General features: G+C 37.6%; 4 protein-coding genes and 2 long non-coding RNA genes across 8 annotated transcripts; 2 read left to right on the forward strand and 4 right to left on the reverse strand.

Moving 5' to 3' along the window:
* Positions 1-2,185: 2,185 nt before the first annotated feature.
* Positions 2,186-35,454, reverse strand: rars1 (arginyl-tRNA synthetase 1). Its single transcript, XM_015013282.2, has 15 exons — positions 35,300-35,454; positions 33,254-33,388; positions 32,606-32,794; positions 31,492-31,600; positions 29,557-29,657; positions 27,383-27,504; positions 27,155-27,275; positions 25,260-25,389; positions 24,338-24,442; positions 23,544-23,722; positions 23,311-23,420; positions 21,784-21,889; positions 15,852-16,024; positions 7,264-7,511; positions 2,186-2,469 (listed from the first exon to the last, which is right to left on the reverse strand). Exons 1-15 carry the CDS (start codon positions 35,342-35,344, stop codon positions 2,360-2,362), a joined length of 1,983 nt encoding a protein of 660 aa, XP_014868768.2. The 5' UTR covers positions 35,345-35,454; the 3' UTR covers positions 2,186-2,359.
* A 2,462-nt stretch (positions 35,455-37,916) lies between these two features.
* wwc1 (WW and C2 domain containing 1) lies at positions 37,917-81,714 on the reverse strand. 3 transcript variants are annotated; one of them, XM_088012345.1, is made up of 22 exons: positions 81,090-81,714; positions 80,719-80,908; positions 69,094-69,203; positions 68,808-69,011; positions 68,046-68,122; positions 67,723-67,802; positions 65,292-65,421; positions 54,373-54,519; positions 52,835-52,905; positions 52,331-52,576; positions 49,554-49,643; positions 48,233-48,819; positions 46,532-46,637; positions 45,864-46,034; positions 45,595-45,787; positions 45,338-45,478; positions 45,155-45,189; positions 43,917-44,106; positions 43,649-43,819; positions 43,472-43,564; positions 42,292-42,713; positions 37,917-41,529 (listed from the first exon to the last, which is right to left on the reverse strand). In XM_088012345.1, exons 2-22 carry the CDS (start codon positions 80,835-80,837, stop codon positions 41,463-41,465), a joined length of 3,450 nt encoding a protein of 1,149 aa, XP_087868471.1. In that variant the 5' UTR covers positions 80,838-80,908; positions 81,090-81,714; the 3' UTR covers positions 37,917-41,462. The 3 variants fall into 3 exon arrangements, with proteins under 3 accessions (XP_087868471.1, XP_014868764.2, XP_087868470.1); XM_015013278.2 differs by having other exon boundaries at positions 42,292-42,410; positions 42,483-42,713; positions 80,719-81,713; XM_088012344.1 differs by having other exon boundaries at positions 80,719-81,714.
* A 605-nt stretch (positions 81,715-82,319) lies between these two features.
* Positions 82,320-83,801, forward strand: LOC106933797 (uncharacterized). Its single transcript, XR_015765281.1, has 3 exons — positions 82,320-82,652; positions 83,055-83,154; positions 83,278-83,801. It is a non-coding gene; the product is annotated as an uncharacterized LOC106933797 (long non-coding RNA).
* Positions 83,802-88,329: 4,528 nt separating this feature from the next.
* On the forward strand, positions 88,330-102,678 carry arl10 (ARF like GTPase 10). Its single transcript, XM_015013281.2, has 4 exons — positions 88,330-88,601; positions 95,005-95,188; positions 99,191-99,366; positions 101,254-102,678. The coding sequence occupies exons 1-4, from the start codon at positions 88,464-88,466 to the stop codon at positions 101,425-101,427; spliced, it is 672 nt and encodes a 223-aa protein (XP_014868767.1). The 5' UTR covers positions 88,330-88,463; the 3' UTR covers positions 101,428-102,678.
* Positions 102,679-109,107: 6,429 nt separating this feature from the next.
* On the reverse strand, positions 109,108-111,041 carry LOC148155537 (uncharacterized). The gene is made up of 2 exons (XR_015765284.1): positions 110,496-111,041; positions 109,108-109,596 (listed from the first exon to the last, which is right to left on the reverse strand). It is a non-coding gene; the product is annotated as an uncharacterized LOC148155537 (long non-coding RNA).
* Positions 111,042-114,830: 3,789 nt separating this feature from the next.
* On the reverse strand, positions 114,831-124,049 carry nop16 (NOP16 nucleolar protein homolog (yeast)). Its single transcript, XM_014978021.2, has 5 exons — positions 123,908-124,049; positions 121,508-121,616; positions 120,885-120,951; positions 120,120-120,226; positions 114,831-115,144 (listed from the first exon to the last, which is right to left on the reverse strand). The coding sequence occupies exons 1-5, from the start codon at positions 124,012-124,014 to the stop codon at positions 115,001-115,003; spliced, it is 534 nt and encodes a 177-aa protein (XP_014833507.1). The 5' UTR covers positions 124,015-124,049; the 3' UTR covers positions 114,831-115,000.
* Between the last annotated feature and the right edge of the window lie 2,237 nt (positions 124,050-126,286).

Genomic DNA, 126,286 nt, shown 5'->3' on the forward strand with positions numbered 1-126,286 from the left:
TTCATGAGCCTGAAGAACTCTAAACAACAAGGGTGTGACTTCTGAATCATGGCTTCATCCAACTTTAATATGAGTGGAAGTGTAACACTGTCAGGTGGCAGAAGCAGACTGAACAATTAGTGTCTTCCAGGCAGCCCCAGAGTGCCTGTGATTTATAATTGATTTGCAATGGGATTGTCTGCTTCACATTATGAAGTTCTGCTAACAAAGCCTCGGTACTCACAAAAGTCCTGAAGGAGGAAAACTGATTTTTCTCTTTTTTAAAATTTGAAACACATCCCGAGTCAAACAGGAGTTTCTGTGCATCAGAGACTGGGATGCAGAGTGGGCTGGGAGAACGGTACTGGAAAAAGCAATTAGCTTAAATGGAAGCAAACAATTCATAGTAATTCATTTAGGCCCTCTGTGCAGACCGTCTACACACAAACATTTTACATTGCTAAAGTTTGTAGATGATGGAAAAAGTAAGTTTTGGAAATAAACTAAAGAAGACAAAGTAGCAACTATTTCAGACAGATTTCAAAACAAAACAATGTGATCAACAAATTCAGGGCACTCTATACTCGAGATGATGGCTGTTGTAAATGATTATTTTAGTAATCCAGTAATTTTATGATGATTAATCAAGTTATCAAATTTTAAAAAGTGTCTATTTAAGCTGGTAAAAGAAATGTATGAAAGACAGAATGCTAGTAAAGAACAATTCAGTTAATTTTCAATTAAAAAAAGACGTGTTTACAGTGCAAAACGATTCAAGAATCATTTTTAGTCTCAAGTCTGAAGTATGAAATACTTTATTATAAAATATTTCTAATAATTTTTTTGATCAGCAAGTACGTGTTAGCCAAATTGTATTTTCTTGTACGTATATAACAGGCCAGACTCTGTTCTAACAATCACCTAATTGTATCTGTGATTGTTAGAACAGAAAGCATTTTGTGTAATGTTAATAAAAACTCCACCTGTTGGCGGCCATGAACTATCTCCATGCATGTAGCGAAGGTTTCCTTTGACGACGGAGCGTTGAGGACCTGATATTGTGAAACAGCGTTATGCACTGAGCTGCTATCTTTTCTATTTAGTTTAAGGTAATCCAATCGTTCAACACTTTTTTCTTTACTGGCCGCGCTTCTGTTGCTTACCATCTTCCCACATAGCTGCTAATAGCACTTAGCTTTTATCAACATCTTATTGGCAGAGAGTGTTGCGCAACACAAATAATCATTGGACTCGAACACAGTTCACTAAACAGTAAAACATTATTTAGATCGTTTGAAAGAAGCTGTAGTGGCTGTGGGTGATATCCTACTGGGGAAAGACTGTACTGTTTTTGAAGCATTTTTTCATCAAGAACAATTATGAGTTTTTCATGCAAACTCAGTTTCATGAAACTATATAGTTTCAAATAATGTTTATGTTAATGTTAAACATTAACAGTGTTAATAAATTAAACACTGTTTATTAATTCTGTCTGTCTGAATTCGAGGCTTAGAAGTATGGAAGAGGACACAGAGGATTAGGGATTATAAAAATCGGTCACATAGTTTAATCAGTAAGAAAAGAAAGAAGAACAAACATAAATCTAACATGTTCCTTCAGAAAGTTAGTTTTCCACCTGCACAACTCACATCTTTATCAGTGAAGCAGGTTACTCCCACCATTTACTGTATAGTATAAGTTAGTAATCTGATATTTAATTCCAAATTATGAAGAAAATAGAGTTCTTTAAATCAATGCAGAATCAATCAGGTTTGACCCAAATTAGACGTCAAACTAGAGCTGATCAAATATTGTCAATAACCCTTTACTGTGGAACCTAACTAGAAGCTATCTTCAGAGCAGAGATGTAAATTACTTTCTGACCCATGTAGGTAATGGTGCGTCTGCAGTCACACTAGGGGTTGAAACCAAAAATAAAACATGGCAGCTCTGTTTGTTTAGCTTAATGTGGGCAGGAGTTGGTGACCCTTCAGTTGGCCATTTCCCCAGGTGTAACAGCATTTCCTTCCGGGCTGGACGTAATTATCCAGATGTTAACTCCAGGGGCAAATTGGTTCTAAATGGACCACAATCTGTAATTTCCTTCCTCTTCACACATGACATGAAAGGAAGACATTTCTAAAATTAGTAGTTCAGGTTTTTTTTCTTCTGCAGAAAGTTTCAGATAAACAGCAAAAAACAGAGATTCAGTTTCAGAATGGCTCTTTATTTAAAAAAATATCCTTCATACGAGATGATATTTAATGAACCAAACTTAACATTTTCCCTCTGATTTGATAGATTTAGTCAGAAATGACAGTCCTGTGTAGTACTGACTGAGAGCTCCTGAAGTTTCAGCTGAAGTGGGAGGAAGATGGGATCACATCCTCTGGACCGGGTTGAGGCCCAGGATGTCGAAGCATTTGGCCATGATGGAGGCTGTGGCTTCACACAGCAGCATCCTCCACATGTTGATCTTATTCACCTCACCTACAGACAGAGAAACAAATTCATTATTCAGCTTTTCATTAGATCTGCCATCAAGTAATATGATTTTTCACAACTTGACCCATTAAAAGGGGAAAAAAACCTAGTTTTTGACTCAGTTTGAACCACTTCAGAACTCTGTTTTATTTAGAGTCTAAACTTTAAAATCCACCAAAAATTTCCATCTTATGGGTTAAAAATTATAACTCATAACAGTTATAATTTGTACTGATATTAGGTTAAACCAAGTCATATTTTTAATCATACTTTCTAACTTTTCCATAATTTTGGATCTAAACAGTTGAAAATAAAATAAAAACTCAGAGCTAACGGTTTTACCTTAAACCTAAAGTGTAAAAACACCTTTATGGGAAAACCCCCCCCAAAAAGTTATGCTCAAAAAGTTTGTTTTAAAAAAAAGGGTGCACGGTTAAATCTGATGAAGATTGCTGTGGGCAGGAAGGATCTCCAGTAGCAGTGAATCTGCAGACGTCTCTGCAGTTGCTACATCATAATCGTATGACTATTAAGACATGCTAACAGCTCCATGTCAGGGCAGAAGAGTCAATATTTCAATAACGTCCTGGCTGATACTCCAGCTAATCCACCACATTTGCTTTTGCCGATACTCTTGAAATCTCTAGAAATTCGAGCAGAGGGACGTTGGAGTAGGGGATATGATCAATGATCGATGGAAGGAATAGTTTAAACTTCCTCCTCCTCTCTGCATCCATAAACCTTCAGATGCTCCAAGTTGTAAATACACTATCTTGTTGCCAGGGTTATGCATCATCACTCTCCCAAGGTAAAAAAAAAAGTAAGAGCAAAAATCCTTCGCATTGCACAGCATCCAAAACAGAGGAATAATTGTCCGAACAATTATTGCTTTTTTGTTTGAGTAGAAAAAAGTTAAATAAAATAACTTACAAGTCAAGAAAAATAATAAATCAGAACTAAAATAACGTAACTGAGCATCACAATTCTAATTTGTATGCTGTTCAATTATAAAATAATTAAATATAAGCTCAAAATTAACATGGTCTTAATGCCGGTTGACTGGAAATGTATGTTAACATTACGGATGGAAACAAACAAAAAAAAAAAAAACAGGAAAAGGAAGATGATTTCTTTTAATTACTGCATTTACTTAAGATACAGAAGGTTCTGGTTTCTATTACACATATTGTAATATAATTATGAGACTTGTGCAAGAAGATTACTTGAGTTGCATTTTTGGCCTAAAACTTCCAACTTTTATTTTTTAACAAACTTCATCTGTTTACTTGCACATTTCCCTGTTCCTAAGACAGCACAGTCAGTAAAATGAGTCATGGAGAAAAAAAACCCAACAGATTATCTTGAGGCTAATGCATGAATGTTCTCTGAAACCACAAGACATGATCAAAGATGGAAAGTAGAAATGAAGCCAAATGTTTGGTAGATATTAAATGAGACCAATGTTGAGGCACCAACAAGCGATCAGAGGTCAGAAGTCAGATTTAACGACACTCTCTTTAGTCAACAACAAATAAAAATCAATGACCCAAGCATCCAGTGCACAACAAGGGTCCAGCCCATCGGGTCGGAACCACGTGAGGGAGCAGAAACCCAGCGGTCCATAACGAGCAGCACAGGCTGCATTAGGCAGAGCGCTCGTTAAAGAGGCGTGGACGTCGGCGGACAGCAAGCTCTGTCTGTAATTTACACAAACAAGACGACGCATTAATGTGAACAGAGGAAAGACGGCGCTGGATGTGTAAAAAAAAAAAAAAAAAAAAAAAAACAGCAATGAGGAAAAAGTTTAGATTTTACACACATTGATGCTTCCTGGGAGTTATCTGAGGGAATTCAAGGATGAGAGAAACAAACAGATCGTCTCTGGTTGAATATGCAGAGACGAAACAAATTTCAGAACTGTCATACTTCAAGTTTAAACCAACAAATCAAACAATAAATCAATTAATAGCATGATAAATTAAAACAAGATTGATCATTTCCATTTGGATGACTGATTCTTGCATCAAAGTCTGGCTGACAAAAGGCTTCAGTCTGACGCACTGGTCCAAACTAGTCCATTTTTTTGAAGGGTAATTTTGTTTAGAGAATCTTATCTGTTGCTTAGGGTGTTTTGTTTATTCATTTTGCATATTTAAAATATCTTCTAGTACCAGTGTTAAATGTTCATTATGAATTAAACTTTATCAATCTATGAAAGGGTGGACTTGCATTATTTCCAATGTACTGCTTGAAAATTGTCTCAGAACAACCAAATTATAATTTATCACAATAACTTCTGGGGCAATTTATCATCAAGCAAAATTTGTTATTGTGAAATTTTAGTTCAGTTTTTTTTAAGCAGTTCAGTATTTTGTGTTTTGTTCATTTGATGTTTTACACCTTGATTTAAAAGTCCGAATTGTGCCCTGACATAAAGCAAAACTGAAATAAGGCATACTTTATGTTCATCTTTAATGTAAAAGCATAGTAATTGCTTTGAAATAGAGAAAAAATTCACAATGAACTCCTACTGGAGTTACAGCTTGTGTGTGGAGAATTAGCATAATAAATCAGCTCTAAGCCTGAAGTGCTCACACTCTAGCACGGCAGGGATAAAACACTTCCAGGAAGGAGGACTAACATACGGCGCGCTGCTTTTAGTTGAAACCCCATCAGAGTGAGACATCCCGCTAATCTGCAGACTCACTTCCAGATCACTAAAACATCTATTTTTAAAACTGAACAGCTGAGAGGAAGAGGACAGAGATCCTTAGAGCAGGAATTGCTTTTCTGTACTTAACTATTAAAACTACCAAAAAAGCTTCTCCGATTTGAACAACAAAATTCCAGACTTTTCCATCTTTGTTATCATAACTTTATATTAAAATCAGAATTTTTAATTCCTAGACTTTTTGAGAAAGACACGGTATGATGAAAATTTAATCAATCTAAGAGGGGACGCTGCAAAAGGCACAAAAAAAAGCATGCTGGCTTTTTGGATTGTTATTCCTTAATTAGCATATATATGTTAACAGGTTGTTAAGTAAGTTGTACTGAAAAGCTTTCCTGCTGGTTTATTTTACATTTTAGAGCTGAGAAAAGCAAGTAGAAAAGGAAAACCTCTCTAGCGTAATTTGTGGGAAAACAACTTATGAACAAAATAAAATCTTAAATCACGAATATCTCTTCAGAGGTAGAGAAACACAAATGAACCAAGTTTTAAACCAGGCAAGTAAACCAGGAATTTACTTTTAGTCTGATGAAAATTCCTTCGATGACTAAATATTAATCCATTAAAGGTAATGAATGGATTACAAGTTTTCTGCACATTTCTCAGGTCCAATAGTTCTCTGTTCCTTTTAATGAATATTGAGAAGAAAAGGACAGTCATACGGACAGATGGATGGACTGAATGATGCATTTGGACAGATTGACAGTCAGATGGGTGATGGATGAATAAATGATTTGCATTGGACAGATGGGCAGTTTGATAAATGGTTAATGATTGACTAATGGAAAAACAAAGGGATGGACGGATGTATAAATTCATACAACATTAAGAGTGTGTTCAGACCAGACCTGTTTAGTTCACTTTAACTGTCTGGTTCGTTGTGGAGGTGTGAATGTGTAATCGAACTCTGATGTGGACCAAACAAACTCTGGTCCACCTACAAACACCGGTCTCCACTGAGTTGAAATACACTTTGGTGAGGATAGAATGCCAGGCAGACCGGAGACCGCTCCAAAAGAAGGGAGGGAATTATAGTGCAAGGCATTCTAGGTAAATACAACCCAAACAAACACACTAGTGGGAGAGAAAAGGTTTGTGGCCTTTTACCAGATACAAAAGAGAAATTCACTAAAATCTGATGCTACTCCATTTTTGTTTAGTTTTCCTGAGGAAGGAAGTTGTGCTCAGTGTCTTCAGAGGTTTTCAGATTTTTTCCTTCAATAGTTATTAGTGGACCGCCCCCACAGTGGATGGAGGGGACAAGTTTGTCAAAACATTTGGTTTGTTTTGACAGTGCGGTTTGAGAGCAAACTGCAGCAGCTGAAGATGTAACAAAAGTTGCAATTTCAGTCCCGAATTGAACAGAGTCTACGGGACTATCAGGTGAGTAAACTCCCCTGGACATTTTGATTGGGAATGAAGCCTGGAAGCAAATCAGTTTCTGACCTGGAAAACAGTTAAAATCCAGATGTTTCCACTGTGTTATATTCCTTAACTTCTCAGGATTTGTACACTTTTCCCATGGTAAAATTCAAGCATTTTTAAGGTAAATTTTCAAACTTTTCCAGCACCACGTGGAGATAAAAATACAAATTAATCTAATTATATGATATTTATTACTGTTAATAATGTCTTAAGATATTCTAGAGCAGGGACAAGGTAAACTAAAATGTAACAACTTTTTATGTTCCTCTCACACCTTATACGCGAATGGTACAAGAAATTTACAAAAATACCTCTAAAAAAATTACTCTTCTTGCATTTTCTGGCATTCAGTATATAGAAATAATTTTAATGATTCTAACTGTCCTAAAACAAGAAATGTTTAGTCTAATTTAGCTCAGACTGAAAAAAAGTGTCTGTGTCTTTTTGTTGTGTGTAAAAAAAAAAATAATGGTTTCAACTGCAAATAAAGTTCTAAATTTAGGGTTTTAGTCAAACGTTAGATTGCAGTTTATTATAAAACTGTGCAGTTTGAATATCAAGTATCTTTCAAACCTTGAGAACACTTAATTGAAATCCAAGAATTTTCAAGGATTTCAATCACCTATTTCTGTTTGGAGGCTCACCTGTCTGCCGGTCCTTCTCCACGCAGTAGCAGCTGTCGTAGAACTCAGTGAAGGTGGTGGCGAGCTCGTACAGGTAGTCGCACAGCGTGTGCAACAGCAGGTCGTCCAGGATCTTCTGCAGGATCTCCGGGAAGCGCAGGATGCACTTCCCCAGCTTCCACTCCTTGTCATGGTCCAGCAGGATCTCCGTGGTCTCTGCAGCCTTTCTGAGCGAGGCCTCGTCCAGGTTGGCCAGACGGGCGATGGACCTGGCAGGACATCAAAAGAGAAATATATAGACATCCATTCACTGCAAGGTTATTACACTTAATTAAAACTAATGAAATAATGAAGTTGAGAAAACATCTGACTAAGCTGAAATAAATAAAACTATAATCAATGGTGAAAACACTATAACTAACTGGAACTATATGGTGCGTTTGTAAAACTAACACATTCTTATCTTAGAATATAAGATAAGATCCTTTGTTTGGTGTTTATGATGTTTTAGCCTTTCAAACTGTGAAACTTAATTATATTTTCCCCACACAGTTTACAGCTGTCTGCAAATTACGGTACTCCGTACTCCTGCTGGTGGCTTTTAATCCACAAAATGGTCCCAGAAAAAGTTGAGAGAAAACACCCGAGTCAGTTGGTTATTCAATAATGACAACATATTTTTTGAAAACGGTATCTTCTGTTGAGTATTCATTACCCAATCAGTGTATACATAATCACAATACTTTGATGTTTTTGAATTCTGCACTTATACTTAACCAAAACATGCAAAAACTAAAACTATTACTAAAACTAAAAATTTAACTAATAATAACTAATCAGTGATTCTTGAGAATAGGGACAAAATGGGTTTTAATTTTCCCATATTTTTTTATTATTTCTCAACCTTATGTATGCAAATATGACAAATAATGTTTAGAAAATATGAAGATGCTAAGGTACAGGCTCCCAGTTGCGAATTTAAAAAAAAAAAATTACATTTTTAATCGACCTGACCCAAAACTTTGTCTTCACCATCTGACAAAAATAAATCTAAAATGATTTTTAAAATACCCCATTAGTGATATTTTTACTCAATTTACAGACAAATGCTTCTCAAGAAATAAAATAAGTATTATTTAAAACAAAAAACAAGAAAAAGTCCATCTGATGGAGTTGACGGTGCATGACGGAGTTGACACAGAACTGAAGGTGGTGACAAACTAGTGAGTAAAATGAAAAACTTGGTACATGTGAAAGTAATGCAATTCATGTAAAATACATTAAAATGAATTAGTTGCACAATTAAGTGAAATTTGACAACAATTTCACTGAAAGAGTCAGAAAAACTCTGACGGAGTTGACATCTGACGGAGTTGACGAAATGCCAAACTACCTCAATTTATATGATGTTATTCTGAAGGAGGCCTTATTGTAGCTCGTCAGGTCCATGAAATCTTTACATTATACCAAAATTAAGCTTTTATTTCGCAAAATTTCATCAAAGTTTTGTAAACTGTCAGTTATGGAGTTGACACATCATGGTTGTGACAAACAACTTAGGAATAAAACAGAAGAAAAAACTAAAGAATAACTTAAGCTAACCGGAGCTAACTAGCCCTCCTAGCAAAGGAAGAGAAAAGACAACATCATGGGGTCCTCAGAAGTTCTGGTGGCCCCCAATAATGCCTGATTTTTTTACATTCTTTTCATTTCTGACGGTGTTGACAAAAACTAAGGACAAATTTCAACGGAGTTGGAAAATATCTAAAAATTATTTTTAATTCAATTTAGTGATACTTTTATAATTATTTATATGACTACTTATACTTAATTGTCATAATATATAATTTTAGTATTTCTTTAATTGTTTTAAACTATAAGAATGTATTGAGTTCTGCTCCTGGACAAGGGCTTTTACAGGCATCATCCACCGACTACAATGTTTAAAATAAAAAAATATTCAGCAAAAAAAAAGAAAAATATACATTGTTGTGCTCACATGACCCAGGTTAGTTTAGTTAGATATTTGAAAAAAAATATATTTTGTGTATATTTTATTCAAATTTCATGCTTTATCCATAGGACCTGTTTTGTCGTCCCTATTCTCAAGAATCACTGTAATACAAATGAGCAAACAAACTAAAAACTACCGTATTTTCCGCACTATAAGGCGCACCGGATTATAAGGCGCACCTTCAATAAATGGCCTATTTTAAAACTTTTTTCATATATAAGGTGCACTGCATTATAAGGCACATAGAATAGACGCTACAGTAGAGGCTGAAGTTACGCTATGCATCCACTAAACGGAATGTCAACAAAACAGTCCGACTCCGGTTGGCGAGGAGAGCCTTCTGCGACTGGGCCTGGGTGTGGCCGGATGATGGTCACCCTTCTCGGTTCGCGCACAGCATGTTCGTGGAGAATGTGGTGCTAAATGACCTGCAGACGACCTGATTCTAGACGGTCGGTAGGTAGATAGGTCAGTCAAACTTTATTAACAAACCAGCATTCTGACACTATCCCAGCATGCAACATGCGCTTCGTCTTCTACGGGCGAAAATGAAGTCGGCGGCTGCTTACCGTAGTTGCTAGACCCAGTGTTGTGGTACTCGAAGTTGGTCTTGGTCTTAAGACCGGTCTTAAGACCATTTTTTGATGGTCTCGGTCTTGTCTCGGACTTGACTGCATTTGGTCTCGGTCTTGTCTCGGTCTCGGGCGCTGAGGACTCGGCATTTTATTTCAAGACCAGTCAAGACCGCAACTGTGAAAATATCACTAAACGTACAGCATTCTGTCCACTTTATTTCTAAACATCTTTGTTTTCAGTGGATGCAAAACGCACCGATTAAAATCCAAGCAACTACGTGTTTCTGTTACTCCCCCCACCCTCCCCACCTTTCACTCTCCCTCCTCCTCCCCTCCCCACCTTTCACTCGCGCGCGGCGCTCCATGACATGCGCAGAAAATGCTTGTTTAATCGTCAGTAATATAATAGCGCTTCATAAATAGTAAGAAATCCGATGGCCACAGCTAACTCAGCAGCGCTTCGCTTTCACAGACGGTGGGGACAACGTCTAACTTTTTTCGTCACTTAGAAAAGTAGCTCAAAGAAGGTAAGCTCCGTTAACGTGATGTTAGCAAAGCTAGCTGTACAGAGACACATAAGCATTGTAATGAAAAATGTTATCACTCACTGTGCTGAATTATTGTGCGGAGGTGTTGACTGACTTGTCGCATATATGGGACAACGCTATGTCCAAAAGTCTGCAATATAGTGAGGTGACATTCAGAAACAGTCGATTCTTCTCCACGGCTCTTTACTTATTAGATAGGACTGGAGTGTCACTCACTGAGAGCCGTTGTTCTATCAGATAGCCATACGCTGTCAGGATAGCATACATGCATTAAGCATTAAGAAATCCGACCGTCAGAGGAGTTGTCAGTTCACCATACGCAGCAAGTTATGATGAACATAAGTCATTAAATTGTTTTCAATGATAACTATATAGATATACATGTGTTGTCATGGTTTCAAAGTGTATTTAAAGCAGGTCTGGCTGGTGCTGGAGTCAGCTACAACACACGCCCGTGTAAAACTCACTTAACCGCCAAGTCAGGATGCCATACAACTGTTAATAACAAAGTGTATGACGATCTACGTCATGATTCTATGTTGTTGATTAAATGAAATCTTATGGTAATGACGTGTCTGACAGATATAGCCGGTGTTCTATCACATAGCCATACATGCAGTGAGTACCATGCCAGCGCATGCGCATTAAGTCCGACCGTCAGTGTAGTTGTCAGTATACGCAACAAGTTATGACAAAAATAAGTAATTAAATTGTTTATAATATGACATAATGTGATAACTAGATGGATATACATGCGTTGTCGTGGTTTCAAAGTGTATTTAAAGCAGGTCTGGCTGCAGCTGGATGCCATACAACTGTTAATAACCAAGTGTATGATGATCTACGTCATGATTCTATGTTGATGATTAAATAAAATCATATGATAATGACAGCGTATGCATATCTGAGCTAAGCGTACGACTATCTGACAACGTATGCTGATCTGACAGAACCCCGTGAGTTCGTGCTAAGCGTATGATGATCTGACCTGACAGAACACCCGTTCTTTGTTCTTGTAGTGCTCTGTCTACACTGCATCATTATTTAATTTAATTATGTACGTTGATATTTAAATTAACAAATAACTAACACACAAGAACGAAAGAGCACGCAGAGCATGCACATTGCTCTTTGATTGTTTTTGTTCAAAGTGGCAGCTGTAATGTCTGCCATGGTGTCAGACTACCTGGCTTCATGTACTGGGAGAGAGAGTGAAAACAGTCACGATGAGCGCCTTCTGTTTGGTTACTTCTTGCTTGTTGCTCCTTGGTCAGTGTTCATGGTTGAGCGTTATTTACCGTCAGGGCATTGCCTCAATTGCTATGTTTAATGGTGCAGACAGTGGTGGCTTCTTATATGAGCAATATGGGCAAATGCCCAGGGCGTTATGTTTTTAGGGATGGCACAAGACCATCACACTTTTTAGCACATAAATGGAATATTTAATATTGGTAAAATGTATTAAGTATTTAATATCTAGGTGTTTTATGGTAATATGGATCTTTCAGATTATTTTGAGAAGCAATTTCGATCATATTTTACATTTTATTGTGTCATGTAGCGCGGGCCGCTGGTCTTGGTCTTGACTCGGTCTCGACTTCCCTCGGTCTTGGTCTTGACTTGGTCTCGGACCCCAAAAGTCTTGGTCTTGTCTCGGTCTCGATACACTCTGGTCTTGGTCTTGTCTTGGTCTCGGGTTAGGTGGTCTTGAACACAACACTGGCTAGACCTGTTGTGGCTCAATATTGGTCCATATATAAGGTGCACCGGATTATAAGGCGCATTGTCGGCTTTTGAGGAAATTGAAGGTTTTTAGGTGCTCCCTTTAGTGCGGAAAATACGGTAACTAAAACTAACTGAATTGCACAAAAAGTAAAAATAGGGATGCACAATATCGGCACTAAAATGGGCTAATATTAGTCATTTTTTAACAAATCGATCTCTTAAATAAAACTGGGCCAATATTAACAACCAATATTTTCCTAAGTACAGTTTTTTTTTTCTTATTAGTGTCAAAAGGAAAGGGCAGTGAAAGACGTAAAAAATATATATAATACTGGTTATCACCAATAACAGATTGCTGTTGTTGGTGCATCTCCAGTCACAACGAAATAAAATTAAACTATAATGAAAAACTTACCACAGTTACCACACTGATTCACTGTTTAAACATTTAAAACCCAGAACTTTAAAGAGGTTTCCTCTTTCTAATCTGGTTTGAAACAATAAAAAGTGCAACTTCTGATCAGGTTAAAGGACTTCAATCTTTATGTCTCACTTCCTGTGACTCATGAGGGGGTCAGTCACCCACAGTGAGTGAGCTATTGATTGACAAATCCTCTGAAGTGAGACTCCTTGCAGGAAAAAATAAAAAACTAGATAATCAATCTCTGCCAGGCACGCTGCCATCCAGATCCTAACTCCTCCAGCGAAGATGGAGAGGAAGAAGAGGCGACGCTCGATACGGCAGGGATAAGGAACGCCCCAAAGACTAATCCTCTAGCACAGGATTATGGGTAATGAAGGTAGATGTGGGAGGTTTTCCAACCGGACAGAGGGGAGAAAGTTGAAGATTTTACTTCCTAAACTTTTGGATTTCTTGATAAAACAAGAAGGTGGGTCAGTATAAGGTTTATCGAAATGCTACAGGAGAGTCGAGTCCTTCCAGGTGTGAAACTCAACCAGGAAACACCAGGATTCCTGGAAGAGCTGTGCAGGTTGGCTGCCACCAAGGAGAGGGGTTGGCAAATTGGCAAATTGGGATTGGCAAATCCCAAACTGGAAGATCCAGCAGCAGGGATCCTTCAATATTTCCCAACTTGAGAGGTTTTATTTGCTTAGAGCGGTAACAGAAATCAGCTGTACAGGATTAAAGCGCGAAGGTTTCATTTAATCATCGAGAGTTATATGAACAAGAATGACATTTATGGATTTTAGGGTCAAAATTGCACAAACATCCACTAATATCTGGTTAAGGACATGAAGGAGACATTTGGGATTGAGAACCACAGTGTTACGAACAATAGCTGGAACTGAACTCCTCCAGCCTCAAATCTGCAATTATTTAGAAAAATGGCTACAAAAGACGTTAGAAATGTGTATATATATGTAATTCTCCTTTTCATATTTTCACAGAGTGCCTTGAATTTTCAAATTATTTTGTTTAGTGGCCAAACCGATGAGTTATATTTAGAGGTGTGCCGATCAATCGGCCAGCGATCATAATCGACTTTTTCACGGATTTCCATGAAAAAGTGTATGATTGGTGATTGCCGATCACGGTCTCTTGTTACCGATCACATAAACCGATCACCTGCATCTCATTTCGCAGCCTGCCTGTGCAGCTGGTCTCCTCTTTCCTTCTCACTGCGCAAACGAGTAGCAACAAATCCTAAGCGATGTCGTGTGGAACTATAATGCACTGAGTGAATGGGGAAGTTTGGTGTTGCGGTGGAAAATTACTTTGGGGTCGGGGTTGAAGCACATCAAATGCATCAACACGACAAATCTAATATGGCATAAAAACAGTGCCGTACTTGATGGAGTTTGGCTACATCGAGGGTCACTGCAGTAAAAAAAAAACAGACATACGGAGGATCAGATAGCAGGTAAAGCAGCGCACAGCTACAAATACTCACCCTGATTAGCATGACGGTCAGAAAGCTAAACAAATAACCCGCAAAATTATTTAAGTCTTCGAGCTGCGGTGTAAGACGCAGGTTCTGCTCTCGCTGTTGAACCGCTGCTACGCTACAGGTAGTAATATTTCACAGATGGAGCGCCGCTTCTGCTCCACTTGGTAGTGACTCTCACACCAAACCTCTGCTTAAAGCTGCAGCATCTAACTTAAAAAAATAAATTTTACATACTTATTAAAACTTTCGCTGTCCTAACATGAGACAGATAATCTCTGAAAAAAATAATTGATCTTCTTTGCCTCCTCCCTGCATAATTACTCCGCTCAGTCAGAAACAGCCAATCAGAGCTAGCAGTAATCAGCTAGCCGCCATGCTATCAGGAAGTTTTCATTCAGTAACTCAGGATTGTTTATTGTATGGAACCTGTTTTTGCCTTTGAATGCCAAGTTTTATATACTTGAATTTTTTGGCAATGTTGAGAGGTTTTATTTTGACTTTTTGCATTATTTAGCCTCTTCAGAGCCTTCATATGTTTTCAGTCTGTTAAAGATAGTATTACCGATAGCAGTACTATTTGCACAATGCCTGTTTTATTTTGTTTTTTTCTTGGACAAAGTCATTAAAAAGTTTTTGTCTAAATTAAGGTGAATTCATGGTTCCTTTTTCCACATAATGTAACCGGTAGTGCTTATGATTAAAAAAATAATTATGTGATCGGTATCGGTGATCGGCCCTCATGGGGATCAGAATCAGCAGGAAAAAATCTGAACGGCACATCTCTAGTTATATTTCATCCTTTTTGTCCAACCAGCTAGGGATGCAAGTTAACAATTAATGAGTTAATTTAAGGTTTATTTATCTTATTGATCAAACAACAATTAACTGATAATCAGCTATTTGGAAAAAAACCTCTTTATACAAGAGAATAAACCATTATCATTTTGCATCATTAAACTTAGACATTCATAATACATAACAAAACAGGAATGTCTTAGGTTGCTGAACTGAAAAAAATAAAAAATGTGAAATGCATAATTCCTCATGAATGAAGAGATGTTCATACAGTAACATCTGTGGTTGCTAAATACTAAAATTTCACTACATGAAGTGTATTAACTCCTTCTCAGTCCTCAAACTCAACTTTGCTTATTGGTATCATATAATTTTTCATAATGTTACAACTTTTCTCTGTTATTCCCTGTGATTTTCTGTCATAACATTCTTGCCTTCCTAGTCATTTTTGGTTGAGAAGTTGACGATGCTCCGTCATGCAGCTTGGCTGAATGAGAGCTATTAAGGTGAAACTTACAGTAAAAAGCTTGTCAACTGTTTATATTTTGAAACATAAAGTGCTTTTTCCATTCCACAGCAGACTCTGTTTGAACCTTTTCTCTTTTTACCTTTCTGGTACGGCTGCCATCTTTGTTTCTGTATCAACGGTCTGGTTCAACTTAAGGATAACCAGCAGGACCCTCTGCTGGTTGGGGGCCAAACTACAACACTAAGAGAAGGTCTAAGCGGACGTTACTAGTGAATCGATTGGAACAAATGTTAATCTAATAAACCATTACGCAACAATTAATTGTAAATAATTGTTTGCATCCTTACCAGCTAAGCTTAACAAGAAGCTAATAGTTACTAAAATGATAATAAAACCCTGCATACAGTTGACAAAATTCCCAATAATGAACTACTATTTGCAATGTAGAGCACAGTAGGGTGTACAAATTGTAGAGCACCTTAAAAGATCCGTATTTCACGAGTTTTCAACGTCTCTCCTCTTCACTTTTTTTGCTGTAAGTTACAGATGCTGAAAGAAGTGGTGGGATTGTACCTGATTCGGGTGAAGGCATAGAGCAGGTAGGCCGCCGTGTTACCCCGGTCGTCTAGCATCTTGTCAAAGGAAAAGACGTAGTCGTTGATGCGGTTGTGAGACAGGTCAGCGTATTTGATGCAGCCAAAAGCAACGGCTCTCTGGGCTTTAACGAGCTCTTCTGGAGTCAGCACCTGCAAAGATGACAAAATTAAGTCCACAATCAACAATAAATGGACGGCCTTCACAGACTGTAATAACTTAAGACTGGTTCACCCTCTAAGAGTCAAAGCAGTGAGCTGAGTTTAACTTCTATCATTAGTTTACTGAACCTGAGGCAGAGATTAAACCAGCTAATCTGGTTCCGACTCCGCAGGGAGTAAAGAGGGGGATTAAAATGAGAGCAGCTGGAAATAAAAACCTGCAGTCGAACAGAACATAGACTGAGACCACCATGTGACTCAACAAGACAAGAATTAACAGTACAAATCAGGACAAGGTAAGAGACGGGTCATCAAATTAAACATGAAAGGAACAGAGACTCAGAAAATAGTAATTAATGTATACAAATTGAACAAAATGTAAATTTGACAGATGGACAAAAAGAAAACTGGATGAAAGCACAGAAGGTCAAGTATCTAGGGCTACAAGATAGAGAATCGTTAGCAAGGTAAGATGGACAAACAGATGGAAGTTAAAATAGACAAACAGAAGAATGTGATGTAAAGGACAGACTGATTCAAGATAAATTGGACAGAGTCGTGGGCATAAGGAAGTGAAATTAGATGGATGGACAGAAGGTAATTTGGACCAATGGACAGATAGACTGAAGACAGACTTGACGAATGAATAGACGGATGATAATTTGGAAGGTGTGGCGGGATTCTCTTATGCTTGGACAAACAAAAAAATGACTGCCCAAGGCCAGAGATCACTTTAGTGAAGTTTATTCCATTTTTCAAGTGAGAAAAAGGTGGCAGGTGAAAAATATACATACAGGGACATCCAGGCAGGTTAAAAGCAGACAAAACAACAGTACCTTCAAGGTAAGAGTCCATCACCTTCACTATGATCTGGCAGGAGTCTAGCCACAGACTGCCTCCCTGTGGCGCAGAGCCCTGCTTTTAAAGCCACAGGCTCCGCCCACAGAAAGACCAATCAAGCAAACAAAACTAACAATTACTTCTAACTCAAATGAACTATTAAAGGATACAAAACAGATCATAATAATAATAATAATAACATAAATAAATAAACTTATAATCAAAAATACAATAATCAATTTAATAGAGAACACTCAGCATGCTCCGATGACGTCATCACATGATCACCTGGCGCGCCACACCCGGAAATAACTCTGCTTGTAAACAAACTGGGAAAGTGTTTGGAAGTGAAAACAGGTTAGGATGGATGTAAACTGAAGCAGGAACACCGCGTGTGCACCCACGATGAGCCGCATCAGTTTAACCTTTAACAGAAGTAAGTAAATTAGCGATTGTGAGTATGTGTGCGCATATTAACACGGACTCCTAATTAAGTCCCGGCTCGTGACGGCTCCTCCATCACAGAAGGACAGACATATAAAAGGTAGTTTGGGCAAACATATTGAAGGTAGATTCAACAAACAGGCAGACAGATTAATTTTTTTTAATTTAGCATTAGCAGAGCTAAGATTCTTTAGTGAATTAGCAGTTAAACCTAACTTTTCGGTTAGTTGTTCCCACCATTAGCAATAACGACTACCGATTTTAGTCCAAACATGTATTCTCCATTACAACCATGGCAGCCCTTATGAAAAAAGTCCACCAGAAAAAGAACAAGTAAAGAAAATATATATGATTTCTATGATTTGACAAAAAACATTGGATGGAGGACAGAGTAAAAGTAAATTTGACAGATGGAAGGTAAACTGGATAGATGGTCAGATTCCATGAGAGCCAAAAAGTGTTCAAGATGGTACAAATACTTTAAAGTCTAGAACAATTTCATTTTATGACATTAGTTTTATGACATTATTTTTTTCCTTTAGTGGAAAAAAAAATCTTGATGCAAACTCAATATCTGTATCTCTTCTGTGTTAAAGGTCTTTTGAGAACACAGATGGACAGATGACCTGGTCTTTAGCTGCTGCTTTCATAAATCAATCAAAAGAAGCCCAAAGGTGTCTCATAATGGGGTCTTGCTCACATCCAGGGATCCAGGGCTAATCTTTCTATCAAGGTCTCACCAAGGTTGCAAACCAACACAGCTCCAAGTTTCATTTTCATTCCTGCAGTTTTCAGTTCATCGGATGAGATTATTTCCAAATCCTGCCCAGGACACACCTGTGTTTCCGTTTGATGTTCAGGTGTGCAAAAAACAAGAGATGCTGACCTGGTTGGGTGCTACCGGGAGCTCTGGGTGCAGCGGCAACAACACTCAGAAACTTTCAGCTCAACAGATTCTGATGTTGGGAAGAAACTTGCATGGAGACTCATGCCAGCACGGTTTCCCTGCAGGCCCACCTCGCCCGGCAGTGTGCTGGCTGCCTGGGTCAGTGCCCACGTCTACCATCTGCTAACTGAAGCTCATTAAAACTGACTGCAGACACCGAGAACCTACGTCTGCACCGTTGACACTGCTGCAGCTTGATTTATATCAATGTTCTTCCTTGAGTTTCTACGGGTTCCTACAATCTCTTCATCTTCTGTCTTTTTGAAGTATAAATACACAAATTCATGACAAATGCTCTGCAGATACTTCAACTGAGGGGTAGTGGCCACAATCCAATCTTATTTACCTCCTCAAAGGTATGAAAATCAGCCACTGTCCCCTTTTGCTCTGCCATGAAAGAGGGCCAACTGATAGACCTGCTCACTGCGCTCTCTGTGAATTCGTCTTTATTATTCTGCAGTCTGAATTGTATTTCCTCCACTCTTCGATAGCTATTCTCATTATGTGGTCACTTGGCCAGTTATTTTCCTAGTGTCATAACTGATCATAGTTTAAAGGAAGGAAAAAAAATTAATCTAATAATCTTTATTATTACGGAATTGTCTACCCGTTTGCATTAAACAAGCCACTTAGTGACTTTTCAGACAAAACATGATTTAAAAAAAAAAAAAATCAGCCTAGACTAAAATCAAAATTGGCTTTTGAAAGATCGGTAATTGTTCAGAAAACTCCAATCAGTGCACCCAAAGTCAAAACCATTATTTTGAAGAAATCAGTTACTTTACACCTCAGTATAACAAACTCCCAAATCAACTTTTTTTGAAGTCTACATGGGTTATATCTTTATGTTTCTGTTAGGCCTCAATGATAATTTATCACACGTCTATTGCTATAGACATGTGATCGATATCAATAGATAATATGTCCAACAGAATATTCAATCGTTTCATTGAACCCTGAACCAGAACTGTGCAATATTTTACCTGGAACTGTCTCACCCCTGGTCTCCTTCAGTAGAACGGTACATAGGCAGCTCAATTCTCCCATTTGTCACAGCAATACATGGATGGACACCTGTGTCAGACTTTACGGAGGGTTTGGGAAACAGGAGTTGCTCATGGTGGTACATGACACCATGAGGTTGGTATAGCGATGTCACCATAATGGTGTCCAAAACACAGAAAATAAGAGTTGCTAGATTTTTTACTAGTTATTTTTTATTTTTTGCTAAAGGGGTCTGGAAAGTCACTAATTATATTAAGGTTTGTAATATAGCAAAAGTGCTTCTAGCATTCTGACCACAGCCCCGATTTTTCCCTCCGCTCATCCCTACACCTTGGCCACACCACTCACTGTATCTTGGCTCTGCCCACTTCTGTGGAATTTTTCTAAATTTGTGAGAGGCAGAGTTTCACATAGGGTTGTTACACTTAAATTTTTCTTTGTTTTATTTTTTGAAGTCAAATTTTGTATAATCATGACTGATTTGTAAAGTAATACTAATGGAAAAACATCAAAGGAGGTGAATACTTTTCATAGACATTATACCGTATTTTCCGGACTATAAGGCGCACCTAAAAGCCTTAAATTTTCTCAAAAATCAGCAGTGCGCCTTATAATCCGGTGCGTCTTATGTGTGCACTGAATTCCAAAATCTGTCCCTGACAGAGACGTGAAGTGTACACTACGTACGCTGGCAGCAATAAACCCATCCATCCATCCATCCATCCATTTTTTTACACCCTTTTCCCATTGTGCTTAGGGGGGTGCTGGTGCCTATCTCCAGCTGTCAATGGGTGAGAGGCGGGGTACAGCCTCTTCAGGTTGCCAGTCCATCGAAGAGAAAGTTAGTTTATTTATAAAAATATACAAACACCAGGTCATCTTTGTCAGAGCATTGCTCTTTTTTTGTAAAAGAAACTTTAATCAAAAGTTTTTCCAGGGATTTCAGTCCAGAGAGTTCTCCCTTCAGAGGAATTCAATAAGCAGACTCAGATTTTATAAACCACTAAAGGTTTGTCCTTCAGTCAGCAGGTCGCAGCATCCTGGGAGATGTGATTTATTGTGCTTTAGAGGCACAGCGACACATTCACAGGTTTTCATATCCACTATAAGATGACACAGCTTCTCACATGGGAAAAAAAAAACAAAAAAAAAAAAAACAGGAACATCAGGTGGGTTTAAACTGCTTTCGACCTGCACCACAGTTCACTTCAACCAAACCAAAACAAGGTTTTTTAGGCAGACTTCAGTTTGCTTTTTTGCAGAGTTTGAATGTGCATTCACGGCTCCCCAAACGACCCAGACTTTTAAGACAAACGACCTAGTTTGAATAAAGTGGACTAAAACATATTAAGTAAAACATATTTTACTGTTATAACCTTCTTACTTAATCTAGTAGATATTTTCTTTTAAATGAGATAAAACTTGTATCTCAGTAAAACAAGAACTTTTTCCAGTTTGAATTTATTTCCAAGATCCGACAGGTAAACGCTAGTTTAAAAGCTAGTTTTACATGGCAAAAAATCCAGCCAACTGGCAATAAATTTGCACTCAACTGTGATAGATGCAAAAAAGCTAACTAGCTAGCATGGACGGAAGTCTCAAGCGCCTCAAGTCACAGAATGCAGTAAAGATGTATGCGCACGACTCACGCTTTTGTCTGAAATAAAAGTATAACACAAGAGGAAAAAAAGTACATAAACGAGATTAAGTGACATGATTTATAACTGCAGGTTGAAAAAGGTAAAAGTTTAGGTGTCTTTTCCCCTGAAAATAGAAGAGAAAGTTAACTCCACCAGCAACTGCACAACTAAGGTTTCCAGCTTCTTACCCACACATTGGGTGAAATCTGCAACTCCCACCACTGAGATTTAATGAAGAGACAAGTTGATGCAGAAAGCAGCTATGAGTTGAGGAAGAAAAAAGCAAGGAGATAAAGAACCCAAAGCGTGTTGAAGTCACGCCGAGCTCAGTGGATAAAACCTAAAGTTCTGGTTCGGTTTGAGTCCTGTGGTTTGGCTCAGCGCAAAGAATTAACGGTTGCTGTAGAGTGAGCGAGTCATTACTGTGAAAACGTGCCTCGGAGCGAACAGGGGCAGAAATAACGAGCTGGACAGTGTCCCGGTGCTCACTTAATGGCCGATTTAACATCTGACACTAAATATTGATAAAAAACTGTTACAATACAAGCTGAAATAACAGCATTGTTAAAGCACAGAAGAGAGGTTTGGGTTATTATTCTAAAGGAGAAACCTCCAATAAATGGTGTGAAGAAAAAGAACAGCTGGAGGAACAATAAAGACAACTTTTACAGGTGTAAACTGTTTAAATTCAGAGTAAATCACAAAAACAAACATGAATAAAACAGAAAAAAAATCAAAATTTTTAAAGATAAAAATCAAGAAAATTATTAAAACAAATGGGCCAAATCCACATGAATATAAAACTCTACAATAAAAAACTCAGATTCCCAGCTTGCAGCAGAATGGAAATCAGATTTTGATGCCAGTTGTCTCACCTTGTCTCGCTCCTTCTCTTTCAGTTTGTCCATAGATCTCTTCAGTCCCTCCTCCAACAGGTCCATCAGCCTCACTGTGTCTCCAGATCGGGTCTTAAATTTCTTCCTGGGGGGCAAAACAACAAAAAAATAAACACCTTGCACAAGAAAAACAAAATAAAACAGAGAGAAGGATGGAAGGGATAAAAAAAGTTAGAGATGAGACTGAGCTTGTCAAGGTAACAAATTTTACTGGATGATTAATTGTCCCATAAATTATCAAATCCAATTTCATTTGTATAGCACATTTCAGCAACAAGGCATTTCAAAGTGCCTTACATCATGAAAATACATAAATACAAAGTAATAGAAAACACAAGTCAACAATTCAAACATTACAATTTGTCAAATGCCATGGTTACATATCAGATTGTTGATTAATGTTTCATTGATTATGTTTTAAAAGCAAGTTTAAACAGGTTGGTTTGTAGACTAGATTTAAAGGCAATCAGTGTTTCAGCTGTTTTGCGGTTTTCAGGAAGTTTGTTCCAGATATGTGGTGCATAGAAGCTGAAAGCTGCTTCTCCATGTTTGGTTCTGGTACTGAGGATGCAGAGCAGAACCAGAAGACCTGAGAGGTCTGGAAGGTTGATATAACAATAGTAGACCTTTAATGTATTGTGGTGCTAAGCCATTCAGTGAACTGATAACTATATTTTAAAGTCTATTCTCGGAGCTACAGGAAGCCAGGAGCGCATCACAGGAAGTGATGCGCTCTAACATCCTGGTTTTAGTGGGAACCCAAGCAGCAGCGTTCTGCATCAACTGCAGTTGTTGTTTTGACACCATTTTAAAAAAAAAAACATATTGGTAAAGGCATAATACTGCAAGTTTGCCCTCTCAAATAACAAACTTCAATTTTATAAGCAATTAATCACATGACAATTGCACAAATTGGAAAGTAAAGGAAATGCATAAATTTAGAACAAAACATGTTTTCTGCTACAACGTTTTGCCGCTAGGATGAGGTTGGGTTTCAGCTGTAACAAAATGAGGGGATTTCACACAACTGCAATGGATATGCTTCTCCCCCCATCACGAGTCATGTGATCAAACTGGATGCTACTACTCGCAAAAAAGATGAAGACGACGACAGGAAACAGTAGGTGGATGATGGTTTTTAATTATTTAAACTTAAACTTTTTTATTTCATCGAAACACCACTACAAAAGAATTTGTCGTTTTTCAGCAGCGGAATATAATCCAAGTTTTGTGCACATTTGTAATGGACACGTAGCTACACTGAAAGAAAAGGTGTACTTTTGGTTTCAATTGTATATGACCATTTATTACTCTGAGTCATAAATGTACCGATCTGGTTTGGGTTTGTTTTCCCCTCCTGCTGAAAATTAATTTCTTGATACCAGAACTGGTTAACTGAGGGGAACCAGTAGTTCTTCACCACTCTGCAGGTTTAGTTTAAACAAAAAACATAAACTCTTCCATCTTCCTATGAACAACCCATTCATGAATTGGGTTAAGACTCACTTGTCCTCTCCCAGCACCACTCCAAAGCCGGCGTGCTCTACCCGGGTCACTTGAGGGTCGTACCAGCCGATCATCTGTCCTGCAGCAAAAATCACCTGAAAGTGCGTCCCCTGGGGGAAGAAACCACACCGAGACAACAGAAGATAATCTGAAGTCACTGCAGCTTGAAACAAAATGGCAGAAACTTGGCAGTCTGACGGCTGGAGGAGGTCAGAAGTCATAAAAATCCACACCTGCCCGCTGTCCACGACGTAGATGACTATGTCAGCCTTCTCCTCGAAGAGCCGCTGACGCAGTGCTGCCAGATCTGACGTGTCATAGGTGTAGCCGCCGTCCGACTTGACGATGGTGAGCGGGATGGACTGACCTGGAACAAAGACGATCTTCCGGCCTTCGTCCAGCTCAACCAGACCTGAGGAGGAAACAATGGCAACAAAAAGGTAAAGGGATGAAGTTAGACATTAAGACAATAATGAGGAAGTTAGATTATAATAACAGTGTAAAAAATACCCAAGACCAGATATTTATGATAATAGCACCTCCTGGTGGTGGCTTCAAGTGTTGGCATGTTGTCATTCATCTATTCACTTAATTTACTGATTTTCTCCTGTTTTATTCTATTTGTGAACAAACATAGACTGATGAACAAACAGATGCTATAAAAAACAGTAAAATAAAAACATTTCATATCTATATATCCCTCCATCCATCCATCCAATCAGTTGATCCACACCAGCTGCTGAAAAACAGGAAGTTAAATAACTTTGTGACAGATTATAAAATAAACTGCAGAAAGATCAAAGATGGGTTCTATTTTTCTGTCTCTAATCTGACATTTTATACACTTCTATGTTTTTTTCAGTTTTTTATATTGCCAGAATAAATGTGTTAAAATACAAGAATAAATGTTACGACTTTATGAATTTGTAAAAATACCTCAATAAAGTAATATTACTAGAATAAAATCGTAATATCAGCAGAATACAGTCATAATATTACCAGAATGAAGTCATGCTTTGAGTTTCACCTTTGTCCTCGAACTCCTTCACCACCTGGGTCATCCGGTTCTGGTAGAACGACTCTCCTCTCTCGACAATCTTAATGTCCAGACAGTCGTAGACCTTCTGAAACTCTGGAATCATCACATCAATCAATCCCAACAGGTTTATTCTACTTTAGAATTATTTACAACCTCAGTTTATTATTTTATTTACTTCAAGCACCTTATTGTGTCACCTTTTTTCCACTAACATATTTAAAAAGGAATAGACTGAAATGTAAAAAGTCATTTTAATGACTAAATTGAAATGTAAGAAAAAGCGAAATTAATGTCTTTTTTTATAATAACAAAGCACAAAAAGAAGTTTACAGTGTAAAATATATGATTGCATATCAGGGCCAGACTAGGAGAATTTTGTTAACTGACATTACAGGAATGGAGTAACATTAATAAGAGAATAAAGTAGAAGAAAATGAGAATAGTCATAATATTACCAGGATAAATTTGCAAAAATACAAGAGTAAAGGTGTAAAATTATAAGAATAAAGTTATAAAAATATGAGTATAAAGTTATAATAGTAAGCAATACAAAGCAATACAAATGTGAGAATAATATCATAATATTACCAGAATAATGTTGTAAAATGTATGTCATGGAGTGTTGAGAATCTTGTGACATCGCAGTTTGGTATCAGTTTTACAAAGAACATCCGCATCAAAATATTAAAAGCAAGACTTTGAAATGACTGTCGGTCTTACCAAGCTGATCATGTCAGATATTGGTAACTATTGAAGCTTTTTTTCCCCTTTAAAACAACTTACTTTTTGTAATTTTACAACTTTCTTAAAGTAATATTGCGTCTTTACTTTTGCTAACCTTACTTCATTCTCATAATGTTATGTCTTGGACATAAGTATGTCTCTCTTTCAGTGTCATGGAAAAGCCCACCTCTCCTGGAAACGTCACAGATCATGTTCCAGGCTTTGATGAAGTCGGGTTCTTTGCTCTGCAGCCTGACAACACATTGGTAGGCCCGCTTCTTGAACTCCTCGTCCTCGTCAAAGCGCTTCTTTGACTCCTGGTGAACAAAAAGGAGAAGAATTTTATTTTTTTTTTACCTTCAGATTTCCCTTACTTTTTCAATTGTTTTTTGTTTGTTTGTTTTTTCCTATTATTCTAAACCAAGGGTATTATTCTAACCTGCGGCTCCAGAGCGTTGATAACATACATATATATATATATATATATATATATATATATATATATATATATATATATATATATATATATATATATATATATAACAAATGGCTTTAGACGTTTTTGGATGGAATATTTGCATCGGATGCCACCAAAAGTACCAGCAACATATTTTTAAATCTTTTATTTAGTCAGTATGTTGAAAACTGTGTGTGTTTAAATTATTTTCCATAAAAATAAACATCTTGTAGAAGAAAATGTATTTTTATTTTAAACTAAAAAGGTATAAATAAAATGATGGTTATTTAAGAATGACATTTCCTACAGCAGATATTCATAAAATTTATAAGTTATCTTTTTTTTTTTTTTCAAAAAGTTATGTAATATTTGCAGCTCTAAAGTTTTATTAAGAGGTACCGAGGGCAAAAACTTCCTCTTTGCATTGTAAAGATTGCAAATCCATGGTTTAGAAAACACTTTTTTTGGTAACACTTTATTTGACGGGCTGTGCATAAGGCTGACATGACACTGTCATAAACATGAAGGAGTCTTTATGAATGTCTGACTGTTGTCATGGAGTGTCATTCGGTAAATAATGACACTATTAATGCAAAGCTGCTTTAAAAGTTGCCTTGAAAGTCCATTAAAAGTGAAAACTTTACATTATTTTGTAAATAATGACACTAGAATGGACACCTCTGGTTTATCGCAAATTTTAATTGCAAACCCATCCTCCAGGTCCCATCTGAGTGTGTGCAATTACCAAATATCACCCCTCCTTTGCAAACTTAGACTTTTATGCTATATTTAGCAACCTTTAAAGGGCACCTAATATGCAAAATTCTAATTTTGCTCAATTTTATACTTCCATTTGGGTCTCTGCTGTGCTCACTTCTAAAAACAGGACATTTACTTAAAAAAGACAAGAAAAACAAATTAACTTCTAGCTATCTTTTGACAAGTTAATGTTTTTTTTTGGTGTCTGGAAATTGAGCCGTTTCAAAAACCTCCGAATGTAACGTCACAAATCAGCAGGCACTACCCCTCACCCCTAGCAACTCCAACCAATTACCAAGGAAACCCAAAACAAGCTTGTGCATTGCATACACTGTGCAATGGCTGCTGGAAAAGACAAAAATTATACAGAAATACTCCTCTAGTCTCAACCACTGCCCTTTATACAGAAACTACTTGCTGCATTCTTGCTGGTCGTGCAGGTCTGCACTTCTGCTTTTTAAAGATGTACAGTTGTATAATTGCGCATCTGTTTGCAGCAATTTGAACGTGACCGTGTAAACATTAAGATTGGGTGGCATGGCCAGATGCAACTTATTTAGATTTAAATTGACAGAAGCCCTAAAATTGCTGATCCTGAAAAGAACTCCAAATAGGCAGAACCGAGCAAACTAAAATGATCCAAGAACGATTTTGTGCAAAAAATTTAATAGACCTGTTCTAACCTAATAGACCTATTCTAACCTATCCAAGGATAATAGCATAATAGACAAAAAAAGATTTGGTATCAGCCAAAATCAGAATTAAAGGGGTAGGCTTTAAAAGATCAGTGATCGGCCAAAAAACTGCAATTGGTGCAACCCTAAGTATTTTATTGAGCTGAAATAAGCCCAACCCGAAAAACTAACCTTGTAAAACATCTGCAGGTCACCGATGGGAGGAGACACTGTCAGGTAGTCTGGAAATTTATCCTGCAGGTGAGCTATGAGCATCCCAAACTGGGTCCCCCAGTCTCCAACGTGGTTCAGCCTGCCGACGTCAACAAACAGTGTGACAAACAACAACAACAACAACAAAGGCGTTTCCAGGAGTTGCTATGATACGGATTGCAGAGGCTAGAAGAGTTTAACTCCAACCTGAGGACGTCATAGCCCAGAAACTCAAACAGCCGACACATGCTGTCGCCAATGATGGTGGAGCGAAGGTGACCCACATGCATCTCCTTGGCAATATTGGGTGAGGAGAAATCCACGATCACCTAGGCGACGAGACGACAAAAATGATTAATCATCATCACCTTTGTTAGTTCTCATTTGTTCTGTTTTTAGTCTTTTATTCTGTTCTTTTTTCAGCCAACTCCTTTAGTTTGGGAAATTATTCCCTGTGGTTTTGGATGCTGTGCAGATGGAAGTATTTACATTTTGGAATAGCACTGAAACAATTAATCGGCTTCACTGTGATTAAGTGATAATTGAAATAATCGTCTAATTTATTAATTAATTAATTGTTAACTGGAATATAAAAACTCAAAAAACTGCCAACTGCTGGAAGAACAACAAACTCAGGACAGTAATTAGTCTAAAACTGTACAAAAAATATAAACATTCTTCAATAAATTATAAACAAAAGTCTGTCTGTAGATATGTTCTACCCAGAACTCCTCTAGTGTCAGTATTAGCTTAACCTGGTTCATAGAACAGTCTATTAAGCACCTTTTGTTACCCAAACAAAATAGTCAAATCACCCGTGTTAATGTTAGCTGCAGATGCTAAATTAATAAATCAGACTTTTTATCATTGTGTTTTAGGGCAGTCGTCCCCAACCCCCGGGCCGCGGACCGGCACCGGTCCGTGGACCAATTGGTACCGGGCCGCACAAGAAATAATTAAATATTTCCGTTTTATGCATTATCTGAGTCTGGAGGATCTTTTATTTTGAAAATCCTTTAACTGGATTCTCTCGGTTACTTGCGCGCCAACATTGAGCCCACAAGCAGCAAAATGAGTAAGAAACAGATCAGATGTCTTTGGAAAGTTTCTTTGAGAAGGGGAAAAGGCCCAGAGAAGAGACAGGAGAATGGATTTATCCCGGACCGGTAGGCGAGTCCCACATTACAAGCCTGCTCTGCATGATATGCGGTGACCAACCCGATAATGAGCCAATAAAGCCTTCAAACTCCTTCCCCACTTGGAGACCAAGCACCCTGTACATAAGCAACACTTCGGGTGTCATTGTTTCCCATCACTCCCAGATGGGACCATCTCGATGCAGAAAAACAAGCTCAGGGCTCCCATTGATTCCATTGATTTGTTGTTATCCGAGTTAAACTTTTCATGAAAGTAAAATGTTCTTTTTTGTTGCGCATCTGTATCTTATTTTGAAGGAATGTGTAAACGTTACCATAGCGACCAGAGTCAGAGCGTGTTAGGACAGTGGTCGAGACTAGAGGAGTAGAGCTTGTGAGTTTTAGGTCTGGTTCACACGGCATGATTTTAGCATTGTCGGACGATTTTCCAAACCTCTGTGACCACAGAGCTCATAAAATCGGTTCGTGTGTCCAGCCACAAGGCAGGAGCAAGACACCACTCACGAACCTCCCAGTTCCAGAAGAAAATCCCGTAAAACTCCCAACATACCATATGTGAATTTAGAGTAACAAACATGTCCGACGATGTAGAAGCAATATTGATAGTCTGTGGACTCATTTTAAGTGATAAAAGACGTAACAAAAAGAAAAAATGTTGGATAAAAGACTGCAGGAGCAGCCGCTCTATTTTCTGCACTATGCACTAAACCAGGCTTTCAGTTGTGCTATGTCAGCTGTTAGGGATTCCCCTCTGTGTTTACGTCACTGCGCTTTCTGATTGGCTACCTGTCACATTTAACAGGCTGCGTTCTCTCTCCCAGTCACCCACACACTGTGATAATCAGGCCAAGACAATCCAACATGTTGAATATGTCCGATTTTAGATATGAGCGGTCCAACGTTCGACATAACACACCACCCAGGCAGGATGATCGGTTAGGATTATCGCAGCAACAATCTCAGAACTCGGAGCATTCCAAGATTGTCATAAAGGGACAAAATTTAAAATTGTGTCATGTGACACCCTCTACCCTGACCCCCCAGTAAAACTGTCAAGCCTTGACTGTTCCGCGGTGATAAAAAGGTTGGGGACCACTGTTTTAGGGAATAAATATGAATGTTAAAATTTCCTAGAATTAAAACCTGGGAACATTGTAAAGCATAAAACTAAAACTTTAAAAAATAAAAAAGCAAGGAAAGTAAAGTTTTATTCTGCAGACAAACCCTCTTCCTGGTGGCAAGCGGCGGCGGCTGGACACCATTGAGCAACATGCTGGTCAGCAGTTTGGACACAAATGTTTTCTTCAGATGGATGTTGATGAATCCTGGACAATAAAGCAAAGGAATGAGGCGACGCAGCCACAGTGAAAACAAACCAGCAAACAAAAAACTGCTGGGTTTAAAGAAAAGTGAAAATCTGGAGAACCAAATAAATTATTCTGAAATATTTATTTTGCAATTCTTTAATTTAAGGAATATATTAAAAGTGAGCAACTTCAGAAAAATGTAAAAGTACTGAAATGATCATACGACCATTAACAGACTTTTTTTCTAGCATTTCATTTGTTTTCCTGCTTAATTTTCAAAACTTACATTTTTTTAAATTAAATCAACTGTGATTTACATTAATCCTAGAGAAACTCATCCATGCGTTTATCTTTAGCCCCATTGATTACTGCAACAGTGTCTCCACAGGTCTGCCAAACAAATCAATCCTCCAGCTGCAGCTGATCCAGAACGCTGCTGCTCACGTTCTCACTAAAACCAGGAAGATAGAGCACATAACACCAGTTTTAAAGTCCCTACACTGGCTCCCTGTAGCTCAGAGAATAGACTTTAAAATACTGTTGTTAGTTTATAAATCACTGAATGGTTTAGCACCACAATATATTAAAGATCTGCTGTTGTTGTATCAACCCTCCAGACCCCTCAGGTTCTGGTTCTGCTCTACATCCCAGAACCAGAACCAAACGAGGAGAAGCAGCATTCAGCTTATATGCACCACAAATCTGGAACAAACTTCCGGAAAACTCTAAAACAACTGAAACACTGAGTGCCTTTAAATCTTGACTAAAAACCCACCTGTTTATTTGTATTTGAAAAGTAATCAATTACGAATTTAGTGATGGCACTTGACTTAATGTAATGTTTTGATTGCTGATTCTATGTCGCATGACTTCGTGTTTTGTGCTTGTTATGATGTAAAGCACTTTCAAATGCCTTGCTGCTGAAATGTGCTATACAAATAAAATTTGACTGATTAACAAAGCACAATATTATATACATTTTTATATACTACAAAATAGTTCTTTTTAAGATGAAGTGAATTTATAGTTACAAATTTTAGTTTACAGTGCCAAATAATTCCAGGTTTGTAAAAAAAAAAAAAATCCAAGATTTGATAGTATAACAAAATAATAATATACCAAATTCCATTAAAAATTACTTTATTTCAATTTTTCTTTATTTTATTTATTTTTTAATAAACAAAATGTTCATAATTAAGTGCAAGTATTAACTTACTTCATTAATTTGTTACAGTAGTAAAAAATTAATTTAATAACATTATAACATTTCTGCTCTTAAGATATTAATATATTTTTAAAAGGTTTAAAATATTTGTTATGGCATTTAAATTATTAACACTAAAAACATTTGCAGGAAAATATGATAAAACAGATTTTAAGTTTAAAGTAAAATATCGAAAATATTTTCTGAAGTATATTTCAAATTAATATTGTCCTAAAAATATTTTTTTGTTAATTTTAATACTTGATTTTATTTTAGCATATTTTAATACAAAGAAAGACTTCAATTTATTAAACAAGTAAAATTCATTTTTACTGCACTATTATAATGTACTTATTATAATAAATTTAATCATTCAAGCAATTTACTAATTCAGTAGAAAGACTTGCATAAAAAAAATCTGAAAAGAATTATTCATACCTTCAAACAAAACTTACATTTTAACTTGTTCAGAACAAATATTAAACAGATTCAACAAGTAAGAATTTCCTTATCCGAAAAAAATAATAATTGGAATAAATGAAAAAGTGCAACAGGTGATCTGTTGAAAAGTTTTAAATCTAAAATAAAAGGAAGTGTGTCTGAAAGGGTTAAACTCAGTGAGGTTCTGATTTCAGATCCAGCTCCTACCCGGTCCGGCAATCTCCGTCGTCTGGATGAGTTCGTTATCTGGCAGATTCTGAACAATCTTCTCAGCGATTTCCCTCGGGTTCACCTTTGTCCCTTTTGCTTTCAGCATCTGAGACAAAATAGTCAGATAGGATTTGTATTTAAAAGATTCTAAACATCAGGACTAGAAATGCCAACTGGTGGTTTAGTTCCAATCAATTAGCTAATCATGTTCGCTTAGACCTTCTCTTAGTGATGCAGTTTTGGCCGCCACAAACAGAGGGCGCCACTGGTCATCATGAGCCGTTGATACAGAAACACAAATGGCAGAGCAATATCACAACGGGAAAGAGAAATGGTCCCAACAAACTCCAGTGTGGGATGGAAAATGCACTTTTTTCTGTTTTGAAATATAAATTCTAGACAACCTCCTTAAAGATATTAAGAATAATAGCGCTCATCCAATTATGCAACATGATAAAGTGGCGTCAACTTTTCACCCAAAAATGACTGATGTGCTACGAAGGCGAGGATGTGATAACAGAAAGTGGCAGAAATGACACAGAAAATTTGTAACATGATGGTGAAAACATGATGCTAAATATGCAGTATTGATTTTGAGGGCTGTTGTGAGTTTTAGTACTCCTTCAAGAGAAATCACACACCTCCGTCCAGTAATCTGTTTTCACAGGGAATTAAGTAAATTACACATTTTATTCTTTTATTCACTTTCATTTATCCATGCAGCAACCTAAGAGGTTCCTGTTTTGCTTAATAATATGAGAAAACCACAATTGTCTGATTATTCAGCCAGTATTTACACGAAATGTTAAAATTTAACTTTTGTAAAATTCAGCATATAATGAAAATATGTTATTAAAAGAGATTTGTATTTGTATAAGAAAAAACTCAGGATTTTAAGAATTTAATGGCTGCTAATCAATTAATTAGTCGCTCAATAAGATCCATATTTTGACTGAATCAATCGATAACTTTTATGTTCTGATATCAACAGTGAGACATTAACAACTGGGGAACGCCATTTCTTCTGCATTCTCTGCTCCCAGTACTGTGATGAACGAGACGTTTGAAGAAAAAACATTAAGAGGAAAAAAAGGAGCAGTCAGAGACACACCTGAGCCATGCCCATAGCGCTGTTGCACTGGTAATCTCCGAACTTGGCCTGTTGGTTGGGCGTGACGGCGAGTGGCGGGTTGTCGAGGTCAGGGAAGGAAGCCCTGATGGCCTCGCCGAAAACATCCTGCAGCCGCTGGTTGATGTTCAGCATGGATTTACCGCAGTGTGGTGTCTCCTCCTGAAGACTCTGAGGAAAACAACAACGCCACCATTACCAATATGACATAAAGATAAATCTCATCTTTTTATACCAGATACAATTTCTGATATTAGTAGATAAGTTTTTCCTTGCTTTCTTTTCTAAAAAAAATAAATTAGAAATGACTGAAAGTATCTCCAAAAAGTCGACATTTCAGTCATCCCTTCTGTGAGTTGTATGATGTTAAGTACAGGTTGCAAGAATTTCATGATGAATTAAAAGCTGTAAAATAGAAGCTGTAAAGCACATTTGTCGAGCAAGATGACATCATTCTGAGCTATGGAAAGCCAAGTAGAATTTTGGTGAAAATACATAAATTAATTTTTTAAAAAAAAACAACACACACGTACACACAAACTTTCCAAAAATTAAATCTTCAAAAATCCTAAATCTGATTAATCTATAAAGTTGATTTATCGCTTGGCCCAACTGCCAGCCGCCACCCACCCTCTTCATGACGTTGAGGCGGTACTTCAGTCTGGCGTTTTCCTCCCGCAGATCCTCCAGGCGCTGCGATGGCTCAAAGCTCTGAGACTTTTTAAGGCTCTTGATCTCTGCAGACAAACTTTGGATTTCGCGCTCCTTTTGGAAAAAAAAGAAAAGAAAAGAAGAAAGCTCAAAATGAAACAAAACACTTGTACTGAGTTGTACAATGGAACTATGAGGGCCAGGTAACACAATTTTATTATTTAAAAGATATAGTCATAATAAATTTTACAAGGAGAAAGTCCCAAGAAAACTTTGTTTTAATGAGACAGTTATGAAGATCTGATGTAACCAGTTTAGTCTGTGGTTCTTTCTTCAAATTAGACTTTGTTTATGATTGTTTCAAAGTCCTGCTACTGATAATAATATGATGCTGATGTGATAAAAGTGTTTCCTTATCTGTAAAACCGACGCCAAATATTCTGGTAATAAAATTTTATTTCTGTATTATTTCAACTTTATTGTCACACGACTGAATTCTATTATGGCTTTATTCTTGTAATTAAAAAAAAATAATAATAAGTCTTAGCCTGTCCCTAGTAATTTGCTATAGTCAAAGTTTAAATAAAGATAAGCTGCAAAACAGGTTTGTCAAAAAAGACAATGGCTTTGGCCATGCCGATATCACTCTGAGCTATGCAAACACAAGTAGTGCATTAGTGAAAAAATCCAGATATTCCAAAAATTTGATTAACTTGCCCATTCCTACTGTAGCTCCTCCAGACACACCTAAGCCACTTCTCTGAACAATGCTCTACTTGCCAGGGCATAAGCTTTCCATTTTCATAGGATTCACTGCTCAGTGACCTGACCAAAGCCTGTTTTGGTGCATCACATAAAATCCAAATGAAATACATTAAAGTTTGTAGCTGTATCCTCGCAAAATGATTAAGAAGGTATGAATAACTTTGCAAGACAGAGCAAAACCTTTGGACCAGATCTATGACATACCTATAGTGCAACAAAAATTCCAGATCAGCTCCACGACTGAATAAACACAAACTTGGTCAGAGTGAAACCAAAAGTGATTTTCTCTCTGTCAGTTATTGGAATAAACAATCAGATAAAAATTCATCCACTTAAGTTGGTAACATTATCTTTTTTGCCTTAAGTTTGATTTTGTTGTAAGCATGCTGTAATTAATACATGTTCAAATTTACTAAAACGAATTAAACTCAGTAAGAATGAAGCTCACTGAAAATATTTTTAAAGAATTTTACAAATTTTCAGGTCAGAGTTAAAACAAAGAATGTTTGGATTAGAAATATTAGAAAAAGTTTACTTTACATCGTTGGCTAAAAAAACAACAACTTTGAATCTCATTTGTTTTTCTGTTCTATTTCGTATAGGCTTCGCCCTTTCAGGCTATCGCTAGTGGGTTTATCTGGGGTTACAATACGTAACCAACGTTTTTGATTAGAAACTGAAAAATCCAGTTTTTACTTCACATAAAAATGTTACAATTCTACTATCTCCACCAGATGGCGCCAAGGACCTTCTAAATAAAAAGTGATTTTAACTTCAAAATGAAAGCAACAACTCCAGTGCTTAATGCAATTAAAATGACTTGTACATTGACTTTGGCCCACATTCCTTTAAGTTAAACTTAAATATTACATTGTGATCAATTCGGCAAAGAAATAATGTAAGATTAAGCTTCATAATATTGAAGAACTATTTATTTTTTCACTACTTTGACAGTAGAACAAGGGTGAATAAAGAACAAATAAAGTAACAATTTTCACAATAAAAAGGACATTTAGGGTACAAGCCGAATTCAAAACTCAAGTCTGTTTTCTTTAAATTGTGAAAGAAAACTTTTATTAAGCGACACTTTCTGCATATCAAGAGGAAATCATTAAATGTAATGTTTTTTTGTAGAAAGTTTGGCGCAGCGTTGTGGTGCCTTGGATAGTTTAACGCTCTTCTAAAGCGTTTAGCCTCGCTATTACAAACCTTAGTAGCTCTTTATTTGTCTATGGCTGCAATGATAAACCGGCGGCTCACCTGGTGCTGAAGCCGGGCTGTGTACTCGGTCACTGGGTCTCCCATCTCTCTGAAAAGCCGGGAGAAGAATCTGCTGCCGATAAGAAGCACAATCTCGTGTCTGATGAAACAAACTGCAGGATGAGGAAGAAGTTCAGGATTTACATTCGTTGTCTTTGATTGAGGTTTGTTACATTTGTGCAGCGCCATCTGCAGGACCGGAATGGGAGCCTCCGTCAGCCAAGCTTGGTAATATCTCTGTAACAGATACAAAACTGAAAAGAAAAAACCAAAACAAGCAAACAAAAATATCAGAAACATTCACAATCTGAACTAATACACAACTTAAATATTAATCTTGAGTTTCATTACAAAAAAGCATGCACTGTATCAGTCTGGAAAGGATTACTCTAAATAACCATAAATGTGTTTTGTTATTATGAGCTTAAATTTAAATGTGTTTTACTTTGCAGGTTATTTTTTATGTTTTAAGTCCTTGACTTCGACCAAAACTGATATAATAAGAAATAAAAGCATAAATATATATTTAGACCAATAGTAGATGAGCTGGACATCAAAGGCAGCTCTACTCATAACATAACAATGCAGGAGGCAATGACAAAAGGAGGGCTTCTATGAGGAAAAGGCAAAACAAAATATCTACTTTTCTTTACAAAAGCATGTTTAGGGGAAATAAAAAAGAAAATATTTGCATTTCTTGATGTAAACTCGTGTAAGGACAAGGAAAAACTTTTAAAAAATCTTATTCTTTTTTTTTTTGGGCAGTTTTGGTCCTCCACAGGACTGATCCTGTCAAGATTGTCAATAAACATAGAAATAAATAAATGGCTTGATGAAGTAATTACTGTGCCAAATATTGCATGCGAAAAAGGAGACCTTTTCCAACTTACACATTTTCACAGTATTAATTGAATATCATTAATAATAAATTTTCAATCTTAATTTTATTCATTTATGTTTGGTTCATATTTTCCATATTCTTTATTTTGTTACTGTCAAATTCCGTTTGATTTTTTTTTTTCAAAATATATATATATATATATATATATATATATATCGATATCTATTTTTATATAGATATCTATATATAGATATATATATAGATCTCTCTCTATATATATAGATATATATCTATATATAAATAGATATATATCTATAGTCAGTATTTTTATTATACATTTATTTGTTTTCTCATATTTGCTTTTTTCACCTCCTTTAAAAGTCTATGTACAGATTTATTTATTTTCTTTGTGTTCTCTTATATTTCCTTACTTTTATATTTGTTACATTTTCTTTCATTTCAAGAATCGATGTTAGTAACCATGCAGGACAAAACATTTGTACGTTCACAACCCTAAATTCCTTCTCAGTGCAACACAGATCTTAAACTTCAGGAACCAGTCTTCTTGGCTTCGGTGACGACAAAACCTTGTATAGTTGACCGATGTTAAGATAACAATAAAATGGGAGTTTTGGTCTTGGGGGGGGGAAAAAAAAAAAAAAAAAAAAAAAAGAGTTCAACAGTCTATAGAAAATGCCTAGGTATGTGAATGAAAAAGAAGCAAATGCTCAAAATAAAAAAGGAGGCCTTGTGAGGGAACGAAGCATTACATTCCCTCGCAAAGCTTTTGCATTACCTCGCAAAAGTTTTGTGTTCTCTTGCAATAATGTACTGATCAGTTCATGTGGCATAATTCAATACTGTAAGTCAGTGGTGCCCAAAGTGGGTCCTGCAGAGCCGGCATCCTCCATGTTTTAGTTCTCTCCCTGGTTTAGCACACCTGGATCAAATGATGGCTCATTAGAAGACCTAGGAGGTACATTAACAAGATGAAAAGGTTGTTACTACCACCAGGGAGAGAACTAAAATGTGAAGGATGCCGGCCCTCGAGGACCCACTTTGGGCACCCCTGCTGTAAGTCTTTCTTAAGGTGGCCATCATACTTTCTGCTATTATATAAGGTTTCTCCTTATATCTTAATATCTTGTTGTGAAATATCTGAAGTTTTATATATTTTTCTTTAGGATTGAAATGCACCACAAACCTATGATATATATATATATATATATATATATATATATATATATAAAAAAAAAACCTTTCTGTAAGTAGGAAAGAAATAAAAAAAAACACATCCAAACTATTTGGACTATTTCTGAGTTATTATCACAGGGTAAAAAGTCATCTGACAGTTTTGATTGCGTCTCTTATGTTGCTTCTGAATGGTTTAAAGGGCTGTTTACATGTGCAGTTCCATCTCAGCCTTACAGAAACAGACATAAACATGCAGTGAATAAATCCATTTCCAATCAGTTTTTTGCACCAAAGAGTTAATAATAATAAACATGTTTTTGATTGAGGCTATTTGAAATGTTAAATTGACATACGTGACTGTATACAAAATAGACCAGCAAATATTGCAGAAAGCATATTGTGAGGTAACACAAAAGAAAAAATGTTCCCCATTTCTCCTAGGGGGCTCCGTATATACGGAATACCATTGGGACATTGGTATTCTACTTTGTCATTTTTGAAACAAAACAGACAAAAAACTAAACATGATATTTTTAAGTCTGTTCCAGCTCTAAATATGCAGTCAGTAATTAACAACTTCAATTATAAGAGAAAAACATTTTATTTTTGTTGTGAAACTACAAAACATAGTGTTTATGTTTTGTCTGCCGTCTTCGTTTTTTGTGCTGGTGAAATATTTACAACTCTTATCGACAGTTACAGTGTCTGAGAATGAAATTCACAGCTTTTTCTGGACTTTTGATAAAAAGAACAAAACTGGAGGAAAAAAAGGACACCCAAATCACAAAAGTGCAATAAATACACACCATATGGGTGTAATAGTCGTCGGCAAACACGTCACCTGGTTCATCAGCAGTCATAATACGGACTATTAGAAAACAAAATCATAATCAAATCAGAGACCAAAAAAAGCTGCAATTATACAAAAGCTACATGATTTACTGTGATTCCTTGGGAAAGCCGGCATTCCTTCATCCTGGTTCAGTTATAAGTCTGTTTATGGTTCATAGGTTCATCTATGTGCTATATAAGACTGACCATATTCAGAAAATAAACCTCTTTGTGGTTAAAAAGTAAATAAAAATAAAAGGTTATAGTTCATGCCATGGTGTTCAGTGATGAAGACAAATATAAGGTCTTATGTTCCTGTGAGGAATAGGATTTTTCTACTGAATAAAGACGTTTAACACCTGAATTTTATCACAACGGAGTGTAAATATTTTAGTTCTAATATGAACTGAAAACATTTACAGGATCTACATGTCTTACCAATTCTTCAATGCAGTTAATCTAAAAGCAGGGATCAGAGGAAAACATCTGGAATGACTGTAGCAGCAAGGCATGATGTTTTAAAACGAACCAGGGTCTGTTCCCTAAGGGGCAGAAGACTGTATTTGGGTCCACTAGCAGTAGATTCTAGGCTGTTCATGTCTTCTCGGTGGTCATTTTTTAGGTTGCTCCTCTGCTGGAGAGAAAGCTGTGGTTGGTTAAAGGAAGGATCTATAGAGCAGTTATAGGTTCAGGATCTGCAGAACGACTTAACTGAAATGAGTTTCTAAAAAAGAGAAAATCTCTCAAGATCACGTCTATTCAGGATAGGTCCATAACTGAATTCACCACCCATCAATCCAATCAGTCAATTTACAATTCAACCATCCAATATATCATCCATCCAACCGACCATTCATCCATCCATCCAATTTAGCATCCATCTACCAAATTTATAGGAGTACACCGATTGCAGTTTTCTGGCTGATCCATCCATCCGTCCGTCCGTCAATCAATTTACTATCCATCCAAACTGCAATGCACTCAGCACCAACCATTTTATACCATTTACTTTATGCTACTGCATCATTTGACTCTTCATTATGTACATAAAAAAACATTTTAAATGTTACCTGCTCAGGAATAACAGACAAAAATCTGGAAAATTCTACTAAATCTGGTAAATATTTGCATCTGTACCTGTTGCAAATGTTAATTAATGTGCATGTCCCTTTCAAATACATTATAATTAAATCAGTCATTCTGCCATTCATTAATCCATCCATTCAACTGGATGAAGCATGAGAATCTTTCCTCAAACACTTCAGCTAAGGTTTTGCCTTCTGCAGAAAAAAAAGCCATCAGTCATTACCGATAACTACTCTGAAGAACCCCACAATAACAACAACAAAAAAAAACCCATCTTTAATTATGCCTTTAATTTTTGTGTAAACAGTAAAATAGGCAACCAATGAAAAGATCAAAAACTGTAACGGCATGGGCTGTAAAACCTAAACAAGCTGAAAGAGCTGCAGCAAAGAGGCGTTTAACGGTTCATTTAAAACTCTCAGTTAGGGCCAGAAAAAAATAAAAAGGTGATATGTTTATTATATTGGTGCAAAGCATTTTTACTTCCAGTTATAAAACACATCAGAGTGATGTGTACATAAATACTCCAGTTATAGTAGGGAAACATGGAAGGATGAAGCCGAAAGTTAAGACTGATAAAACGGGACCAAAACAAAATCAGTCAGAAAGAAACAAGAAGTCTCTGTGCTTGCATTGCAGAGAAACCTTTATGTCCCTATGGGCTGACTGGAAGATTTTTTTTCTCTTGTGAACAAACATACAATCAGTAGGAATTCACAGTCATCAAAAATACATTTTGATCTTCATTTCCTGCATGTTTCAACAATCAATAATCATCCAGCATGAAGGAGAGGCTTCTGGAAAACCTCAGATCAAGGTTCCTTTTGTGGTTTTTTTCTCCTAAAGTTTTATAAAGTGCAGACTATCCAATAAACTACCTGAGTGTTAGTGAGTTAGTGTCGATTCTACATTTTGCTGAGCTGGTTAGAGATAATTGGACTGACAAAATGCTTGTTTTTCCAAGAGTGTGCCTCTGGTTTTCCTCTCTGAGTTGGTGTGTAATGTTCTACAATCATCTTAAATGCTGCTTGTTTTAAGTTAAAATGGCAGATTCTACTGAAGAAAAGAGTTTTAATTCATATGATTTGGTGACACCTGTGGACAAATGTGGTAAATGCAGGTGTTTGAGGATTCATCAAGTCTACTTCAATAATTTGGGATTTCTAAATTAGAGAAACCTGTTGCTCTCACTGAATATTTTACAGAACCCATGTTCAAAGTTTGATTTAATTGTTTTAACTTTAAAAGTCTGAAAGAATATTGTCACATTCCTAAAATAATGTCCTAAGTAATTTTTGCCAATAAAATCACCACCTCTCTTTTGCCCAAAGACGAATGCAGCACCTAGTGTTAGGAGCTGTTTCTTTTTGAAAAATTGTATGTTTACAAAAGTTATCATAGAAAAACAAAAACAATATTCAGGCCTTAACTGAATTCAATGAGAAAAACCTCTTCTGATACTTAAAATTGGATCCCTCTTAGAAACAACTCTTAAACTATCAGGAGTTCACAAACACCAAACAACCGTTAAAATGTTGTTAGCTTCATGCTACTTAACAGAAACTTTAGATCCTGCGCCAGGATATTTTTTGCTGAAATGCACCTTGGGAGTTGTAGTTTTGGGGAAAAGGTTTAAAACTCTCATTTAGCAAAAACAAGATGCACCAACTTTAACAAGCAGAAGGCTTTTAAACTCATACACAGATGTTTTCTTCACGTCTGCAGCAAAAACATAAAAACAAAAAAAGAAACACTGTGCTTGTGTGTTTGCATATACAATTTTCTAAATGCTCTAAAAATAAAGTGTGAATATTAAATATTTTTCAGATTTGTTTTGATTCGTCATCAGCGTAAACTGAACTCTAGTACCATTGCTGATTTAATTTTGCGCTACTTATGTACATTATTTGTGTAAGTTTAGTATAAAAGTCAGATTTTTTTGCTGGAATGACTTGAAACAACTAAAACTAGCTGGTTAGTAACAGAAACAAAACAGCAAATGAAGATGGAGGAGCTCCAGAGAGCCATCTTACATGTACAGACTACCCACATGAGAAGTGCTGAGCTGCTTTAAAATGTGTTTCTTCACCGCTTCGAGTGGTCTTTCTTTTGTGTCCAATATGTTTTTAGCTCTTTACGACACCAGCGAGAGTTCGCCCTGCAGCGAGGGAGCAACAGGGTCAGAGGGGAAAGATACTTTGAAATGCTTCTCTACACGTCATCGGCCGGCAGGTTGGGGATGCTGGTCTTTGCTCGCGTCAAAAACGCAATCTTCTCTCTGGAAAACAAACAGAAAATATAATATGTTAAAAAGCAGACTGTAACATATTTTAGATTTTTGATTACATCCATATTCTGTTGATGGCAAAATAAAGTCTAACTTTTACACTCAGCCAGCCACAGCTTCTCTGTAATGTAGACTTCTTATAATAATGATGATAAATAGTAAATTTAAATACATAAATAAATAACTAAAACATCTAAACAAAATAAAAATCTAAAGATAACCATTTTATAAAAATCTAGTAAAAAAAATCTGAATAAAATAAAATCCTGAATTAATAAAAAAGGTTAAAATAAGAATAAACAAATAAATACAAGTGCAAAATAAGTAATCAAAATAACTAAAATCAAAATAAATAAAGAACCTAAATAAAAAAAATAAAATATCTAAATAAATGTATTAACATTTAAATAAAAAAAGTAAAATTAACATATAAATACAATCAAACAAAACAAATAAATAAATCTAAATAAATCAAGAACTTCAATAAATAACCAAATAAAATACACACCAAGTAATAAGTGTGTATTATAAATCATTGCATTTATTATATTACTTCTCTATGTCCTGTTTCAATTACTGTATTTTCCGGACTAAGTCGCTTTGGAATATAAGTCACAAGAGTTAAAAATGCATCCTGAAGAAGAAAAAACAAACAAACATAAATTGCACCTGCCTCAGGACCAGCCAATCTATGAAAAAACTCTGACTTATCATACATAAAACATGGGAAATAACTAGGACCTTATCTCCTACCTAAAGGTCTGGACCTCAGAGAGCTCCTTTCCACTCTGTCCTCTGATCTTGTGGACGTCCTTGGCTGCTGCTTTCATCATCTTCTCTACCCGTTTCTCCTGCAGCTGCTCCTCTCGAGTCTGAAACAGACAAGACATTAAAACTGCTGTTCCCTTACTGGGATCGTCCTCCTGTCTGGTGGGTTTTCTAACCTGTTTCTCAGCCTGTTTGAGGAGCAGACGGAAGCGTTCATCCTCTTGGACCCAGGCAGGCAGCTCCCTCTGTCCCTGCTGCCTTGCCTTCTCCAGCTGGATCTTCAGCTCCCGCAGAACTCGCAGCTCCTGGGTCAGCCGGGCCTGCCGTGTCCGGGACACCTGTAGGTCCAGCTCCAGGTCCAGGGAAGTGCGGAGGAGACCGTCCAGACCTTTCACCTGCACTGGAGGCTGTCGGGAGGACAGACAGAAACGCTTAAAGGGACAGTATTATAGGTTTTCCAGGCATATAGTGCCATTTTACAGCTTCTGCTACATATGAAATATGATACAAAAGAAATTTGACTTTCTAATTTAACGTCTTGAAATTGGGACTCTGTTTCTTTAAGAAGCTCCTGCTCTTTCCAACACTCCCCCTTCAGGAGGTCATCGCAACATGGCTCCTCTTTTACCACCGTTGCACTGAGAAGTAGCTCATATAAAGAGCTCAGCTGATACGCAGTTTCATCACATGTTTGCTAATTGCTGCTGGTTGGTCTGAAGGAGCTGAGTGGTGGAGTCACAAGGGAGGGGTGCTCTTTGAGGTGGTATTTTGGAAACTGCAGCGCCAAGGACATGAAGCCAGAAATTCTAATTGTCAATGACAAGTACATTTTTTCATGAAAATGCTTTCATCATCCTGGACGAGCCCCCAAAAACAGAGACGACGTCAGTAATAAAAAGGATGATTTATTTCTTCCTTAAACATAAGGTGCATTTTAAAGGATGTAAACTGCAGTTCAATATTCACATATTTATGTTTCTAAGGTACTTCTAAATGCTAATCTGAGATGTTTTGCAGTTACATGTTTTATGTCAGACTGCTCAATATCATCAAACAGAAAAACTCCAAATACCCAACAAATATTCCTAGAATGCCACCACAATATGCTTATTAACCGCAGTTTAAACAGATGACTGCATGAATGAAACGGATTCCCTCTACCTACCCTTTTCATGCGCATGCTGCGTCTTTCTGAGGCATTTCTGACAAATGGAGACTTCTTGGAGAGTGTGGAGCTGTCGCTGTCGCTCCGATTAATCTGAAGAATGAAACCACTAGATTAAAGACACAACTGTAGCAAAGTTTTTTTTTCTTTCACATGATGGTGAAGGCTGTCAGTTACCCTGCAAATGTACTGGCTCTGAGGTCCAGGGGAGAAAGTCTTGGAGCGGATGATGGTGTTGCCCCTCATAAAGGGGATCTGCTGGTGGAAGTCAGGACGGCGCTCCTTGGGTCGAACCACCGACCACTGATGACATGCTGACAAATTGTCAATGCTTGTCTCTTTGTTGACCTGGAAGATGGTGATACATCGATAACAAGACGGTTAAGACCAGGACTCAACTACCAACTTTTCTTCTTGCTCAAAAGGTAGAAATAAAAGCAGCTACCTTCTCAGTGATGGGTGCCGTCGGAGTGGATTTGGCCACCTTCTGCTCCTCTTCATTCTCCTCTTTCTCTCCAACCCATTGACTGTTGTCAGGGTAAAACTCTTCCTCTTCATCTTCAGTTTCCACACCCTCCTCATCATTTTCCTCTGCCTCTTCATCAGACATGTCTGCCTCAAGAGGATCACCTTGCCTGATGATCCACAGATACATTTTTATTCCATCCTAATCCGGTAGAATCTAGGACTGCTTGGCAAAAATTAGACCAGAAAAGTATTTTTGCATTGTCACATTTACAGAAATGGAGGTTTGAAAACCGACATGAACTTTGGGAGTCATTTATGTTTGAAAACTTTAACACACCAGCGGTTTTCAGAATAAAGACATGATTCTGAGATTAAAGTTTGAATATTGAGATTCAAGTCAAAATCCAAGTCAGAATTTTAAGAAAAACATTGCAATTCTGTGACTGAAGTACAAAATTTGAGATTATGGTCTAAGTTTCGAGATTAAAGTTTGAAAGAAAAGTCAGAATTCTGGGATTAAGGTCAAAATTTCGAGAAAAACAGAATCCTGAGATTCAAGTCAACATCTTCAGAAAAAAAGTCACATTTCTGACTTTTATACGAGACAGGTATGTCTGCAGTGGAAAGCCACATTTTTTCTTTTTCTGGAAAAGAAAAAATTAAAATAACTTTTTTCTTTTCCAGTGGCCATAATCCTCTGTTGTAAACATAAAAGATCTGGGTTTACATATGTTGGATTACTACTGGAATAGGTTTAAAATCATAAATGGGCATCAAACACTGTTCAAGAAGGGACTAGTTTAAATTTTCAAAGTAGAGCTTTCAAAATAAAACTCTTGTTTCGTCATTTAAAAGCATGTTCTATAAAACAAGTAAAACCAAACCAGTGACGAAAGGAGCTTATGTTTGTCTTTTTCAAATAAAGAACACAAATGAAGACTTTTCACTTTTAAAGTCTAACCATTTCATAGGTTCAATTATTAAAGTAGTCTCAATTAAAGAAATAATGCTGATTTATGGTTTGTCACCATTGGGTAGCTCTGTGGTCTGTTAATACAGCAACAGAAATACACAATGAATCAAGCAACAGAAAACCGTTTTGGACAGTAGGTTACCTATAATTTTGCCACACTTTGGGTTTCTATTACATCATTCTGTGTGATTCAACACAAACAGCAGAGCAAGACACATGTAAGGAAAGGTTGGAAAACGTACCACTCAGTCTCAGGAGGCTGGACTCCTTCGTGTGTCTGAAATAAAAAAATCTCCTAAATAATTATTGGCTCAAAAACACCAATAAAGTGGGTTATAGTGAGTTACTGCTGATAAATCTGGTTGGAGCTGTTAATTCTGTTAATTCTAAGAATCTGTACTAGTTGTCAGTTCCTCTGTAGTTACCCTGCCAGAGCTGCCCTGTGCTCTTGTTTCCTTGTCCTTGTTGTTAATCTCAGACATGTGGAGGCGACTCAGCAGGTTGTACCACTTAGTGCGTTGCTCCTCTGAACAGCTGACATCAGCCAGGCTGATCTGGGCTCCAGCCTGAAGGAGAGGAAAAATAATCAGAAGACTTCCTGCTGATATCCTTCAGCCGTCATGCTGAGAAACGTATTTAAATCTTTAAAAATCCCATAAATAAGAGCTGAACAGGGACCCACCAGACACTCCTCATGGCCTGACTTGCTGGTGTTACAGATGTCAACCCTGAGGGTCTTCTGCCGCAATCCGTTGTGTGACGTCTGCATGCCGAACACCTCGTTGATGGCCACCACATCCTGAGGGAGCAGGCCTCGTGTTCGGAAGAGGCAGCGGGTGGCCTGAACGGGCGGCAGCACCGCCATGCGGACGTGCCTGCAGGAAACATTTTGAGTCACCGTTTGTTCTTTGATTTAACACAGGATTCATGATGGCAGAAATTAGTTCATACATTTTCTGATCAGCCGGCAGAAAGAGGGCACTGCAGTTGGACAGCTGCATGATATAGACAATGAAGCGTTGGTCTCTGGATTCGTAGCGGAAGCCGAGCTGGACCTGGGAGCAGCCAGACGCAGACCGGTCCTCATAGGAGCTCAGGAGGAGTTCTGTAGGGAGGCCTGGCCTGGAGAAGAAAGAGCAAGAGGGGAAACGTATACACTTTTCATTACAAAAAACTGGGTTTAAAGCTACAGTATGTAACATATTAAAAATATGTATTTTTACATATTTGTAAAAAAAAAAAAAAAAAAAAAAAAGATCTCCTATGCCTACTCCCAATGCTTACTAGGAAACAACCAATCAGGGCCAAGAGGCGGGCCTTAGGTCTTAGCACTGTCAATCACCCATCCGTGTGGGACTGCTAGTTAACATTGCCACCGATGATATTTCTGTTTTTGGTCATGAGTGTTGCATTTTTCTTTAGATGGCAATAGTAGCTTAGGGAAGAGTTGGAGGAGGTCAATCTTTTCACAGATTATTAGTCTCATAACAAACGGTCACGAATTGGTGACAGTTTTAACAAATATGTAAAGAAGATTTTTTAAATAAAAGTTACATACTGCACTTTCAATGAGCATAAAAATAAAGAAGAAACGATGCAGAAATGAAAATGAAACATACTTGCGTTCTGATGGTTCGTAAACTCCACTATCACCGGCCACTGACTCATCGGATACAGCTGAGGTCACGCCCATCTTCTTTGGCTCCGCCCCTTGAATCTGAGCACCTACATTCAACAGTTATGACAAAGAAAAATAAAACGGTGTACAATGCAACCAGGCATCAGATCTCCAGGCTTTCTGAATGTATTTTTCATTAGTTTTGAGCTGCTTTTTAACTCACTTGCTAACAGGTGAGTTAATGCATTTCATGAGCTCTGAAGCTAGAGCTCATGAAATGCATCCAAACCACAGAGTGTATTTAAGCAGCAGAAATAGTTTTAAATATGAGAATTTTTATTACTGTGAATTTTGATTTGCACTCTTCATGAAGAAAAAAAGTACATGAAGTTAAATGTTCATTGTTTAGACCAGGGGTCTGCAGCCTGGAGTCACTAGTGGCTCTTTGGACCCCCAATACTTTGACTAAAAATGAAAAAACACCAACTAATGATTTTAAATGTAAATATAGTAATAAACTCATCTATATTATTGCTATTGTAACTATTATTGTTATCATTACAACTATTATTACTGATACTACTATTACAATTATTATTACTACTACTATTATCATATGACAATTAGTTATTACTATTCCAATTATTACTATTACTACTATATTATTATAAATATTACAACTATCACTATTACTGCTATTGATATTATTACCATTATTTTTACTACTACTATTACATTAATACTATTATTGCTATTAACATTATTATCACTTCTACTGTGTTTATCATTACTATAATTGCAGCATCCCTGAAAGCGAAACGTTGCATCGGCTTGTTTTATTTGTGCAAGTTGAACAACAGGAGGTCAGTGAGAAAGTCCTGCATACATAATGAGCAATGAGCTGAGCTCTGGCAGCAGCAATAGAGACTGAACCAGAAACCGGACACCAGGTCCACCTTTCACCTGCGGCTCTGACAGGAGTCACGTTCTGCTTCTCACAGGCTGCTTCCAGCTCCATCTGACCCACTCTGATGTTTACGGATCAAACAACAAATGTGATACTCTATTTTTTTATTTATTTAACAAAATAAAACTACAATTTGTTGTCCCCCACAGAGAGTGTCTAATTTTTCTGCAATAATAAAACTGTTAATAAACCGGCTTTACGGTCATAAATGGAGGAAGCAGAAGGTAAACTGAGGAACGTCCAGCAGTGCAGCATGAAACAAGGAAAGCTCTCCACAATAGGAAGCAACAAGGAAAAGTCTGTAGCTCTATTAGAAAACAGATGAAATTGAACCCGTCCATCTCAATCACAGTTTAGATTTCTTATCACTAGTTGACTCAGGATTCCTGGTATTCTGCTTTCCAGTGAAGATATTTTCTTTGATATCTTTGTAACACAGGAGGTAAAGATTGACCCTGAAGTCTCAGAGCTGTGCAGTTCCTTCTTACTTTTCATTATGCAGATGTAATCCAGCTCTGAAGGGACAGGGCATGGAAAAGTTTGGGAACCCCTAAACTAGGTAACCCTCTGCAGGAGACAGGCTTTTAGGTCAAAATTGGTAATAATGTGCACTATGTTTTATTGTATTATTAACACATAATTTTTAAACATTAGCATTAATGCTGACAGGCCGACTTTCTGTTGAACCATAATTGATGCTAGGAAGAGGCACAGAGTTCTGGGTAAAAGGCTGACCTTTGCACTCGTCTCCAAGGACATTGTTCAGGTTCTGCTTGTCCTCCAGCTGTTCTCTCCGCTGCTCCTCAGGATCCAGCTCCAGCTCTGTCAGCCTGCTGCGCAGCTCCAGGTCCAGCCCAACCCCGCCGGACCCCGCCTCCCCCGACAGGAACGTGGTGTCCGAAACCAGCGGCGAGCATGGCGGCGACAGCGACGACAGAGATGAGCGCGGAGACAACGAGTTCATGGAACGCGGCGTTTCGGACAGCCTGAGGACCTGGACCCGGGAAGACTCGGCACCGCCAGGCCCGGCGTCATCAGACCGCTCAGCGCCGCGCTGGCCGCAGCCCGTCACCACCTCATGCTCGTGGATGGTGGTGATGGAGCTGGAGGGCCGGTAGCCGACCGGGCCGCCGTCCTGCAGGAGACTGTCCAGCTTGCTGCACAGGTCCAGGTCGGCCAGCTCGGGCTGCTCCAGGTAGAGATCGGTGAAGCTGAGGGAGGAGGCAGAGCCAAGGCTGGATGTTGTGGCCAGCGAGCCGCGGCTGGATGCCAGCGAGCCGCGGCTGCTGCCGGACGAACAGGACAGAGTGCTGGCCGACAGGCTGAAGGGAAAACACAAAAAAATATATGAAATATTTCTGAAGATGATGATTAGTAATGAAATGTTTCAGTTCACTTCCATTTAAGAATGGGCAATATGGAGTTTTATCACAATGTTTTCTAATACTATTTTATGACAGAGTATTAGTTCCTAAAAAAACTAAAAATGTAAAAAAACAAATTAATCAGAATAATTATGAGAAATTGTAATATGACTTTACGACTTTATTCACATGTTACAACTATTCTCACAATATCTTGAAATAAAAATTAAATTAAGCTTTTTTATGTTCTCTTGAAAATAAACAGAAGAGTAAAAATAATATTTAGTCAGTTTTTTTAACTGAAATTTTTATCACAAGATATTTTTCACGATAAATAATACACAATGCAATAAATGCCCATGTTTGCAAATTTTTTTAACATTCGCACAATATTTTAAAATGTTTTGCACACATTTGTGATGGAAATACAGCTAATGACTGAAAGTTGCTTTTCAGCAAAAATAAATAAAATAAAATAAAAGGGAAAAAAAAGGAAAGCTACTTTCACAGATCTTCAGATTGCTTGGAAGGAAGAGAAATAAAGTTTGGACCAAGTTAAAACCCAAAATGTTTTTGACTCCATCATCATGGAAGTTTCTGCTTCGGGCACCAGCATCAGGTGTGTTTATTTTTTTACTGAGCTTCTCTTCCTGGGCTCAGACTGAATATTTTAGTGGAGTAGAAGGACCAACCTCCTCAGCTCGGTCTGCAGAGACGTGGCCAGTCGAACCGTCTCCTCCAGCTCCCGCACCAACTCGCTCCTCTTGCAGTGGAGTCGCAGCCTGAAACGACAGACATTTTTGAAAAAAAAAAAAAAAAAAAATCATCAGGGTTTCAGCAGCTTCTGGATTATAAGCTTCACATTGGAAACACAGGACTGCTACAGATTTAAGGCAGCAATTTATAAAACCCCACAGACTACTAATAATCTAAAAATGTTACTCCTTAATTGGGTATTGATTGAAACACACTAGAAATGAAATAAGAGTTTAACTGGTCATTTATTAATCTTGTGCATTGCTCCAGACATTCACGTTATCAGTAAAAATGAAGATAAGGGAAGAAAAAGAAAAGAAAGAAAAAAGGACCCAAGAAAGATTAGATGGGAAGGAATGGAAAGGAAGATGTAGGAAGGAAACAAGGAAAGAGGAAGGATACAGGAAATACGAAAGGGAAAACAGAAAAAGGAAGAAAGAAGAGATGACTACAAAGAAAGGAAGAAAGAGAACAAGAAAGAAAAAGGATGGACACAAGCCAGACTTAAAGGAATGATTTGTCTGTAAAGAGCAAAAGGAAGGAAGGACAAGAAAAGACAGAGGAGCGAAAGAAAGAAAGAAAGAAAGAAAGAAAGAAAGGAAGGAAGGAAGGAAGGAAGGAAGGAAGGAAGGAAGGAAGGAAGGAAGGAAGGAAGGAAGGAAGGAAGGAAGGAAGGAAGGAAGGAAGGAAGGAAGGAAGGATAAGAAAAATGGAACAAATGAAGTAAGGACGAGAACCAAAGAAAATAGATAAGCAAGAATTAAGGAAGGAAGGAAAGGGTGGATGATGGAAGGAAGAAAGAAACAAAGGAAGAAAGGAAGGCAGGCATGGGGTACAAAGAATGACACAAAAGAAGAGAGGCAGGACACAAGGAAAAAAAGAATGAAAAGATGGAAAGGAATGAAGAAAAAGTCCCACAAGAAAGGAAATAAAGAGATAAGAGATAATAAAGAACACAGAGGAAGGAGTGAAGGAGGGTAAAATGCAAACCCAGGATAAAGATTGCAGTCATGAAACAGATATTTTTGTTTTATTTTTAATTTTTCTATCCTGAAATGAAATTCCAGCCATTTTCCCTGTGTTTTCCAGACAGTGAAGGACCCTGCTCAGAGAACCTGACGTTCATGGAGCCCAGCAGCGCCGCGTCTTGAGAACCCTACAGCTGTCCGTCTGAACGGGCGCGTTTGTACGACGACTACAAGGGGTCCTTTCTGCCCGGCCGCCTCTCGAGTTTCAGGAACACAAAGAGACGCGGAGCTCAGGTAGAGTCTGACCTGGAACGTGAACAACGGCGGTCCTGTCAGGGAGGAAGAGGATGAGGAAGAGGAGGGGTGAAGGGACCTGCTGGTGTTCAGGCACAAAGGCAGGGAGGAAGATGGAGGAGCGACGGAGCGAGATAATCTGAGAGAAGGTCAGAGGCTTTGAAGATATTGAAGCTACACGGCATCATGATTCCTCTCATTCAGAACAGAAATGTTATTAATGTTTCCAAATACGCATAAGGCAGGGGTGTCCAAAGTGCGGTCCCGGGGTCATTTATGGTCTTAAAGGGACATGGAGAAAAAAAAGGAAAAAAAAGAAATCCAGACTTACTTTCTCGAGATCCCGACTTTTTTCTCCAGATCCCTACCGTTTTTTTTTCTCAAGATCCCGACTTATTTTCCCAAGATCCTGAGAAACTAAGTCAAGATCCTGACTTAGTTTCTCAGGGAGCCAATTCCTTCAACACCAAGCGCACATCTTCTTTTCTCACACGAAGTCCATGCTCTCTGCATTTAGCGTACATCCATCGGTAACCGTGAAGCTGTCCAGAGGACTGCAGCTGGTTATTAATGAATTCAACCAAAACTGCCAAGTCGGAATAGGACTTGTGCTGAATGAGTCCCCGCGCACTGAAAACTCTCTTCAGATGTCTCACTTATACAAAACCCATGTCTGCTGTCAAGCTCTGATTTGATGTGTTTTTTTTACTCAAGCCCAAGCTTGAAATAAAAATCTATATATCTATCCAATGGGTGTGTGTCCTCTATTGCTGTGATTATGTCGTTATGTACTGATCCGGGTAAAGTTTCTCAGGATCTCAAAAAAATAAGTCGGGATCTCGAGAAAGTAAGTCTGGATTTCTTTCTTTTTTTTCTCTTCGTGTTCCCATAGGGGCTCCGTAGAACTCTGCTGCGTTTGGAATGCATATGTAAATGTCAAGCAAGCCGAAGATCACTCCCAAAGCAGGAAGTGGAATACAGCGCAGGGCATTCTGGGTAAATACAATCAAAACAAATGAGCGAGGCTAACACTAGCAGGACGAAAGGCTTGTGAGGTGTTTTTTTACTAAAGAAAAGAAAAAGTCTGGAACTAATAAAATCTGACGCCACTTCATTTTTGTTCACATTTCATGAAGAAGAAATGTGAACTCGCTCGGTTTCTTCTTCAGAGGTTTTCATGTTTCATTCAGTGGTTCTTGCTGCAGCTCCACCTCAGGCAAGGAGGGGAAGAGGTTTTTCAAGGAGTTCGGTTTGTTTGACAAAGTGCACAACCTGAAAATGTAACAAATGTTCCAACTTTGGTTCCAATTAAACTGAGTCTACTGGACTATGAGGTGTGCCAACACCCTAAAACACTTTAAAATACAGCAGAAAATTCTGGAAAATCTAAAATGAAGGGCTAAAGCGTCTAAACGGACTAGATTATTGATATTTCCCAGTGGTCCACTCGCCTCTCAGACAGCGCCTTGCTCTGGTTGTCTCTGGCAGCCTGCAGGTCTCTCTCCAGGCGTTTCTTCTCCGTCTCCAGCTTCTCGGCATCGTTGGGCTCCAGCCGCTTCCGTGGGCTGACGTACTGCAGCTCCTTCAGCAGCTCCTCCTTCTCGTTGATGAGGATGAGGCGGTCCCGCTCCGGGTCCAGCAGCCCCGGCCACGCCTCGCTGTCCAGTTTGGCAATCTGTACCTCAATGCTGGCGATCCTTCAGAAAAACGACAGGACAGTCGACTTGGAGAAAATCCCTGACAGGTCAGCATTTACTGATATGGATATTTGTGTTTTTAACAAACATTAAAAAGGCTTTTATTGTGACATTCATTACATTCATGTTAACAGTGAATAATTTCATTCAACGTCTGGTTGATAGTGAGATCCAATGTTGGGGAAAATGTTTTAGCTACATCTAAATGAAAGATTGAAGTTTCAGATTTTAAAGCAGCTTTCAGATCAAATCCATTACCTTCTCTTTGCCTCATCGTACTTCAGGCTCAGACGAACTTTCTCTGCCAGTTTGTTGCTGCTGGTCGTAAACTGGTTTGAAAAACCAAAGAAAGAAACATAATGAACGCTCAGAATTTTCTTCATACAAGGTTCTGTAACTGTGTTCATACTTTTTCACATTTTGCCACATTGCAATAACAAACATTTGATGTATTTTGGGGGGGAAATGATACTTAACAAATAAAACTCTGGAAATAGCCAGAGCTCAACATTTTAGCATATTCTTCTCAACAAAGTAGCTAAAACCCATATTCCCAATTTATTTTTGGTCTGAACAATTCTACTGAGACCCCAGACACAAGCCTTGCTCTGGATTTAGAAAACATCCACACCCAGCATGATCCTGTCACCACCACATGTCTCCAGGGAGATGTGGTGCAAAGTGGGTTTTCCTCCACACACAGTGTTTCAAACACAGGCCAAAATATTCATTTACACATAACTTAACTTTACAAAAATGAAAAGAAAAAAAAAAGCTTCTTTCAGCATCATAACTGAACCTAAATTAATAAACTTAGAGATAAGTTTGAATCCCTCAATTAAAAAAGTCTAGCTATTAAAAAGCCCCAATTTTCTATTTTTATTTTTGAAAGGTAATTAATGACAGGGAAGTAAAGCAACATGAATATCCCTTCATGCTTTTCGGTAAATTCTCATTTTAAAAATGTTACAAAGTGGACTAAAAAATAAAATTCAGAACTTTTAATTCCAGTCATATTTGTCTCTCCATCCTTTTCCATACTTCGAAAATCATCAAATTCAATTTCTTTTTAGCTTTAACCAACAATTTTAATTAGCTTTAATCATATTCTTGTGACTAAGATGTCATGTCAATAGGCCCAAAAAGTGAAAGGCAAATGAATTTGTTTTTTTTAGTTCTAAATATATAAGAAAACTCACCAAATTCTGCAGTGAAGTGTGAGAAATGTACATACTTTAAAGATTTTTGAAAAATGTTGCAAAAGAAATGGCTCAACGGCACATCCAGCAAACTCCATTTAGCTTACTTTATTGTACAATTATTACATTCTGTAAACTTTTAGAACTTTCTAAAACCAGCAGTGACTGAACTTGGGATTTTAAAGAATTTTTACCCCATTTTTGAAGTTTCTATTCTCTGCATTTGACTGAACTCGTTTTAGACATTTTAATTCATCACCTTGAAATTTGGTGACTTACATGTTGGAGGGGCAGAGCCACAACTCAAGCTTTGACTACGTGCCAAAAAAAAGAAAATATGTTAAAAAGCCAGAAAGGAAAGCGCAGAAGCACAAACCTGCTTTGACAGTCAATAGTTTTTGTTTCAGTATCACTCCAATTGACCATTTATTTAGCTTTTGCATGTAAAACAAGAAATGCTTTCATCAAGATTTAAATCAACTAAATAAATCCTGGTAATTTGACGAAATTAGGAAAGTTTGAGAGAAACAAATGCATAGGTAAGTAAAACTACATTTAGAGCAGGAAGTGGGGGTGACATTTTGTTCTGGTACTAACCTCAGCTGGGAGGTCGGTTTGGGATCCGACGTCGGAGTAGAGGCGAGGGATGGAGGTCTCAGAGTTGGAGAGCGACGGACTGCTGCCCCACAGCTCCTGTTGGGAGCCAGAATTCAGCCGGAAGCCGTCCTTCAACACGGCCAGTTTCTGAGGAAAACAGAGGAGACACACAAAGACGAGTCAGGGTGGGACAGCAGCAGTGGCCGCAGCCAGGAGGGAGGGAAACAAGAAACACATGAAGGATTAGAAGGTGAAGAAATTACCTCACAGTCCTGGTCTTAAAAAAGGGCTTTGTGTACATTTCCCCCAGGCAAATTCAAGCACTTTTCAAGCTTGTTCAAGGTAGGTTTTTAACTTTTCCAGCAACACACTTTTTTAAGATAAAAATAATAAATTAACTTTTAGAAAAACCTTTAAAAAAACAGTTTCAATTTAGTATTATATAATATTTATTACTGCAATTAATGTCTTGTGATGGTATTTTACATTCAAGGTAAATTAAAAGGTAAGCTAAAATTTAACAATTTATGAAATGTATTTCCCAATTTCAACAACATTGCTATATACATATATATAACACATATGTATTGTACGTGTTATATATAACACATATAACACCTCTTTGATCTAAAAAAGACTTCTTACAAAAAGGTCAGCAAAATATTACAATAACACTCTCTGTTACAGGCTTCCATAGTTGTAAATTATTCAACCAGGCCGCTAGGGGCACTGCCCGGTTCAAATACAGTAGAAGTAGAGTTAGACACACCTCCGGGGAACAAAAGGCTACCTTGAAGAGTTAGCGGGCCAGAACTCATGCGGTGGTCTCCAGGGATAAGGGTCTTCCTGTATTTTGTATCCTGGGTGAGGTAAAATCATGCCGGTCTCTTGATTTGTTTAGTTGTATGATAGGTTAGTGTGAATATATGCAGGGCTTAAAGTAAAAAAAAGCGTTGCTATTGCCACAGTTTAATAAAAAGTGTCTTTGAATAGTGCAAACAATTGCTTCTAACAATACAATTAAAAATTACAATTAACAATACAATTAGCTAAACACTCAAACTTAAATAAGACTTCAGTACATTTCAATTCAAAACAAAATGTAAAATGTCTGTGCCCTAAAGGTTTGCCTTACAGGCAAAAATCCCTCAACATTAATTAAGACTCCTTTCAGTCAATGTTTCTGCAAGTAATTTAGAACATGCAACATTACCAACTAAATCAGTTTCTCAACCTTTTTCGGGCCAGCGCCCCATATCTCATATCCAGGTCCCTCACCGCCCCCCACCAAAGAATTTGTAGGCTACTTTGCACTGACTATTATTGTATTATTAATATTACTATCACTATTGTAGATGTTTTGATTTTTATGCTTGTTTCTGTATTTATCATCAAGATAATTTCCCAGAGAACAAAAAAGCCATGGGAATAGAAATTATTTTCACAGGTATCTATGAAAAATGCAATGAATGGACATTCAACTTAAAATCGGTAGGCCTAACAGCAGCCAATCAGAGTGGAAAAACTATTCTTATTTTGTGCCATTGTCTAGTTGTTAAATATTCCACAAAATGAGCAGATAAAAGATGAACAACATGCCAGTTTAAACTTTGATCTATTTGCAAAAAAACTGAGCTTTGCAACATTAAAACATGGATAGAACTGTAACTCCATTAATCATAACTCTTCTTTTCAGTGTTTGTCGGTTTCTGGTGGTGCAGCTCTGTGCTGCCTTCAGGAGAATGGGACATCAGAGTATCATCCATAAAATTTCACCCACATGGCATTTATTGTGCAAACCAGAGCTTTCAGTGGAAAAACAAAAGTTCCAGGTCCTTTTAATGCCATACAAATATGAGACGGAAACATGGATTATATCTTTATATAGACCTGTCTGTTGATTATAGATTAATAATTTTACTGGACAGAAATTACAAAGAACAAATCTGGTTCTTAATCAAATCCTAATGAGTCAAATTGAAAGTGTCATGGAGTCATCAGCCTCATGACATTAACACTGACATGAAAAATAATATTGAAGAAATAAATATATCAAATCTAATTAAAAACATGAATAAGTGATAAGTTATTTACTGTTATGATCTGTAAGATACATTTATTCTCAGTACTAGATGTGGTCTCAACAAACCCATGGCACTTCAACAATATTATTTTACCTTTTATCTGGAAATGGTGTCTGTTTATTCTTGCCATACAGTCTTCTCTATTAATTATTACTCAAAAGGTCTTGCCATACCAGTTTATTCCTCTGTATTTACTTTACTTTCTTAGTTCATTTTTGCATTTTGTTCTTCGTTCATTTCCATTTAGTTTCCTTTGATTAGTATTATCCTCTCTTGGTTTATTGCTATGTCCACTTTAGTCTCTTTCCTGTTGCTAGATTTATTTTATCGTTTATTGACGCTCACAACCAGTAATCTTCACTCATCACCTGCTGTGCCGCCTCATCGTCATGTATTTCATGTGTTGATTTTTCACTGTTCAGCGTTGGATTCTCTGTTTTTATGCCATAATTCACATCTAGTTCGTCGCTCTTTTTTATGTCCCGCTTCTCCTGTTTCAGAGTTTTGCGCAATGTGCGCGTTGTTTTTTTTTTTTAACCCCGTAAAGTGCAGGGCGGTCGGGAAACGTATCGATGGGGAAAAGGCAGACTGACATAAACCTTTTAAAACAACAGAAACAATTTTGGTATTCTGATTATTGAAATTTAAAAGTGCTGTGGTACCGTTGTACTTCTATTATACCCGTTTCATACCGGACCACTTACAGCACCGGTGTTAACGCTATAAAATGAACGCTCTCTATCGTGGCATCACGCATGAAGGGATTTTATTTAAATGGGTTCATTTTTCAGAGGGATACACAGTGAGGGTATCGTGATTTTAGTAATTACATGTTTATAAGAGCGATTTTCTGTTGTCCTTCCATGGAAGCGGGCAGCATCCAGACGGAAATAAAACACTTTTTAATATAAGCTGATGCTTTGACATGATCACAGAACTGCCAAAACATATGTACAGAAATCCTCAATAAATCATAAAATATTTGAAAATCAGTCACCAGACAAAGTGAATCACAGCAACGTCATCAGCCGGTGAGACGCTGAACTGATGCGATGAAGCTACTAGTAGCAGGAGAACGGAGCTACGGAGCTGCGCCAAGAAGCTACAAACACGGAATAGAAAAAGAGCTGCCATTGATACAGTTGCAGCCAAGCAGGGGCGGATCTACTGGGGTGGCACGGGGTGGCAGTTGCCACCCCAAACGAGAGCCTTGCCACCCCTGTTGCCACCCCAGCTAGCGACAATGAATTCAATAAATAGCTATGGCAAATCGGACATTAAGCGCATGTAACTCTTTTTTCCGACAACATTGAATGCAACACAATGTAACCTGACACCCACTGCTAAGTAGTGGGAAGTGCTAGAGAAGGACAGAGCGCCAGCAGCACTGATGAATATACTTTATTCTTAAATTTCTATTTTTTGTATTATTTACAGTTTATTCGTAGGTTGATAATTGTTGATTTTATTTATTTTTTGTTTTATTATTTTTCTTATTCATTTTCTAAATTTAGACAGGAAGTAATGTGGGTCAGTCCACTTTCTATAAGTGTAAGGGCCTGGCAGCCATTTGGGTTTGGGGCTGATGGTTTTTATCAGAGCAAGAGTGGTAGCATGAAAACAGAGGAAAGTTTGATCTCTGTAATTGTATGGTGAAAGAGGAAAATAAATCACCAAGAACAATCAATAAGTTTGGACATTGAACCTTCTTTTGCCTGTGTCGAGAAACATGACCCCAGTGCCTCAGTATTGGCTTGGCAAACAATCAGAAGTGGTTCTGTCTAGTTTGGTTCTTCACCTGTTTATCAGCTTTATTGTACCTTCATTGTGGCGCACTGCAGCTGCTGCAGTTCCTAAAAACAAGCGACAAAAACTGAGCTAATCCCCTGTGTTCGCAAAACTTGGTGATATTTTTAACAGTCGTCAAACTACGGCTCCTACAGTATATTTAAAATAAAACGATTGACCAATATAAATAGAAATTCGCCCCTTCTTACATCTTGACAGAACTAACGGTAACTAAACTGTTTATAGATTTGTATCATGGAGAATATATCAAACATCAGTTTTCTAATCTTTATTTTAAGTTGTATTTAATAGATATATCTAATAATAAATGATGGTGCTACTAATATTTTCGTGACAGATTTCTCCTTGTCTTTATCCCAATGGATAAAATGGTTTTCTGGACACAATGAATCACATAGTGACCAATAGGCGCTGTCCAGTCCAGTAATACATATCAATTAGCAGGAGTATGAAAGACGTAAAAATAATTAACTATACTACATTAAGAAATTGTATTTAAGCCTCGGTGCTACATGAAGCTCATTTTGAAACAATGCAAGTGAAAAATAGTATTTTGTGTATTATATATATATATATATATATATATATATATATATATATATATATATATATCACCCCTGAAAATATCCCTGCCCCCCTCTTGCCACCCCATAAATATTTTTCTAGATCCGCCCCTGCAGCCAAGCATGATTTAATGTTACACAATACAGTTTTAGGAAGTTGCTCAAAGTCTAAACTGGTATTGTTGTGATTGTAAGGTATAAAGTTTACCTTCGACCAAACGCCCCCCAAAGAAATTCCAGCGCCCCCCTTTTGTAAAACTTTCCGCCAGCTTCCCGTCTTGTTCCCTTTCCTTTGCCCAGCGCCACTTGTTTTTAATTCCTTTCTCAAGTAAACGTGTTTCTTTACCGGGTGAGACAAACTCCATCTTTTTTCATATCGCATTTGATTTAACCGCCGAACCAAACACATGTGCTTCTTTTCTACAAAACATTTTACAGTCATTGGTCAAGTACACGGGAGCTAGAATTCTGATTGGCAGACATCTTTGTCCATTATCTACAGTTTAGTTGAGGCGGGCAGTTTGGTCCAATGCTCGCTTTGTTTGAAAAGCCGGAAGTCTGGCCCCCAGACGGAGCTCTTTAAGCCCGGAGACTACAGTGTGGTTGAGGCAGACCATGAAGATTGGTTGAGGTGGACCGTTTGGTCAAAAGCCGGAAATCTGGCCCCCGGCTGGAGCTCTTTAAGCCCTGTATTTGTTTGATTGTTTGATGTCAGCTTTATTAATTTGTTTGTCTACTAAATGTTGTTATGATTGTACTTGGAAAGCGTTTGTCTTTGTCTTTGAGCTCAGCTGATACAATGACGACATCAAGGAATCCGGGCAGAAGAGAGAATAAAAACAAGTCAAAAGGTTTTAATTCTTCTTCTTCTGAATCTAAATTAACACTACTGAAGGACAAACTGACCTCTTTGCCTCACTTTCTTCTCCTACTACTCTCCAATTTGCATTAGTTGCTGAAATGTCAACTGTTAACTTTATGTTTTCTTTCAGTTTTTCCCTTTCATAGAACATACACTTGGTCTGGCGTTCTGTTTGGTTGTGGCACCTTACTGAAGACGGGCATTGGCTAAGATAATAACTAAATGGTCTCCCTCTGTTATTAAGTTTTTACTTTTCATTAACATTTAAACTACTCCTACATCAGTTCATCTGTTTCTTTTTTGTGTCCCTGCTCTGTCTTCTCAAACGCCCAGTCGGTCATAGTATGGCTGCTTGTACTGAGGCAGGTTCTGCTTCTGCTTGCTGTGTCGCTTCCTGTTATACGGAGAGTTTTTCCTCTCTACTGTCACTACATGCATGCTCAGTATGAGGAATTGCTGTAAAGTTAAGTGAATGAATGTTGGGAGTCAATGACACAATGTAATCTACTGGATTATTTTAGATGGAAACTTTTTAAACTAATTTGAATAGTAAACTGCTTAACCAAGTGTTTGATAACTAGGATCAAATGGAATACATACATGATTGAATGCCTTAAGCTGACCTGCTTTTAATTGGAACTATATAAATAAAGTGAACTGAATATGTTTCTTTCAAACACTGTTACATCTGTCTATCTGCCATAAAAATTTAGATTATTTTGCTGATTGTGAAAATCTCTCATGTTTATTAGAATAAGGATCAATAGTTATATAAACACAAATAGTCAAAACGAACTAAGACAAACTAAAGCAGCGCTAAAGAGTTTTCTAGTTCACACTGGTCTTTCTTTTTTACTTCACTCTTTTTCTGCAGCTGCTTCTCACATTAAATCAAGCAAAATGAAATGTTTCATAATGACTGCCACAAACATGCTGCAGAAACAGAGACAGGGCTGCAGACTGAGCTGCCAGCTGCAGACGGCAGATCATGCATTATTGAGTGGCTCTTTTATCGTAGTTCTAATGCTTTCAGCCCAAATGGCTGCGAGGAAAGAGAAGCACGTCACATCTTTAAACGGAGCAGCCGTTGATCATCATCAACGGATCACAGAAAGTTGGCTGATGACTTGTAAATGTGTAAATTTAGCTTCATGTAAACACATCAGCTGACTCCAAGTCCCATCATGCAACTTTAATCTGATCTGCAGGCATGCAGAAATGACAGGTTAACACTGCAGTGCTTTCCACATGCATAAAGGAGAGCTGAGAGATATAAACTATGGATCGCATCAAAATAGAGAAAGGAAAACATCTTAAAATGAATGCAAATGCAGCTTCCAAATCCTTCTGCTTGAAGATCCATCAAAACCTTCAGAGTGGAGCTGCAACCAGACATCATTCTACTGCATCTGAACCATTTTCTCCTTTCATAGTAAAACCCAGTGTTTACTGTTACACTGTGCAGGTCAGAGATTAACTAACACAGACTGGAAATTTGTCACAAAACAGCTAGCTAGAGAAGTATCAATCTAACTAAAATAGTTCCATATTTGCATAAAATGTTACACAGCAATTTTTTTTACTGACTTAATGTGTGATTTCTTTTTAGCAACTGGACTAAAAATATTTCATTTTCATGCACGTTTAGTGAGTTGACAACATAACCAATATACAGAAATATAATTTTCTTACTCTTTGACTTTGTAATGTAATTTTGAAGTTGAATTTCTAATATTGTATAAAAAAGGTCAAGATGTTAAATGAAAAATCTACAAACTGTGCCAGTTTAAAAAAAATCTGATTCATTGTCAGTACAATTATTCTGTCTGAGCTTTTGAATGTAGTGCTGCAGCTTTTCAAACTCCACAACTCAATTTTATGTCAAACTTAGCACATAGCATGTATCCAAGCAGGTGTCCAGTGATTGATGTTTATTCAGTTCCCGAGGTGTATGAAGCTGGTCTGGGTTGACATCTAAAAGATACTAAAGATGACTGGTTTCAGCCTCCACTGCAGAAAGCAGCAGCAGCAAAATAAATATGAACTACTGAGACTCAGAGGAACACTTTAAACTCCTCCAGGCGTAACTGCCTCTCCTTCTGACCAGTACGAACCTCAATGCAGCACAGCACAGACAGAAAGATGAGATCTATGTTCAGCTTGCTGCAGACAGGAGGAGGTCCCTGCAGGATGACGCCTGAAATATTTAAAACTTGTTGGAATTTCAGGTCACAAAAATCCAAACACTTCCGTTTATCATCGTCGGCTCGATGCTAGAAACCATTCCTGAGATAGCTCCAGTCATCAGCCAATCTGAGCTTCTCCCACTTTTTCTTTCATGAACTATGGGAGCATCTACGTCACACACACCTTCAGTGTGGCGCAGATGCTTTAAATATTTTATTTCTCGATTTTTTTCTGATGAACAGTTCTCATCAGCCTGACCTGGCCCATGCTGGAATCTCCAGTATATAAGGGTTCACATGAGTACCACAGCGAGGCCTGAACACATCTGAGTTAAACTGATGGGGAAGAAGAAGGAAGTACTGTTGTCATGGAGATTTGGTGTCAACCTTTGTTGCAGAGGATAAAAAAAGTGAAAAAGCATCTTATACCCACTGTTAAGCATGACGGACGACCTGTGATAAACCCAGACACAGCAGCTGGAAGTCAATTTAAAGAGCCCTCCACACTTATTTACACTTCTGCTGAAGATGGATTTAAAACGCCCAATAATAAATTAAGCTTTCATTAAAGTCGTATAATATTAAACAATACATTGTACAATATTATACGACTTTATAATATTAGTCGTAATATTATAAATATACTGATATTTATAATATAGTCGTATATTACACGACTATATAATATACGACTTTCATATTATAACAATGAAAGTTTTAATATTAAACAAATATTTCACTAATATTATATTTTGTATAATATTATACGACTTTAAAGAAAGTTGTTTAATAAATTAAACTTAAAGTTTAATTTATTATTGGGCATGAGTACAGTGGTGGGCACCGCAAATAAAAAAGTTAGTTGCGTTAACCCAAAAGCACTAATCAGAAATAGTAGTTACACTAATGCTAACACTAACGCTAATGCTAAAGTGCTTACACTACTTTCTGTTGAAACTACAGGGATCAATGGGTTCTGGATACAGAACATTGTTTGCTGCAGCGAAGCGCAGGTGGAGTCCTCAGTCTTCATCCACTTCAAAAGAAAAGGATAAATATAAACATCTAAATACTTGAAGACTTCTTAACAGTCGACAACTAAACTTCAACACAGATGTTGAAATTTATCCAACGGAAAGCCTACAAAACAAACGAGTGAATAAGCACTTTAGAATTTAATTAGGAAAAAAAAGTATTTAGGGGAAGCTAAGCCTGCTAAACATTTTGTAAGTATGCAAAAATGCTAAAGGGTTAAATGAAAACTTTGGTCCACTACTAGTGTATTAGGAGAAATGAGTCCACCACTGATTGGGTGAAAACAAACCAAAAGTTAATAAGCAAGTTTTTATTTTTAACCAAACTTACAGGAGATACAGTTACTGACTCCTCAAAGAGAAAAAAAACACAGAGGAGGCATTTTTTATTTCATACTGTTACAATAATTAAGTTGATGCCCATCCTTCCAAGTCATCCATCAGAGACAAAACCTAATGTTTCTATAGTATTTAGGGGTGAGCTGTAGAAAAGAGCAAATCCTGGACTCCAGATATTCATCATATCTATAATATACAGGTGCTGGTCATAAAATTAGAATATTGTGATAAAGTTCATTATTTTCCATAATGTCATGATAAAAATTAAATTGTCATATATTTTAGATTCATTGCACACCAACTGAAATATTTCAGGTCTTTTATTGTTTTAATTTTGATGATTTTGGCAAACAGCTCATGAAAACCCAAAATCCCTGTCTCAAAAAATTAGAATATTATGAAAAGGTTCTCTGAACGAGCAATAAAAATAATCATCTGAATCAACAAAGTAACTCTAAACACCTGAAAAAGATTCCTGAGGCCTTTAAAAACTCCCAGCCTGGTTCGTTACTCAAAACCGCAATCATGGGTCAGATTGCTGACCTGACTGCTGTCCAGAAGGCCATCACTGACATCCTCAAGCAAGAGGGTGAGAAACAGAAAGAAATTTCTGAACGAATCGGCTGTTTGCAGAGTGTTATATCAAGGCACCTCAGTGGGAAGTCAGTAGGAAGGAAAAAGTGTGGCAGAAAACGCTGCACAACGAGAAGAGGTGACCGGACCCTGAGGAAGATTGTGGAGAAGGGCCGATTCCAGACCTTGGGGGAAGCAGTGGACTGAGTCTGGAGTAGAAACATCCAGAGCCACTGTGCACAGGCGTGTTCAGGAAATGGGCTTTGCATGTCATTCGGAAATCAAAGTGCCAGACTCTGGAGGAAGACTGGGGAGAAGGAAATGCCAAAATGCCAGAAGTCCAGTGTCAAGTACCCACAGTCAGTGATGGTCTGGGTGCCATGTCAGCTGCTGGTGTTGGTCCACTGGGTTTTATCAAGGGCAGGATCAATGCAGCAGCTATCAGAAGATTTTGGAGCACTTCATGCTTCCATCTGCTGAAAAGTTTTATGGAGATGAAAATTTAATTTGGTCTGGAATCGGCCCTTCTCCACAATCTTCCTCAGGGTCCGGTCACCTCTTCTCGTTGTGTAGCGTTTTCTGCCACACTTTTTCCTTCCTACTGACTTCCCACTGAGGTGCCTTGATATAACACTCTGCAAACAGCCGATTCGTTCAGAAATTTCTTTCCGTTTCTCACCCTCTTGCTTGAGGATGTCAGTGATGGCCTTCTGGACAGCAGTCAGGTCAGCAGTCTGACCCATGATTGCGGTTTTGAGTAACGAACCAGGCTGGGAGTTTTTAAAGGCCTCAGGAATCTTTTTCAGGTGTTTAGAGTTACTTTGTTGATTCAGATGATTATTTTTATTGCTTGTTCAGAGAACCTTTTCATAATATTCTAATTTTTTGAGACAGGGATTTTGGGTTTTCATGAGCTGTTTGCCAAAATCATCAAAATTAAAACAATAAAAGACCTGAAATATTTCAGTTGGTGTGCAATGAATCTAAAATATATGACAATTTAATTTTTATCATGACATTATGGAAAATAATGAACTTTATCACAATATTCTAATTTTATGACCAGCACCTGTATAATGGTTTCAAGCATTGTAAAAGCACAAAACCCAAAAACAGCATGGCTTGTTTTTGGGTTTTGTGTAAATCAACATGTGTAACAATTATGACTTTAAATTGTTTCCTTTTTTCCTCCACTCTGAACTGATGCTTCAGAAATGAGAACAAAAAGAAACAGGTTTCCATATGTTTGTTCATACTTAGAGAACATCGGTGTTTGGGAACACAATATTTGAGCTCACAAAAATAAACAATGGCTTTACGAGGGAAAATAGGACACAGCACACCTTCCTTATCTGGCTCCACCAGGAAAAGGTAAAGCTAACTCTCTTAAACCGGCTTTATTGCAAACAAAAAGGTGTCATCCTGCTTTTTCTGTATTTGTGTTCACTCAAGCTTCAAGTTGATCTTACCTGCATGAGCTCCTGCTTCTCCTTCTCCCCGGAGCTGATGGCGTCTCGAATGGAGCGGACCTCGTTGAGGATGGCCTGCGCGTCCTGCAGCTTGTAACCGGATGGGCTGTTGGATACTTTCTGGTTAATCCTGGAAGACAGGAAGAAAAAGAACATTAAACAAAACCATCTACATTCATGTCAATGATACAAATCCAAATATGAATATAAAGGGTCACTTTGTCCTATATATTATTTAATTAATCAAGAATCTCTCCCTACTGTTCAGTTTGGGTTTTTTCTTGCTCGTGTGTATAGTTTTGTCTTTTATCTTGACTGTATTCTGGGGAACATCAATAAAAATAACGTTTGAAAAACAAAACAAAAAAAGCGATTATGCTGTAAAACGAACTCCAAACTACACTCAGAGTCAGCTCAGAAAGACCAAGAACTTTATGACATATATTTATAATGTTATTGGTCATAGCTTGTGATTTTTTTTTTTTTTTTGCTTCAGCTTTGTATTTGTTTTATTGTTTATGTTGCAGTAAACAATCATCTGAGAAAACTGCAGGAGCAGCAGCTGCTACGTAAAGCTCAACATGAACAAGTCATGCATTCATCTGAATAACCGGCCATTCCACATTCTTCCCGAGAAGGACGAGGGGAGGGAGTTTTGGGCTGAATGAGAGACACAGCAAGGGAGAAAACAAAAAAAGAGAAAGAATGAGGAAGTGAAGGAGGGAGGTACTGGTCTGTAAAAACTAATCCCCTTAAAGTCGTCCTCAAAGGTGGATTGAAAACTGCACGAAACGCATTTTCATTTACATGGCTCATTTTTTTGTCTTTGACCACATATCTACAGTTTTTAAAAACACGTTCCAATTTCTCTTTTAATTGGAATAATTGTAAAAGGAACTAGGGATATAGGGATCTTATTCCCTTTTTTTCCCAGAAGTCACGTCTCTCACTCTCTGTTGACGTTCCACTTCTTCAAATGGCGATTGGTCACCAAATGCCGTCCGACGATGCAACAGTAGAGGAAAGCCGTGCAGGAATGCTGTCCGACCGCTGCTCTTTAATCCTCCTGACACCCTCACTGTGCTGCAGGAGGCAAGGCAAACAGCGCAGCATTCCTTCTCAATTCAGCGTCCGAGCAGCACCCAAAAAAAAAAAAAAACGGAAGAGGAAAGGCTCCACTGCTTTCAGAGCTGCTGCAGTCGGAGACTGTAAAGCCGAGGTGTTTCCTCTCCAAACCGCATTCCTGAGCTCGGGCTCTGCTCAGGTGTTTATGGAGGCGTTATAATGTTTAATGGTTGGATGGAATGTGAGATAACCCAGGAGCAATAACTGAGGAGATAAGAAGCAGTTCACCTGAATTGGCTCGTCGACATTTTCACACCTATTTTAAGGTCCGTCAACACGTGCCGGTTCAAACTCCAACAAGTGAAAGTTTTTCCATTTTGTCCCTTCTGTCCCATTCATAAATCCCATCTTTTAGACTAAGGATGTTTCTTATACAGTCTTTCCTTGCAGAGAAAAAGACTCGGAGAGCAAACTTCACAGTAGTGAAAGTATTCCACAGCCAGCGCCGGATCTAGAAGACTAAGGGCCCCTGGGCTGGGTCAGTTTTGGTGCCTTATCACTAGGCCTGTCACAGTAACACATTTTGCTGGACAATAAATTCTCCCAGAAACAATCATTTTGAGACCATTTTCAACTCGTATAATAATAGTAATAATGGCTTGTTAATGCAAATATGGCCTCTCAAAGATCAAAAAAACTTTAATCTCTAAAGAATGTTTATTACTGGAACTGTAAAACATTTCATTTTAAATGTAAAAACTGAAACAAAAATATTTTAAATGGATTAAGAAGGCTCAGAAAACTAAATTGCATTAAAAAAACATTACCTTTGACATGGAAAACAGGCATAAAGTGGCAGGTAGTGCAAGCTAACTACTTCATACTGTGTGTCAAATGTTGGCAGCGTTTCTCAAAATGCTGGATTTTCAATTATATTGAAGGGGAGGATCTCTTTGTTTTGAAAATTATCATGCTCATTTTAATTTACCAAGCAAATAATTGATTTATTGCTTATTGTGACAGACTTGTCTATCCCAGAAAAAAAAGTATCTTATTCATGCAAAATCTGTAAGTTCGAATTGATGAACAGTTGTTTCAAAATGTATGATGGTCTTTTTTGAGTCTGTACACTCCAGTTAATTAATCTAATACTGAACTAGTTTACGATTATTTCCATAATTGATTACTCACGAGCAATCTGATTAATTGGGTTAGCCTCACAAAACTTTAGAAAAATTTGACTTGTTTATAAAAACCATTCAAGCTTGCAAAATACTTGAATTATTTTCCAGTTTTACATATCTTGCTTCAGAAACACCTGCCACCTTGAGAGCTGTAATAACACTTAATAACACTTAACACTTACTCTATGAGCGTCTCGAAGCCTTGCTCTTTGTACTGCAGCTCCTGCTTCATACAGGCCAAGTCCCGCTTCAGCTTGTTCACCTGACACAGAACAAACCCATCAGAGATGGAAATACCTTCTACTTTAGTCACAGCAATCCCTGCTCACATCAACCTTTCTATCAAAGTCTTTTATTCCTCATGTGGCCGGTTTAAACTGTTCCCAAACCAACAATGATCTATTTCCAGATTCTCCAGCGTGAGGATTTGATGATCAATCTATGCAGACATATCAGCTGTCCAAATGTAAATGTGAATTCAAGAACACAATGCAGTGTCTCTTACTCGACTTTTGGCTGTGGCGATTTCCGCTTTGAGAATATCTGGGTCATATTTGCTGGATGAGGACGACCTGGAATTTACTGCAGGAGGAAAAGAAACAAGTTAAAAAGATGTACCGTTTATGTTTATGTTACTAAAAAATAGCATGAATGAATTATTTACAATAACCAGTAAACATTTAACAGTAAAGAAAAAATGAAAAGGTACAAATTACATAAATAAATACAAATAAATGAATAATAGACATAATAAATAAGAAAATAAGAAGTAAAAATAGGGGAAAGAATAAAAATAATTAAAAATATATATTGTTCTATAATCTATAAAATGCTAAAAAATTATAAATAAATAAAAAAAAAAAACACAAAATAAGTGACAAAATGTACTTTTGTACATTTTATACAAAAGTAGCCAAATAAATCCTACATGGACAAGTCTAAAAAATAGAAAATGGAAGCAAATAAATTATTGTTAAACTAAAAGAAAAGAGAACAATAAGTTCTGATCAAGTAAATGTTAATTCTAAGGCTAACTTATTTTCAAAAAACATCAACTGCTGTTCTGATGCTAATTTCAACAGCGCAACTGGCCCACAAACTGATAAGCAGGGCCCCAACTGACATTTACTTCAATAATTGATTAATCACAATTAATTACGATTAATTGTTTCAGCTCTACTGAAAACCAAACTGTGATTCTTCTTCCACCTCTCGTCCACCTCACAGGAGACACCTGAAGCTAAGCTGATGTTGGACTCTGACTCACAGCTCGTCTGTGACGTGGACTTGTCCCTCCAGGCGTCGTTGAGCTGCCGGTACTCCTGCTGCGCCAGCTGCAGCCGTTGCTCCTTCACCTGGTAGATCTCCTTCTGGGCGCTGAGCGCATCCCGGGCCACGGCCAGATAGTCTCGGAGCATGGCCTCCTGCTCCCGCTGCCACTGGGCCCGTGGGTCCTCCAGCTGGGTCCGCTCTGAGAGCAAATCAGGTAAAACGGTTCACACCTGTCTGATTCAGGTGAAACAGGTGTTCAAGGTGCCAGAACGCCGACTCACTGGTGTTGTGGTCGACATAGTACGCTCCAACGACGGGGTCGTAAGCTTCCTCCCAGCCCACCGGCAGCTCATCTCCAATGCAGTCAGCGAATGTCAGAGGCTTTGTCTGCCTGAAAACAAACACATTCAGAACTTTAATGACATGACAGACAAACTCGGAAACATTCTCTCTGTGTTTTCCGTCTCTTTTATTCCCCAATCCATCCCAAACTGTTTGGGATGGATCTAAGCCTGTAACAATTAATCAGATTAATTTAGAAATCAATTAATCATTAAGTGGGGTATGCAGTCTCTTAAAAAGGGCATTTTCCAAAAAATACAACACGCTCGGAGAAGTAATTAAGCCAAAACGGTACAAAAAATGTATACTTTTTAGTGCTGCAATGATTAATTGCATTAATCAAGATAAAAAAAAACTACCTTTTTTTGTCTAGAAATATTTCTACTCAATACTCCTCAAGTGGCATAGCTTGGACTAGTTCAAATTCTTTAAGAGCAATCTCATATCAAGCACCTTTTGCAATCCAGTTAATTGGTTAATCCAAAAAAATAATCACCAGATCAGCACTACACTGTGTTGATGTTCAGTCAAACAGAAAGTGTTGAGATCTTCACATGCTGATCTTGGAAGTATTTTTTATCTGCAGATGCGTCCTTTGCTACAAGTAGTCAAGCGTACTGTAAAAGAAATGCTAAGTTATGGCATTTTAAGTAAAAAAAAATTTTATAGTCTGATTACAAAAATTAAATGATTTATGTTCTTATTTACATTTTTAATGTATTTCTAATATTGCGTACAATGACTGAGGTGAAAAATCTGCAGAATGTGTTTTTTTTTTATCCTATTAATCGATTAATCATCAAAAATAATCAATAATGGGTGTGCTGTGGTGGCGCAAGGGTTAAGCACAACCCATATATTGAGGCCTTAGTCCTCAACCAGCCATCGCAGGTTCGATTCCCGGCCTGGCGACCTTTGCTACATGTCTTTCCCAATCTCTCATTACCAACTTTCCTGTCAATTAACTATCAAAGTCCACTAGAGCCAATAAAACCTTAAAATAAAATCAATAACCAAAACAATCATTAGCTGCAACCTGGTTCTAATATGCTTTTTAAAAGTAGTGCAACCAATCTATCTGTCAACACAAATTAACAAAATAATGATTGGTGGCAGGCTGACATAAGTTTTAGCATGTTTAAAACAATGCTCAGGTATATTTGTGTGGGTTCATGTGAATAAAATCTTTTCTACTTTATTTTTATAAAGACTTTGCTACATGTGTACAAAGCCTCAGACACATTCCCTCCTTGCTTTACGTCTCTTTTATTACCCAAACCATCATAAATTGTTCAGATCTGGTATCAATTGAGGATGAATCTTAAACCAAGCAGCTCCTGGATGATGTTGACACAATACATTCATCCAAAAAAAAAAAAATCAACAAATTACCCTTCTATACTCAAGTGTTTAGATTTTTTCTGGTTAATTAACAGAAATCTGCGACATATAAAAACAGAAGAAGCAGCGGTGGTGTTGTTCTAAAAGTCTGAGTCAAATGAAACACGTGTCTCAGGCTAACTGTGTCTGTGAAGAGAGGATTCAGGGGGCAGGGGGTCCGAACGTCTGTTGTTCCTCTGAGTCCTCCATTCACCTCTGAGGGGGGAGGTGGAAGGAGAAAAAGGGGATGAGGCAAAAGTGGGGGGACCCATCTAAAGGGGCACAATAGGAGGAAACTGGCCCCTGGAATTCCACAAGTGATGCTGACGGATCGCCTGGAGGTTTCCATGGCAACCCCTGATACTACTGCACTACGGTGCTGAAATTCACCAGAACTGATGGAGATGAAAAGCAACAGCTTCATGTTAAAACTCAAATCACCACTGGATATTAATAATAGGGCTGGAGCCAACAATACTTTTAGTAATTGATTATTCTGACGATTAATCAATTAATTTGATTTTTAAAAATAGACACATTCTGTAGATTTTGTCATTTATCCACTCAAGCCGTTTTTATATATTATAAATGCATTAAAAGATGCAATTAAGCAAATAATTTAAATACAATAATTTTTTTATTGACTAAAATACAATAACATAAAACATTCCTTTAGTGAATTTGAACAAAGTGAAGCTAAAACCAGGCCAGTTGATGAGTTTTGGGGAAAACAAGTTCTTTTTATATTAAAAGCTAAATGCATAATATTTTGTACAGTTCTGGTTTAAATACTGCTCTGATAATGTTGGGTGTTTTCAGGAAATTGCCTCTTTTTGAGTCTGTATAGGCCAGTTAATGATTACTAAATTCATTGACAACTATTTCAATAATTCATCACAATTAATTCGATTAATCATTGCTTTATGTGACACAGTGGTAGTAAATAGTGCATTATTGTATAATATATAAACTATTAAAGATTTAACCCTCTATGTCAGTTGTTTGGGGTTAATTTCTTCCAGATTTGCTCATCAAGATACTGACATTTGACAGGTTCATGTTGGTAAAGTAGCTCAGACTGTCAGACTACTGGTTCAGTCAGATTAGCAGAGCTTGGACTCATCCAGGACATGTTTCTGTGAAATCTCTCTTCTTCCCGGTTATTGAGTTGTTAGTTTGTCACGGTAGTCCAAGAACATTGTAAAACAATTATAAAATGCACTTTTCTAATCCTGGATTAATTTGCTGTGATTTTTTACTTTTGTTATATACATTCTATCTGAATCTATAAAAGTCAAACAAACGACAGCCTTTTAAATGGTTGTGTTTCTTCCTTTTCATTATTGCCACTAAGCGTCCCCAGAACCAGACATGGGGAAGCACCATTCAGTGTCTATGCTGCTCTAATCTGGGAGGAGCTTACAGAGAACTGCAAAGATGCCGAAACAATGAGTTCCTCTAAACCAAGACTTTTTCAAAACACTCACCTTTTGAAAAAAAATACTATTTTATGAACGTAGTTATAGCTTCTTGACAAAATTACCACCATACCAGCCCTTTACCTACTAGAACTATTCATGCTGCATTAATTAAATATTACAACCTAGAAATCCTGAATGTATTATACCATCCATAAATATCATATAATAATGACTTCACACTTATTGTAGTCCAGGCAGTGTTTTGCAATACGCATATTGCGTAAAGTGATGTTGCAATACAGAGAAATTAGCAGTATATATGAAACACTTCCTGATTTTCCAGAGTTTTCAGTCCTTTCTGGTTCATTTTAAAGTAGAAAAACAAAAATTCAATATGAATTTACCACTGATTTTTCAACAGTTAAAACACGGAACAAACAAAGGACAAAGAAAAAGTTATGGAACACAAAACATGGTGGTGGCAGCATCATGCTGTTGGCCAAGCTTTTCAACAAAAGAGACAAGGCAGCTGATCAGAGATGACAGAGGATGATGTTGATAGAAACACTTTTAGAGACTGGAGAGGAGCTACAATGGAATGGTGGATGCACGCATATCCATGTGCTAGAATGGCCTAGACAAAATCCAGACTTAAATCCAGTCAAGAATCTGTTGACAAATTCTAAAGAATAGTAAGGAAGTTCAGGATCAGCTGTGCAAAGCTGGTAAAGATGAAATGACTCCAATGCATACCATACTTTTCAGATTGTAATTTGTGATAAATTTTCCCAGTCATTTATACTTTCTGGTCACTTTTTCTGGTCAACCATGTAAAAATCTCAATGAAATACATTAAAGTGTGCAAAATAAAAAAAATACTAAGATGAGTTAATTTGCAAAGAACACTCCTTAAACTGCTCAGAGGATTTCATCTCTTATTTTCAGCTTTTTTGCTTCAAACTGGCTGTTTTTCTGAAGCTAAACTGGTTTTAGCATTCTTTAGCATTTGTGGACATTGAATACCAAGAGGAAAAGTTGATAAACTAACAACTTCTGTGACATTTTGTCAGCAAAAATAAAAAAAAAATAAAAAAATCAGCTTGCAGGAAACCTGGAGGGGTTTTATTTCTTTCTATAAATAAACCTCCGCCTCCCAGGTGTTCCTCGGCTCGGCTCCACGATGCAAACCGCTCCAGTAAAAACACCCAGGGAGGTGAGCCGGATAGCTGAGTGGTGACTCAGCCCAAATACCTCAGAGTCACAGTTGCTTCAAACCGCATTTCACAGCAGCTCAAGGTCCAACTGTAAAACATTCACACAAACACACACTCACAGGACAATCCAGCATGAATAACTGGCATTGGGATGGTGAAAGCAACGACCTGCCACAGCCTTTCTGCTGAGTCTTATCTGACCGACGGCATTCCTGTCGCCTGACGACAGCCCTGCAGCACATGATGCTGCACTCACAGGAATTTATAACCAGGTTTAATTTGTCTCTGTAATGTTCAGCGGAGTTCTCAGTATGCAGAGTGAGCTGCAGAAAGGGTTTTAATCATTAATGAAAAGTGGATTTGTTTTCAGAGGGTAAACATTTGATGGGAAGAATAATAAAAAAAAGTGAGAAAAGCTCTCTCAATTTAGAGAGCTGCAGGTATTAAAATGAAGGCCATCAGATATTTGCAGTATGTTCCTCTTTTCAAAGCCATGTCTGGGACAAAAGGCAGGCGGTCCGTCTTCATTCCTGAGAGCGGACAGTGATGGGAGGGTTTTTAGCTGACTGCCACAGGGAATTCAAACCATCCCGTCATTCAGCTGGCTCCATCTTCTCAACTCTTCATATTTTCATTCTCTTCAGAAATATGGAAAGTTCAGCGGGCGGCTGAGGTAGAAACCAGAGCAAACAGAGACAGGGGATTCCTAACATTTCCAAACAACGGCGGGGGTTATACTCTCCCTCCACAAGTGAACGAAAAACTGGTCCAACATGTTGCATTTTTCCAGTAAGCACAGGTAAGTATACCAGAGGAAAATATTCCAGCAATCTCAGCTGATGTTGCTTCCTCTTCATTCCAAGGCAGCAAAACTATGACTCAAAATATCACATTAAAGCCTTATGAAAAACTAAGTCATGATCTTACAGAAAACTCTGGATCACTAGTCTGGACCACAGATTATTACTGATATCGTAATGTCAGAGTGGGAAATACCTGAAGGCAAAGCTGGACGATCTGGATAAAAAATAAAATACCAGAAATTTTTTGTACCAGATCCATTTTTTTCTTTGCTTTTTTCTAAAAAAGAAGTTATGAATGAAATGGCTTTTATTTCAGTCATCATGTGAGTTGTATGACAAAGTGTTTGGGCCACACTACAAGAATTTTTGTTTAATTACAAGAATATAGTCAAATTAGCAGACTTATTAGAATTTTACCACAAGCTCTGGGCTTGCTGACATCCCATTAAATTATAGAAACCAAAGGAGTGCATTGGTAAAAAAAAAAAAAGTACAGATGTTTCAAAAATGTAATCTGAAGAAAGAGAATTCAATCAATCAAGAAAATCAATTTATCGCTCAGGCATTGTTGAGCTGAGCGACATTGTGATTTCCTTTATCTCCACCTCATTGGTGTTCCAGTTGCATGTTTTATTTCTCATAATCTCCTCAATAACACATCTGTACATTGTTGAGGAAATCTTCTGTAAGGTGCAGACATTTAATGTTGAAAACATTTTCACATTCTAAGCTGTGATTTTCACCTCGTTGCAGTTCTTGCTTTGATTGTTCCTTTTGAGCGCTGCAGATTTAACCTGCATCCTATGTTTACACCAAACAGGAATAAACACAGAATCTTCAGCCAAGAAAATAACCCTTATTGTTTTTGAAATGCAACAGCTTCAAACATGGTAATATTTTCTATAATCTGCTTTCATCCGTCGAGTAAGTGTTTTCACAACATGCATCTGAGCCGCTGTAGCAGTGCTTTGTTAAAGCACTCAGTGCAGGACAAGATAAATCTGATGTGGGCGTCTGCAACCCAGACAGCTGCAGAGTACATATGCAAATAGGATCAATCAGAAATTAATAATCAATTAATAAATTAGAGTAAAGAATAAATCAGCAAAAATAATAAATCAGCCCGCCGCAGCAGCAGCTAACAGTTTGCAGGGCCTCATGCTGCACTTTGACCCCGTGCACCTTGGCAGGCAGTGAAAGGGATTTCACATGAATCGAGCTTTCTGGTCGGCGAGGCCGCACACTGCTCACTCCTTGGCGTTGTGTGTTTAAGGAATGCATGTTTGTTTCTCTGCTGGAGGTTTTTACCCTCCACCGTGTCTGAGCTGGAAACGTGGAGCTGAATAAGGAAAAACCTGAATCCGACCCGATGTCGCTTTTAGACTGAAACTAAACATAGACAGACAGAGAGTGATGGTTCAAAATGACAAACAAGCAACAGAAGCTCTGGCATCACATAACAGTTGCTCAGTTTACCTGCTTCTAAAACTTATATAAATAAAAATCTTAAAAATTTGACTAGCGTATTGTGCAGCATTAGTTGAAATTCAATTCAGTTCAACATTTTTAAAGTTAAAAAATGTTTAAAGTTGACAGAAAATTTTAAAATGTCTCTAGGTAATAATGTGGTATTGGAAAACATATTAGCAATACATAAACACCAACTATGAAGGCTTTAATAAGCCAAACATAAAAAAAAATTAATTAAAAAAAAAAAACAATCAATGCACAGCATGCCAGGGGAGAAAGTAAAGCCTTGTGGCCCACCAGGCTTATAATACGCAGAGGGGAACTTTGTAACCTCACGAGGAAAATAAGTATTGTTGTAACTCATATTGTCAAAGGTTCGAGAAGTTATTCACAGAACTCCTGTAGACATCTGTATTACAGTGGCTGTGAAGAATTCTCTAACTTAAGAAACTCTGTTTTAAATGACACTGTGTTTCGGTTTATGAAGAATCCTCCTCTCCAGAGGTACCAGTCATCCCCAGAACAGAACCAGAACAGGACTTCTTTTCAGATTGTTGAGCATTTTTAGGTCTGATGTGATAATGGAAGAAGAAAGTGTGCTCTCCAAAACAGACTGATGGAAGACCTTGCTACAAACAATCACTGAAGGACTAATGGTGCATTCACACCAGCCCTGTTTAGTCCGCTTTAATCAAACTTTAGTTTATTTGTCTTGAAAGTCTGGTTTGTTTGTGAAGGAGTGAATGTGCAATCAAACTCTGACGCAAACCAAAAAAGTGAACTCTAGGTGAAGCCTAGGCCTCGGATCAATTGAGTGAACTCTGGTGTGGTTTGAATGCATATGTGAATGCGAGACGGACCGGTCACTGCTCCAAAAGTAGGAAGCAGACTGTAGTGCAGGGCATTCCAGGTAAATACAACCAAAGCTAAAGCATGCGTCTTGTGCTAGATGGAAAAATTGCTCGAAGTCTTTTCCCAAACACAAAAGAGAAATCCTACAACCACTAAAAACATAAACGCCATTAAATTTTTTCTCTCTGGATATTAGGACTTCTTCCCAAGTCAACAACAAAACATAGATACTAAAATGCTCACACAAACTAAACAAACCCAGAACAAGCTAAAACCATTTCTCTGTAAAGGAAGATGGAATCATGACTATTGCAGAGACGACTCTCCACAGCAGACTTAAAAGCCAACAAGGCGAAACACCTGCAGTGACAGAGGGATAAAGTCTCATCTTTAAATAAATCATTACATGATGAAGGCAGAAATCAGCTTAGAGTTCTTCAAAATTCCAGACATAAGCCAAGGGATTCGGTGTCAAAGTCTGAGGGGTCTTAAGTAACCGGTCAAGTTGGGGGGGGGGTGGAGAAATTGTGGTTAAAGCAAAACCAGTAGGAAAAAAATGTGTCTCAACCTCAACAGGAAGGACAAAGATCTCTGTTGTTCAGCCTCCAGCTCTAATAAAACTCATTCACAACATCTGATGAGATTTCGCCAAATTTGACACATCTGTAATATGACTAGCAAAACAACAAATAAAATGTTATGTTACACCAAAACCAACATAATGTGACTTTCTGTTAACTATCTAGAAAGCAAGACAAAGTCCCGCCCATAAAGGCAATCCTCAGTTTTTGACACAATCTCTGACTCTGGATCCAGCACAAAACACCTAATGTGTTCAAAAAGTGACGCTCCTGTGCCATAACACACGGCTCCATTTAAACTTGCAGTAATGTTTAGCATAACTCCAAGACTATTTGTGATGGTAGAACATTTTCCTAGAGACCCTAAGCTGCAGTGCTACTCTCTTACCATGCAGATATTTTCTTGTAGCCATTTCCCGACTTACAAAAATCAACACACATCTGCCTTACTTAAACAGGATGTTTCCCGTCTTTCCCATTTTTTTAAGTGTCAATTAATTATGGGTCTCTACTGCCTCGTATTTATAGGATTACTAATTCAAAGGTTGTAGACATTTTGATCAACTCAGAATTAGCATGCAAATTGTGAAAATACCTCAGTCACATTAGGAATGCTAATAAATATGGCACATGTGATTTTTGTTAAAAACTATCATTTCATAATGAGATTTATTTTATCCAGTCGATAAAGAAAAGATCCAGTAGCATGTTTTACTCCAATTATTCTTTCATGTATTTTTACCAGAGATTCTGAATATGGATGCACCGATAGGAAAGTTTGGGACTATCCCAATATCAGTTATTAATAATGCAAAACTGATATTTACCAGTATTGTGGTGTTGAAAAACAGTTTCAACACCAAAATTAGAGCAACAAAATGGAAATAAACAAGTCTTTTTATATCACCTAGTTTTTCTTATTAGGCAAATAATGATATGTTAAGAAAGATAACAATCACTGTCTAATTAGGGCTGTGTAAACGAATATTTTAGTAATCAAGTAATCCATCGATTATTCTTACGATTTATCGAGTAATCGGATAAAAAAAAAATCTAAAATGAAATATTGGTAAATCTGGCATAATACCGGTGTTACTATCAGATATCAATATCAGTCCAATTTTTCATATTTGAGCATCCCTAACAGTTGCTTTTTTGTAGTTTAGAAAACTAACCTGTAACAATAATAGCTCACTTTCTAAGTTAACCAGAAGAAAAGTTATAGAAAAATCTGAAATTATATTGAATTTAATAACAAAGAGGCAGGCTCACAAATATGCTTATAAAAAATGTCTACAATCCAGCTTTTAGTTTATGTGTTCATCTTCAGTGAGTTTAATAGATTAATTAAACTCACCTTGCCACCTAACCTGTCACGCTTTGGGTTTGAAAATACGGGAAATGTCGCCTGGAGTGGGAGGAGAGGGCGAATGAACGAACATAAGATGGGGTGGAGGGGAGGAAATAGACCAGCGGACTGACGAACCGTTAGACCGGGGGACGAACACGGGGGGAAGCAATACGGGATATTTACGACACCTTCACTGGTCACACTCAGAAACTCATCTACCAGCCATGTACGATGCGCTCCGCCACCCGTTTCTTCTGACCGGGATATGAAATTTATTGTGCGGTTCGTTGGTAAAGCTACATTTACACGGTAAGCATCAGCTACTCAGCCGCCCGCCCTGTTCAGGCTATCCGCTCACCTCAGCGCTCTTCCCGCCGTTCGCTTTCAACCAGCAGCCCCGGAGGAGAAATGCTGCCGTACTCCAGGCATTCCCCCAGTCATTTTAAGGATGCTTATTGGTTCCCCAAAAACGATAAAAAGTCGGGCATTATCATCAATCAATAAAATCCCCACGGGCCAATCTTGAAGACTGGACTTTATGCCGCTGAGACTTAGCTTTTGTCAACAACTCAGAGGCGGAAGTGAGAGCTCCGCGCAACGCAAATGAAGTCCCGGCCGGAACACGGTGCGCTAACTAATAAAACATAAATTAACAAAGCTTCGAGGCAGGTAAATTTTCCTCGAGGAATTTTAGTAATGAGGTACTCGAATCATTCGAGGAATCGTTTCAGCCCTATGTCTAATAATACCGATTTTTATGTCAATATATCATACAACACAAATAAATCCCTAGTACCAATAACTGTGGAAGGAGGTGCAATTAAACTTTCATAAATCTAATATTTAATTTTAGAAGCAGCTTTCAACTGTTGTATTGCTAAGTTTCCCTTTAAGACTTGATCATTTCTTTTACATTCAGTCTGATCTGACCAAAACAATTGTCTGTATTTCAATAACACCAAGAAATATTAGTTCTTCTCCAGCACAAACTGTTTTTATTTAGCATGTCCAAACAGCCTCTGATTTTACAGTCACTCCTCTGATTACTTTGTCCCAGTTACATTATGTTTGCATCCTGATTCAGACAGAAGGCGTCCCTGTCAGCATTCAGTTCTTTGAGTATGCACTCTTCAATGAAATGTGGAGCGCAGAAATGTGACTCGATAAAAAACAACTGGGTCGAGTTCAGGGAGAAACAAATGACACTTTAGCAAGAAAAGTAAATGTCAAACATCTCTGTTAAAGCTCAAACTGCAGGAATTGAAGGACAAAAGTCAACGTCAAATTAATAAAAAAAAAACTATAAAATAAGTTCTTGACAGACTTTTGTTGCCTGATATCTAAATTTTTTTTGTAATATTTTCAATTTAAACTCGTACCAAACTGAATGTCTTGGTATCCAGACCCAATGAGAAAATATGTTGCAGAAGCAGGGAAATGGAGGCAAGAAAACACAAAAGAGAAATGTAATTTTCTACCAACTGGTTTTAATTTTAATTCAAAGTGTGAATCAGGTTCTTTAAGAATAATGTAGGTCTTATAGGTTTTATATATATATATATATATATATATATATATATATATATATATATATATATATATATATATATATATATATACACACACACACATTCACCTTCTTGTTTAAAATTTGTGGGAAGAAAAAAAAATTCCATTTGTCCTTGAAAAATATTGTAATTCTTGAAGTGTAATTGAAACCTTGAATTTCTTAGCGTCATATGGAAGTTATAAAAAAAAAACATCCAGCTCATAAAGTGTCAACTTTAACTATTTTGGTTAGAAACTGTTTGTATTCTTTTTTTTTTTTTGCCACTTTGCGTCTCCACATCAGTATTTGCTGTGACCTTTTTCTATAATTTCTAGCCCTATTTTTGCAGTTTCAGTAAATGTACAACTTTTTAATACTTCATTCACACCATCTCTGCCTCAATTGTATTAAAAGTTATTATAATTTCACGTCAATTTTAAAATACACAAGTTCATCAATTCCGTAAAAAAAAAACTGGAATAAATTGACTATGTGTCTCAGGTTGCTGGTACAAATATTCAGAATCTTTGACCTTTCTTCACATATTGTCATGTTTCAATACATTATTCACCGTCATATGTTAGCATTTTATGCAACAAGTCAAAAGAAAGTTGTTCTTTGTGTTCAGACTGGCTGGAGAGCCACAGAACTTTGATTAGACCATATAATCATATTATATCACAATCACATAAAATTTCAATTAAATATACTGGAATTTGTGGTTGCAACATGATTAATAGAAAACTGAACCGGAAATTGGTGACAAACTTAAAATCTCTCCATAAAGTCTGGAGAACTGCTGAACAGGACGGATTCGGGAGATTAGGAGAGCATTATAGGAAAAAAAAGGTTTGGGATTGACAGAATTTGGTCGTTTTCTGTGGCCTTATCAGGGCCTGAGGGCCACCTGTCAGAAGTAAAAGGTCAGAAACACATGTCCTACCTGTCTCTAGGGTCGATCCAGCTGGTGGACTGTTCAATGTGGTTGATGTAGTAAATTTTCCCATCAAAGTCTTTGGCTTCCTCCCAACCGTGTGGTAGTGGCAACTCCTTCCTCGGCATGTCAGGCGAGTCTCCATGTAATGAACTCTTCTCTAGGCAGAATCATAAGGAAGGGACACCATCGCTTTTCTCTGTCATCACCACCACCATCAAAAAAAAAACAAAAAAAAACAGATCTTTACTTCCAAATCAGCAGGCCTGCTGCGGTTCGGGTTATGCCATAATCCAGAATAATAATACACAGAAAAAGAATCTTAAAAATGAGAAGGATTTCAGAGGATGGACGTGGTCCAGGAGACTGCACTTGCTCACCAAATCATCAGCATCCGTCATTAAAGAAAATAAAAATAAAAATGCTTAAATTAATCCTTCACGGTTTTCCGATGTGGTTTCAAACTTGTCGGGAAACTTTCAGGCGGTCTGGTGGGAACTTTTTTCAGGTTAACTCCAATTACCCACGGTCCACAGAACACGCTCTTTTAACGACCACAAAACCGCCGTTTGGGCCACAGAAACCAAACAAACACCCGGATAAAACCACCACCGGGAAGGTAATGTCTCGGGAGCCTTGGTGTCTGCCGCCGCAAACGGTTCGGGCTGCGGATGGAGTTACTGAAAATTCCCCCTCACGGAGCTCCGGGGTTCTCCTCACCAGCAGGCCACCATGTTGATCAGCGGTAACCGAGGCTAGCAGCCAGCCAGCGGAGGAGGAGGGGTGGTGGGGACAGATACTCCGAGCCGCCCCGAGCGTGTCACAAAGAAGTACCGAGAATCTCCACGGCGGCTTAAATCCCGTAAATCCGGCGCAAACTTCCCGCTTGTCCAGTTAAAGTCTCCGTTCGAAGTGGGGGGAAACGGATAGGAGCTGCGGCGGTAAAGTCTTTCCCTTAGTCCCGATCACTTCGGTGCACCGCCATAAAGCTGGCTGCGTTCACTACCAAATGCTTCCGGTTTAAAAATAAAACACCTGTTGATTAATCCAGCCCTTAAAAATAAAACATCCTGTTAAAATGCTCCTCTGGGCAATCCGTTAACTCATGAAAGATTATGTTTATAAATTTAATCTTGAAACATTAAATTATTTTTAAATCAGCAACACAAAGTATTAAAAAATGTTTTTAAAAAGTGATGACAAAAGAGTAGAATTTTGTTCAATGAGAAAAATGTACATTTAAAATTTTACTTTTATTTTGTTGTTTTCGATTAATGTATTTGTTATTTCGATTTATCTGCTTTAAAAATCAAACAGGGGCGTCATTGTTACTTGTTTTAATTTTTAAAGTCCCATTTTTTATTGTTACTAAAATAATAAGTAAATTATAATATATTCAAGTTATTTAAATTAAGCTATTTTTGATGGAACAGATGCCTATATGTTGTTTAATTATCTCTTTAATTTCAGCAATTTTTTCAATTTGCTAAAAAAATTTTGTTATAATTTATTATACTATATCTATATTTTAATATGTATTCAAAACATATTTTCAAAAAATATGTTTTGTTGATTTCAAGTTGTATAACTACACAGCAAATTCAAAAGTGTTAAATGTTTTGGTGTTAGACTTTGTGCAAAAGTAGAGTTAATTTTACTCTAATAGAGTCACTTTCTGTTTATGTAAGTCTGGGGTGTATATTATTAGTAGTTAAAGTCCAGTGTTAAAACAAAGTGTTTCCGTATCAAATCTAGAGGTGTTAAAATGGAATCAATAACTCTTGACTTCTGAACTCTGAACTCCACCAGCGGCTCCAACACTGAAGGAGTTCATTCACTGCCTCCGCCCCAGAATCACAGGTTCCCACCGAAGCGAAGCGACAGAAGCCAAGTCATTTCAGGACTATTTACTCTCCACATGTCTGAGTTATTAACTGCGCTTGGTAAGTCATTTTTTTCTGAGATGGTTTATAACTATTATTTTGAGTTGAGCTCAACCTGTATGAAAGACGTCACGTTCGCCACACGGCTCGGTGTTAGCATATTTAGCTTAGCATGCCGAATGTTAGCGGAGTATAAATGTTGGAAAAATATCGAGCCGGTTAACATTTAATCAAATTATTGGCTAAATTGAACAGATCTGTAATAATCTGGAGTATGTTTTTCATTATATTGAACGTTTACATGCATATTGGTCAGATTTATCAACCTTTCTGATCGATTTTTTTCCTTTGAAAAATGTAAAAGACTTTTTCACGTTGAGAGCATTATTCCCGCTGTTGTGTCTTCTTATATATGCTTTGCAGCATCTTTTAATCCTTTTATTGCCTTTTTGTATATATTAGAACCAGTCTGGTTGCGGATGAATCTCCAGTCGTCAGCCTAACCTCTCCCTCCCGATCCCTCCATGGATTCTTCGAAGATTCAAGCTCCAGAAATGATTATGTAAGTGTTAATATTTCTGAAACTCCATATTTCTGTAATGGAGGCTTGTTGTTAGAGTTGTAGTAAAAATGTATTCCTTCGCTCCATTTCTCATTGTTATGGTTTTTGTTTGTTATGATCCAGAGACCGACACTGGCTGTAGTACTCAGAGACTGAAGACGGTCCGATGCAGTAGAGGAGCATGTTGGTGTCTCCGGCCAAACTTCACGAACAGCCCAACAACCTGAAGACAACCTGTTAGTGAGTGGACATCTCTCTGGTGGAGTGCAGAGAGGATCTGTCTCTTATCAACAGAAACAGAAACTGGATAAGAAATGATGGATCTGAATATCAGGTTGGTCTGTTATGTACTGTACATATCTGGCAATCTACCTGTTAAAAGAAAATGTGCTCTATCATATTACATGAACTGCATGCATTGATACAGGCTTGACTTTCTCCACCTTGTACTTTGAACAATTTCATGCATATTGTATTGAAGAAAAATGTATTAAGCATACTGCATTTTGTATTGCCCAGCTGATATGTTAGACCTTTTAAAAAGCAATATGTGAAGGAAAGCGACATGTGAAACATGCACATTATTCCATGTTGTAATATGTTTTGTAATTATGGTGCACGTTTTGAAATAAATGCATTTGAGAAAATCATTGCCTCTTTATTAAATGTTTATTTTCCAAAGAATTTTTAAAAGTTCAACACAATAAAGTACCTATTTAATATTAATTACAAATAACTCTTAAGAAGTTAAAGAAGTACTCTGTGAGAGTTAATATTAAGATCTAACACTGAATTAGTGTTAGTGTTAAATGATTAACTCCAGCAGATTTGATATTTGACACTTTATAAGAGTTAAGGTACTAACTCTCCAAAAAGAGTTAAATTAACACTTTCTGGTGTGGACCCATATAGACACTTTAAAAGTGTTGAAATCAAATCTGACAGTGTTAATCTGGGCCTCCTGGATTTGCTGTGTATATATTTAAAGTCTTTAAAAACTAATGTGTGAAATATTTACACAGACATTATACAACAGCAATTATTTTGCTGTAGGAATAAAGATAAGGTACTGGAGTGTATAAATTTAAGTCATTTTAAAAATATTCTTTAAAATTTGTTAATTTTTACTTGTGTACTGTGATTATAGATTTACACAAAACTTACAAACACGTGTATTTAAACACACAATGACTTCAAAGCACACAAATGCATATGAAACATTTTACAGATTTTATTGTCATCATTCTGGGTTTTTTTTATTAATTTTATGTATGATTCTGAACAGTTGCTAAATAAATAATTTTGAAAATTTCCTTAAAATGTCTTTTACACATTTGCTTCAGAAGATGCTTCAGTTATTCTTAACTCATGCTGCAGAAAGATTGTAAAATGGTAATAATAATAATAATAAAAACAAGGGAACCACAGCCAAAAGCATGCAAAAATAAATGAATAAAACATCAGAAAAGAGAAAAATATAATGAAAGAATAATGAAATATGACAATATAACAAAAAAAAGATACCTTGACCTTAATTCTTGGATTTTATCCCTTTTTTGAAAAATACTTTTAGGTATTGTCCATCTTCCGTTGATTATTTTCCATACCCTCATCAGAACTGGTCACTCTTGGGAGAAAGTTTTGTTTTTTAACTTCAGCCACTGACCGTCACTTCTGCATCAGGCGAGCAGCGCCCACTGCTGAGAAAATATAGTATCGCGGTATTTAAACCCCACATTTCTGAGGATTTTCTCCACATAAAAAATTATATAAGAAACTCTAATTAAAATCAGCTCTTTTCTTCTTTTGCCTCATTTTTAAGTCTTATAAAAGCACAAACGATTTACCCTGAACAATACTAATTCAGATATGATATTTAAAACCAATTAGATTCAACTGTTTAACATGAGTCTTTCAGGTCAGACACTTAAAACATTAGATTTTATTGATACTCTTGTAGTCTTACTGAATAAAATATGAAAAATAAATTTCTTTACATGTATTTCTTTTAAATTTGTCAGTCTATAAAATTAAAGCTTTTAAAGACTGATGAGTCCAGTTTCCTGTGAAGCACTAAACTGCCTTTAGAAGGCGCTCTAACTCAGGGTTTACCCCATGCAGGTGGAAAAACTTTAATTAGTCCAACCTCAGTTTTAAATCGAAACTGATATTCTATTTAATTTAAGACGGCACTTCAAGTCAAATTGGTAAACATTCACATCCTTTCACTGATATCGTGGTGGTTATGAGGCCTTCAAGTTCTGTAGGATATTTGTTCTTGTACTTCTGTAGGATATATGTATGTGGTAGATTCCTTCATCCAATTAGAGATTTGTTCATAATTGAATACTTTAATTCAAGTTATTAATAAAATATTAAAGGTAGATATGTTATGAATCTACCTACATCCTTTAGACACATCTAAAAATATCTACATCTTTATTCTCACATAGTCGTACGAGAACAAAGCCAAAATAATACAAGTTTTAATAATATGAAAAAATGTATTTGGAGAATAAAGTCGTCACATAACTTCAACATGATATATTTTTTCAATATATCATATTGAAAAAAAATTGGTAACACTTTATTTGAAGGGGGTTGAATAAGACTGTCATGACACCGTCATAAACATGACATAACACCTGTCATGAACATGAATAAGCCTTCATGAATATTTATGACTGTTGTCATAAAGTGTCATTCGGTAAATTATGACACTTTTAATACAAAGTTGACATTATTCAAAATATCTTTGTTATGACAACTTGACATTAACCAAGAAATCATTACTGATATAAATTTGTTATAAAGTAATTACTGATTTCACTTTAAAAATTAGGTAACTTTATGTTATTAAAGGTAAAGTTTAAACAGTAAACAGAACATCCTGAAAAAGCTCTGTTTTTCCCATTTATTTCAGAAAGTAAAGGTCATGCATTGTATAGATTTATTACACAGAGTGAAATACTTCAAGCCTTTATTTCTTGTAATTTTTATGACTATGGCTTCAGTGTCTCAGAAAATTGTAATAATAGATAAGATCAATATAAAATATATTATGAACAGAAATGCAAACTCATTTCTATGCACTCAAAAGGTGTTCAGGAAGCCAAGATTGGTTTTATAATTGTCTTCAGGTAATCTTCATGGCTCTGGTGTTCCTCATCTTCCTCAGTGCTCAGGTCAGTTTGCTGGTCAGTCAAGAACAGGAACACCATGGTCACTGCACCAGCTTCTGGTACCTTTAGCAGTTTGGGCAGCTATCAAGTTCTTCTGGGAAAAAAAAATCAGTATCATAAAGTTTCTCAGCAGAGGATAGTTTGACGTGCCGTAGAACTCCCCAATGACTGTGAACTTCAGAAAACCTAATGGATAAAATTTTAATATTACATCATTCAAAACATTCTAAGAAAGAATATGCTTAATGTACGACGGAGTAGGGCCACGCTAAGAAAACAACAATATAATGACAAGAAGTATTAATATTACGAGAATAAATTCAAAGTAATATGAGAATAATAATTATCATACTATTGTCATGAGGTGGGGTTGTTGGTGGTGAGGAGAGACGCTGAGACCCAGGTTATGGTGGTGATGATGATGATTTAATGATAAGCACACAAACAGTCCGAGGCAGGCAGCACGGCAGGAACAAGCACGCAGCTAGATACCGGTAGCAACTGTCAAAAACAGACTAGACGAAACAAACACAAACCAGGACTTTACAGTTCTACTGGCGAGTGACACTAGACGTGAGAACGACAAACGACAAGGACCCGACGAAGAACACAGACACAGGTGGGTTTAAATACACATGGAGGGTAATCAGGTAAGTAGACACACCTGGGGGACAATCAACGGGGAGGACAGGACAGAGACTCAGAGGAACCAGGACAGAAACACAGAAAATGTCAAAAACAAACACTCAAAAACACGGATCATAACAGTACCCCCTCCTTAAGGGGCGGCTACCAGACGCCCAACAGAAAAGTCCAAATAAACACAAAACAACCCAACAGGGTGGGTGGAGGGGCGACGGTAGGAGGGCAAGAGTCCAAAGAAAAACAGTCCAACAAAAAAAACTACCCAACAGGGTGGGCGGAGAAGGCGAATCCGGCGGGCGTCGCCGGCGCAGAAACCGGAGCTTGGGCCACGGCGGGCGGCGTCGCCGGCGCGGGAAGCCGAGACGTGGAGGCGGGTCCGGCGGTCTCCTCCGCCGGCGCGGGAAGCCGAGACGTGGAGGCGGGTCCGGCGGTCTCCTCCGCCGGCGCGGGAAGCCGAGACGTGGAGGCGGGTCCGGCGGTCTCCTCCGCCGGCGCGGGAAGCCGAGACGTGGAGGCGGGTCCGCCGGGCCGGCAGGAAGGCCGGCTGGGGTCTCGGGGGGAGCAGACTCTGGAAACTCGGGGGGAGCAGACTCTGGAAACTCGGGGGGAGCAGACTCTGGAAACATAACAACTATGACACTATGACTGTCACATTTCGAAAATAGTCATATTACGAGAATAAAAATCATTACGAGAATATAGAGTCTTAATATTACAAGAATAAAGTGACAGTTTGACAATAAAATGATAATATTACGAGAATATATAGTCATACGAGAATAAAGTCAAAATAATACAAGTTGTAATAATATGTAAATAAAGTATATTTGGAGAATAAAGTCTCCAAATATACTTATAATATAAATATGACTTACGACTTAATATAGATATTAAGTCGTAATATGACTTAATACCATAGTCTCATACTATTTCTACTTTATTCTCACACTTATTCTCGTAATTTTATTTTCGTAATTTATTTTGTCTGCCATCGTTCTCCGTCGTAATAATGTAATGAAGAAGTATGTGTAATTCCTTTTCATATGTTATTTATTGAATATAAATATTCCTCATATTATTTAACCAAACAGATTTCATTCATAAAAATAATTATATGAAGAATTTGAATTATATTTGTCAGTGAAAGTGAGTGGGATTTAAACTGCGTATAAAATAACAGCAGTTAAATAAACCTTTAATAAATCCAATAAATAAAAACATTAAATTAAGATTCAACGGAAAGAAGGTCTGACTGCTTTAATTCCGCTTTACCCAGAAGACGCTCGCCGTTTCCGAGCCACACTCGAACGCACCAAATTTCCATATTCTTTCACGCGCTTCTCGAAAACAAAAACAGGCGGAGAGAGTGAGTCTGCGCGGTCGCATGTAGTCAGTTTAGGCAACGGAACCTGAAGGAGCAGGAAGCTCCACGAGCAGACTCCCGTCCACCGGTCTTTGGTTCCGGTTCTGCCCACTTCACACATGGTTCTCCTCCGGCATATCTCCATCGCCTTGACCGCCGCCGTGGCCGCCCTGGGATCCGCTCTCTTCATCGCCCTCAACTACTTCTACAAGCGGCGCGTATGGTCCCCGCAGGCGGCGTACTGCACCATCACAGAGGTGAGAGGTTCTGATGTAATTCTTTAGTAATTAAAAGAGAGCTGCTCAAGTTATTTCAGGCGATATTTTTACTAAAAAGAAGAAAAACGCCGCAGAATCCCGATCCCTGAATAATGAAGGTTCCAACTGGAAACAACAAGAATGATAAGAATGATGATCAAGAGGAGGCTTCTGGCAATTACAAAGTGGCAGGCTGTAAGGAAGATGATGATAAATACCTATGATGGTGATTGAAGATAATTTAAATATGATAAATGATAATGAAGGTAACTTTAATGGAGGAGGAAAACAGTGATGATTATGATGACAATGTTAATGAAATGGAGGGAAATGAGTAGAGGACAGAGACAGGGAGTCAAATTGATGGAAAGTTGGGTGAACGGATGGATGGATTGGGAAGACAAATACAGACAGGTGGAAAGTTGGATATGATAGAGGGCTGAAGGAGGATAGAGGGACAGAGTTTTATGGACAAATGCACTGATGGATGAACAATTGGATGAACAGATTGAAGGAGGAATATAAATACAGATGGATACACGGACAACTGGATGGATGGATGGATGGATGGATGGATGGATGGATGGATGGATGGATGGATGGATGGATGGATGGATGGATGGATGGCCATTGGATGGACAATGCATAGATGGGTGGATGTCTAAAATGGATGGACAGTTAGATAGCCAGTTGGATTAGACAAAGGGATGGATGGCATGGTTGGATGTATTCTGGATGGATGTTCCAAGGAATCTTGTTTCTGTCTGTTATGAACAGTTCACATGTTCCTACAGTTTTCCCAAATGAACAGTTCCATGATTGGAATGACAGAGGACACATGTTTCCCTGTCTTCTGAACATGGAGCACATAATGGACAACAACATTAGGGATGCTATTCCCACATTTATTCTCTTTTAATTAACAAAAAAAAAAACTATCTGGAGCTTTAGTAATCGATTTATCAGTTATTTGAACGATTATTTGGACAATTAATCAATTTTTCAGATAATTAATCAGATATAATATTTGACACATTCTGCAGATTTTTTTATGTGACCACTTAAGCTTTTCTCAAACATAATATGTTACAAGATGCAAACAAATTCCTTCTTTTAAATAGGAAAATTAACATGCTATTTGTTCATTGTAAAATACAAAATTAGAAATATATTAAAAGATGCCATTAAACAATTCAATTCCTTTAAATAAGAGAATAAACATTTTATTGACGAAAATGTAATAACATAGCATTCTTTAGTGTATGCTTGATTATTGGTCCATTAATTAATTTCTTTTTTTTTTTATTGATGGATTAATAGTTGGAGAGCAAAAGGTATTTAATAGAAGATTTTGAGGTTTTTTATTACCAAATAAAATAAATTACTTTTTATTTGAACCAAATAAAAAGCTAAAACTGCCACTTCTGAGTAGAACATATTTGTAGACATATAAGTTTTTTTTTCTTCTAATCTCAAATACAAAATGTGTATATTTATTGTACGATTTTAGCTAAATTATAGCCTTGAACATGCCATTCTTCCAACAAATGTCCTTTTTTTGAGTCTGTATGCTACAGTTAACAGTTAATTGATTACTAAAGTAGTTGAGAATTATTTCAACAGTCGATTCATCATGATTAATCGCGTCAGCCCTAAAACAAACATTGTCCCAGTTTCTTTTCATTTGACAGTTTCAGTCCAAGTTTAACTGAGTTTATCTTGTTTTTCCCTGGAACCAGAGAAATGTCAGTCTTCCTTAATGAACTTTGGCATGAATCTAAAATCTATTTGCATTTCTCTAATCTTGTTTCTTCATCTCTGAATGTATCAGTTCATTTTCAGAGGATAATGCTGGCTGGCAGAGACTCCACGTGGAGTTGTGTTTTAGTTCCTGGAGCCAAAATGTTCCAAGGAGACGGAGAACGAACAGACTTGCGGGGTTTAACCCCGCGAGTCTGTTTGATGGCGGTGTGAAATTTGCTAGAAGGATCTATAGACTACACACCCATCATGACCTTAACTTAGATATTAAAATGGAAAAAGTAACTTAAAAAAACTGAATATTCAAGATAACAGCTTGGGCTGTTGACAGAGGACAGGTTGACCCATCTGACTGGACTGCATTTTTCACATTCCTGACTTCTGACCATCTTAGGTGAGTGTTTTTCCATCTGCAGCCACAAACTTCATCATAAACCATCACAAACACCTTCACAAACTCACAAAGAAAAATACTTATCTTGTATGTTCCACCACTTCATAATTATGCACCAGTTATGTAACATGTTTACCACATTAAGTCCTCTTCAAATACTGTAGCGGTTGAGGTTATAACGCAATAAAAGATTCTTATAAGTCCAAGGTGTACTTAGGGCTTCACTTACTGAGGTTAAATGGAATATGCAGACTCATAATTGGGCCATATTCCTAAAAGAACAACACACTCAGAGAGCAGCAATTAAGCAAAAATTGTAAAAAAATAAAATAAAATAAAATCTACATTTTTCATTTAAGATTAAGAAACTCTTCTTTTTCTGTAAATATGTTCTACTCAAGTAGCATAGTTTTAACTTCACCTGGTTCAAATTCTGTAAAAGAGAGAGGAAAAAAATATATGAAGCACCCTTTGCTATCCAAATGGTCAATCCAAAAAATAACCAACAGATCAGCCTTAAAATGTCATGATAAATCAAGCAAGAAGGGCTGAGCTTTTCATGGATTGTTGTATTTATTAGATGCAGATTCATCCTTTACTACAAATGATCAAGCATTCATTGAAAGATCATAATTGCATTTTAGACAGTGAAATGTTTATATTTTATTTATAAAAGGAAATTAATTATTTATTTCCATATTTTAATGCATTTCTAAAATTGTATAAAAAGGCTAAAGTGGTTAAATTAAAAATTTGCAGAGTGTGCCAATTTTTCTATCAAATTCATTGATTTATCGTCAGAATAATCGATTACCAAGTTAATCATTGCATGCTGCCCTGCCTGCTTTTAAAATAAAAATGTTCATACTAATTCCCCTGTACTCTGATTCCCCTAAGTAAAATCAAAAGTCTGGAATTTGCTTTTACATGCTGTTTCCAGGTTTGCATTAGTGTGGAAAAATAAAAATGAGCTTGGAAAAATGGAAAAAGATTTGATTTTCTTGAGAAAGAAACCTAATAACCGCCAGTCCAAATACCTGCAAAGACCCAAGGTGGTTGGAGACCGTCCTTCAGATCAGCACTCTGCTGTAACGATTTTCATGTTTCATCAGCCCTCTACTTCCAAACAACCTGCTCCACTCATGAATAAACTCTGAGTCAATCAATGGATTTTGTGCTGAAAAAGCTTCAGATTATAATCTTAGCTGTTATCTTTCCAGCAGAAAGGTTTGTTCAGCTGAAGCAAAACTTAAAAATAAAACTGCCTCATCAGCATGTTTTCTCATTTTGCAGAAGTCTGAGCGAACTGGGATTTTATAATATATGGTGTGGCAGAACCCATGCAGGCCGTTTAAATGCTTACCATTTCTTCATTCAATTCAGGATTATCAAAATGATTTATATTTGCTGCATGTCAAAAAGATGAGAGATTTATGTATTTAGATGTATTTTAAAGGCAACATGTCCAACACACCGCTTCCTTGTGTGACATGTTTTGGAAATCCTCAACTTCATAACTCTGGTTCATCTTTGGGTTACAATTTCTAGTTACCTGAAGATTAATTTGTTCAGACAATTCAAGAAAAGGATATAAAACCATAAAAATGTCCAAACATCAAAGCGTTCAGAAAGGAGACAAGTGTTTTGGTACGAAATGTGGAAATTCGGTGTGCACTGATATAAAAATTTGGGTAGATATCGACATCTGATATAAATAAGAACTATTACATTTGCTTGAGGTGATTTTTGGTTTTTCCGAAAAATAGTTAATGTGAGAAAGTGGAGAAGGAAACACATTTCTAGAATAAGTTCTGACATATTGAACGCTCCCATTCACTGGCGGCTATGTGCTGTACACAAAACACAAAGACACAAAACTTGAAAAAAGTGTGTCTCTTTGCAGCTATTTTTACATGTACTCACATGTAAAGTTACGGGTGGGGTGTGGCCGTATTTCTGAGCAGGACCTTATTTGGATTTAAAGTGACAAGACGCCCTAACAGCTCATGAAAGAGACTCAAAATAGGTAGAACTGACCAGAAATCTCATTGTATAAGAATGATTTTGTACAAAATATAGTGAACATGTTTAGTATAGACCAGATATCTATCCTAACCTGTTAAAGGAAGCATAATAAGTAATCTTTAAGGACAATGTTTTGGCACAACCATCACAAAGCACTGGTCTCAGTTTTGTTAGAAATTCTACAATTCATCCAGATAAAATTGTGTAAATTTGTAAATTAACCAATGTGTTTCTAATTATTCTTTCATGTAGAAAATATATAAATAAATAATTGCCAAAAAGAGGTCAAAAAAGTTTAATACAATTATGCAAATATTAAGTTTTAGCTAAAACTATTTAATCTGGGATTAAAAGTCGAGCTGGAATAATAAAGTCCATGCAGACACAGGGAAACATCGCTGCAGTGTTGGCGAGATTTCTGCACAGTCAGGGTTTGGAATTTGTCTCCGACTCGACCAGGAATACACAGAGCCAAGCATCGAAAGTTGTTCCCCAGCAGCACTGGGCAGACATTAAACATGCAAACTACCATCCGTGGATGTTAGAACGCTTTATTCTGCAGCAGCTGCAGCCATTTCATTGTGAATTTATTAAAAACATGTACACATTTTAAAGTTATCAAGATTAATCATGCAGCAGCTAAGCGAGGAAATGTTTCTAATGAGAGAGATGATGAGTTTTGGCTCTAAAAGATCTGATATGAATTAGTAATTAACTTTAACTGACAGCTGGAATTAAACCAAAGCTTGTTTGGGTTCCTAAAAAGGAGAGGACTCCTGGTGTCCAGTCAGCACTTTTATTAGTGCAATGCTGGTAAAATATGAGTCTACTCTCCACTGATTCAAACTTCTGATCATTAAAGTGAAATAAAACATCAGAGAGTGTGTAATAGATGCATATTGATGCATAAACGATGATCCTGTCTGATTCAGTTGTCTTTGTTAGGGCTGTGGAGAAAACTAATGCAGTTTGTGAACAAACTCAGCAAAGTTGACAATATAAATATGAACATGGAAGCTGTTATTAACATTGTTATTGACAATTATACACCAATATAGAGGTTATGGTTAGACAGTTGATGTTCTGTGTCCAGTTCTTAGAACATTGGTTTTATAAAATTATTCACACCACTGAATACCGTGAATCCGTGGTATTCACAGGTGTTGGGAACTCAGACCATAAAACTCATGAGGAAAAAAATCTGTGAATACTTGAGTTTCAGTCTAAATGCTTAGGACTGCCTATTATTATTATTATTATTATTATTGTAAAGAATTTAGATCAAAGCAAATCCAAGTGTTGGCGCGACTGAGAATGTGTCAACACTTCTAGGTTGATTTTCCAATGACCCGTCCGTCCATCCGTCTGTCCATTGTTGAAGAAGATTTTAGGTTATAATATTTCTTAAGAAAACTCTCTGGCTCAATCTTCTTCGATCCCAGGTTCTCCCGGCGGGCCGCGTGTAGCCACACAGAAAACAACAATGAGTGCAGACGTCACAGAATTACAGAGTTTAATCCAATTAGAAGACAACGCATAAAATTACAACAGAAACTGCAGAACAATAGAGACATATATTAATTTACCTGAGACAAATGGAAAAGAAGAAGGAAGAAAGAAAGGAAAGCAAAGACTTCTTTGGAGAACTGCATCCATCCATCCATTCATCCATCCGTCCGTACATCCATCCATTCGTCCATCTGTCATCCATCCATCCGTCCATCATCCATCTATCCACCCATTCATCCATCCATCCATCCATCATCCATCCATCCATCCACCTATCCACCCATTCATCCATCCTTTCGTCCATCTATCAGCCATTCATCCATCCATCCATCCATGCGTCCATCCATCCATCCATCCATCCATCCATCCATCCATCCATCCATCCATCCATCCATCCATCCATCCATCCACCTATCCACCCATTCATCCATCCATTCGTCCATCTATCATCCATCCATCCATCCATCCATCCATCCACCTATCCACCCATTCATCCATCCATTCGTCCATCTATCATCCATCCATCCATCCATCCATCCATCCATCCATCCATGCGCCCATCTGTCCATCTTCCATCCATCCCTCGCCATGATTTGGAAAGCCTAACATTCATATTCAAACACTAAAATGTTAATTTCATCTTTTCCCACCATAAATCCCCCTGCTTGGGGACTAATGAACGTGTTTAATCTGATTTCTCTGACTCCACCCCAGGAGGAAGAGGAGCGCGAGAAGCGGCAGATTCTGGTTCTGGGCCTGGATGGAGCGGGGAAGAGCAGCATGCTGCAGGGTTTGACTCCCGGGGAGTCGGCGGCCAAAAGGGGCCGATGTCGGCCCACCCGCGGCTTCAACTTCATGAGCTTGGACGCCCCCAGCTGTCAGCTTGACTTTCTGGAGAGTAGGTCTCCTTTCATTCCGTTCTCTGTGGATTTCTGTTTTAAGATCATGAAAGGCAGAAAATACCCCTAGGTTCTGAACAGCGGGGGCCTTTATTTGATCAACGACTAAAACAGCCCCAGTTAGGCTGCGTCTGATTCTCAAACAGCATTTTAAAGCCTGAAAAATGTAGCTGTACTGAAAGGCAGCAGAAATAAAATAATGACTCCATTCAGTAATGATGGGAGCGTGAAATCCTGAGGCCTGAGATTGAGTTTGAGGAGTGCGTCATGCTCTGCGACTGATTTATTTATGATCTGAACATCTAATCGGTTTCTCATCTCAGTGAGAGAAGCCCAAGCCGCCACCCACTCAGAGCGCTTCAGAGCCTAAGCGGCAAATGTCAGAGCATTGTGCCTGACGCCGATGCAGAGGCAGGTTGGGAGGTAGTTCATCTCGGAGGGAATCCTGCAACTTGAATGGACGTTATCACCTTCAAACAAAAACTTAAATATGAATTAATTTAATTAAATCAATAAAGTAAGAACTGGATTGTAGATTCAAAACTTTGAATGGTTTTGCGTGATAAAGAGGGCATGTTATGCAAAAGCCAGATTTGCATGTTTTTGTTCTTCCATTTGGGTTTCTACTGCTTCTAAAAACAAAACAATCTCTTAAAAAACCATCCAGCCTTTTGACAATAACTTTATTTGTTTTGGTATCTGGACAATTAGCCTTTTCAAAAATCTCCGTAATGTAAAATCACCACTCACCAGACACCTTGCCATTATCTACCAACCCCAGCAAAACCCTGTGCTGTTACCTGGTGACCCAAGTGGAGCTCCAGCACATTTGGTCGGCTGGTTTTACCACTGCATGTGCTGCACAATGGCTCCTGAAAGACAAGAGTTTTATTGTTGACTTCCCATCCAGAAACCACTTGCTGCATTCTTGTTGGTTGTGCAGGAGACTCTGCTAATGCTTTTCAAAGTTGTACAGTTGTATAATTATGCGTCTGTTTTCAGCCATTTTCATTTGCGAGTGTAATAAACATTGAGTTGGGGGGGCGTGGTCTGGCAGCAGCTTATTTGGATTTAAAGTGACAGAGCCCTAAAGCAGCTCATTCTGAAAGGACCTCAAAATAGGCAAAACTCATTATGTAAAAATTATTTTGTGCAAAAAAAATATGAATATGTTTTGTCTGGCCTGTAGATGTGGCCTAACCTGTTGAAGATGCAACAAATAATATAATTCCTTTATAAATAAGAAAATAAGCTTCTTATTACCTAAAATGAAGAAACAGCATTTAGTGACAGTCATTTATAGCACAGGATGTGCAGCTAAAACAGTGTAGATCTAATGGATTAACCAATTAATTATTTGATAGCAAAAGGTGCTTAATGGATGACTTTTTTTTTTTTTTTTACAGAATTGGAACTGGGAGACACTACAAGTAGAAAATACCAAAGACAGACAATATTTTTCACTTTAAATGCAAAATGTTTAAATTTCTACAATTTTGGTGTAATTACTGCTCTGAATATGTTGTTTTTTCAGCAAATTGGCTTTTTTACTCCGTATGCTCCAGTTAATGATTAATCAATTACTACGTTATTTATTTATTATTTTAATAATCACAATTAATCATTTCAGCCCTAGTTCAATCACCATTTTGGCTAAAATCTTAACTCAGCATTTTTGGTTTAGGTTTACTGATGCTTAAAGGACGAGTACAGATTTAAAACTCATGAAACGTGACGAATAATGAATGAGAGTTGGCGTCCTTCAATGAGTCAAACGTGCAAACCGCGCCCAGATAACAGCTTACAATATGCAACAGACTGGAAACATCTTAGAGGAAGCAAACTCAGATACAAGGAATGTGCCAAAGTTCAGATTAGATGAACTTTAGATCCAATTCCAGGCATAAAGTCAGAGCGGGGAGTTCCTGTAAACATCCAAACAGACTCGTAATAATCCGTGCATTTTCCACCTAGCGCTTGTTCTGCAGTGAAGCACTGGCTGCCAAAGCCCACACAAGAAACAACCAGCAGGAACAAGCTGAACTTCTGCAGCCTAGGCAGACGCTAACCACCTCCCTGGGTGATTACAAGGCTTGCCAAGCTGCTGCAGAGACCTTCATCATCACAAACACTCCCACCTCCTTCACAGTCATATGCTGCATGTTGCACGTGTGGGTGTGCATCCTAATGAGAGCGCCCAGCTGAGGGGTGCATCTAGACTCCACATCGCCTCTGGTTAGCAGGTATTTATGGCTGCCAGATCACATCAGCCTGAGGTACATCACTGCCCCGGTCTCCTAGCAACTTCATCTAATTGATGCTCGCCAGTGGGAACCAAAAGTCATGGCTGGCAGCATGTGAGGAGAGATTGGTTTGACTGCCGAGCGCCTGCAGACATCAGAGCTTCCAGTTTATGTGAAACTTTGCTTCGCTTGAATCTGAATCTGTGACGTTGTGATGTGTGCGGAGTGCTGCAGCATGCAGCGGCGGTTTGACCAGCTGGAGTCAGTTCATACCAAAGCTAACAGTGCCAGACTTTAGAAAGTGTAAGGGTGTGTGGGGCCCCCAAAGATTGTTCTTTTCTTTATTTTTCTAATGAATATGTCTTTTGTAGGGCCCTAGAAAAGATATATACCGATAAGTATTATGTAAAATTGACTTTTCAGAGATTTACATCATGCTATAAAGTTATTCCTTCATCAAAAACACACCTGGAGTGTTGCTTTAATTCTTTCATGCATGTTTGAGAAATCCTTTAATCTCCATGGCAACTATTCAGCTGTGTAAAATGCCTGGGTGGAGCTAATTTCACCTTCAAGGTGCAGCTCCTCATCAGAGCTACAATTTCTAAGCTTCCAAGCTTCTGCATCACTGAATTCCCCTCCCCTGCGATACTCAGCCCCTTCAAATTAGCCAGCAGCATTTAGCTAACACCTGGTGGAACTGAGCATTTGCTGAGCTCATTATGAGCTGCTTCTCAGTGAAATGGTGGTAGAGACTTTCTTAAAGGGTTAATAGAAGAGAGCTGTTGGGGTGTCTTTTTAAATGAATTTAAGACTTTAAGGATGTGCTGTTTAAAAAATGATGGATGACTGGGCTCTGTTTATGTAAACAGATTCAACAAGGATGCACAGGAATAAATGACAGGTGTACCCAATTAAACCCAGCAGTTTCTTCTGGAAAGGAGAAGAAAAAAGTCAATCAAGCGTGGAACATTAAAGTCTTAAGGCCAATCTTCTATAGGAAAACAACATATTACATAAAGACAGAGGAATGAAGCTGTTAGATTTCCCTCCAAATCTTCATCTACAAATCAATTTCCCATGAGGATGCTGCCTCCGCTCGTTTCCTCCTTTATTGAAAATCGGATCTCATTCTTCTTACAACGAAAATGGAATAAATCTGTGGCCAATTTGTTTATAGGAGCTTATCAAATTCTGCTTGTCAAACTGACTATTTATTTATTAAAGTGGGACCTGGAGTGGTAAAGGATGTTGACAGAAACTGCAGAGGAAAAGCCCTGGAGGAATGGGATGAAAGAGGCAGCAGAAATATCCTCTCTCAATGGAGCATTTTTTTTTGTCACTTACATGTTTCAGATTATCAAACTAATTCATTTTTGACAAAGATAAACAGAGCAAATAGAAAAAGTAGGTTTTAAATCATGGTTTAATTTATTAGAGAGAAAAAAAAGAAAAGTAATTATCCCCTAAAACTAATGGTTGAACCATCTTTAACAGCAACAACTGTTGGCATTAGCTATTTAATTATTGTACAGTTATTCTGGCCCACTGCTGTTTGACATATTTTGAGACTCAGTGACGTTCATCAATCTTATTTGAGTCCATACTTTGACCATGCCACTTAAACCTTCTTTTTCTTTATTTTTCATGGTTTTATGAGACAAAGACGTGCTTGGAGTCTGATTAACTGACTGGATTCGCCAGACTTGTAGAACTGAGAGTCATCAGCATAATGTTGAAAAGGTTTCTTCTCTGCAGTTGGTGGGGGAGAGGACCTCCGGCGATACTGGGGGGACTACCTGAGACGGACCCATATTCTAGTCTATGTGGTGGACTCGTCGGACAGGAGCCGCCTCCCATTGGCTAAGACTGAACTGCACCGCCTCCTGAGGGTGGAGCCACAGCTGCCTGTTGTTGTCTTGGGAAACAAGCAGGTAAACTACAAGATTGTTTTCAAGTGGAACAACAATGTTGGTGGTGAACACTTAGGGCCAGTCCGCATGGAGACAGTTTTAGGTATATCAGCGAAAGTTCTTTTGTGCATTCACGTGGATTTGTTATCTTGGGAAACCAGAAATGATCATTTTTGAAACAGGTTTCAAAGTGAATACATTTCAGAACACTGGTCTCATGCTCTGTGTGACGGCACATCTTTTCTTTTATTAATCGATGACGTTTTCCATCTATCCCTCTTGTTTGTGCCTCTCTCAAACAAACCAGACGCTGTTCATTCTGTGGTTTTTGTGTTGTTCTCTGGCAGTGTTACAGCACCACCAATGGCCTGGAATACATACTACAACATTTTCTGTGGCGCTGCATCCTGTCATGTTGACCATGTTGATGCAGTTTTTTTCTTATTCATTTACAAAAATATACCGTGCTTGTCTGTATGTACAGGGCCTTGGGCCTTGTCTACGTGGAAACATTTTTTCTAAAATAGGTCGTCAGTTTTAGAGACATCTGCGTTCACATGTGACCATTTCCAGAAATGTTTCAATCCACACTGAAACACTGAAAACGACCCAAAGTGAATCTATTGGGTTTCTCTTTGGCACATGGTAATGTTTAAAAAAAAAGTGAAGAAATCAGGACTAGACAGAGTGAATTTTGTCATTTTCCTTTTTTGGGGGGATGAGGTACCCATAAGGGCAGAACTTCGACTTGGCAAGAAATGTAATGTTTTTTATTGTTGATTCAATGTTGCACGACTCTGTGTTTTTGTGTTTAATGATGTAAAGCACTTTGAAATGCCTTGCTGCTGAAATGTGCTATACATATACAATTTGACTGACTGACTGACTGACTGACTGATTGATTGATTGATTGATTGATAAAAGGGCGGCAATTAATAACACATGAAGTTAAAAGATGTATATAACATTAATATAGTAGGTGAATGTAATTTTCTCTTTAGCTGTCCTGCAGAAATAATTCAACTCCTGAAATAAACATGCCTACACTTCCTCCTCCACTCATATTTCTTCACTCCGTGCTCCACTTCTGGAATTATGCATGACTCCTGGAGAGAGGAAGGAATATTTATCACATCTAACATCGGAGCAGTGTAGCTTTCATCCTCTCGTTGCTGTGGACTGACAGTATAATGAGCTTAAAATGAATTCAACTCAAACTGCACAATGATCCGTAATGATGCACAGTAGCTGAAGCTCAGGCAGAATGTGGTGTTTAACATTTTCTAAAGCTCTACAGGTGAGTTTAACACACTGTTCCTTCTCTGCTTTCATCTGGAAAATTAATGAGGTGAATCAAATCAAACAGAATATTTACTCAAGACTTATGAAATCTGTACGATATTATTTTTTTAGTTAGAGCATTATGGTAAGGTTGGGAATTGCACATCAAAATACACAATGGAACTGTTGAATCATTTAAATCAAAAACAGCTAAATAAAGCATTCCACAGACGGTTATACAGGTCGTCCCCCAAAACACATATTTTGTTGAATTTTCAAATTCTTCAATCCAATTACATTATATATAAGTTTAAAATGCTTTAAACAGTAGGCTAATGTCCTTGTTTTTCATTTGATAGTTATGCTAGTTGGTAAAACTAAAGTCTCAAATTGTATTCATAGTTTCAACACTAGAAGATTCAAAATCAGTTCATTAATATTAAAGTAATATTAAAAAACGTTGAAGTTGCTTATATGAAGTTAGTGTATTTAAGGTCAACTTACCTTTTTTAAAATTAATTTAAGACATTTTAAAAGCCTTATTTTTGAATACATACATTTACAACTTTTTAAGGATGCATGGGCACCTTGTTTTAAAAATGCACTTTTCATGTTCCATTGCCACAGGATAAACTGAACGCCTTGAGTGTGGCAGAACTACATGAAGCCTTGTCTCTGGACGTCGTGACTGATGACAGGAAGCTGTTCCTACTCGCTGCCCAGCTGGACTCCGAGGAAGCCAAGAGGAAGGCCTGCCAAGGTCTGGACACCGTCCAGGATCTCATCCTACAGCTCGTCTGATCTCGCATGGAAACGGGCTGACTGAGCCAGAAATAGAGCCTATAAGAACATGGTTCACCCCTTTTCCTGTTTGGTGAGAGGTCTGCGCTAGACGAGGAGGTGACAGACGGAAAATCCTCCACCGCCATGGAGCTTTCATACAAACAGGAGAGGAAGAGGAGGAACACAAAATGTGGAATAGGAGGATGAAGTTTTGATGAAATCAGGTCAAACTGTCCCAGGTTTACTAAAGCTAAGTCATTTTTAACCAAGACATTGTAACATTTCATCTGAAGCTGCGCACATATTTTTTGTTGGTTTCTTGTAAATGTTTTTATGCACAGAGAAGAGATTAAAATGTTAATTCTCCTATAGATTAACGAATAACACAAGCTCTATGAAATGATTTCCTAATGGGATAATTACTGATTCCTGTGTTGATATTTTATTGATGGAGATTAAAAATGGAGCCCTATGACACTTTATATAACAGCCTTACTGTAGCTGTATAAAGATAGTTTGCTGTTGGCGATTGTATTTAAGGGGAAACTAAATGTATTTCCAGTGACTTTTATCTGTTTGTATTACATAATATTCTTAACTTTGTAATTTCCCAGCATTAGTTAGCCTGGTAAATATGCAAAGATATTACAAACAGAACTAAATCACAAATTTAGTAGAAGGTCAAGAGGTGTTTGATAAAAAGTTCCTGAATATTCATTTTAGCATATGTTTGCCTTTTACCTGAGAGCTTTTGAAAATGAACCAGATGCCCACTTTGGTTTATTATGGAATATTATTACACTCTATAGGGATATAACAATTATCTTTAAACACTGTTTTAAACTCGAAATTATTGATTTATCATTTTACTGGAGTTTTGACACCACTTCTGTTTGTACAAGTTTTTGTTTTGTTTTTGTTTTTTTACAATTTTTTTCTTTTTACCAAGTTATGCTTAAAATAACAATGAATATAAAAAAATTATAATGAAGACAATCAGTAATAATTTGTCTAATTTCCAGTCTTTTCTGCAACAGAGACATTCTCTTTCACACAATTGAGGTTGAATTGGTATCTTAGGTAAAGTGTTGCTGTAACTTTAATCTGACATCTAAAATGTTATTTGTAGCTAAAAAAGGATTTTATATTTGTGTTTCTTTTCCTTACATTTTTTGTCCTACATGTTGTGCTGATTACATGTTTAAGTCTAAAGAAATTTGATTGTATCCTAGTTTCAAATTGAACTTAAATAAACTTATGTGAATCTTTTCTTTTCTGTTGATTGGGGCTGTGTAAATAAAATAGTTTGAATGGCTTAAAATCATTTCTCCAGTAAAGACAAACAAAAATAAGCCATTTTAAATCTTTAGGAAACCGTCAAAAAATGTCTCAAAAAAGGACTAAGGCAGGATTAGATTAAATGAGTTGCTATTAAATTGTCCTTGAAAGATGATCAGAAACACGTCAGGAAATTTAGCAATAATTCCATTACTTCCCACATGATCAGAATAGAACAGAGGAAGCAATCAAACATATCTAAGTGACAAGAAAATCAATCCATGTACACAAATTTTTAAACTGAATTTTTCTTTTCCCTAATAAGAGAATTTATTTTTCTTTAAAGGAAAATCCTGAACACATAATACAAATCATCTTTTTCCCTTCAGTTTTGTTGCTGTAAAATATTTATAAAAGCAGAAAAAAACAGGGTTGAGATTAGGTCCATGTGGAACATTGTTTAGTTAGCTTAAATTATTGATTTTAAACACTTATGAGTTTTATCAATGGTGGACACATCCGACCCACTAACATTGTTTATGTAACACTTAGCTAACAGGATAAACATAAAACTATTTTTAATACTATTTTTATTCATTTATGACTGTTGAATGGCTTTACCTCTTTAAAATTATGGCCAAATATTTGGTGATTGGTACTCATTGATTTTTACTTAGTGTCTGAGGAATAATACATCCAAATCAAGTTACTTGACAATAATAAAACCTGATTAAAGAGTTGTGGTATAAATTGGTAAAATGTATTTCAATTAAATGATTAAAAACAAAATTCATCTACTGTAGCCAACACAGAGTCTGAATTAGAGTCTGAATTAAGAGGGTAATTATTTAAACGTGAAAAGTCTCTACTCTTAAAACAGGAATGGCAACATCTGCAGTAGTTCTATAAGAAAATATGTCTGTTTCCCATCAATCAGTACAACATGAAATTATCCAGCCAAGTAAGCATCTGAGCATGAGAGACCAGAGAACAACTCAGAAAGTTTGGTTGCATAAGGATATACAAGCCGCAGCAGGCAGCACGTTATCTTGTGAAGTAGCTGGAAAACAACTTGTCTTCCGTCTGCTGACAGACCAGATCAATGCAAACACGAGTCGATAAACCTATAGGCCAACATACCAGGCTTGGGGCAAAGTTCACCAACCGGTCGAGCAGAAAGTGCTCTCTTAGACAAATGTCAGTGTTTTTAGTGGTGAGAGGGAAAAACGTGACACAGTCGGGACAAGAGTTCATAATCAAACAAAACCCTCCAGCTTGTACAGCTGTTATATCAGAGGGATTTCTGTGGATGACTCGTAATATTACAGACATCCAAGGAGCTCTAGAGTTCGTAAGATAATCACAAAAGTATTTTCCTTCAGGATCAGAACTGGAAATTCCTTGATATTTGCACCTCTATGTGAATTTTGTCTCTGACTGTTCATCAGGGGAGCATTTAACATCTTAAAGCATCAAAGCTTTAAAAACGCAATTTCTGATTTTTGAACAAACAAGTTAAAATCTTAGTTCCTGAAAATCTGCATAACTTAGGTCTCCAACTAACTATTTTAGGAATCAATCATTCTGGTGACTAAGTAAGGAATTTTTTAAAACAATATGACAAATACATAAAAATACAAACAAATTGTTTTTTTCAAATAATAAGCTTTAATTTCCTAAAATGCAATAGTGTAGCATTCCTTTAGTGAATGCTTAATTTGTTGCAAAGGATCAATCTTCAGCTAAAAATACTTTTAGACATCACATGTTAAAAGCTCAGCCATTTCTGTTAGATTTAATAATACAGTGTTGGGCTGATCTTTAATAATATGATAGCAGAAGGTGCTTTAAAGATTACAGAAGTTGAACAAGGTGAAGCTAAATTATGCACTTAAGGAATTCTGGGTAGATCATATTTACAGATAAAGAAGTAAAATATATTTTTTGTACAGTTTTGGCCTAATTACAGCTCAGACTACACCGTTCATTTAGCAAATGGCTTTTTTTGAGTCTGTATTCCAGTTAATGTCTAATCGATTACTAAATTAGTTGACGATTATTTTAATAATTGATTATGAATAAATAGTTTCAGCCATAATGTTCTGTATTAATAATAGGATGAAGAAGACATGGGTTCATTAACGGTAGACTAACAGCTTTCAGTCCTATAGAGAATTTTAGGCTGCATTCACACCAGCCCTGTTGTCATTTAATGGGGTATATGCCACGGACTTCCCTTTTAGCACTTCTGCATTTTTTTGCCACATAGAATGCTTCCGGTGCACAGGCAACAGTGTGTTTTCGTCAGTGGTGGAGAAAGTACTCAAAAAATGTACTTAAGTAAAAGTACAAATACACAGGCAAAAATGTACTCAAGTAAAAGTCAAAGTACCACATTAACATTTTACTTAAGTAAAAGTAAAAAAGTACTGCTTTTAAAAATACTTAAGTATTAAAAGTAAAAGTACTTGCTGAATACATACCCTAATCGCTAATATCATTAAGTGTGCCGATAGTATTTAATTTGAATACATCATAAATGTGCCATTTTAATAAACAATGTCACAGATTAAACATGTTCTTATTGTGTTTATTCTCTGTAAGAGTTTAGACTTAGATATGTGATTCTATGCATCATAATTTCAGGGATGGAAACATCTTGTTTCCTGTCCTAACATAGCATGAACTTCATTAGTGACATTTATTTAGAAAGAAATCCAACTGAAAGGGGATGGAACGAAGGTGTGGGGGGGAAGACATGCAACCAAGGAGCCACGTAGCAGAGTTGTAGTCAAGACCACCGAACCTGAGACCAAGACCAGCGCCCTGCACTACATGACACAATAAAATGAAGTGCACCTAACAAAATTGGTTCTCAGATTGATCTGAAAGATCCACATTTCCATAAAAACACCTAGATATTAAATACTTAGAGCTGAAATATATTTAACCAGTATCAATTAAAACTCATTTCATTCTGTTTTGCTGTCATCGCTGTGCTACAATCCGCAGAGGTCTCCTGCTATCCCTATAAAAATAACGCCCTGGACGGTTGCCCATACTGCCCATGTCAGAAACCACAACTGTCTGCACCATTAAACCATGAAACATAGCAATTAACGGTAAACAACACTATGAACACATACATACATTGCAGTGTACACAAGAACAAAGAACGGCTCTCAGTGAGGCTTCAGTCCCATCATCCTTAGTAAAGATCCGTCCAGAAGAATCGGATCGTTCCTGAATGTCATATCACTATATTGCCCTTTGGTCATAGTGTTGTCCCATATAAGCGACACCTCAGTCAACACCTCCACACAATAATTCAGTGCATGAGTGACAACTTTTTTTCATCACAGATACAGCAGCTGTACAGATACTGTCTCTGTACAGCTAGCTTTGCTAGCATCACTTTTCTTTAAGCTTTCCTTCCAAGTGACGCTAAAAGTTGGACAAAGTCCCCACCGTCTGTGAAAGCGAAGCGCTGCTGGTTTTACATGTCGCCATATCTTATGATTATTATCGATTAGACAGACATCTTCTCCCGCTCAGAGGAAACCACTGCGCATGTCTGGAGCTCCGTGTGCGAGTAAAGGTGGAGGCGATGGGTGACAACAGACACTAAGCCCCCCAAAATATAATAAGGATTTTATTTATGAGCTTGCTGGCTTCCTCACACATCTTTCTATGATCTCACCAAATGTAATAGTTATTAGGGATTTTAACATTCATATTGATAATCAAGAGTCTCCACTTTCCAAAGACTTCATATCGTGCTTGGACAGCTTTGGACTTCAGCAATACACAACTTTTTCCACGCATACTAAAGGACATATATTGGATTTAATCTGCTGCTCAGGGGTTACACCCACTGACTGTAAAGCTGATTCCCTGCCATTCTCAGATCATTTCTTTTTATCATTTGGAGCTAATATTTCACTTTCAAAATCTAACCCCCCACGTGACATAACCTTCCGTAAAATTAAGGACATTGACCTGGATAATTTATCACATTGTATTAATAGACTACCTACTGCTGATCATTTTTCTTCCACAGATGAACTATTGGCTCACTACAACAAAAGTCTTCACAGTGTCCTGAACAATCTTGCTCCACTTAAAACCAGATCTGTCTCTTTTACTCATACTGCACCTTGGTTTAATTCCACTCTTCGACACTTAAAAACAAAAGGACGTCGCCTTGAAAGACTGTACTGAAAAACTGGTCTCATTGTTCACAAAGACATGTTTTCCAGTCACATTCTTCTATACAAAGATGCAATTTCTTCAGCCAAATCAACATATTATTCCACGTTAATCAGTTCTAACAAGGACAACTCCAAAACTTTATTTTCTGTACTTGCAAACATTACCAAACCATTAGATTCCCTTCCTCCCCACCTGTATACCTCTGATTTTTGTAATACTTTGATATCATTTTTTACTTCTAAGATAGAAATTATCCATCAGGAACATATACCCAGTCTTGCCTTAACATCATCTGTCCCAGTTTCAGTTGTTCCTACTAATTCATTCTCGGTCTTTAGCCTCCCTTCTGTTGCTGATGTCACCAAATTAATTCAAAAATCTAACTCTTCAACCTGCCATCTAGATCCTCTTCCCACTGTTCTTGTTAAAGCCACCCTCCCCGCTCTGTCCCCTCTCATCACTAACATTCTGCATTCTTCCCTTACTACTGCTGTTGTTCCCTTGGCTCTCAAAACTGCAGCAATAACCCCAATACTTAAGAAATCTGGTTTAGATCCCAATGAACTCAATAATTTTCGCCCTATCTCACATCTTCCACTTATTTCAAAAATTCTAGAAAAGACAGTTGCTGCTCAGCTCCATTCTCATCTTTCCAGCAATAATCTATATGAACAATTCCAATCTGGCTTCCGTCCACTCCACAGTACAGAAAACAGCGCTTCTTAAAATTACAAATGATCTCCTTCTTGCTGCTGACTCTGGTTTATTATCCATACTCCTTCTCCTTGATCTGACTGCGGCTTTTGATACAATTTTACATAACATCCTTATTGAAAGATTATCCTCTCTTGGTATTGTAAATACACCTCTCAACTGGTTTCATTCATATCTCTCAGGTCGCTCTCAGTTTGTTCAGTTAAAATCATTTACCTCTCCCGTCTCTCCAGGTGTACCCCAGGGCTCTGTCCTGGGACCCTTGTTGTTTATTATTTACCTCCTCCCCCTTGGTAATATTTTTCGCAAACATAACATCCAGTTTCACTGCTATGCAGATGACACCCAACTCTATGTTTCAACCAAACCTAGTTCCAAGCTTCCATTTTCCTCCCTCACTGATTGTCTTCTTGAAATAAAACAATGGTTTACTCTTAACTTCCTCAAATTAAATTCCAGTAAAACTAAACTTCTCTTAATTGGTACTAATTCAATACTAAGTAAACTTGATAATTTCTCCATTTCAGTTGATAACTCCTCAATTTTTCCCTCCCCTCAGGTTAAGAGTCTGGGTGTCATCCTTGATAGCACCCTCTCTTTTGCCTCCCATGTGAATAATATCACTCGATCAGCTTATTCTCATCTCCGAAATATTCGCCATCTCCGTCCTTCTCTCTCTCCGCACTCCACTGCTGTTCTGGTCCATAGTTTGGTCACATCTCGTTTAGACTATTGTAATTCTCTACTTTTTGGTTTGCCACAGAAAACTCTGCATAAATTACAATTGGTTCAAAATTCAGCTGCTCGTATCATTACACAGACCCCCTTAATTCATCACATCACACCTATTTTACAACAGCTCCATTGGCTTCCAATCACATATCGCATCAACTATAAAATACTTCTTCTAACTTTTAAAGTAGTTTACAACCTCATACCTCCATATCTCTCAGACCTCCTTCACATTGCCACACCCACCCGTCTCCTCAGATCCTCTTCTTCTATCCATCTCTCCGTTCCCCCTGCTCGTCTTGTCACTATGGGGAGCAGAGCATTCAGCCGCTCTGCTCCCAAACTCTGGAACTCACTCCCACCTGATCTCCATAACATCGAGTCTTTGCAATATTTTAAGTACAAACTCAAAACCCACTTGTTTGAGCTAGCATACAGCCTTTAGTTATCTTTGTACTGTCTTATAAATCTTGTTTTTTTTGTTTTTATTACCGGTATGTATTTTATAATCTGCTTGCTTTTATGTCAAGGTGACCTTGGGTGTCCAGAAAGGCGCCTACAAATAAAATGCATTATTATTTATTATCTGCTGTAACTACAGGTAACATAAAGGTCAAAAAGCCAGAATACATTACTGATTTTAAAACCACAATTAGGCCATTTGAATCAAGACATGTTAAGTTTTAAAACTAGCTTATTTTAAATTTATTTTCTCAACAGTTGTCAGATAGTCATACGCTTAGCTCAGACCTGTATACGCAGTCATTACCATATGATTTTATTTAATCAGCAACATAGAATCATGGCGTAAATCATCATACACTTTGTTATTAACAGCTGTATGGCATCCTGACTTAGCGGTTAAGTAGGTTAATGAGTTTTACACGGGCGTGTGTTGTAGTTGACTGCAGCTGCAGCCAGACCCTGCTTTAAATACACTTTGAAACCACGACTACACATGTGTATCTATCTAGTTATCATATTATATCATATTATAAACAATTAAATTACTTATTTTCGTCATAACTTGTTGCGTATGCTGAACTGACAACTCCACTGACAGTCAGACTTCTTGGTGCGCATGTGCGGGCATGCGTACTGGCTGCATGTCTGTTATCCTGACAGCGTATGGCTATCTGATAGAACACCGGCAGACCATGGACTGATGGTTGCCGTCAGCTGGTCAGCTGGTCCAGGTGATTGGATCCAATCATGGCTCAGAAACACATCACGAAGTGTTGCGAAGCAAACCTGAAAAATTAAAAACAAAAAAATTAATAAGTGTTCAGCTACACAATGTAATCAAAACTAATAAATCCTCAGCTCTTTTTGAAAGTTTTGCTTGAAAATAAATTGACAATATCAGGAAATTAAATGTTTAAGTGAAAGTTCTGGTATCACAAAGAAACTGCAAAAAATGTTTCAGAGATGTAACAACACTGAAGTTACTGAATAAGAGTGAACTGAAATATTTACTACTTAGAAAATGCATGTTAAAATCTGAATACTCTTTTGAAAGTGTGCAGCTGAAATTAATTTAAACTACTAGTAGGCATAGCACAGGGTTTGCTCATTACCAACAGTAATACAAAAAATTCTGCATATAAGAGGCATTAGTTTATAAAAGGCTAGGCAAACCTAAATTTACCATTTTACAAACAAAAAGCTGCGGGAGGATGTAACTTTACAACCTCATTTTGTAAGCAGTCTCAGAGGAAAAAAGAAAAGAGAAATTACGTTTGTATAACGCAATAACAGATTATAGCAGCCAAGTGGCAAAATTCACTCCAACGTGGATTATAATTATGACACAGCAAAAGTAGATGCCATATCTTTGGGATTCGGGAAATACGTGATTTCGACCATTTGTACCACCTGTTCTGTGGATTTTTCATGTGGATCGGTGAAACTTAAACGGCTGTAAAGCGAAGGTTTTGGACCTTAATCTGACTGACTACTTGTGTGGTTTGGATCGAGCTGAAACGTTGCTGCCCTTGGTTGTTCTTAAATTATCGTGCTCAGTATCAGAGGGGCGCTCCGACTGCATGTTAAATGTATTTTATATAATTGTCATATAAACAAAAGGAGCTGCCTAAAAATAATTTCATACTTCGTATAACACAAACACATCAACACACGTATTGACTTACCTTGTGCCGAATCGCTGCCGCTGTTCTGAGCCTGTTCCCGTAGCAGTGGATTTCCTCTGGTATTATTTTCCTCCAACAAATTATTCCAGTGAACGAACCACGTTCAGCTCCCTTTTAACCTCCGTCTTCCCATTTCTGACGCTGGATCTTCAATATCCTCAAGCTTTGAAATATCAGGCAGCTGTAGTGGCTAAGTTTTGGCTACAGTCCGCTGTTGCCTTGATATCAACAGAAAAATGAAAAAAAACTAAGCACTGGATGGTATCGGCTAATTACTGGACACAACGGCACACCACAAAACTCGATTGTTGTACCAGTAGCTCGCAGATATTTTAACTTTTGCGTCTTGTTCATGTTACAGATCTTGCAGCTTTGGCTAAAACAATAGCAGCAAGCAGGACCCGGAACCAATCTATGTGGCATAAATTTAAACAGAAATACATCACCACCTCTCGTGGCATACACCCCATGGACCTTACCACAGGGTCCGCGTTTCATTGGCTAATGCCCATTTGACGTCACTGCGCAGCTACCACGTGCTTGACCGTCTCATAAACAAAAGCTACAGTAGTATACACATGCTAATGTAGATTGTGGACCAGCAGACCACAATCTACACAATCAAAGTTTTTGCGACAGAACTCAAATAAGAATGGTTCTCCACTGTCAGTAGGGTATCTGTACAGGCGATGTCAGGTATCCTGATCGTATTTGTGGAAATAAAATTCACAGATTTCCCAAATCTGATACGGAATGACTAGCTTGGATCAAAGCTTGTGCACCACCATATTTGCAGCTCAACCGTCGTATCAATAAAAACAAAGGAGTGTGTGCTGGTGTAAGTATTATTACTTTGCTTTCTTTGTGTTTAGTGAATGGGGATATTTTGAGTGGCCCTGCGACAGACTGGCGACCTGTCCAGGGTGTTCCCCGCCTCTCGCCCGGTCTCACCGGAACGTTAGCTAGAGATAGGCACCAGCACCTCCCGATCCCTTTTGAATTTTGAAGCTTGAAATATTGTAAGGTCTTAAGGAGGCCTATAATGTGTGAACAATGACCCCCAAGTCTGAAAAAAGTCAATAATAAACACATTCATTATGAAAACCTTTTAGCTAAGTACAGCATAATGGCAGTACCGATACAACTTCTACACCTTGAAGCCTGTCTGTTACACAGTCTTACGTTAGCTGAACAGATCAATATGCAATGTGTACCGTATCTGACATACATTAAAGATTTTTATTTTACCTGAAAAGGCTTTTTTACTAAATTGTAATCGTGTTAGCCACACTAGCACCGAGTACAGTGTATCAGGCCTAGGCACACTCAAACATTTGCCAACAACAGAAATCACTGATTTCAAAAGTAACTCCCAAAACAATGAATACCCGACTTACCCAGCCTTGCAAGAACAATAGGCATCAGTGATCTTGTCCACAGCTATATTTATGCTGAGGTGTGAGGATCTGCTGTTTTCCTCATCGACAGGTGTTATGCCCAGAAACGCATGCCTGCCCAAAATTGCATCCCCTCTCGCGGGAGCGCTCATATTTTTTGAAATTCCGGCAGAAATTCTACACTAATCGACTCAGAAATACTTTGTAGAAAGTCAGTTGAAACGAAAGACGCCATGTTTACACATAGAAACTAAGCTCTGCGAGGCTTTGTTTGTGAGACATGCAGCCACATGGGACTGTCGAGGGGCGTTTCTGGGCTGGGCTTGGTAAGGTCCATTTAGAAAATCCGGTTTGCTTGGGATGGTGTGAATGCATAATCGAACTGTGATGGGTACCAAAAAAGCTAACTCTAGTACACCTAAAAACCTCGGCGTCGGTTCAGTTGAAGTGAACTCTGGTGTGGTTTGAATACATATGTGAGCGCCAAGTAGTTCCCATCAGTGGTTCTTGGTGCAGTGCCACCACAGGTGAAGAGGTATCAGATGAAAATGTAACATGTTGTCATTTTGGTCCCCAACTGAACAGACTCTACCAGACTAACACGTCTGGAAACAATCTAATTTGATCACACATGGCAGTCTAATGACATTTCTTCCACTCTTAGTTGTTTATGGTTTATTGTTGGTTCCTTAACCCTTGTGCATGCGAGGACTGAGGCAAACGTAGAGGACTATGGAAAATGATACAAGTTTTACGTGTGTGGGGTCAGTTGGACCCCATTTCGACATACAAGGGTTAAAGGTTTGATTTTCTGAAAATATTGTAATGACCAAACCACAACTGAAAATGTAGATACTCATGTTGACGAGCCAATGATTATTGATTATTTCTGATTATTCCTTTACAGAAAAATATTGAATATTTTGTTCAATTTACTTGAGTAAATGGAAAAAATACTTTTAGTTTTACAACACTGTATTTTTGCTTTTACTTGAGTAATATATTTATAAAGTAGAGATGTGCCGATCAGGTTTTTTCCTGCCGATACCGATCACCCATGAGGGCCGATACACCGATACCGATCACCGATACCGATCACATAATTATTATTTATTTATTTATTATCATAAACACTACCGGTTACATTATGTGGAAAAAGGAACCATGAATTCACCTTAATTTAGACAAACACTTGTTTTTAATAACTTTTTCCAAGAAGAAAACTAAACAAAACAGGCTTTGTGCAAATTGTACTGGTATTGATAATACTATCTTTAACAGACTGAAAACATATGAAAGCTCTGAAGAGGCTGAATAATGCAAAGAGCCGAAATAAAACCTCTCAACATTGCCAAGAAGTTCAAGTATAAAACTTAACATTCAAAGGCAAAAACAGGATCCATTACAATAAACAATCCAGAGTTACTGAATGAAAACTTCCTGATAGCATGGCGGCTAGCTGATTACTGCTAGCTCTGATTGGCTGTTTCTGACTGAGCGGAGTAATTATGCAGATCAGGGAGGAGATCGATTATTTTTTTAGAGATTATCTGTCTCATGTTAGGACAGCGAAAGTTTTAATATGTAGGTAAAATGTATTTTTTTAAGTTAGATGCTGCAGCTTTAAACAGAGGTTCGGTGTGAGAGTCACTACCAGGTGGAGAAGAAGCGAAGCACCGTCTGTGAAATATTACTACCTGTAGCGTAGCAGCGGTTCAACAGCGAGAGCAGAACCAGCGTCTGACATCGCAGCTCGAAGACTTAAATAATTTTGCGGGTTATTTGTTTAGCTTTCTGACCGTCATGCTAATCCAGGTGAGTGTTTGTAGCTGTGCGCTGCTTTACCTGCTGTCTGATCCTCCGTATGTCTTTTTTACTGCAGTGAGCCTCGATGTAGCCAAACTCCGTCAAGTATGTCATTGTTTTTATGTCGTATTAGCTTCGTTGTGTTGATGCATTTTTGACGTGCTTCAATTTTCCCCACAACACGCAAACTTCCCCATTCACTCAGTGCATTATAGTTCCACATCGCTTAGCATTTGTTGTTGCGCGCTTGCGCAGAGTGAAGGAAAGAGGAGACCAGCTGCACAAGCAGGCTGCGAAATGAGAAGCAGGTGATCGGTATCGGAAAAAGAGACAATGATCGCCGATCACCGATCATGCACTTTTTCACGAAAATCGGCCCGATTATGATCGGTGACCGATCGATCGGCACACCTCTATTATAAAGTATCACTACTCTTAATTGAGTAAAATGTCTGGATGCTAACTTTACCCACTAAGAGTGATTTTACTGAATAAAGAAAAAAGAAATGACTTCTCATTGTGCATAAACTTAGTTTTTCTAATGTTATTTAAATTTCTACTTACTGAGCTTGATGTGCCATTTAGCACTGCAGTTCTTACATACAGTTGATTTGCATTATCAACTCTAAATATTAGTTTCAGTTTTTTTATCATTCGGAAAAGTGCTGCCTGAATGTGTTATTTTTTAATCAGAATTTTATTTATATTTTTTGTCTTTAAAATAGAATTTAGATATAATTTTACATTTTTGTCTGCTGATGACATTATTTTTAAATATTAAATCGTATGTTCTGGCCAGTTACTCAGTAGTTGAATAGACATACTTATTCTTGGACAGTTACTTTTTACTTTTACTTGAATAAAAATATGTTGAAGTAGTGTCTTTCTCAGAGTTCGATAGCAACTATTTAAATTTACTTAGTTACATTTACTTGAGTAACTTTTTAAAAAATGTACTTTTAGGCATACTCATACTACAATGTACTTTTTACTTTACTTGAGTAAATTTATTGTGAAGTATCACTACTCTTACTTCAGGCTAATTTCTGGATACTTTACCCACTGTGAGAACTTCACTGAATGAAGAACAGGATTGTTTTAACCAAAAATTCACCAGACACAGGCACACAACTGGTTTTGAGCCGTTTATGATAAATTAAAAAGTAGTTTTTAAGAAGCAAGAACAAAATAGAAAAACTACAAACGGAAAAAGCATAAACACAGAGTCTCTGCTTGTTCATCAGATTTTCCAACAAACAGCTGGCTGTGTGGCTCTGGTGTTCAGTCCCAGACTTGATGGCTCTACTGATCCATGGCCTCCGGAGCAGCGAGTGAGTTGACAAAGGCTTCGTAGTGCTGCGGGTGGCAGCGCTTGTACTCGTTGATTTTTCTCTTGATCTGTTTGGGTGTGTCCTGGTAGTAGTTCTTCTCATCTCGAGCCATCGCCTGCAAGAGCCACATGCAAGAGGGATGATGAAGAAGGAAGTTTTCACACTTAGAAACAATCTGGACAAACGCAAAACGGAAGCTTGAAATGACAACTTGATTGAATAGAGGTTAAAAGAAAACCAGATCAACCCCGTTCTATATTCTAGTTCAATACCAAACCAAGACTGGATAAATAAATCTCTTTAAATAGAACCTGACAGACAACATAGAGCAGGGTGAAGATAGTTGTAAGATCTGTACAAAAGTGAAAGCATCATGTAGTAGTAGGGGCAAATTGTCTATTTTAAAACATTTAAATGTGATGCAAAAGAAAATCATTAAGGGGGTTGAATGGTTTTCACAGCGCAGTGCAACAGCTTCCTCTGCATTACGAGTTCTTAATTCAAACTCTGATGTTTAGATTTAGACTTGCACAAAAACATGACAGTCAATTTGTCAATGAGATGTTATTGGTTGGCTACTGAAAAACAGAAAAAATACTGAAAAAAATGTATGTGTTACTTATAGTACAGTAAAGCAGTAGATTTTATAATTTTTCTCTAAAAATGAGAAAAAAAATCTATAATACACAAATTATATATTTGTGTATTATAAATCTATAATACTCAGCCCTGGAGCCTCAGAGAGAGGCGAAATACCAGGGCCTCAGAGAGGAACTGAAGAAGGCCTGGAAGGTGAAGACCACAGTGGTGCCTGTGGTCATCGGGGTCCTTGGGGCAGTCACCCCCAAACTGGAGCAGTGGATACAACAGATCCCAGGAACAACATCAGACATCTCAGTCCAGAAATGTGCAGTTCTAGGCACAGCCAAGATACTGCGCAGAACCCTCAGGCTCCCAGGCCTCTGGTAGAGGACCCGAGCTCAGAGGATGAAAGAGACCACCCGCGGAGGGTGAGAAGGGAATTCTCGTTTTTTCTTTATTGTCCTCCCATGATGGTTCCTCTAAAAATTCCCTTCTCACCCTCCGCGGGTGGTCTCGTTTTTCGTTTTTTCTTTATTGTCCTCCCATGATGGTTCCTCCAGCACCTCGTCCTCTGTTCCCCATTGTCTGAGACATTCGCTGAGGACATCGTCCGTTGAGGCTTTGTCCTTGATGTATTTATGGATCTTGGATGTTTCATCCTGGACAGTGGCTCTCACACTCACTAGTCCTCTGCCTCCTTCCTTACGGCTTATGTACAGTCTCAGGGTGCTGGATTTGGGGTGGAACCCTCCATGCATGGTTAGTAGCTTCCGAGTCTTAACATCCGTGGCCTTTATCTCTTCCATTGGCCAGCTAATTATTCCGGCAGGGTATCTGATTACTGGTAAGGCATAGCTGTTTATTGCACGGATCTTGTTCTTGCCATTGAGCTGGCTTCTCAGGACTTGCCTTATTCGTTGGAGGTATTTGGCTGTGGCTCCTTTCCTTGTGACCTCATCGAGGTTGCCATTTGCTTGTGGTATTCCCAGGTACTTGTAACTGTGCTCTCTGCTATTGTTCCTTCTGGGAGTGAGACCCCTTCTGTGCGGACGACCTTCCCTCTCTTTGTAACCATCCGGCCACACTTCTCTAGTCCGAATGACATCCCAATGTCAGTGCTGTAGATCCTGGTGGTGTGGATCAGTGAGTCGATGTCTCGCTCGCTCTTGGCGTACAGCTTGATGTCATCCATATAGAGGAGGTGACTGATTGTGGCCCCATTCTTGAGTCGGTATCCGTAGCCAGTCTTGTTGATGATTTGGCTGAGGGGGTTCAGGCCTACGCAGAACAGCAGTGGGGACAGAGCATCTCCTTGGTATATGCCAGATTTGATGGACACTTGTGCAAGTGGTTTGCAGTTGGCTTCAAGGGTGGTTTTCCACAGCCCCTTCGAGTTTGCAATGAAGGCTCTTAGTGCCCTATTGATGTTATACATCTCCAAGCATTCAATGATCCAGGTATGTGGCATTGAGTCATAGGCTTTCTTGTAATCAATCCAAGCGGTGCACAGGTTGGTGTGTCGGGTTTTGCAGTCTCGGGCGACTGTGTAGTCTACAAGGAGTTGGTGTTTGGCTCCTCTGCTATTTATGCCGATGCCCTTCTGTCCCGTGCTCATGTATTTATCCATGTGTCCGCTTATCTTAGCCGCTATGATGCCAGATATGAGCTTCCATGTTGTAGAGAGACAGGTTATTGGCCGATAGTTGGATGGGACTGAACCCTTTGAGGGATCCTTCTGTATCAGGATTGTGCGCCCTTCAGTTAACCATTCAGGGTGAGTCCCATTTTGTAGCAGCTGGTTCAGTTGAGCTGCCAGTTGCTCATGGAGGGCAGTGATTTTCTTCAGCCAGTAGTGCTGTCCAGTTTTTCATACTCTTTCTTAGACATCTGCCACAGTGATGGTTACTGGGGCTTGTTCAGGGAGGTTGCTGTGGTGGTTAGCCACTGTGCATTGCTGTTGTGGGACGCCTCCCTTTCCCATATGCCTTTCCAGTATTGTTCAGTCTCCAGCCTTGGTGGGTCTGCTCTGTTGTTAGTACCCTGCCATTGAGAGTACACTTTAGCTGGTTGGGTGGAGAAGAGCTGGTTAATCCTCCTGTATCTCTTTAGGCGGCTGGCCAAAGAGATACTGTAGCTCTGACAGTTGGCTCACTTCTAGGGATCGTTCTCAATGCTGCATTCACATCTTCAATGAGACTTTCTGATGGTACTTCACTCAGCCGCTGTAGTTGGCATCGGGGTTGTCTGGTGTTCATTCGGGCCATGATTCTCTCTCTCAGAGCTGCCTTGTTCAGCTTTGATGGTTCGTTCATTACTGGGGCTGCATACCCAGTCTTTGGGGTAGTTGTAGTTAACTCCCTTCTGACCTGACATCCAGGCTCCTCCCCCTTGCCGTAGCATTTGTGTTGTACCTCGTCAATCTCAAGTTGTGATAGCAGTTGCCGTTTGCGGATGTTGGAACACTGAGCTACTAGTTGTTTAGCAGTCATTGTAGACTGGGGATGTTGAACTAACCATTTCCCCTCATTCTTTGCATGTAGCCCCTCTGACTAGGGTTACTTGAGTAGTAGCATTCCAACAGATCCAGGTTTTCACCTCTCACCCATTTCCGTCTTGTTCCAGTAGCCCATTTGTCATCAAGGTGCTCTGGTTCCCCAGCACCTGACGCAGACCTTGTTTGGCCGGGCGACGTCTGAGCCGGCATGTCGTGCTTATCAATGTCTCTCATGGTATGAGGTAGGCTATATAGCTCCAACACACACACACACACACACACACACACACACACACACACACACACACACACACACACACACACACACACACACACAAGTCTGGAGAAGGATTTATTTTACTCTGAAATACAACAAATTATCAATAAACTAAGACAAGATTGTTCTTTTTTTGTTCATTTTTGAGAGCTGAATTATCTCTTGTCTTTGAACTGGAAAATGTTTGTTTCTCTGAGAAAAAAAAAACAACCATTTTATTTCTGCCCAGATTAGAGTCCGACGGTCAGTTTGCCTTCCACAAAGCCTGAAGGACTTTAAGAGGTGATAACGTTCAGATTTTAAAGTGTAAATAAATCCCCCAAAATTAACTGATTTTTACCAATTAACTCTCATTGGGTTGTGTAGGGCTCTATGTTTCTGTACAAATTTTGACATTTTTGTGTCAATTTGTTCAGTTCCTTTCCAGAGCGTCGACACAAAAAAATTGAGTTGTCATTGGTTTTTTTTTCTAGCAAGTTTTCTAGCAAAAACTTGCTAGAGTTTTTATTAACTCTAGCAAGTTAATAAAAACTTGCTAGAGGGGTCTGAAAAGTCAAATAAAATGACCAAGTGGAAAAGTTGGCAACAGTGCCTCTTTATTCCTGACCACAGCCCCACCCATCAACTGTTTGGCCACGCCCCTCTGTGTCTCTTAGCTCCGCCCAGTTTGTTGGAATTTTTTTACATTTTTCTGGGCCAGGGCTTAGCTTTCATAGGGGGTTTAGTCACATTTTGAAGACAATCAAACAACCAAGGAGGTCAGATAAATCCGACTGCCGATCTTAAACTCAGCTCTTATTCCAGTTCTCATCATAGAAACAAACTCTGCTTTGATGTGGCAACGTTTAAAGCCTCAAATATAAAAGTGTGTTTTTCAGCTTGTTTGATCAGGGACACTTTTTGTTGCAAGGCGCAATCAGCCACAGCTCATCAGGGTTCTGAGTCAAGGATAAAAAGTCTTTCTGTGAAAAGACTTCAATACAAAGAAATGCTGATGCTTCCAGTGAAGGCAGACGCAGAACCACTGATGGGAATCCATTTGAAAGCTGCATGACGGTCGGTTATGAAACATCTTTGGTCCCACACGGCAATGGCTTCACACAATAGATAAAAGATAGATAAGCAGTTGGACTCAATTAAAATTTTTAATTGCAAAAATATGAAACGACAAAATATGACTTTTGCTGTTTGTGGATGTTATTTATGTGTCACATTTATGGAAAAGAACAGAAAAGGATAGAGTGAAGACAAGCCTTTGGGATACTGGATGTCAAAATTGTGGACCCAGGGCCATTTTCAGCCCTCTGCCGGATTTTGTTTGGCCCCTCAGTACACAAAGAGACACAAGAGATTTTTACAGTCTTCCAATACAGTAAGTATGCAAGACAATCAACAATGACTTACAGAGTGATTTTCTAGACAAATTAGACTGCTTTTTAAAAATATTGTCTATCTACTATATTACTGAAGAGATACAAACAAATGTCTTAAGAAATCTTTTTTTTTTTTTTTTGGTTTACTATGAAGTCAAATTGTGGCCCTCTGGTTCTCTCAGTTTGATCATTTTGGCCCAAGTAGCAGAAAGCTTGGACACCACTCCTTTTTTTTTTTACAACAAAGCCTGGTTGTAAAACCTACTGTCACACTCCTTTATTTTTCAGGCGTTCCAAAGTTTAAAAGCTCAGAATAGAAGCTGAATCGATCATTTCCAGCCACAGTTTCTGTTTGAACAGTTACCTTGTAGTTGTCCTTATGTTCTCGGATCATGTGCTGGGCGTACTCGATCAGGTCGGATGACAACGTCTTGGAGTCCTTCTCCTGAAGGCTGGCCTCCTCCTGCAGCTCTGAACCAAACATCAATCTTTAAAGCCTGAATAAATATTTCAGTCATTTGAGCCTTCAGAGCAGAAATATTAATTTATGGTCAGATTTAAAGTAAAACAGCCTCATAACAGTTATTTAAACCTCACACAGCTTTATCTTTCTACTTCTAGTTTCCAGTGCTTAGAAAATAACTTTAATGGTAAATTTAATTGTAATTTTCCATTCACAAAAGTAGGGCTGTGACTAATGATTATTTTATTGAATGATTATTCTGACAATTGGATAAAAAAAAGGAACATTCAGCATTTTTTTCCTTTAAATACATTAAAAGATGCAAATAAACAATAAAGTTCCTTCTTCAAACAAGGAAATAAACATTTTACTGCCTAAGATGCAACAAAATAGTATTCTTGCAGTGAATTTGAACTCAGTGAAGCTAAGGCAATGCCACTTGAGGAGTTCTGGGGAAAACAATTGTTTTTATATTAAATATATCATGTAAAGTTTTGGCTTAATTACTTCTCTGAATGTTTTTCCAGCAAACTGCTTTTTTACAAGTCTGTATATTCCAGTCAACAATTAATTACTGAAATAGCTGACGATTATTTCAATAATTGACTCATCATGTTTAATTGTTTGAGCCCTAGAAAAGTCCATGATGAAGATTCAGAAACTCACTGGTGAGGATGTAAGGTTTGGTGACGATGTGGGCAGGTCTTCTGTCATCGGTGTCTCCTCCGAGGAGCTGCAGGAACAAACACAAACACAGGAAGTAAGTAAAATATATTTGTAAAGCACCTAGCACAGGTTTTAAAATCATAAAGTGCTCCACAAAGACATAAACATAAAATAATATAAAAACTGTCAATAGAACAAAAAATCTATATAAAAAAATCGCCCTAACAAGCCGCAGCTCAGATTACCAAGCAGCAGCAGAGATAATTGTTGATCTATTTGAACTCTGAGGAATGAAAAAGTATTTTTAAAAAGTCTGAACTTATCTTCAGAAGGGTTAAAAAAAGAGAGTTCAAAAATTTCACCTTGAAAATATAAATTTTAGGAAGCAAGCAAATGTGGGCAGTTTAAGATCTCAGAGGTCCATAACTGACACTCTGCCTCCCTCTTATGGCCTAAATCTGAACTGCAGCATCACACAGTTGTGGAATAGCGGATTATTTACTGAGGGCTCTTCACTTAGGAACCAGATAACATTGTATTCAGTTTTTAATCACTCAAATTTTTGTTTACTCTCTTGAAAATAAAACCTTTGTGTCTCATTTAAGCCCAGCTGTTCTGCTTACTGTCTGTTTCTTTATGGGCAAAGTACGGTTGGGATCAAACGACAGACCCATCTCCTGCAGGTTCCTGGCCATGGATTTGTTGTTGTCCCAGGCATTCCTGATCTGAGCACTGAAAGAGAGAGGAAATATTCAAGACACACAGATCCAGGAACAACAAAATCCCTCCCACACATCCCCAAATTTATTTACTTACAAAACAAATGAAAGCCAACAAAAAGCAGTAGATAAATTATGCAACAATAAAATATTTTACAAGATTTAAGCTATTTTGACAAAAACCAGGTCAAATCGACTTTGTTCTATGAACAAAAGAGTTATTAATGACAGAGAATTAGGGACAGGCTAAGAAAAAAAAATTGAGAATAGAGATAATATTACAATAATACGAAAATATCACCAGAATAAAGTAAAAAATTATACAAGAATAAAGCTGGATGACAGAAAGTCAATATGAAAATCAGGTCGCTATAATACAAGAATAAAGTTAGATTATGAGAATAATGTTGTATGACAAGGGAGCTGCCAGGAATCTTGGGTCCCATGACAAAAAAATTAGATTGCACCCCCCCTGCCCCCTGCGTGGCTGATGTTAGAATTTCTTGAGTCTATCTGACCCACTAAAAGCATCACAATTTTAAAGGCTTGCAACTGCCTTGCTTTCTGTGGTTCAATACTGATATAGCACAATATTTACTGCTCATTAATTTACATACAACAGTTCACATACAGCATGGAAGTAGGTTGCTTACATTTTTTCTATTAGTTTTAGATTACTGAAATATCTCTCTCCACAAGCAACAGTCATAGGCAACGTGGAAATATACAAAAAGCATTGACCTAATTTTCTTGACTGAACATATCGAAGGGCAAGATGTTTCGGTTCCGGCAAAAGACGGTGAACAGGTAGCTTCCTTGGAAAAGCACTGTTATTCCAAGGACACTGTGATATCCACAACAAGTCAAGCAAAGTGTACGTGTCAGGCCAAATCTAAGGAACCTGAATTGGGAAATATCAAACTACATCGTAAACTAAGTGCTAAACTCAAATACCAGAAAGATCTGTTGAGGAAAGTACTCTCAGAGCAAAGACAAAACAGAAAGTCAACAGGGTGGGGCCAAGTGTGGGTTGGGTTGAGTGATCAGCGGAATTTGGAAAAAGAGCTACTGTTGTTGTTAATTGGACATTTTAGATAATATTAAAAAGCCAGGACATCAGTACTCATGTTCATTCATTGGAAGATTTTTATTTCTAATTCTAAGCAGAAAATAAGACAACCACTTTTATTAATTAAAGTGAGATTTAGAAAAAGAAAATGTAAACAACGTTTACATTTTCATACAACATACAACGTTTATATATATCTATATATAGATATCTATATATATCTACATAATTAATATCAATCTATCTATATATAAAGATAAGATATTGAAATATATAGATAGATATATATCTATATATAGAGATCTCTCTCTCTTATATAGATAGATATCTCTGTCTATAAATATACAAATGACAGACAGAGACTGACAGAAGGACGTGCCGCCAGGAATCTTGGGCCCCATGACAAAAATTTCTTTTTTGAAAATATAAAATAAAATTGTAGAGGGCCCCCGGTTGGTCATAGGCCCTTGGAATTGTCCTAACAACCCCCCCCTATTAAAACCCATTAAGACAGTGAAGTCATAATATGAGAAGTCAAAATATCACAAGAAAAATGTTGTACAAGTCAAAATAATACAATAAAGTTGTAACATGAGAATAAAACCATAATATTAATAGAATAAAGTCATAAGACAAACAGTCACAACATTATGACTATAAGGTCAAAATAATACAAAAATAAAATCTTAATATGATAATAAGGTCGTAATATTACCAGGATAAAGTCATAATAGGAGAATAAAATGTTAATCCACTCAAGGCTGAAATTATCACTATTCTTTTTATCACACTTTTATTCCACTCAACTTTCTAAAAACATACTCAGATACAGCTGTATGTTAACATACATCTTCTTTAGTAATTACGCTTTTTTGTTTTTCTTAAGATATTCCAATTTTCCAATTAACTGATGTTAGGGCTATAATTATCTGTAAGAGAGTAATCATCGAAATTAACAACTAAAATCTGTATAGGTGTCGGTACGGTTTTTTTATTCCGTCTATGTCACCTGAATAAATGGAATAAGCTATTTCGATTTTATTTAAATTTATTAAAACACATTCGTTATGAAAGTTTCACAGAAGGTATGAATTTGGGGATCTCAAATTTCATAAGTTTTTAAAGGTCCCAACAAGCGATTAGACCACGAGAGTCGGGGAAAAAAACAGGAAGAACACATTTTAACAACCCGTTACGAACCCTGCTAGCTAACAGCCGAATGGCTTGAAACTCACTGTTCAATCCTCGGGTTGGCCTTCTTTAGAAACTTCTTCTTCAGCTTCTTTCGGTCCGTGTTGTAGTCAAACCGCTTTCTTCTCTTCGACTGTTTGGTTTTCGGCATTTTTCAAATGTGAAAAGTTGAGACGGAGCAGCACTGGACTAGCGAGGTACACACAGAACGTGCACCTGGAAACAGGAAGCACGTGCTTACGTCGCCCCGGTCATGTGACTAGAAGCCACGCCTCACCATAGACATCAATATGGAGCGCTGAGTCGTACGTAAAAGCGTCCGCCATCTTCTATGTGGCAGCAGAGTGATCGGAGCTCCTTAAGTTCTGTGCTGTGTAAACTTGTTTCAACCGTTTTACGAAACAATCTGGATTAATTCTCATTACCTTACCCAGGTAAGGATGAAAGATCAGAATTACTTGACTTTACAGCCAGAAATTCGCTTCAAAACAACCGGAAAATATTTCCTATGTAGCTAAATTGGCCCGAAATAACGGCTGATTGTTAGCGTAGCAGCTAACGTTTTCATACTGTTTTCTAATGAGAGAGCTGATGAAAAACCGCTGTTAGAGGAGAAGTTCATTAGAAACCAGAGGATTTAGTGAGGAAAGATCAGTCAGGATCAGAGCTGGAGCTGCTGTTCTTCAGTCTGTTTCCCAGCTCAGCTTCATCATGTCGGTATTTAGCTATAAAGATGCTACGAGTCAGAGCCCAACATGCTGAAAATGTATTTTTCTGAATGTGAAAGAAACATATACGGTATGTATTTTCTATTATACTTGTGGATAATTTCTCTTTTATCCATGGCTTTAGCCTATGAACCAGGACGTCTCAGAAGTCATTGAGTTCTCCCAGTGTGACCAGAAGACTGAAGCCCTGCCTGTGACCAGTGTTCCCAGTTTAATAAATGTTTTATTCTTTCACTTTTTGTGTATTTTTAAATATCTCAATCTGAAGTATTAGTGTATTAATGTAGCTTATGTAACGAAATAAAAATAATTTACTCTGTTAGAATTATTTTCACTCTTTGCTGTCAATAGCAGAGTTGACATACTGTAATAAATATTTATTCTCTGGAAAAAAGTAAGAAAAATATGTAGTTTAATGTTTGACAATGACTGATTTATAAATCAAAAGTCATTTCTCAATAACGTATAAAAAATAAATACATTTCAAGACAAGACTTTGTTTCTTGTCTTGAAATGTTAAATTTACATTAAATTATGGAATATTATAGCAATTATGGATATATTCTTTAATAAAACACTGTAAAAGTGTGTCTGTTCATCAATTTCAATATAAAAATTATCAGAATAATTTCTATCAAATAAAACGTTGTGCTCTTTACTCAGAAATGCCCCAAAACAATTAATCACATCAAAAGTTAGAAACGTTCTCTTTAGTAATTTATTTGATTGCCAAATATATTAATGTGTGTAAGAAAATGTGTCAATGTTAGGTATTAACTTAAAATACTTTGTAGAACGGCACTTTATAAAGTTCGGTCCATTTACTTGTATTAGCTTACTGGTACATATTCCACATTCAATATGGCGGACGCTGTTACGTATCGTAGCAACGGGCCGGCCCGCTCCATGAGGGGTCTACGTATTAATGTCTATGGACATAATATAAGGATAGACGCCACATTTAGGGCGGCCATCTTGGAGCGGTACTCTACTCCACTCATGTGTTTAGCAGGCACAATGACGTATCAGCGTATTTAATCGATCATAACACACTTTTTTGTTACTGGAAACCATATTCAAACATCTATCAAACCAACATTTATAAACAATTGTATTTTTAAGTATGTTTTTAATACATAGTTCATATTTAAATATGCTTGGTGGCTATAACAATAGAATAGGAATGGAATATTCTGATACCGATGTATGATGATGAGCATATTACAAAGCACACAGCCATTCATAATTTATTTAATAAATTATTTAGTAATATCAATATATATTTATATAACTATACAAACACTAATAAATAAATATTGATAATGGCACAATGAATTATATATATATATATGTTTATGTTTTTCAGCTGACGAGTCCAAAGTCCGATGTGAGATTCATCCGTGCTGCAGTGAATCCGTCTCTCTTTATAGATATCTCCCTCTTCTTCCTTACATCGTGTCTTTAGGAAACTTTCAAAACAAAAACGGAAGATTTAGGATGTATCTTACTTTTGACAGAGTGAAAGAATATAAATAATAGTCTTTACCTCCTGTGTAAACTTTGCCGGTGGATGTTATAGCACATAATATAAGTTTTATAATATGTGTTATATTGTTTCATTTTTACACAACTAATTCAGCATGGTGTTATGCACACAAGCTGGTCTAAAACCCAGCCCAATAGATTTTCCTGATA

The sequence above is a fragment of the Poecilia mexicana genome, unplaced genomic scaffold (genome assembly GCF_051168715.1).
Source record: "Poecilia mexicana isolate PSO_F unplaced genomic scaffold, ASM5116871v1 scaffold_14, whole genome shotgun sequence".
Lineage (NCBI taxonomy): Eukaryota > Metazoa > Chordata > Actinopteri > Cyprinodontiformes > Poeciliidae > Poecilia > Poecilia mexicana.

Excerpts from the sequence above, each read along its gene's own strand:
- nop16 (XM_014978021.2), bottom strand. The coding sequence starts at position 124,014 with ATGCCGAAAACCAAACAGTCGAAGAGAAGAAAGCGGTTTGACTACAAC. Across the intron at positions 120,952-121,507 it reads TGCCCATAAAGAAACAGACA|CTCCTCGGAGGAGACACCGA; the intron begins GTAAGCAGAACA and ends TTGTTCCTGCAG. Across the intron at positions 115,145-120,119 it reads AACATAAGGACAACTACAAG|GCGATGGCTCGAGATGAGAA; the intron begins GTAACTGTTCAA and ends TGGCTCTTGCAG.
- arl10 (XM_015013281.2), top strand. The coding sequence starts at position 88,464 with ATGGTTCTCCTCCGGCATATCTCCATCGCCTTGACCGCCGCCGTGGCC. Across the intron at positions 88,602-95,004 it reads CGTACTGCACCATCACAGAG|GAGGAAGAGGAGCGCGAGAA; the intron begins GTGAGAGGTTCT and ends ACTCCACCCCAG. Across the intron at positions 95,189-99,190 it reads TCAGCTTGACTTTCTGGAGA|TTGGTGGGGGAGAGGACCTC; the intron begins GTAGGTCTCCTT and ends TCTTCTCTGCAG.
- rars1 (XM_015013282.2), bottom strand. The coding sequence starts at position 35,344 with ATGGGAGACCCAGTGACCGAGTACACAGCCCGGCTTCAGCACCAG. Across the intron at positions 23,723-24,337 it reads GAAGGAGTTCGAGGACAAAG|GTCTGGTTGAGCTGGACGAA; the intron begins GTGAAACTCAAA and ends TTTCCTCCTCAG. Across the intron at positions 21,890-23,310 it reads GTGGTGCTGGGAGAGGACAA|GAAGAAATTTAAGACCCGAT; the intron begins GTGAGTCTTAAC and ends TTTGCCCCCCAG.
- wwc1 (XM_088012345.1), bottom strand. The coding sequence starts at position 80,837 with ATGCCGAGGAAGGAGTTGCCACTACCACACGGTTGGGAGGAAGCCAAA. Across the intron at positions 69,012-69,093 it reads CTATGTCGACCACAACACCA|AGCGGACCCAGCTGGAGGAC; the intron begins GTGAGTCGGCGT and ends ATTTGCTCTCAG. Across the intron at positions 44,107-45,154 it reads CAGCCTCCTGAGACTGAGTG|GCAAGGTGATCCTCTTGAGG; the intron begins GTACGTTTTCCA and ends GTGGATCATCAG.